The 121,896-nt window shown below is 40.9% G+C and overlaps 2 protein-coding genes across 2 annotated transcripts; both read left to right on the top strand.

Annotated features, from left to right (window-relative positions):
- Positions 1-803: 803 nt before the first annotated feature.
- Positions 804-63,699, top strand: MUC2 (mucin 2, oligomeric mucus/gel-forming). The gene is made up of 64 exons (XM_030949090.1): positions 804-873; positions 2,461-2,725; positions 5,142-5,256; positions 5,410-5,500; positions 5,897-6,006; positions 6,234-6,450; positions 6,888-7,013; positions 7,687-7,804; positions 8,138-8,276; positions 8,802-8,912; positions 9,920-9,989; positions 10,352-10,489; positions 11,019-11,183; positions 11,792-11,886; positions 12,778-12,908; positions 13,559-13,810; positions 14,702-14,754; positions 15,021-15,130; positions 15,541-15,692; positions 16,132-16,270; positions 16,823-16,933; positions 17,229-17,408; positions 18,417-18,656; positions 19,865-20,021; positions 21,210-21,338; positions 23,211-23,361; positions 24,080-24,123; positions 24,692-24,895; positions 25,241-25,270; positions 25,641-26,091; positions 26,676-26,911; positions 27,930-28,085; positions 29,283-29,888; positions 30,544-30,714; positions 33,149-33,319; positions 34,450-34,620; positions 35,375-35,405; positions 35,751-35,921; positions 37,053-37,222; positions 38,352-38,582; positions 39,553-39,690; positions 40,822-41,151; positions 42,349-42,887; positions 43,676-43,811; positions 47,290-47,446; positions 48,622-48,726; positions 51,283-51,769; positions 52,927-53,101; positions 53,656-53,903; positions 54,993-55,176; positions 55,299-55,503; positions 56,139-56,323; positions 56,964-57,030; positions 57,344-57,444; positions 57,604-57,635; positions 57,810-57,984; positions 58,606-58,710; positions 59,309-59,349; positions 59,815-59,937; positions 60,385-60,483; positions 61,140-61,268; positions 61,954-61,993; positions 62,273-62,402; positions 63,507-63,699. Exons 1-64 carry the CDS (start codon positions 804-806, stop codon positions 63,697-63,699), a joined length of 10,602 nt encoding a protein of 3,533 aa, XP_030804950.1.
- A 9,020-nt stretch (positions 63,700-72,719) lies between these two features.
- Positions 72,720-113,730, top strand: LOC115904126 (mucin-5B). The gene is made up of 47 exons (XM_030949283.1): positions 72,720-72,812; positions 74,472-74,727; positions 76,060-76,174; positions 77,500-77,587; positions 78,455-78,588; positions 78,993-79,218; positions 80,022-80,147; positions 80,862-80,979; positions 82,193-82,331; positions 82,916-83,017; positions 83,234-83,303; positions 83,540-83,677; positions 84,234-84,398; positions 85,254-85,348; positions 86,878-87,004; positions 90,010-90,262; positions 91,266-91,318; positions 91,702-91,802; positions 92,103-92,254; positions 93,981-94,119; positions 94,833-94,943; positions 95,375-95,554; positions 95,948-96,184; positions 97,052-97,208; positions 97,422-97,550; positions 97,982-98,066; positions 98,269-98,306; positions 99,353-99,508; positions 100,743-100,835; positions 101,468-101,709; positions 102,218-102,395; positions 102,687-102,937; positions 103,359-103,542; positions 103,991-104,183; positions 104,839-105,017; positions 105,508-105,577; positions 105,730-105,851; positions 106,228-106,259; positions 106,704-106,881; positions 107,458-107,562; positions 107,924-107,964; positions 108,525-108,647; positions 109,575-109,670; positions 110,984-111,112; positions 111,995-112,034; positions 112,707-112,830; positions 113,367-113,730. The coding sequence occupies exons 1-47, from the start codon at positions 72,731-72,733 to the stop codon at positions 113,539-113,541; spliced, it is 6,327 nt and encodes a 2,108-aa protein (XP_030805143.1). The 5' UTR covers positions 72,720-72,730; the 3' UTR covers positions 113,542-113,730.
- The last annotated feature ends 8,166 nt before the right edge of the window (positions 113,731-121,896 follow it).

The raw sequence follows: 121,896 nt of genomic DNA, 5'->3' as shown, positions 1-121,896 counted from the left end.
ACAGTAATGTTTTTCCATTTACCCTTCTTCTTTTTTCTTTTCCTCTAAAGCTTAATGTTATGTGAGAATCTCTACAACTTTGATGGACATTCTCTTACACCATGAGAAGGTTTGAAAGAGCACTTCTTTTACTGTAAAATCCTTGAACCTACTGTGTCACCCAGTCTCAATTATGTTTTGGGCAAAATATGCAGTATGGGCAGTATTTTGGTTTAGATATTCCCAAGAGCTGTAAAAATCAAAGAAATCCAATAATTGCCTGCAAAATAATTTTACGACACATGATGTGCCATTTTATTTGTAAGGGTTACTGTTAATGACAACATTCTTCACAAGCATCACTTAATTTTTACAGAAATGATTCTATATGATGATGAAAAATGAAGAATTCTTTGGTTTTGAGGCCTTTATTTTAGGGTCTCACCTTAAAATTTATTCAGGGGATTTCTTTGTTCAGCCACCCCAAAATTCATTATTTGTTATGGAGTTTACTGAAGGTTAAACTTAGTGTGAGCATTTGAAGGATTTAAAAGCACAGCATCCTGTAGATGAAATAGAGCAATAAAAAATTACATGATTACTGAATCAATATTATAGTTTCCTGTATGCCGAATTCTTCATTTATGGTGAAAAACGATTGTCTGTTTACTTCTTATCTTCTGCAAATATCACACCTGTTTTTTCACCCCTCCTCTTGCCCCCTCCCTTTGAATCTCCTCCCCTCTGACAGAATCAATTGCCTCAGTGGGTATTATAAAAAGCTGAGTTTCCAGTGGAGTTCCCATTCCCCCACCTTAGCCACCATGGGTCTAAGAGCGGCCAGCCTCTTCCTCCTCTGGCTGGCTCTTTCCTCTGCTAGTGAAATAAAAAAAGGTAAGCTCTAGAGATGAAATGGTAGCAGATTGCCTCCTGGCAAAGAGAAAGAGTTAAAATATTGCTGCGGAGCTAGAAGGAGGCTGTGCATTTAAATAATGCTCTGGAGTTTTAGGATGCCTTAAATTGCTTAAGCTTTCAAGTACTGAGGCTGCATTGCTTGGACAAAATTGGTAGATGCTACTTTCTTTGGAGAGATTAGTGCCTATCTCTAGTGCATTGATTTCTGGTTTGATGTGCTTGGAAAATATTTTCAGTCTTGCTTTTCTCTCCATGCATTGAGTCTTTACTAGGTATGGCAAGAAAAGAACTATAAGGCAAGAAAGGAACTGTGGGACTTTGAGAGGTTCATTATTGAAGTAATGAAGGAAGTGGATGACTGTGTCTTCTGTTGCTTTGAAACAACATAAATTTTTCCTTAAAAATGAATGTCATAACATTGAAAAAAAGCTTATTTTGTCATTTAGGACATTTTTAACCCTTTTGCAAAAGCTCTAACTTACTTTATTTGCTATCAAATTTGAAGTGATGGAATGGAGCACTTGTACTGAAAACTGCTTTTTAGAGGAATAGGTGATTAATTATACCCAGTGATCAGGTTTGGGCTATTGGTCTGCTGTGTCTTGAATTCAGAAATGGGAGGAAAGCTTACCTTGCATTTGGTCTTCCACCTGTGAGCTCTGAGAGGGTCTCTGTGCAGCCTTCCTTCTGAGGAGGGAAGTGTTCCAGCTTGGCTGGATGTATCTGGTATGATTGATACCATCAAAATACAGTAACCTAGGGGTTCTCTTAGCAGTTTTGCTTTCTTATGTTAAATGCTGCAAGAAAATCTTGTGAAATGTTAAGATTCCCAAGAATGCTCAGCTTTTATGATTCACCCCGATCTACAGTATCTGGAGATGGATCAGATATTGTTGTTAATTTGTATTTTTTGTTGGTATAGATGGCAGGGAAAGGAACAAATAATCTTCATATTTTGCTATTGCAAAAACTTTTTTCTCCCCTCCTACCATGGCTATTTTCTGACCTATCTTCTGAAAAATTTCTGTCTTGCAGTAATAGAAATCACTACTGATTTTAGGAAAATAAGTATTTCACTGAAATCTCCTGTTGTGCATAAGCCCTTTCATAACTTTTAAACTATTAGCCTTCCAGAGTAGGTAGTACTTTCTTTCCTACCTGTTTTGTTTCTAGTACATGTTGCACCAGGAAAGAAGATAGTTCTTGGAAAAATTTAATATTGATAAAAATAATACTGTGATTCAGAATAAAATCATATGCTTGGCACAGATGCCAAGTTAGAGGTCAGTATTGTTTCCCCACTTCATGCAGATAAGTTCCTTCACCTCAGTGAAAATTATAGGATATACCCTGGTCTCAGAGTTATTTATTACTATCTTATTCTGCTTTTGAGATTTCCATATTTTCTGCTGAGCTGGCAGATCTTGATCCCGCTTGAAATCCATGGAATCACTGTGAACATAATTGCAGGTGGTTCTTACTGTAAAACGGAACACTTACCATTTTTCATACTAGATCATTTCTTGCAGTTCTTTTCATCTCTATTCCTTTTTAATCACTTTACAGGAAGGACAAGAAGCCATGGCCACTATGTCTGCAGCACTTGGGGAAACAACCATTTCAAGACTTTTGATGGAGACATCTACCAATTCCCTGGCCTTTGCGAGTACAATTTTGTTTCCGACTGCCGAGAGGCTTACAAGGAATTCTCTGTCCACATCCAGCGTGCTCTCAACAGCAATAGCCATCCTGAGATCCAGTATATTCTGGTGAAAATCAAGGATATAACAGTCTACCTCAAACCCAACCTGGTTGTGGTGGATGGGCGAATGTAAGTTCCTTTGCTATAATGGTATTCAGAGAAATGTGCTGGGAAGATAAAAGCAGGATTGATTCTTTACACAACTGTCTGTGTGCCATTACAGAAACTGCTGCAAAGCATTTTCACAAACAAACAAATAAACAAACAAAAAAGCCTTTTGAAATTCAGCATTAAAATTGCTTTGGGGAGGGGCTTTAATACTAATTGTCATTTCTACACTGGCATAAGAGATTATTTAAATAGAAGACCAAATTGTTCTTACAGTTGTGCAGAAAACAGTGCAACTCGTGAGCCAGATTTTTCACTGGCTTAAAATGACATAGCTTCATTTGTTTAATGGCATCATCTTGTGTTTGCCTTAGCAGATGGTCTAGCAAATCCTTGAAAAGAAAATGCATTTCTCTGGGGTCTTTTCCTCTTATTTTCTGACAGAAGAGAGGTAGTTTTTTCTGATTTTCATACATAATTCTTAAAGATCTGATGGCCATTCCTCGAGGGAGTTCAACAAATATAACACCGGTCAAAATTCACACCAATTTATCTGTGGCACTATGTACTTTTTCAGACTAAGCAGTGTTATTTTTCTCCTCTTATAATATGATTACACAAGAAACTCGTTTGACACCATTACTGATGCTAAGTAGTGTCTTAACCTAGTCTTTCCTATCGTTAGCTTATCCTTCTAGTGTGTGCCTTTATACTCTGTATCAAGTGAAGCAACTCATGAGTTAATTAGTATGTTTCAGCATAATTGAAAAAAAGTGAACTTTTTAATTGTCATTGGAGAACTCGGTTTTGCTCAGAATTCAGCTTTTGCTCTAAAGTTTGGAGGACACTGCAATGAAAATATGTTCAAGGATTGAAAGTAACATTCAGTTTTCCAAAGATCATATTAGAATGCATAATAAAATGACAGAAAATTACAAAAATGCATTATTGCCTCAAATTGATAAAGCTCTTTATTGTGCACTAAAGTCTTAAAATAAAACTCCATGAAAAACAAGTTAGAAGTCATTTTAAAACTGTTTCTCTTAAACTAAGCCATTTTTGTCTTAGATAGATTTTTTTGTCATAAAATAGCAGATCCCTGCCAAACTGGTTTTTGCTGCTTTGAGAATTTTTTTTGGTAGAACTCAATTTTCCATATTGCTTCTGAAATGATAAATTATCAATTGTCATGCAAAATAGCATTTCACTGTGCAGAAGTGAAAACGGTAAAGTAGAAAAGTGTATGGATTAGCCTTCAAGTATCTGATCCACTGATTGATTGAATGTCCTACTATTAGAAAAAAAAGATAAATATTCCATGTTGTGATAGCTAAAAGCTGAAAAGATGTCCAACATTTTATGTTTCCCCTCAAGAAACATAATCCCTCAAGACTTCATTGTTCATTGATGAACAATGCAGTCAAAAGCAGAAATAATGATCTCTGAGTTTGCACCTAGATGTATAAGTCATTTGGGCATGTTAAAAAATGCCTGGGCTAAATAGCTGTAAAAACCCCAGAGACAGAAAATCAGGAGATAAAGTTCTCCCAGTCAAGAGGCTAGTTAAGAGATGTGCATACGCATGCATGAATCTTAATGGATAACAATTACATTGATCATCTGTAGAAAAAATAACCAGTTATTTTGACTTGAGTCCAGTTTATATTACTTCTGTTTGAGCAGACTCTAGTTTTTTGGATTTTATAGGATAAGACTGCCTGCCACAATTCTTTTATTGCTGAATGAAATTCAGCAGTTCAGTTTATTTGTAAGACAGACACAAATTGTTATCACACAAAAATATCTATGCTTAGCCCTCTGCAAAGTGTCTTTTGTCACCATTAACAAACTCAGTCCTGTCCACTTAAAACTAACTAACTAGAGAAGAGCTGCTGAATTCCTCTTAACATGCTCCTTCCTTTTGAAAATTTAGTTGGCAGTCCCTGTAACTGCCTGTGCATTCTGAACTCTCTCTTAAAGAGGCAGTTCCTTGCAATGGAACATTAATTCTCTCTGAAATGATTATGAGATATTTTGGTAAAGAAACACTGTAAATTATGTTGTAGCTCCTTTTATTGATGTAAATTATTAGTGAATGTTTGAATATCGTCTCTTAATAACACAATGATGATGGTTTTTCTTTGATTAATTTGAAGACATCTGACATTTTGGTATTTTTTAAGTTGAAGAGCCCAAAGTGTTGGTTAGGCTTTTCCTCTGGAATTGCTTTGGCTTTTAAATGAGTTTTTGCAATGAGTTATTGTCCTGAGTGTCAGAAAGAGAAGACTTTATGCCTCATTAAAACAAGGCACCCTGTGCAGTTAGAATGAGGTAGTCAGACTAGTTTCTCTATTCCTTGGGATATTTGGCTTATTACAGACATTCATGTCAGCCCTTATGTTCCCTAACTAATGCAAAGTCGTGATTTTCTTCCTAGTGTGAAGACACCTTACTACGCCTCTGGTGTCCTCATTGAGAGCAATGAAATTTACACCAAGATTTATGCCAAATTAGGCATGGTTCTGATGTGGAACCAGCAGGATGCCCTGATGGTATGTATGATCAAAGTAGTTTTAATTGGTATTTCCTGGGTTTCCTGGGATATTTCTCTATCTCAGTAGAAAAAAAAAAAAGAAGGAGAGGAAAAAAAGGAAGAAGAAAAAGATAATTCTTTTGTGTTTTTCCTTTTTCTTTTTGTTATTTAGGTGGAGCTGGACAGCAAATTTAATAACCATACCTGTGGTCTCTGTGGGGATTACAATGGCATTCAAATCTACAATGAGTTCATCAAGGGAGGTGCGTCATCCCACCATGCTGACAGATGTCCCCAGAGATAGGCTGACAAGCCCTGTGCATAGAAACATCACAGGAGAGCAAATTTCACTTGAGAGGTTTCTGTGATTGCCCCAGACTAAACATTAAGTTCCAGTGCTGCATTCCTGCAATTCCTGCATTCTCAGTTTATTCTGTTCCAGATTAATCTTTTTGTTCTTTACTAGCCTCCTTTTCCTGTTTCCTCTTTACATTTTTAAGCACAGTTAGACATCATTCAGAGCAGGTACCTATGTCTAACTGGCATATTGGATACCATAGTAACTGTTTCCCTTTATCAGTACAGTTCCAGGAATCAGGTGCTCCTTGTTGTCAATTTTTGGGGCTCTGCAAGTTCTCTTTCTATTTTTTTTCTCATAGATACAAGCTACAACTCAATTACATATGGGAATATGCAGAAGATCAGCAAACCAAATTCCAAATGTGAAGATCCAGATGAAACTCAGGCTCTTCCAAGCTGTAATGAGCATGTAAGTATTTCTCATGGTGATATTCCTTGACATGGATACATGGAGACATCCTTGAGCAACAGGGATTTAATTGCAAGGAGCTGGGAGGACTGTCCCTTCCAGGATATATGGTTATTTTTTCTTAACTGTTCAAAAGACAACAGGGTTTTTTTTTTTTGTAAGATAGGAAATGTCCAGAAGCTCAGATACCTGTAAATCTCTTCAACATTATTCCTCTTCCTCCTCAGCGTGACGAGTGTCAGAGGTTGCTGACTTCCCCTGCATTTGCTGATTGTCGGCTGCGTCTTAATTTGGAAATGTACATCCAAGCCTGCATGCAGGACAAGTGTGCCTGCAATGGGAAGGACGACTCCTTCTGCCTCTGCAGCACCATCTCTGAGTATTCCCGCCAGTGCTCGCACGCAGGCGGCCGCCCGGGAGAATGGAGGACACAGAGCTTCTGCCGTAAGCAGCTACACAAATTTTACAAAGATCCAAAGGTTTCATGCATGTAGCACCATGAAATTTAAATTCATTACTTCTTTACAAAGCTGTTGGGATGTATTATAAATTTCGTATCAGTAGTGCTAAAAATATTATGGTGTCCCTGTTTTCTTCTTCTGTTACTCTTACTATTTAGTAAGAAATATTTTTCAGCAAATTCTGTTCCCATTAAAAAACCTGAGATTTGATGTTGCAGGAGATGGGAATAATTTGATCTATTTGAAACCAAAAGAAGTAAATATCAAAATAAGGGAAAGCAATTCAGATTTAGATAAACATGCTTTGCCATGTAGAGTGTGGCTTGAGATGCCACTGGCTTGAAGGGAGTAGGGTGTGGTTTCTCAGGAATGATGGACTTAACACTCAAATAACTCCTGGGGTCTTTCTTATTCTTTCAGCCAAGACCTGTCCTGCTACCATGGTCTATAGCGAAAGCAGCTCACCCTGCATGGATACTTGCTCACACTTGCAGATCAGCAGCCTTTGTGAGGAGCACTACATGGATGGCTGTTTCTGCCCTGAAGGCAAGTGTTACTCTAGCTGTTGCACCTTGGACAAAAGCAGGAGCCCTGGCTAAGGAAGTCATAAGAAAATACTACATGTAGTCAAATTATATCTTAGAAAAAAGTTGTGCTACTCATTATTTTCCCCCCTTGAGGAAAATAAAATTTTCTAAGGAGGTAATAATTGATTGATTAATTAATTAATTTATAGGTCAAACATATTAACACAGTGACAGGTAATAGACCTGCTTGTTAATTCTCAACAAGTGGGTTTTGGATACTATATAGTAAATCCTGCTTTTTAGGTTGAATAGTTCTGAGACAATGGACACCATTTGCACAGAGAGTAGCAGCAATGGACAGTGAGTGAAATTCTCAGGCTTGCTGTCAACCTTAGGAAAGATTACAGTGATAGTCTTCACAGCCAAAAAGACTAAGAATCTAAATGTGTCATTCTCAGGTTTTTCTTATTTGCTTGCAATAACCTTTTTATCTGTGTATAGCTATATAAATGAACAGACTTGAATTTTCAAAGCTGAAGCAAAGTGTTTTCCATCTGTCTTATATTACAAAAAATAGAGCCAGTATTCTTCAGAGTTTAGATAATCTTGCCTGTGTGGCAAATTAGAGTTTTTCCTCTGAGGAAATTGCTTATTTGAAAAAGAGCTGGAATAGTTAATGTTGTATTTTATAGGAACTGTGTATGATGATATCAGTGAAAAAGGCTGCATCCCTGTTAGCCAATGCTACTGCAAACTTCGTGGAAAGACTTATGCGCCTGGAGAAAGCATTTCCAAAGAATGTGAAGAATGGTAAGGATCCTGGTTGTTGTACACCTTTCTTTGAATGATTGTAAATGGGCCTGTATTTTTCAAATTTTCACATGGTCATAGGAGATGTTCTGAAAACTCTCTGAATTTAATGTTTATGTTGCGTGTTTATAGGACAAAATTTCTGGTAAGTTTCTATGGCATATGTCAGATTCTATGGCATATGTCAGAGGGAAAATCTCAAGGGAACGATCAAGGACACAGTTTTAAAACACCTGGAGATAGCTTGCTGGTTACCAAATATATGGATACTTTCAGTGCTCTCAGATCCTGTAGTAACTACAAGCATTTTTTGTATTATTTGTCTGTTTATAGCACCTGTAATTCAGGCAGATGGACCTGCAAAGATCTACCCTGCCCAGGCACATGCTCAGTGGAAGGAGGTTCCCATTTTACCACCTTTGATGGGAAGAAATACACCTTCCATGGAGACTGCTACTATGTGTTGGCCAAGGTACTGTGTACAGTGGGGCTATTCTCTTGTAGAGTAAAACAGTGTCTGTAGGCTGATGTGTATCAGCTGGGAGTTATTGTTCTAGTCCACTTCCATGGGCTGAGGGAAGTCGAAATGCTGGAAGTTGTACTAGAAAATTCAGGATTTAGCTGTAATTGCCATACGAGGTAGCTGAGGACTTATTGCAATGGGTGATTAACTCAGTGAGATAGAAGACTGCCTATGCTGTCATTATCCAGTGAAGTCCTTTGTATGTAAGAAATAGAAAGGTCTCAGGATAAGAAGTTCTTGGCCACTTCTGTAATAGCTTTTTCTAAGTCTGAGTGTCAAAGTCAGGTAGGGAAAAGAGGTAGGCAGCTGTTTCATTTATCCCTAAAATATCTGGTGTCCTTTTTTCTAGAGGATGAGGAAAATCTTATTGATTTAGGAAAGTTATTGTAACTGATGAATTTAGTCTTTGTTGTGGAAATCATCTCATGAGAGTTTTAATATGACTAATGGACATTTCTTTCCCTGTGATTGTAGGGTACTGCAAATGAGAGTTATGCTCTCCTGGCAGAACTGGCTCCCTGTGGCTCCACAGACAAACAGACCTGCTTGAAGACTGTTGTGCTGTTAGTGGATAACAAAAAGAATGTAAGTGCTGTTCTGTAGATTCTGCTAGATATGTTGAAAATTAATATATTTCCCTTAATGTGGGTGAATACTTTTTTCTTCTGGAGTCATTATTGTGGATAGATAAGGAACCTCAGACAGGCTGACAAACAGCTCAGGTTTCTGCCTCAAGAATTCAAAATAAACCTAAACTTAAGAAAATACGAGATTCAAAACAACTGACATTTCTCCGTCTTCTTTCCTCTGCTCTGTGTGATATGATTTTTCTCACAGAATTCCAGGCATCTGGGAGGAAGGGTACCTATTCTTCTCCACGTCATATTTTTTTTCTTCATTCAGATATAATTTTATAGTTCTAATTGAGTCTTTTTCAGAAGAAATCCTGTCTTTAAATGGTGATACAATCCAACCTTCTCAAATATTCACTTTAGTATTCTCTTTGTTTATGAGAATATATAGACTATCTGTATACATAATTTACTTACATATACACATTATTTTCCTCACATATTTATGGACTTCCATGTCCTTGACAGCATTACTAGAACATAAGAGAACCAAATCAAAATCCAATATTTTTATGTTTCTGTATGTAGAATAGCATTTTTTGAGGAAATTTAATAAACTGCTTTCTTACCATGTCAGAATCATATTAACCATCACACAGAAGCTGTAGCACATGCTTTAACAAGGAATAAGAACTTCCTATAGATCCTGAAGACCTAATATTTTCTTCTACTTGCTGAAACCAAAGGGCCCAATATAAATGAGTTTTGCATTTCATTATTGCCATGAATTCTTGTAGGCAGATGTAAGAGAAACACTGAATAGCAAGACAAAACCTTAGGCATAATCTCTAGGGCTGCTGCCATGTTAAATTTTCACATAGATTTTTCCTTTCAAAAATTTGGAGTTCCAGACAGAGCCTAAATGTGTAAATGTCCTTGCTGTTAATCTTCTTTGTATTTGTAAAATCTTAATTTTCCTCGGTCCCTTTAACCTCATTGATTCCATTTGCTGTTACACAGGTGGTAGTTTTCAGATCAGATGGCAGCGTGCTCCTGAATGAGATGACAGTGAATGTGCCTCATGTGTCAAGTAAGGGACACAGCCTTGTATGTCAAGTATCACACACCTGGCTTCTCATGGAGGGGTGTATTTTTATAGAGGCAAAAGTGGAAGAGGGGTATTTAGCACTTTCCAAACCTGGTTAGATGGTGTGAGCATGCCCATTTGGTTCTGATCCCAGAGACCAGCCCTTTAAGTAATCAATTTGTTAAGTGTGTAAGCACCAGCATCATATCTAGTTGGCCAGTGATTTTTAAAGGAAAAAAAATATTAATTTGATCCTGGTCTCAGAGATTTCATGCTGGGTGATACATGAGAATCTAATAAGAAGTGTTTCTTTTGGCAGCCTGTGTGTATTGGTTCATTACAACAGTTCATGTTTTGTTTTTCAGCCAGCTTCTCAGTATTCAAGCCATCTTCCAACTACTTTGTTGTACAAACTCCTTTTGGGCTTCAGATGCAGATCCAGCTGTTTCGAGTCATGCAGCTGTTTGTGACTGTGGATCAATCAGTTAAAGGAAAACTTCAAGGCAAGTGTCTATGCAAATGGGAAGCAAAGTCATGCTGTTTCACAGCTGAATAATCATGTATTCTTTATATGAGTGATAACTCATGCTACTTGTTAATTTGAGGGGAGAAAACAGAAAGAAAATTGGCACTAGAAGTGTGGTTTTATTTTTTGATATTGAAATGACCTATCATTGCCAGTACATAGGTGTTTCTTAGAATATTCCCTTCTTTTGTATCTGGTCTAATTTTCAACTATCCACAAAACCAGGTTTTTGGTGTACTTTGTGGTTTCAATATAATCAGAAAGCATAAAAAATTTAGGCTAGAGTAGTAATCTCTTGAAGCACAGATATCTTCATGGTTACTATTCTTGAAGATGTGGAAGATTTAAACCAGGGCATCTAAAACCACAGTATTTATACTATGCATTAAATTGATGTGGAATAATCAGCTGTTTATAGTGTTTGTGATCAGTTGTCCCTTTCCTTTGACCTTTCAGTATGAGACTAAGTAATGCTTATGTGAAATTTTTACCTTGTTCTCAAATAGGTCTTTGTGGAAACTTCAATGGAATGGAAGGTGATGACTTTAGAACAACCAGTGGGCTGATTGAGGCTACAGGATCTGCCTTTGCTAACACATGGAAAGCTCAGTCCACCTGCACAGACCAGGTAGAAAAGCTGGAAGACCCCTGCAGTCTCAGCATTGAAAGTGGTAAGCACATTAATAAGTCAGAGGCTTGGCTTCTGCCAGGATGAGCAGTGTCTGCTGTGCATTACTGCAACAGGCCTGTAAGAGTTGTAGTGGGGCATTGAAGATTTTTTACAGGGCTGTAACATTAATAATTAATATCTGCAAGTATGTATACATACAAGCACTTCATCAAACTGAAGTGAAAATTTAAAGGGTGATTGTAAAAGAATCCTGAGGTGGTAGAATGGGACAAACAGTCATTAATTTGTACTATCTGCAAAGACAGCTTGTATCTCGTAGCATTATGTATCCTTGTGTTTAACTTAAATTTATGGTCCCCAAATGGAAAGATCTGTCACAATTCCATGTGTACAAATTGCAAAACTACGGTGCAGTTTCTGATTTTATGATTGCATGTCTCTGAAGGATTAGAAGTACATGTGTGGTGATTATATGTAGTTTCTCCACTCCCCAAAATGCACACAGTTCTCTCATTCATATTTCTGCACTGCATTTATGTATCAGCATAACTAGGCATGACACAAGGAAGATAAGGAAATGTGATTAATTTCTCTTTTTTTTTGAAGATAAGGAAATGTGATTAATTTCTCCTTTTTTTTTTTTTGCAGCAAATTATGCTGAGCATTGGTGCTCTTTGCTGAGAAACACAAAGGGTCCTTTTGCAAGATGTCACATAGCTATTGATCCTTCAGAATACTATAAGGTATTGTAATTTTGCACTCTTTTAGTACTGCATTATTTCGGATGGTTAACTGTAGACATTTATCATTGTTTCAACATTTGAGACGTCAGTGAGTAACTTGTCCATAAGAGATGCCAAAGTTTTTACATTGGCTGATTCAAGCAACATAGCATCCAAAGTATCTTATGTGATGAGATCCTTATGGACTGCTGCTGAATAAAAATGTACATTTTTTATTTTGCTTTTTTACTTTTTGTGACATGTTTATTGGCTTGGATATTTGGACTGAAAAGAAGACTCAAGAGTTGCAGATGTGCACAGTTTAAGTTTAGAAGCATTAGTTTCTCTAAAGTGGGGGGAAGATTGCAACCATATATTGGTTGGAATGTAACACCAAATAATTTTCATGCCAGAGTCTCCATGAATTCTTTTCCCTCGTGCTCGTCTCTGTTGAGCAGTAAGGGAGGCTCACCTGAGGAAAAGGAATTGTAAAATCATTGCTTATACTTGGAAGTCAGTGTGAGCTCAAATGTTGTGAAGGTCTTCGTAGACCTGGTTAATATTTTGCCTGTATTATTCTAGTTTTTGTGGTTCTCTGCATTTCTAATTAGTAACTGAGAAGGAATGGCATCAATATCCTTTGAAAAATGTGTTCTTAGGAGGCTGACTACTTTTTAAAGGTTCAAGGGACTTGGCTTATGTTAGAATAAGCATCCAAGTATTTTCATTGTGTATTAAATGAAGCAGCACTTTAACTCTCTGGTCTTTGTCCATTCCTTTCACTGTTCTCTGGTCATGGGAATTAATACAAAAAACATCAGGAAAAGCTGACAGGACGTTTTGTAGCAATCAAGTTGCAATTGCCCATTGATTTCTTGTAGACTTATTGACCCTTTGGTTCTTTCTTTTCAGAAATGTAAATATGACACCTGCCTCTGTGAAGACAATGAAGAATGTTTGTGTGCTGCCCTGTCCTCTTACTCAAGAGCCTGTGCTTTCAAAGGGATCATACTGGGAGACTGGAGAAAGAGTGTTTGCAGTAAGTAATGGAACAGTAATCCCTGTTGAAATAATTAACCATGAGAAATAAGCAGGCTCTCTCTTAATTTGATTGTTAGTGATCCATCTCACTGTTAAGGGATTTGGAGTATCTAATGGACCAAAAAGAGACAATGCTGATCATGTTTACTAATTTGTATTATATTCTTCAGATGTAATTTGAAATTTTTATACTTAAAAGTAGAAAACAATATTTTTAACTTTCATCTTCTTTTCCCAGTCTAGCTAATAGGATTCCATTTACTAATGGAATCCCAGCCATCAGGGCTTTTACTGTGCATTTGTTTATCAATGTCTTTGTTTCTGATCATGCTTGCTCTACATCAACAGCTCAGTCAGTTAGAGACTAGCAGTTTATTATATTGTGCTCACTATCTGATTATCAGTATGTGAAACAGATAGGGTTATGAAAGTAGAAACTATTAGTAGCAGTTAAAAATAAATCTTCAACTGGAAAAGTTAGGTTAGTATTACTTGTGACTTCTGATATTTTTCTGATACTTTAATAAGATCTAAGGGAATGTTTTTATCACTACATTCGGCACAGCCAAAGAAACCAAAATGGAAATGTCAAGGCCAAATTGTCCATCCTGCATCCCTTACTTATCAGTTTGGTTTTTTTCCCTCCAGGCAGTGAAGCATCTTCTTGTCCAGGAAATCAAGTCTTCCTTTACAACCTTACAATGTGCCAGCAAACCTGTCGCTCCCTTGCTGATGGTGAAAAGTATTGCTTGCAAGACTTTGCTCCTGTGGATGGCTGTGGCTGCCCAACCAATACATACTTGGATAACCAGGATAACTGTGTGCCCATCTCCCAGTGCCCATGTTATTACAAGGGATCATACCTGGAACCTGGGGAGTATTTCACAAAAGATGGAGAACGCTGGTATGTTTTATTTTGGCTTCTGTTTGTGGGGAAAAAGCCCTTTAAAAATTACTTGTTAGGTGTAAGGTGCATAGGATTTTTGGTACTTTAATGAGTATTTATAATGCATTTCACATCGTCTTCATGCTGAGCAAAGCATTGTTCTGTTGCAATGCAATTTATCAATAGTTGAGAAGTGCGGCTTGCTTTGGAGGTGTGAGTATTGGCCTTCACAGATAAATGTTATTCTGAAGCTACAGTGTTAATAAGGCTTTGTTAGGCAGAATGGTGAAAGGAAGCTAAAGGGCCAACTATGTGTTGTGTTTGCTTTTCTAGCAGACACAGATTGCTAGTTTTCCACTGGAGGAAGGTCCCCTTGATATGTATTCACTGTAACATAGGCTTTTGAAAACAACATTTATGATTCTTTTGTATTTTCCCATGGTCTCTGACAACAGTTTGCTGCCTGAGTCATCAGTGCAAACTGTGAAATGCCTTCTTTCATCCAGCAGAAGAAGCATATAGGTCAACAAATTTGCAGCATATAAATTCAATAGTCATGAAAATACACTGTGTATCCAAATGGAGGCTTTCATTTAAATTATAATTATTATGTGTCATTACTATCTAATTCCTGAGTCATCATAGAACATAGTATTAAAGATTAATAGAATAGCTGTCATTTCTTAAAACATAACCTTTCTGTGCATTATGCCTAAAATCTTGCTACATATTTTCTCCAACAAAAAAATTAATGAGTGTAATTCAATAGAATTGGCCTTGAAATTCCAGTAGAAATTATGCAGGATATCTTTAATAAATACTCTCAAATTTATATAAACAAGTCCTTAGTCTTAAATTGAAGACATTGAGCTTGCTTTTTTTTAATTTCTACTTACTTCACTTTTCTAGTGTTTGCCGAAATGCAAAGATCCAGTGCACTTCAGTGAAATTAAGAATGAGAAGTAAGTGACATTCTATAAACTAAACTAGAATAAAATCCATAGCCAACCTCCCAATCCAAACCTACTTCCCTTTTTGAATTTTCCATTTACTTGTTTTGCATATTTTTTCTCTTTATGTAAAATAGTAACATATTTTCGCTTTGTTCTCTCTTCAGTAAGTCTATTTTTTTCATAAGGATAGACTGAGATTTCTGTCTGAGAAACTACCACCTTTCACTAACATTTCTTTTGCCTTGATCGATCTAAACCAACAATGTACCTTTCAGGTGAAGAAGAATGTTCTTCTAGCAAGACATACTTTGACTGTAATGCATTCTCGAAGTGGACTTCCCAAACACCTCTACAACTTAGCTGTCATACTCCTCAAAGCGATCATGTATGTATTCAACTTTTCTGTGTGTCTTGCTTTCTTTATTCTGTATTCTTTACATGACATGGTGCTACACAGCAAATACAGTTGTAACTAGCAGTTTATTTCTCTTTGGTTTAATCTACACTTTCCTCCCCCCACCCATGATAATAATCTGTTGCCATTTTCACAATGGTTTCCCTCTTCTCTTTACTGTATCTTCACTAGAGTCATAATTTCCAAGCAAAAAAGAATTTGAGTTCTTAGACAATCCAAAAAGAAAAGAAAAACATTAGAAACCTAGAAAAAAAAAGAATCTTATAAAACTAATCAATATTAGACTGTGTGGTTTTAAATGCAGATTTTAAAGTGTGAAGAAGTGGAATTAAGATGCAGCGCTTTGTCATAAGGTAACCATTTCTCCTTATATTCCTTAGTTCCAGACTGAGTGTGTTTCAGGCTGTGTGTGCCCTGAAGGTCTATTTGATGATGGGAGAGGGGGCTGTGTTGAGCAAAAAGATTGCCCATGCATTCACAACAATCAGTGGTATTCTTCTGGAGACAAGATAAAAGTGGACTGCAACACCTGGTGAGTTATAAGTGAATACTCTCTTCTAGAATATATTCTATGCACTATATTCATAGTCATATCTAGGCTTATGTGCTACAGCAGCTGTAAAAGCTGCAAGTATCATCCTTAATTTTCAGGAATACTTATTGCTATCTCAGAAAATACAGATTCTGCTGGAAGTATGGGGGTGGTAGTTACCTCTATTTTCAGTAGGCATCTTTTGTTGCGCAAACTCACTAATTTTTTTAAAATAAATGCTATCAAATCTAAAGATTGTAGCTCACCAGAGTGAAAATCATGTTATAGGCTTAAAAACAGGCTTATCAGTTGAAGTTGAGGCTTGGATATTTTGCACATTATCACATTATATCAGGCAGTTGCTTGGTTTGTTCTGCAGCTTTTCAAACAGCACACTCTTGGTGAGATCTGAAAATTCAACTTCTCTGCTCTCTTCTAGCACCTGCCAGAAAGGGGTTTGGAAATGCACGGAGGATGTGTGCTATGGGACTTGTATGATATATGGAAGTGGCCATTATAACACTTTTGATGGGAAATTCTATGACTTTGATGGGAGCTGTGAATATGTGGCTACTCAGGTAATGCTCATCAGGAGGGCTGAAAAGGAATTTGATTGCCTTGAAAATCTACTTTCCTCTTTGGTTTTGTCATTCCTTATTGTCTGTCATCGTTGTTCCCAAGGGGTTCACACATTCTGCCAAGATAAATTGTGTCTTTTCAGTGCAGGCAAGCTGTGTGAATGAGGCTTTCTTTTTTTCAAATACAGATATCATAAATTACATGCAACATAACTATGTTACAGTGAGAGCTAATTATCATTTGTGAAATAAATCCAAATTCTAAGCTTAGAAACTTGAAACTTTTATTTAAAGATATATTCCTCACTTTGTTTTATTATCCCACTCTTTTTCCCAGGCTGAGACTGTGTTAACTGTTTATATGTATGCATGGAAGTATATATGTATGGCTATGCATCTGTAAAAATATGTGTGTGTAGGATCTCACATTTGAAGAAGCAGTAACTATTTATACACAGTGAAGATTTAAATGATTGCAATTCTTATGAAATTGGACTACAATGGAATATTCTACCTACTTTTCTCATGTTCTTTTTTTTTCTTTTTCAATAGGACTTCTGTGGTGACAAAAATTCCAGCGGCTCATTCAGTATCATCACAGAGAATGTCCCTTGTGGAACTACAGGAGTCACCTGCTCAAAGGCTATCAAAATGTTCCTAGGGGTGAGTGATGTCAGTCAGTACATATCAGTAATCAAGTATTACTAAAAATGTAATGCTCTAAATTCACGCCCCTAAAAGCAGCTGTAACAAGCTTTAGAGGCCCTATCAAATTATTCTGTAAAGGTGTAGGTTCTCAGGTGATAAAAACTCTCTCAAACAGAAGTGCTACACCACTCTGTTTGGAAGTCATCCCAGAGTTGTAGCTACTGGTTTCAGAATGAGTTGCATTGTTACAGGTGTCTAATATTTTGTCTCATCATAGAAATTAGTGTTACAATACTTCTCTATCTTTCAGAAAACTGAACTGAAATTGGAGAACAAAGAGTACAAAGAAATTCAGCGAGATGTTGGTGATGATGTGCAGTATTGGAACAGGACAGTTGGCCTGTACCTGGTTATTGAGGCTAGCAATGGTGTGATGCTGATCTGGGACAAGAAGACTACTGTTTTCATCAAGCTGAGCCCTGATTACAAGGTTAGTGCCTGTCTGTCTTCTTCTGAAGTAGTATTCTGAATAGACAAGGAAACATAAAAGAACATAAATGTTCTTTTATTCTGACTCTATGTCTAATTCCTATATCCTCTGTGCATTAATGGTCAGCTTGTATTGTTAAAGTCACAGCTTGCAGAAGTGCTTCTGGGGTTTCTTACAATATATCACAATGCAGTATATCACAATGCACTGCACAGAGTGCATAGAATGTTATTCCAATAGAGATAAACGTCTCAGGCAATACTCTTGGGTTTCTGAGTATTGATAGCCAATCATCCAGAATAATTAAGGGGATGTGGACTGACTGCACATGTGCTTGGAAAACTACATGCAATCTCAGCCCTGTGTTTAAACCAAACTCCCTATGCAATGTATGGCCATGCTTCTGGTTCCTGAAATTCATTGTGCTGAATTGAAGAATATTGAGGCATTGTACAAACAGTGACATACTGTTACTTGAGGGGATTGGTGGACCTTAAATAACACTACCAAAAATTCACCACTTAGGGCAGATTGATACATTTCTTTTCAAGAAAAATAGGTCCCTGTCATTTCTTTTCTCTGAATGAAGAAATGGTGATCATTATGTTAGAAACTTTTAATAAAAACAGCTTTGAGCAGAAATTAATTATCTCAGGCTTATATTAATAGGTGAGTTATGATAAATTGAGAATGGGGAATAAAAAATTCTTCTCAGCTGTAAGAGGCTTGGGCACCCTTTAATGTTTTAAATTGGATATGGAGACAGAGATATGGAAATACACTAGATATAAATGATTTCAAGGAAGGAAGACATGGCAGCTGAATAATTTGCTGAGGACAGACAAATAGAAATTCATTTTCTGCACAAATGATTTGACAGTAAAGAAGAAAGTCATTATTTACACAGACAGTTATTTGTTGTTTTTCATGTCAATGTTTTGCTCTTACTTTGCCGGAGTCTGTTTCTAATTTCCATGGTATATTTAAAAACTGAATTTTCTTTTCCAGGGCAAAGTGTGTGGTCTGTGTGGCAACTTTGATGACAAGGCAAACAATGATTTTACAACAAGGAGTGGACTGCAGGACAATAATCCTCTGAATTTTGGAAATTCATGGAAACAATCTCCCATGTGCCCAGATGTCACACAAGAGATTAAGCCCTGTGATCTGAAACCACACCGGAAGTCCTGGGCAGAGAAAGAATGCAGCATCATCCAGAGTGAAGTCTTCAAAATTTGTCACTCCAAGGTTTGTAGAAGACAGTAGGTGATGGGACAGCACAGTGCATTTCTGATAATGCAAAACCAAAAAGACCATCAGAAATGAATGAAGAGATGGTTAAATAGATTGATCTTCAATTAAGTCTTGAGTACAGCTACAGGTGTCAGAATTTGCATGTGGCCTTAATCAAAGTAGTCCAAGTCTCTGTCGCAATGGGACTGTGTCAGTGGTGGTGGCAGCCCCAGCTGTACAAACCCATATTCATCACCACAGTTTCACTGCTACTACTCTGCAAGTTAGCTTCAAAAATGTATCCTGAACAGGCCTGTGTTCGGTGCAGTTGCACCATGTCTTGTTGAGAGACAGTCAGAATTACAAGTACTGAAGGACCTTACAATCATCAGATCCATCTCCTGATGGAAATTCATACTAAACATGAAAGGTGGCTGTTGAAGAGGCTACTACTTCTTGTAGTATTCAATCCACAAAAGGATCTTATTAGACATCACTGGCATCACATAGTTTAGACAGACAGCTGCTGGTACTGTGCCTCCAAACAAGCACTGTGACAGCCCACAGCTTTCAGAGTACAGTGCATAGAGAGCACTCCTCTTTATTTCTCACCTCTTTCCCAATGCATGGTAATATTAAGAACAATTTGTTCTTAAATCGCAGTGGAAAGGTCACAAACAATTATTAATTTAATTAATTTGTTATATATTTCCATGTGGTTTACTTCAGCAACAAAAATCCAGTCTATGTTTTTCCTCTTGCAGTCTCAAATGAAAAAAAAAAGCTTTTTTTAATGTGCATTGGATAAACTCCAAAAACTGATAGGCACAAAATTGCATACTTCACATTTGCTGTGAATGCAGCCTTTCTGATGTTGTTCACCATTTGGTTGACAAAGCTTGCTGGAAGACTTCACTGGCATCAATTCAGCTTGGTTTTGGGAGCACTAAAATGGAAATCTATTAGAAAATGTGAGCACTGCCAAGGACTCTTACTTTGTTTTTTCAGTCATAGCAACTTACAAAGGAGCTATATTATTTTGAGTCTATTTTTCCCCAAAACATATTGAGCACCTTCAAGCCTGTAAGTGTTTGTGATTTGGTAACTCTTAGACACAGTCTCATTCCTTCCTAGCTCAATTCCCATATATCAAGAGCTCTCAAACATACTAGTTTGAAAACTAATTTGGAGATGAACTGGAGCATCATTTCTTCCCCTGACAGGTGGACCCACTTCCTTACTATGAGGCTTGTGTTCATGATGCCTGCTCCTGTGACAGCGGTGGGGACTGCGAGTGCTTCTGCTCTGCAGTTGCAGCGTATGCCCAAGAGTGCATCAAGGCTGAGGCTTGTGTTTTCTGGAGAACTCCTGATATCTGCCGTGAGTAACAGATAAACACAACTGTATCTTTCTAGCTGCTGTCAGAAAGCCAGTCAAATAAATCATTAGTACTGTCACTGCAAGGTCATGCTTGCTACTTGGTGAAACCTTTTCTCAGCATATCAGGGAACAAACAGGCTAATAAATTTGTATATTTCAACTGTCTTCTGTACAGCATCTTCTCTTCTCTTCTCTTCTCTTCTCTTCTCTTCTCTTCTCTTCTCTTCTCTTCTCTTCTCTTCTCTTCTCTTCTCTTCTCTTCTCTTCTCTTCTCCTTTCTCCTTTCTCCTTTCTCCTTTCTCCTTTCTCCTTTCTCCTTTCTCCTTTCTCCTTTCTCCTTTCTCCTTTCTCCTTTCTCCTTTCTCCTTTCTCCTTTCTCCTTTCTCCTTTCCTCTTTCAGTTGTTCAAATTACTCAGAGTTTGATTTTAGAAAAAAGTATATAGCTCTCCCATGCTGTAGCCCTGAACCTAATCAGTGTTACGTATATTAAGCGGTGTCCATTAGTGGTGCTAGTACTCATACCAGTACATCATAATTTAATGTAGAATAGTATTTAAATTAATATTACCAAAAAAGCACTCAAATCAAAATTTTGAGATTCTAAGTAGTGGAATTTTTAAAAAATCATTCAGATTAAGAATTTGGACTAATTGGAGCTTTTAAGTGTAAGAAGCCAGTGAAACAAAAATTGCAAGCTTAATTCAGCTCTGAGATATAAGTTGATAAAAACTCCTTCCTCTGTCTCTAGTCATCTAAGCTGCATTTAAGTTGTATTCATAGTGGTTCATATGCTTCCTTTTGGACTTTCAGCCTGTGTGATACAGCAAGATGGAACTATTTTCTATGAAATTGAAAAATATTTAGGAGTTTGCTAGTAGCTACACAAGAAAAATACTGTCAGAAATATACCTTTAATTTTAAACGAAACTAATTTTTAAAAATAGTTTTTCTTTATGATTTGAAACATTTTTACCCAATGGCCTGAATATTTAAAATTTCAGTCTTGGGCACCAGTGTTTTGATGTATCCTAAATTTAAGCAGAGTAGCAGAAAGTCCAGGTCTTTTACCTCAAGAGAAATTTGGCCAGCTTAATTTGTAGATTGATATAGCTTGTACCTTTAAAGGCCTGCTCAGAAGTGCATTCTGGCAACCTTGTTTTTAATCAGCTTCTCTCTTTTCTCATCAGCGATATTCTGTGACTACTACAACCCTCGCAATGAGTGTGACTGGCACTATGAGCCTTGTGGCAGTAATATCACAACCTGCAGGATGATCAATAATGTCAGCACCAACTTTACAGTACCATTACTGGAAGGTAATAAGTTCCTTGCCACTTAATATTGTGTTTCGTATAACTTTGTTCAGATATCTTTTAATGATTATGCACTAGTAAGTCGACTTGATGAGATGTTCCTAAATCTGCTATGCTGAGTTTGCCTCCAGTCTTACATAACTGTTTCCTATAATGTAATGTATTATTTATTAACATCAATGGGTGATAGACATTACATTGCTATCAGCCACAAAACTAGTTCTCTGCTTGGATAATATCCTGAACATGCATTATTATTACATCATGGTTATTTTGAATCCCTTGCAAAAGTATTTTACAAGCAGGAAAATCTTCAATATGACAAAGAAGCAAGTCACTGATAGTTGGGTATTTTTAACCTTATCATTTTTTATGTGTCAGATCATCTTGCCTTTACTAGATTAGTCTGCAACGTTTACCTACCTTTACACTGGAAAATATTTTTTATAGCAGACACACTGATGCTGCTTTATATTGGATTCGTATTGGAGATTCTGTTTCCTTTGCAGATGAGATATTAGTAGGTGACAGTCCTTGTGGTTGGTAATGGAACAGGAATTTCATATTAAAAGGACTGAAATGATCCAAGAATGTGAAAGACTTTACAAGTATCTCCTGGTTTACTACATGGTGAAGCTGGAGAAAGGAGCTGTATTTTTAGCCATAAAGTCTTTTTGGTCTGTTCTGGAAGCAGTTATCTTCAGTTTAGGGATTGGCAAGAAATGCCTTGAATTTGACTTTGCTTTGAACTGCTAGTAAAAAAATTGATAGAAAAAAATCAAACAAATGAAAACTCAAGAGAAACAGAACAAACCAAACCGAACAAAACCAAACAAAGCAAAACAGAAAAAAAAAAAAAAAAACCAAACCAAAAAACACACCAAAAAACCCTACTAAAAATCAACTGAAATCCCCAACCAAAATGTTTTTTAAAAACCCAACAAGCCTCTGTATTTTAAAATAAATTATCTTATAGTCTTAGATAGATAAGATTTGGGAAGTGTCAGAAGGCAGATTATTATATATCCAATTATATTTCTGAATTACTTTTGTTTTTTTAATTTCAATAGAAATTTTGAGCACACCTATTTTTGTTAGGACATCTTAAGTACAGTCTTGCAGTGTAAAGTGACTTTTAAGTACCAGCTAATTACATGGTGCTTCTGTTTAAAGGCTATTTAGAACTTCAGTACAGTAAAAAGAGAACTTCATGTCATTAATAATTGGACTTAATAAGAGGTTATTTGGAGGAAGGAAATATAATAATAATAGTAATAACAACAGAATAATATTTTAAACTGTATTTACATGAAAAATTGAATGACAATTGACAGTCAATTAATTCCTTGCAGTAAAGTTTGGATCACTGCCTGTGGGTAAAGAAAAACACAGATAAATTATCTGTTTGAGGTAGAGATACCTGGTGTATTCTAGGCATATAAACAAGGCCTAATGTTCCAAGAAATGTAGTGGAAAACCTGTTTGTAAGTGAATCTGCTTCCATATTCCGCACAAAAGTATTATTGATACAGTGATCTATACAAAAATTGGGGTGTTTCTTTGTCTTAAAACTACTAGTTGCCCATAGAAATTAGTACGTATTAGGGGTTTCTCCAAGATATTGAACTAAGAAAAAGAAACTTCACTAGTTTTCATAAAAAAACTTCTTACTTAATCCTCCTCACACCAATATTATCAATGAGAACTGTTGAAGTCTTTTGGAAAGACTAATTGTCCACAGCTTGATTTGAACGGGAAGTTTTAGATTTCCTTCACTATGCTTGATTCAGCGAGAATAGTTTACCTTCAGAAGGTACAAAAGTAACTTTTTGTACTTTTTCTTCATCCTTATTCTGTTCTACCTGTCATCAATAGGTTGCTACCCCAGATGCCCTAAGGACAAGCCTATTTATAATGAAGAGACAAAGCAATGTGTGACTGGAGATCAATGTGGATGTTACCTCGAGGATGGAACCTACATACCCCCATGGCAACAAGTACCCACAGACAAAAACTGTACAACATGGTATATAAAAATTACTTGCAGTAATTCAGGAAATAATTAGTGTATGCAGAGTCCTTAATTTACTTTACTGAGCCTCAAACAAATAAACAAATAGAGATGCAACTTCAGCTGAAGGGCTGGTATATTCTTGGATTTCATAATTTTCCAAACCCGTAATAATCCAGATTTTAGGTTGGTAGTGTTATTATAATAAGTGTATTAGCAAATTCAGTAATTATACCTGTCAACTGTCATAAATTTTGTAATGAAACCTCAATGAACTTCTAAAACAACCTTTCAATTCTCAGTACTCTTTGGGAAGAGGGGCTACTCTGCCTTGCATTCTTACTTAAAACTGGGACTTCAAAATCACTGTAGTCTGAAATACTCTTGCCCTGAAAGAGATAGTTGAGTCCTAACTCTTCATGCTTAGAGTGTTAGCAATGACAGCACTTACACCTCTGGCTTCACATGGTGACCAGAGAATAATCTGATCTAGCTGAAAGTTCACTCTGCAAAACAGTTGTTATTGCAGTATTGCAACTCGCAATTGAACTGAAAGTGGTGATTTAGTTTGAAAGAAAAATGGTAGGCAATACTAGAAAATATACCCAGAAAAATATGCAGTAGTGTGAATGAAGATCAAGTGACAAATATCTATGTTTCTGTGCTCTTGATTCTGCTAACAAGTGCAATAAAATATCAGCAACATTTTAATTTTTGAAATTTTTTCTTTTAGTGTCTGTGTCCCGTCAGGATCCATAGAGTGTAATCCAGTCCCAGGTAAATAACGTTTGGTTTTTTCTGGAAACAAAAAGAAAAGCAAATGCACAGAACTGCTCTGTCTGACTTTACAAAGGCTTAGTATTGATTTAGAATAATTCTTTCCAGTGCTAGTGAAAGTTGTGACTAAAGAAAATTTGGCAGCACTTTTTTTGAACTTTGCTGTTAATACTTCTGGTTAAACCTTTTTCTCATGCCCTTTCGGTGTTTCTCCCCATGTCCCATATCCAAACTAATGGATTTCACTACAAGTTAGCACTTCCTGAACATGTAGTTATTAATATAAAACTGTCAGATAGTAAATTTCAATTATTATTTCTCTTAGAACATTTTAAAACCTACTTTCTAAGTCTGTACCACCAGGCATTTTATTCAGGATTTGATTAAATATGTTCTAACATTGCTTTAAATGTAAAGATAAATTAGCACAATATAGTAGATCTAAGATCCAGGAACAGGAGCTGAAAAACATGCGTGACTCATGTAAATGCTCTCTTGTCCATAAGTATTTTGCCTCTGCCTCTCACATGGTAGTAGAAAAATTGCACAGTAAAGCTCTTTCTTGCAGGATGTCCTTGTGTCATCAATGGAACGAGTTATGAAGAGGGTGCTACTGTGGGAGTTGTACAGGACGGCGACATATGTATAGGATACGTTTGTGCAGAAAATGGCTCTGTAGTCCCTGGTGAAGTCTATCCCTGTCCAACATCTTTGCCTACAACCATTTCAACCTCCTCCCCTCACAGTACTCTTACCACCACCACCACCACAGGTAAATCATCAATATAGATGTGATCTAAAAATTGTTTTCTTTAAGGAAAATATTTTAAATATAGAATGTACCATTGTATGGGATTATAGTTGACACAGATAGAGCAATATTTATGGATTGTTTTATCACACCACACTAAGAAAGACTTTTAGCATTTTGAGTTGATTTATTTCTCATGAAAGAAATTTTAAGTATAAATGTATAGGGTGCCTTCCTATTTTTGAAAAAAAATGTTAGCTTTTCAATATCCTAATGGGATAGTAGAAATAATGTTAGGAGTGTCAGCAAAAAAAAAATACTATTATATTTCTTTTGAAATGATAATCTCTTTTTGTTCTATTTCAGTTTCCACTACAAGCCGTCCAGTCACTACAAGTAAGTTATAAATACAAAACCATGTTGTTAAAAATGTCAAAGGAATATTTAAAGGAAGAGTAAATTAAAGGCAATCAATACAGAGGAAAATATATTTTAAACAAAAAATGAATAATTTTTTTTTGTAATTTCAAAAGTGCTGTTAGTATATAGAGAAGAAGGACCTTTAAAGGCTTCAACTTGGTGATTTTATCTTGATGCAAAACTTCCAGTTTAAAGACCTTGTAATACAGAACCAATTTTAAAACTCTTTTCTTTGGAAAGATTACAAATTGCAATGCAGTCCTCTAGTCCTTAATGGAAGAAAATAAAAAATGGATCTTCTCAGGATGCTCTCTGTAAAGTCTGAAACTTCTGTCTTTTCTTGCAGCTCCATGCATTGTCACAGAACTAATCTGTGATTGGACGGAGTGGTTTGATGTTAGTAAACCTGAAGAAAGTGGTGGTGACTACGAAACATATGATGAAATAAGAAAACATGGGAACAAGATATGTACAGCTCCTGAAAAAATTGAATGCAGGGCTAAGGATAAACCTGATGTGAGCTTAGAAGAACTTGGTCAGAAAGTAGAGTGCAATGTTACATATGGGCTAATCTGTAAAAATGATGAGCAAGATGTAACTATGTGGCCACTTTGCTATAATTATGAAATCAGAGTAAACTGTTGTGAGTGGCAAGAAATTCCTTGTGAGCATACAACTACACCTACTATACCTTCAACTTCAACCACCACCCAGACAACAATAGCCAGCACCACTACAATCAGAGCTTCAACAGAAATTACCACCACGCCCATAGACATCCATTCCACAACATGTGAGTATACACCATCAGTCCTCACTCCATTAACTTCAACAGCTCCAGGTATTTAACCGAAAAATACTCTATGATCTTTGCCTTTAGAGAAATATAGGGCTGTTGGCTACTAAATGCAGGTCACAATCCTAGAAAATGTTGATCTGCAAAGAAGTCTTGGGAGAGTTTGGACTTTTAAGTTTCTGCTGGAGACAATATTCCAAGAAGGACTTGCTGTGTGAGAAAAGAGTAGGCCATGCTTCTAACTCCTGTTGCTAGAGGCATTATCTGGGTGGGGTTGCACAGGCTTCCTTCTTCAGGCTGACATGGTCTTGCTGATTTTGTGAGAAACACTTTCCAGCACTATGCCTAATCTCTTCACTAGGAAAAGAGGGCCATGACCCTCTCTGTGCATGGATGTCAAGGATTCTGCTTTCTGGGGCCAGAAAGCGAGGGCTGGTGCTAGGGACCTTTGCAGTGCTAAGGGTGAGCTGACCTCTCTAGCTCTGTGGCAACTGCCTCATGCACAGCTTCTGTTCAGTTCCTATTGAGTCCCACTCATGCCTCTGTACCTTTGTCTGTTTTCTCTGTCCCTGTTCTTTCTAACAGCCCCATCTCCACCCACACCGAGCACACCAAAATCGACAACCACTCCCTCACCGGAGACTCTCACCACCACCACCAGCACCCTGACAACAACAACCACTACTACTGGATCAACAACACCCACCTCGACTACTTCAAGCACATCCTCACCAACACCAACATACACCACCACCACACCAACTCCAGGTACTTCTCTGGACTGTTCTCTGATGTGTTCCTTTGCTATGGGAGAATTGAAGGTGCCTTGGCCCCTCCTTTAGTGTGTGTCCATGGGATTGCAGATTGGAGGAATTACTGTTCATCCCCTCAAGTGCCCTGTGCCCTGTGCTCAAAGCTGGCCTTTCGGCCAGCTGGTTAAGAAAAACAAGGATTTAGGGATTCTGGGGTGAAGGTCGTGGCTTCTCTGACTCAAAATGCTCCCAGGTAAAATTTCATGCTGGTGCCCAGCTTAGACTGATGGAAATTCTTGATTTTCCTGCTGTTGGACCTTGTCCTTCAACTGGCCAGAATGTAGACACTAGACCCACACATGGAGGGCTATTGGAGTGGTACTTTAGTCTGTGACACTGTCATTCTAGGAACAGCTGGGCAGACTTTCTTCCCTTTCTCCTCTTCCTTTGGCATGTCAGTAAAAGTGGATGACAATGGTTCTAGATCTTAGAAGCAAGGATTACACTGAGACACTTTTGGAAACAGTTTTACGCACAAAAATGCCACTTCCTGTGAACTGTAGCCTTTTGCTGATGACATCTGCTAGAACTCTGGAAAGCCTTTCATCAGGCTGACATTCCACCACAGGGAAATTTCATGACAGTCAGGCAGGAATTTATTCCTCTTCACTCTACCATCTCTGACGATGAATTCACTACACAGCTCTTACTGCAAGGATTTGCAAGGTGCTCAGGAAGTGAGGCAGAGATAGAAAGTCCCAGCAACATAAAAAGGCATTACTCCTCCTCATCGCTTACCTGTTGGTAGGTCTCTGTGATTTGGTGAGAGGCGACTTCCAGCAGCATCCCGAGTCTCCTAGCTAGGAAAGGAGGGACGTCACGCTTTCTGTGCATGGATGTAAAGAATTCTTCTCTTTGAGGCCAGAAAGGAAGGGTTGGTGCTAGGGATCTTTTTGTTCTAAGCATAGCCTGACCTGTCTAGGTCTGTGGCAACTGCCTGATGTGCAGCTTCTGTTCAGTTCACACTGAGTCCCACTGATGCCTTTGTGCCTTCGTCTCTTTTCTCTGTCCCTGCTGTTTCCAACAGGCACACCAAGCACAGCATCCCCTACATCGGAATGGACAACCACTTCCACATCACCAGAGACTCTCAGCAGCACCACGACCAGCACCAGCACCAGCACCACCACCAGCAGAGCACCGACAACAACAACTGGTTCAACAACCCTCCACATTCCTCCACGTATGTTCCAAAACCAAATAATTCCCGCCTAAAGCCCCGTGCCTCCAACTACAGTACCAACAAATAATTCTCTGGCTCTCTTGTTGTTCCTGGCCTTGCTATGGGAGTAGGGAAGATCCAGGAGCACCTCCATATGTGGCTCTGGAAGGGATCAGGGATGGGTGTAATTTCTGGGCAACCTGTGGCTAAACCTGGCCCTTGGTCTGGCTGTTTGAAAGGAACAAGTAGTTAGGGGACCTTGAGAGAAGGTCTTGTCTTCCCTACCTGAACAGTGCTCCAAGGAGGTATTTTATACTTGTGCCCAGATTAGACAGATACTGAAGTGATGGGCATGTTGCTTTTGCTGCTATTGGACCTTGTCCTTCAGCTGTCCAGAATGTAGTCACTGGACCCAAGGTGTGCAGTTGGAGCGGGGCTAAAGTTTGTGGCAGTGGCATTTCAGGCTCTGTTTGGGCACAGCTGTGCAGACCTACTTCCCTTTCTCTCCTGTTTTGTTTCTGTGGCCATTGCTGCTACTTTCCAGCTGTTTGGGCTGCAGGATGCTTCCACGGCTTTAGCTGGCAGAGTCTGGGGATTGGTTTCAGAGCTCAGATTGCCACTTTTGACAGACACAGGCTCTGGGCAGCTGGATTCTACCAGCGTTCCTGTTGGTGCTTGTCTCCAGCAATCTGTGTGCTGCTGGGAGGCGCTGGGAAGCACTGGGAAGCAGCTGAGGCTTTGTCAGCAGCGTGTGTCCTGTGCCTGCTTTCCCTCTTTCCCTGTCGTCAGATGCTTTCCCAGTGGTTGGTTTCTCCATGAGATATTGAGGTGATGTGCATGGCCCAAGCAGCTAAGAGAGTGGCAGGAGTCTCTGCTTAGTCCCACCCTCTGCCTCCTGTATGGGCCTTAGGTGTGTGGTTTTTTGCAGATGAAGAGTCCATACAAAGGCGTGTGCCCCAGCTGTGGGGCACACACACATAACTCATGAGTGCCTGTGTCCTGATTTGGGCCAGGAGCATTTTTTAGGGCCAAGAAGGAGAGGCCTGGCCACACCACTGAGCTTTCTTATGGCCAGTGTTGGCTGAGTGCAGTAGCAGCCTGAGGGGCACTGCTGAGTGCAGGGGATGCTCAGAGCACCACCTGTGTGTGAGCTGGTGCCCTGCATTGCTGTGTCTCTCCTGTCTGTTTCTGACTGTCTGTCTTGTTGTCTCCTCTCAGCGTGTGAGTGCATCTGGACAGACTGGATCGATATGACTTACCCAGATGCTTCTGACAGGAATGGTGGTGACTACGAAACCTTTGAGAACATTTACAAGAATTACCCCTCCTGGGATTGTGCGAAAGTTGAGAATATTTCATGCCGAGCAGAGAAATTCCCTAGCTATTCCATTGCAGATTTAGGGCAGAAAGTGGAATGTAATGTCAACGTAGGGCTCATCTGTAACAATAAAGATCAGCAGATAGGAGGTATAATACCGATGCCAGTCTGCCTCAACTACGAGATCAGTGTCTGCTGCACCCCCAACAAACCAGAGTGTCTTCCAATTCCAAGCACCACAAGCACCACAACTTCCACAGCTTCCCCCACAACGAACAGTGTGTCTCCTCCAATATCAACCACCGCTCCAACGTCAACATCAGTGGAGACTCCCAGCCCTACCACCACCACCACCACGAGCACGATGTCCCCCAGCAGCACCACCATTAGTGGCAGCACTTCACAGACAACACCAACTGCTCCTGTCTCAACAACACCCGTTTCAACTACTTCAAGCGCGTCCACGCCCACACCAACATACACCACCACCACCACACCAACTCCAGGTACTTCTCTGATCTGTGCTCTCATGTGTTTCCTTGCTGTGGGGAACTGAAGGTCTGTGAGCACCTCCATTTGTGCCTCTCTCTGGGATCTGAGATTGAACTAATTGTTGTGTATCCCCTGAAATGGCCTTTGCCCGAAGGTGGTCCTTGGGCTGGTTGTTTCAGAAGGAGCAAGAATACAGGGCTGTATGTCCTCCTTTCGTGTGGAGAACTTGATCCTCTTGTTACTGTGCATACATCCTTCCCTGACCACAGATTCCCATCTCAGCTCTTACTCCATGAGTTAGTGAGGTGTTCAGGTAATGAGGTAGAGATAGAAAGTCCCCAGTAGATGAAAAGCATTACTCTTCTTCCTCTCTTCCCTATAGGTAGATCCCTCTGATTTTGTGAGACATGCCTTCCAGCACTATCCCCAGTATCTTCACTAGGCAGAGAGGGCTGTAACCCATTCTGTGTGTGCATGGATGTCAAGGATTCTGCTTTTTATGGCCAGAAAGGGAGGGCTGGTTTTGGGGTTCTCTGTTGTTCTAAGGGTGGGCTGACCTGTCTATGTCTGTGGCTGCTGCCTAATGTGCAGCTTCTGTTGAGATCACATGGAGTCCCACTGATGCCTTGTGCCTTTGTCTGTTTTCTCTGTCCCTGCTGTTTCTAACAGGCACAACTCCATCCACACCAAGCACACCACAATCGACAGCCCCTCCCTTGCCGCCGGAGACTCTCACCACCACCACCAGCCCTCCAAGCACAACCACAACAACAACAACAACAACACCAACAACAGCAACCACGGTTACTGGATCTTCAACGAGTGTCTCAACTCCTGGAAGTATGTTCCCAGCAGTAGTAATTCCCACCAAATTCCTCTGCATCTAACTGCACAACCAGCAAATAATTATCTGGTTCTCCTGTCATTTCTGACCTTGTACCGGGAGTACTGAAGGTCTGAGAGTAGCTCCATTTGTGGCACTGGATGAGATCAGGGATGGCTGTAGCTTCTGGACATCCTAGGAAATGTCATGTGCCCAAAGCCGGCCTTTTGTTCTGGCTGTTTCAGAAGGAACAATTTTTTAGGGGTCCTGGGGAGACAGTTTTGACTTCCCTGACTCAGCAGTGCTCCCAGGAGGTATTTCATTGTGGTGCCTCATCTTGCACAGCTTCTGAAGTAATGGAAAGCTTGTTTTTTCCCCTGTTGGTCCTAATCCTTCAGCTGGCCAGAATGTAGTCACTTGGACCCATGGAGTGCAATTGGAGTGAGACTTGGTCTTGTGACACTTGCATTTCAGGCTCTATTTGGGCACAGCTGTGTATGGTTTCCCAGCTTTCTACTCCTCCTTTACCCTTTTACTGTTAATGGTGTTCAGCTACTCTAGGTGTAAGAAGGAAGGATTCTTCTGCCAGGCTTTTGGGAACAGTTTCAGTCTGCATACTACCCTTTGCTGTGAGCTGCGGTCTTTGGCTGATCAGATCCACTAGTACACTGGGGAGTCCTTTATCAGGTTGACACTGGAAAATCACATGAGAAACGGGCAGCAAGATATTCCTGTGCATGCTTCCTTCCCTTACCACACATTCCCATCTCAGGTCTTGCTCCAGTGTTTAGTGAGCTGTTCAGGTAATGAGGCAGAGCTAGAAAGCTCCAGCAAGTTTGAAAGCATTACGGTTCCTCATTTCTTACCTATTGGTGGATCATTCTGACTTTGTAAGAAGCACCTTCCAGCACCATTCCCAGTCGCCTAGCTAGAAGAGGAGGGCTTGGATGGATGTCAAGGATTCAGCGTTCTGGGGCCAAAACGGAGGGCTGGTTTTGGGGTTCTCTGTTGTTCTAAGGGTGGCCTGACCTGTCTATGTCTGTGGCTCCTGTCTCTGGTTGATGTGCAACTTCTGTGGAATTCACATTGACTCCCACTGATGCCTTTGTGCCTTTGTCTGTTTTCTCTGTCCCTGCTGTTTCTAACAGGCACAACTCCATCCACACCAAGCACACCACAATCGACAGCCCCTCCCTTGCCGCGGAGACTCTCACCACCACCACCAGCCCTCCAAGCACAACCACAACAACAACAACAACAACACACCAACAACAGCAACCACGGTTACTGGATCTTCAACGAGTGTCTCAACTCCTGGAAGTATGTTCCCAGCAGTAGTAATTCCCACCAAATTCCTCTGCATCTAACTGCACAACCAGCAAATAATTATCTGGTTCTCCTGTCATTTCTGACCTTGTACCGGGAGTACTGAAGGTCTGAGAGTAGCTCCATTTGTGGCACTGGATGAGATCGGGGATGGCTGTAGCTTCTGGACATCCTAGGAAATGTCATGTGCCCAAAGCCGGCCTTTTGTTCTGGCTGTTTCAGAAGGAACAATTTTTTAGGGGTCCTGGGGAGACAGTTTTGACTTCCCTGACTCAGCAGTGCTCCCAGGAGGTATTTCATTGTGGTGCCTCATCTTGCACAGCTTCTGAAGTAATGGAAAGCTTGTTTTTTCCCCTGTTGGTCCTAATCCTTCAGCTGGCCAGAATGTAGTCACTTGGACCCATGGAGTGCAATTGGAGTGAGACTTGGTCTTGTGACACTTGCATTTCAGGCTCTATTTGGGCACAGCTGTGTATGGTTTCCCAGCTTTCTACTCCTCCTTTACCCTTTTACTGTTAATGGTGTTCAGCTACTCTAGGTGTAAGAAGGAAGGATTCTTCTGCCAGGCTTTTGAGAACAGTTTCAGTCTGCATACTACCCTTTGCTGTGAGCTGTGGTCTTTGGCTGATCAGATCCACTAGTACACTGGGGAGTCCTTTATCAGGTTGACACTGGAAAATCACATGAGAAACGGGCAGCAAGATATTCCTGTGCATGCTTCCTTCCCTTACCACACATTCCCATCTCAGGTCTTGCTCCAGTGTTTAGTGAGCTGTTCAGGTAATGAGGCAGAGCTAGAAAGCTCCAGCAAGTTTGAAAGCATTACGGCTCCTCATTTCTTACCTATTGGTGGATCATTCTGACTTTGTAAGAAGCACCTTCCAGCACCATTCCCAGTCGCCTAGCTAGAAGAGGAGGGCTTGGATGGATGTCAAGGATTCAGCGTTCTGGGGCCAAAACGGAGGGCTGGTTTTGGGGTTCTCTGTTGTTCTAAGGGTGGCCTGACCTGTCTATGTCTGTGGCTCCTGTCTCTGGTTGATGTGCAACTTCTGTGGAATTCACATTGACTCCCACTGATGCCTTTGTGCCTTTGTCTGTTTTCTCTGTCCCTGCTGTTTCTAACAGGCACAACTCCATCCACACCAAGCACACCACAATCGACAGCCCCTCCCTTGCCGCCGGAGACTCTCACCACCACCACCAGCCCTCCAAGCACAACCACAACAACAACAACAACAACACCAACAACAGCAACCACGGTTACTGGATCTTCAACGAGTGTCTCAACTCCTGGAAGTATGTTCCCAGCAGTAGTAATTCCCACCAAATTCCTCTGCATCTAACTGCACAACCAGCAAATAATTATCTGGTTCTCCTGTCATTTCTGACCTTGTACCGGGAGTACTGAAGATCTGAGAGTAGCTCCATTTGTGGCACTGGATGAGATCGGGGATGGCTGTAGCTTCTGGACATCCTAGGAAATGTCATGTGCCCAAAGCCGGCCTTTTTGTTCTGGCTGTTTCAGAAGGAACAATTTTTAGGGGTCCTGGGGAGACAGTTTTGACTTCCCTGACTCAGCAGTGCTCCCAGGAGGTATTTCATTGTGGTGCCTCATCTTGCACAGCTTCTGAAGTAATGGAAAGCTTGTTTTTTCCCTGTTGGTCCTAATCCTTCAGCTGGCCAGAATGTAGTCACTTGGACCCATGGAGTGCAATTGGGTGAGACTTGGTCTTGTGACACTTGCATTTCAGGCTCTATTTGGGCACAGCTGTGTATGGTTTCCCAGCTTTCTACTCCTCCTTTACCCTTTTTACTGTTAATGGTGTTCAGCTACTCTAGGTGTAAGAAGGAAGGATTCTTCTGCCAGGCTTTTGGGAACAGTTTCAGTCTGCATACTACCCTTTGCTGTGAGCTGTGGTCTTTGGCTGATCAGATCCACTAGTACGCTGGGGAGTCCTTTATCAGGTTGACACTGGAAAATCACATGAGAAACGGGCAGCAAGATATTCCTGTGCATGCTTCCTTCCCTTACCACACATTCCCATCTCAGGTCTTGCTCCAGTGTTTAGTGAGCTGTTCAGGTAATGAGGCAGAGCTAGAAAGCTCCAGCAAGTTTGAAAGCATTACGGCTCCTCATTTCTTACCTATTGGTGGATCATTCTGACTTTGTAAGAAGCACCTTCCAGCACCATTCCCAGTCGCCTAGCTAGAAGAGGAGGGCTTGGATGGATGTCAAGGATTCAGCGTTCTGGGGCCAAAACGGAGGGCTGGTTTTGGGGTTCTCTGTTGTTCTAAGGGTGGCCTGACCTGTCTATGTCTGTGGCTCCTTTCTCTGGTTGATGTGCAACTTCTGTGGAATTCACATTGACTCCCACTGATGCCTTTGTGCCTTTGTCTGTTTTCTCTGTCCCTGCTGTTTCTAACAGGCACAACTCCATCCACACCAAGCACACCACAATCGACAGCCCCTCCCTTGCCGCCGGAGACTCTCACCACCACCACCAGCCCTCCAAGCACAACCACAACAACAACAACAACAACACCAACAACAGCAACCACGGTTACTGGATCTTCAACGAGTGTCTCAACTCCTGGAAGTATGTTCCCAGCAGTAGTAATTCCCACCAAATTCCTCTGCATCTAACTGCACAACCAGCAAATAATTATCTGGTTCTCCTGTCATTTCTGACCTTGTACCGGGAGTACTGAAGGTCTGAGAGTAGCTCCATTTGTGGCACTGGATGAGATCGGGGATGGCTGTAGCTTCTGGACATCCTAGGAAATGTCATGTGCCCAAAGCCGGCCTTTTGTTCTGGCTGTTTCAGAAGGAACAATTTTTAGGGGTCCTGGGGAGACAGTTTTGACTTCCCTGACTCAGCAGTGCTCCCAGGAGGTATTTCATTGTGGTGCCTCATCTTGCACAGCTTCTGAAGTAATGGAAAGCTTGTTTTTTCCCCTGTTGGTCCTAATCCTTCAGCTGGCCAGAATGTAGTCACTTGGACCCATGGAGTGCAATTGGAGTGAGACTTGGTCTTGTGACACTTGCATTTCAGGCTCTATTTGGGCACAGCTGTGTATGGTTTCCCAGCTTTCTACTCCTCCTTTACCCTTTTACTGTTAATGGTGTTCAGCTACTCTAGGTGTAAGAAGGAAGGATTCTTCTGCCAGGCTTTTGGGAACAGTTTCAGTCTGCATACTACCCTTTGCTGTGAGCTGTGGTCTTTGGCTGATCAGATCCACTAGTACGCTGGGGAGTCCTTTATCAGGTTGACACTGGAAAATCACATGAGAAACGGGCAGCAAGATATTCCTGTGCATGCTTCCTTCCCTTACCACACATTCCCATCTCAGGTCTTGCTCCAGTGTTTAGTGAGCTGTTCAGGTAATGAGGCAGAGCTAGAAAGCTCCAGCAAGTTTGAAAGCATTACGGCTCCTCATTTCTTACCTATTGGTGGATCATTCTGACTTTGTAAGAAGCACCTTCCAGCACCATTCCCAGTCGCCTAGCTAGAAGAGGAGGGCTTGGATGGATGTCAAGGATTCAGCGTTCTGGGGCCAAAACGGAGGGCTGGTTTTGGGGTTCTCTGTTGTTCTAAGGGTGGCCTGACCTGTCTATGTCTGTGGCTCCTTTCTCTGGTTGATGTGCAACTTCTGTGGAATTCACATTGACTCCCACTGATGCCTTTGTGCCTTTGTCTGTTTTCTCTGTCCCTGCTGTTTCTAACAGGCACAACTCCATCCACACCAAGCACACCACAATCGACAGCCCCTCCCTTGCCGCCGGAGACTCTCACCACCACCACCAGCCCTCCAAGCACAACCACAACAACAACAACAACAACACCAACAACAGCAACCACGGTTACTGGATCTTCAACGAGTGTCTCAACTCCTGGAAGTATGTTCCCAGCAGTAGTAATTCCCACCAAATTCCTCTGCATCTAACTGCACAACCAGCAAATAATTATCTGGTTCTCCTGTCATTTCTGACCTTGTACTGGGAGTACTGAAGGTCTGAGAGTAGCTCCATTTGTGGCACTGGATGAGATCGGGGATGGCTGTAGCTTCTGGACATCCTAGGAAATGTCATGTGCCCAAAGCCGGCCTTTTGTTCTGGCTGTTTCAGAAGGAACAATTTTTTAGGGGTCCTGGGGAGACAGTTTTGACTTCCCTGACTCAGCAGTGCTCCCAGGAGGTATTTCATTGTGGTGCCTCATCTTGCACAGCTTCTGAAGTAATGGAAAGCTTGTTTTTTCCCCTGTTGGTCCTAATCCTTCAGCTGGCCAGAATGTAGTCACTTGGACCCATGGAGTGCAATTGGAGTGAGACTTGGTCTTGTGACACTTGCATTTCAGGCTCTATTTGGGCACAGCTGTGTATGGTTTCCCAGCTTTCTACTCCTCCTTTACCCTTTTACTGTTAATGGTGTTCAGCTACTCTAGGTGTAAGAAGGAAGGATTCTTCTGCCAGGCTTTTGGGAACAGTTTCAGTCTGCATACTACCCTTTGCTGTGAGCTGTGGTCTTTGGCTGATCAGATCCACTAGTACGCTGGGGAGTCCTTTATCAGGTTGACACTGGAAAATCACATGAGAAACGGGCAGCAAGATATTCCTGTGCATGCTTCCTTCCCTTACCACACATTCCCATCTCAGGTCTTGCTCCAGTGTTTAGTGAGCTGTTCAGGTAATGAGGCAGAGCTAGAAAGCTCCAGCAAGTTTGAAAGCATTACGGCTCCTCATTTCTTACCTATTGGTGGATCATTCTGACTTTGTAAGAAGCACCTTCCAGCACCATTCCCAGTCGCCTAGCTAGAAGAGGAGGGCTTGGATGGATGTCAAGGATTCAGCGTTCTGGGGCCAAAACGGAGGGCTGGTTTTGGGGTTCTCTGTTGTTCTAAGGGTGGCCTGACCTGTCTATGTCTGTGGCTCCTGTCTCTGGTTGATGTGCAACTTCTGTGGAATTCACATTGACTCCCACTGATGCCTTTGTGCCTTTGTCTGTTTTCTCTGTCCCTGCTGTTTCTAACAGGCACAACTCCATCCACACCAAGCACACCACAATCGACAGCCCCTCCCTTGCCGCGGAGACTCTCACCACCACCACCAGCCCTCCAAGCACAACCACAACAACAACAACAACAACACCAACAACAGCAACCACGGTTACTGGATCTTCAACGAGTGTCTCAACTCCTGGAAGTATGTTCCCAGCAGTAGTAATTCCCACCAAATTCCTCTGCATCTAACTGCACAACCAGCAAATAATTATCTGGTTCTCCTGTCATTTCTGACCTTGTACCGGGAGTACTGAAGGTCTGAGAGTAGCTCCATTTGTGGCACTGGATGAGATCGGGGATGGCTGTAGCTTCTGGACATCCTAGGAAATGTCATGTGCCCAAAGCCGGCCTTTTGTTCTGGCTGTTTCAGAAGGAACAATTTTTTAGGGGTCCTGGGGAGACAGTTTTGACTTCCCTGACTCAGCAGTGCTCCCAGGAGGTATTTCATTGTGGTGCCTCATCTTGCACAGCTTCTGAAGTAATGGAAAGCTTGTTTTTCCCCTGTTGGTCCTAATCCTTCAGCTGGCCAGAATGTAGTCACTTGGACCCATGGAGTGCAATTGGGTGAGACTTGGTCTTGTGACACTTGCATTTCAGGCTCTATTTGGGCACAGCTGTGTATGGTTTCCCAGCTTTCTACTCCTCCTTTACCCTTTTACTGTTAATGGTGTTCAGCTACTCTAGGTGTAAGAAGGAAGGATTCTTCTGCCAGGCTTTTGGGAACAGTTTCAGTCTGCATACTACCCTTTGCTGTGAGCTGTGGTCTTTGGCTGATCAGATCCACTAGTACGCTGGGGAGTCCTTTATCAGGTTGACACTGGAAAATCACATGAGAAACGGGCAGCAAGATATTCCTGTGCATGCTTCCTTCCCTTACCACACATTCCCATCTCAGGTCTTGCTCCAGTGTTTAGTGAGCTGTTCAGGTAATGAGGCAGAGCTAGAAAGCTCCAGCAAGTTTGAAAGCATTACGGCTCCTCATTTCTTACCTATTGGTGGATCATTCTGACTTTGTAAGAAGCACCTTCCAGCACCATTCCCAGTCGCCTAGCTAGAAGAGGAGGGCTTGGATGAATGTCAAGGATTCAGCGTTCTGGGGCCAAAACGGAGGGCTGGTTTTGGGGTTCTCTGTTGTTCTAAGGGTGGCCTGACCTGTCTATGTCTGTGGCTCCTGTCTCTGGTTGATGTGCAACTTCTGTGGAATTCACATTGACTCCCACTGATGCCTTTGTGCCTTTGTCTCTCTTCTCTGTCCCTGTTGTTTCTAACAGGCACACCTCCATCCACACCAAGCACAGTGTCCACTACAGCACAATCAACAGCCCCTCCCTTGCCGTCAGAGACTCTCACCACCACTGCCAGTACCACGATGCCCCTCAGCAGCACCACCAGCGTCAGCACCCCGAGCACGACACCTGTTACTGAGTCACCAACACCCACCTCAACTACTCCAAGCACATCCACACCCACACCAACATACACCACCACCACACCAACTCCAGGTACTTTTACATTTTTTGCTCTCACATGTTCCCCTGCTGTTGGAGTAATGAAGTTTCGTAAGCACCTCTTTCTGTCCCTGTATGGTATCAGGGATGGGTATAATTCCCAGGTATTCCAGGAAATCGGCTGTTCCAAACCTGGTGTTTTGGGCTCACTGTTTCATATGGAACAAGAATTCAGGGGTCATTGGAAGATTGTTTTGGCTTCCCTCACTCAACAGGGCTCTAAGTTGTTGTTTCACACTGGTGAAACAGCTTAGCGAGATGTTAAACTGATGAGAAATGTTGCTTGTGCTGGTTTTGGGCCACCCTTCTGCTGGCCAGAATGGAATCACTGGATCCATGGAGTTCAGTTGGAGTAGGGCTTCATCTAGTGGCAGTGGCATATCAGGCTCTGTTTGGGCACAGCTGTGCCAAGTTTTTTCCCTTTTGCTTTCTCCTTTGTTCTGTCAGTGCTAACAGTTGTCAGTTGTAATAGATGTTGGAAGGAAAGATTCCCCTGCCAGCGTTTTGGGAACAATTTCTCTCTGCAGACTGCCCCTTGCTGTGAACTGTGGCCTTTGATGAGATTCACTAGTGCCCAGGGAAGTAATTTATCAGGCCTTCATAGTACCACAGGGATATCACATGATGATCAGGCAGGAATATATTCACAGAATCAGGTTGGAAAAGATCTCTGAGGTCATCATGTCCAACGTTTGCCTGAACACCACAGTGTCACCTAGACGATGGCACTAAGTGCCAAATCCACATTTGTCTTAAAAGCCAACAGACACTGTGGCTCTGCCTCCTCCTTGGGCAGTCCATTGCAGTGTCTAATCATTTGTTCTGTGGAGAAATTCGTCCCGACATCCAACTTAAACTCCCCCAGCACAACTGCCTCAGGCACAGCTTCTGTTGAGCTCATATTAAGTCCTACTGATGCCTTTGTGCCTTTGTCTGTTTTCTCTGTCCCTGCTGTTCCTAACAGGCACACCTCCATCCACACTGAGCACACCAAAATCGACAACCACTCCCTCACCACCGAAGACTCCCACCACCACCACCAGCCCTCCGAGCACCACAACCACTGGTCCTGGATCAACACCAACCATCTCAACTCCTCAAAGTATGTTCCCAAAAGCAATAATTCTCACCAAAACCCCTCTGCCCCCAGGAACAGAATCAACAAAAAATTCTCTGGTTCTGTTGCCATGTCTGGCCTTGCTGTGGGAGTAGTGAAAGTCCATGAAACACCTCCATATGTGGCTCTAGATGGGATCAGGGATGGATGTAACTCCTGGGAGTCCCTGGAAAAGTCCTGTGGCCAGATCTGGCCCTTGGGCTGGCTATTTCATAAAGAATAAGGATTTAGGGGTTCTTGGGGGAAAGTCTTGTCTTTCCTGACTCAACAGTGCTTCAAGATGGTGTTTCATGTTGGTGCCCATCTTAGACAGATGCTGAACCAATGGGTAACATTGCTTTTGCAGCTGTTGGACCGTGTCTTTCAGCTGGCCAGAATGTAGTCACTGGACCTGTGGAGTGCAATTGGAGTGGGACTTGGTCTTGTGGAAGAGCATTTCAGGCTGTGTTTGGGCTCAGCCATTTCTCCTCCCCCTATGCCCACTGTGTGTTAGTTGTTGTCAGCTGTTAAATATGTAAGAAGGAATGGTTCTCCTGCCAGCCTTTGAGGGAACAGTTTCACTCTGCAGATTGCCTCTTGCCGTGAACTTTTGGTCTTTGGCTGACACCTCACCTGGTGAGATCCACTAGTGCCCAGGGAAGCCCTGCATCAGGCTGACATTGAAATACAGGGGGAATCACATGCCAGTCGGGCACAAATATACTCCTGGGCATGCTTTCCTTCCCAGCTTGCTCTCTTATCTCCTAGTCCGTGAATTAGTGAGGTGTTCCAGTAATGAGGCAGAGATAGAAAGCTCCAGACAGATCCAAAGCATTGCTCCCCCTCACCTATTGGTTGGTCTTTCTGACTTTGTGAGAAGCACCGTCCAGCACCATCTTAATCTCTTCACTAGGAGAGGAGGGCCATGATGCTCTCTATGCATGGATGCCAAGGATTCTGCTTTCTATGGCCTGAAAGGAAGGGCTGGTTCTGGGGACCTTTGTTGCGCTAAAGGTGGGCTGACCTCTCTAGCTCTGTGCCAGCTGACTCATGTGCAGCTTCTGTTGAGTTTCTGTTGAGTTCCACTGATGCCTTTGTGCCTTTGTCTCTTTTCTCTGTCTCTGCTGTTTCTAACAGCCCCACCTACAAAGACACCAGGCCCACCAGAACCGCCAAGTACTCCCACTCCAACAGCATCTGAAACTCCCATCATCACTTCCAGCACCACGATGCCCCCCAGCAGCACCACCAGCATCAGCACCCCCAAGACAACAACAACAACTGTTACTGGCTCATCAACAACCTTCTCAACTACTTCAAGCACATCTACACCCATATCAGAATGGACAACCACTTCCACATCACCAGAGACTCTCAGCAGCACCACGACCAGCACTAGCACCAGCACCACCACCAGCAGAGCACCGACAACAACAACTGGTTCAACAACCCTCCACATTCCTCCACGTATGTTCCAAAACCAAATAATTCCCGCCTAAAGCCCCGTGCCTCCAACTACAGTACCAACAAATAATTCTCTGGCTCTCTTGTTGTTCCTGGCCTTGCTATGGGAGTAGGGAAGACCCAGGAGCACCTCCATATGTGGCTCTGGAAGGGATCAGGGATGGGTGTAATTTCTGGGCAACCTGTGGCTAAACCTGGCCCTTGGTCTGGCTGTTTGAAAGGAACAAGTAGTTAGGGGACCTTGAGAGAAGGTCTTGTCTTCCCTACCTGAACAGTGCTCCAAGGAGGTATTTTATACTTGTGCCCAGATTAGACAGATACTGAAGTGATGGGCATGTTGCTTTTGCTGCTATTGGACCTTGTCCTTCAGCTGTCCAGAATGTAGTCACTGGACCCAAGGTGTGCAGTTGGAGCGGGGCTAAAGTTTGTGGCAGTGGCATTTCAGGCTCTGTTTGGGCACAGCTGTGCAGACCTACTTCCCTTTCTCTCCTGTTTTGTTTCTGTGGCCATTGCTGCTACTTTCCAGCTGTTTGGGCTGCAGGATGCTTCCACGGCTTTAGCTGGCAGAGTCTGGGGATTGGTTTCAGAGCTCAGATTGCCACTTTTGACAGACACAGGCTCTGGGCAGCTGGATTCTACCAGCGTTCCTGTTGGTGCTTGTCTCCAGCAATCTGTGTGCTGCTGGGAGGCGCTGGGAAGCACTGGGAAGCAGCTGAGGCTTTGTCAGCAGCGTGTGTCCTGTGCCTGCTTTCCCTCTTTCCCTGTCGTCAGATGCTTTCCCAGTGGTTGGTTTCTCCATGAGATATTGAGGTGATGTGCATGGCCCAAGCAGCTAAGAGAGTGGCAGGAGTCTCTGCTTAGTCCCACCCTCTGCCTCCTGTATGGGCCTTAGGTGTGTGGTTTTTTGCAGATGAAGAGTCCATACAAAGGCGTGTGCCCCAGCTGTGGGGCACACACACATAACTCATGAGTGCCTGTGTCCTGATTTGGGCCAGGAGCATTTTTTAGGGCCAAGAAGGAGAGGCCTGGCCACACCACTGAGCTTTCTTATGGCCAGTGTTGGCTGAGTGCAGTAGCAGCCTGAGGGGCACTGCTGAGTGCAGGGGATGCTCAGAGCACCACCTGTGTGTGAGCTGGTGCCCTGCATTGCTGTGTCTCTCCTGTCTGTTTCTGACTGTCTGTCTTGTTGTCTCCTCTCAGCGTGTGAGTGCATCTGGACAGACTGGATCGATATGACTTACCCAGATGCTTCTGACAGGAATGGTGGTGACTACGAAACCTTTGAGAACATTTACAAGAATTACCCCTCCTGGGATTGTGCGAAAGTTGAGAATATTTCATGCCGAGCAGAGAAATTCCCTAGCTATTCCATTGCAGATTTAGGGCAGAAAGTGGAATGTAATGTCAACGTAGGGCTCATCTGTAACAATAAAGATCAGCAGATAGGAGGTATAATACCGATGCCAGTCTGCCTCAACTACGAGATCAGTGTCTGCTGCACCCCCAACAAACCAGAGTGTCTTCCAATTCCAAGCACCACAAGCACCACAACTTCCACAGCTTCCCCCACAACGAACAGTGTGTCTCCTCCAATATCAACCACCGCTCCAACGTCAACATCAGTGGAGACTCCCAGCCCTACCACCACCACCACCACGAGCACGATGTCCCCCAGCAGCACCACCATTAGTGGCAGCACTTCACAGACAACACCAACTGCTCCTGTCTCAACAACACCCGTTTCAACTACTTCAGCGCGTGTCCACGCCCACACCAACATACACCACCACCACCACACCAACTCCAGGTACTTCTCTGATCTGTGCTCTCATGTGTTTCCTTGCTGTGGGGAACTGAAGGTCTGTGAGCACCTCCATTTGTGCCTCTCTCTGGGATCTGAGATTGAACTAATTGTTGTGTATCCCCTGAAATGGCCTTTGCCCGAAGGTGGTCCTTGGGCTGGTTGTTTCAGAAGGAGCAAGAATACAGGGCTGTATGTCCTCCTTTCGTGTGGAGAACTTGATCCTCTTGTTACTGTGCATACATCCTTCCCTGACCACAGATTCCCATCTCAGCTCTTACTCCATGAGTTAGTGAGGTGTTCAGGTAATGAGGTAGAGATAGAAAGTCCCCAGTAGATGAAAAGCATTACTCTTCTTCCTCTCTTCCCTATAGGTAGATCCCTCTGATTTTGTGAGACATGCCTTCCAGCACTATCCCCAGTATCTTCACTAGGCAGAGAGGGCTGTAACCCATTCTGTGTGTGCATGGATGTCAAGGATTCTGCTTTTTATGGCCAGAAAGGGAGGGCTGGTTTTGGGGTTCTCTGTTGTTCTAAGGGTGGGCTGACCTGTCTATGTCTGTGGCTGCTGCCTAATGTGCAGCTTCTGTTGAGATCACATGGAGTCCCACTGATGCCTTGTGCCTTTGTCTGTTTTCTCTGTCCCTGCTGTTTCTAACAGGCACAACTCCATCCACACCAAGCACAGCATCCCCTACAGCAGAATTGCCCACCACGTCCCTGGAGACTCCCAGCACCACCAGCACCAGCACCAGCACCCCGACAACAACAACCACTGTTACTGGATCACCAACGCCCACCTCAAGTACTTCAAGCACATCTTCACCAACACCGACATACACCACCACCTTATCAACTCCAGGTGCTTTTAAGTTTTGTAGTCTCATATGTTCTTTGCCTTTGGGACTACTGAGGGTCTTTGAACACCTACTTTTTTGCCTCTGTATGGTATTACGAATGAATTAAATTCTGGGCAGCCCCTGAAACAGTTATTGCCCATAGCTGGCCCTTCTGTCTGTTTCAGATGGAGCAAGAACTTATTAGCTTTTGCTGCTGTTGGACTTTGTCTTTCAGCCGGCCAGAGTGGCGTCCCTGGACACATGGCGTCCCTGGACACATGGAGTGTGATGGGGCTTGATTTTGTAACACTTGCATTTCAAGCTCTCTTTAGGCACCGATGTGTTGTCTTTATTCCTTCCCTCCTGCTCCTTTCCCATGTCAATACTAATGCTTCTCAGCTATTATAGATGGAGGAAAGAAGCATTCCTCTGCTATGCTTTTGGAAACATTTTCACTCTGCAGACTGTGACTTTCTGTGAACTGTAGTCTTTGCCTGACAAAATTCACTAGTACTCTGGGAACTCCTGTCATCAGAAAACCACATGCCAATCAGCCAGGAACATATTCCTGTGCATGGTTCCTTCCCTGACCACAGCTTCCCATTTCAGCTCTTTCCTGAGGATTTAGTGTGGTGTTCTAGATAATGAGGCAGAGATAGAAAGCCCGAGCACAATCAAAAGCTTGCTCCTTCTTATCTCTTACCTGTTGGTAGGTCTTTCTGATTTTGTGCAAAGCACATTCCAGCACCATCCCCGGTCTCATTACTAGGAGAGGAGGGGTATGACCCTGTGTGTGCACAAATTTCAAGACAGGGGGACAGAAAGGAAGGGCTCGTGCTAGGCACCTTTGCTGTACTAAGGGTGGGCTGACCTCTCTAGCTCTGTGGCAACAGCCTCATGTGCAACTTCTGTTCAGCTCCTATTGAGTCCCACTCATGCCTTTGTGCCTTTGTGTCTTTGTTTTCTCTGCCCCTGCTGTTTCTAACAGGCACACCTCCATCCACGCTGAGCACACCAAAATCGACAACCACTACCTTGCCGCCAGAGACTCTCACCACCACCACCAGCCCTCTGAGCACCACAACCACTGTTCCTGGATCAACAACAACCATCTCAACTCCTCAAAGTATGTTCCTAATGCTAGTAATTCCCATAAAAACCCCTCTGTGTCTAACCACAGAACCAACAAATAATTCTCTGGCTCTGTTGTCATTTCTGGCCTCACTGTGGCAGTAATGAGGGTCTGTGAGTACATCCATTTGTGGCTCTGTGTGGGATCAAGGATGTCGGTAATTTTTGGGCATTCCAGGTAATGAGATGTGCCCAAAGTTAATTTGGGCTTTTTCAAAAGTGATGAGGATGCAGGCACCTTGTTCTTGTTCTTGTCTTTCTTGATGCAACAGTGCCCTGAGAAGGTATTTCATTTTCCTGCCCAGCTAAGACACATGCTGAGCTGATGGAAAGTGTTGCTTTTGCAGCTGCTGGACCATGTCCTTCAGCTGGGCAGCATATAGTCATGGAACCCATGATGTGCAGTTGGACAGTAATTTTTGTTCTTGGCACTGGCATTTAGGCACTGTTTTAGGCTCAGCTGTATAAACTTTTTTCCCTCACTTTTCCTTCTTGGCCATGTCTGTGCTAATCTTTGGTTATAGATGCAGGAAGGAAGGATTCCTCTCCCATGCTTTTGGCTACGTGCTACCTCTTGTGGTGAACTGTGGTCTTTGGCAGATCAGATCCACTAGTACTCTGTGATGTCCTTTATCAGGATGACGTTGGGAAAATCACATGACTAAAATGTGTTCTGCTGCATGATCCATTTCTGTAGCACAGATTCCCTGAGTTCTTACTCTATGAGTTAGTGAGGTATTTAGGTAATGAGGCAGAGATAAAAAGCCCCAGCCAGATCCAAAGCATTACCCCTCCTCATCTCTTAACTACTGGTAGGTCTCTCTAATTTTGTGAGAAGCACCTTCCAGCACCATCCCCAATCTCTTCACTAGGAAAGGAGGGCCATGACTATCTGTTTACATGGATGTCAACGAGTTTTCTTTCTGGGCTGAGAAAGGAAGGACTGGTGCTAGGCACCTTTGCTGTACTAAGGGTGGGCTGACCTCTCTAGATCTCTGCCAGCTGCCTCATGTGCAGCTTCTGTTCAGCTCCTGTTGAGTCCCACTGATGCCTTTGTGCCTTTGTCTGTTTTCTCTGTCCCTGCTGTTCCTAACAGGCACACCTCCATCCACACTGAGCACACCAAAATCGACAACCACTCCCTCACCACCGAAGACTCCCACCACCACCACCAGCCCTCCGAGCACCACAACCACTGGTCCTGGATCAACACCAACCATCTCAACTCCTCAAAGTATGTTCCCAAAAGCAATAATTCTCACCAAAACCCCTCTGCCCCCAGGAACAGAATCAACAAAAAATTCTCTGGTTCTGTTGCCATGTCTGGCCTTGCTGTGGGAGTAGTGAAAGTCCATGAAACACCTCCATATGTGGCTCTAGATGGGATCAGGGATGGATGTAACTCCTGGGAGTCCCTGGAAAAGTCCTGTGGCCAGATCTGGCCCTTGGGCTGGCTATTTCATAAAGAATAAGGATTTAGGGGTTCTTGGGGGAAAGTCTTGTCTTTCCTGACTCAACAGTGCTTCAAGATGGTGTTTCATGTTGGTGCCCATCTTAGACAGATGCTGAACCAATGGGTAACATTGCTTTTGCAGCTGTTGGACCGTGTCTTTCAGCTGGCCAGAATGTAGTCACTGGACCTGTGGAGTGCAATTGGAGTGGGACTTGGTCTTGTGGAAGAGCATTTCAGGCTGTGTTTGGGTTCAGTTGTGTAGACTTTCCTCCTTTTCTCTTCCCCCTATGCCCACTGTGTGTTAGTTGTTGTCAGCTGTTAAACATGTAAGAAGGAATGGTTCTCCTGCCAGTCTTTTTGGGAACTTTGCAGACTGCCTCTTGTTGTGAACTGTAATTTTTGGGTGATCATATCTCTGATGAGATCCACTAGTGCCCAGGGAAACTCTGCATCAGACTGACATTGGAACACAGAAGAAATCACATGCCAATCATGTACATGCTTCCATCCCTGATTACAGCTTCCCCTTTCAGCTCTTACACTAGGATTTAGCAAGGTGTTCGATAATAAGGCAGGAACAGAAAGCCCCAGCTGGATACAAAGCATTACTTCTCCTCATCTCTTACCTATGGATTGGTTTGTCTGATTTTGTGAGAAGCACCTTCCAGCACCATCTCTAATCTCTTCACTAGGGAAAAAGGGCTATGACCCTCTCTGTGCATGGATGTCAAGGATTCCTCCTTTCTATGGCCAGAAAGGAAGGGCTGGTTCTGGGGACCATTGCTGTGCTAAGGGTGGGCTGACCTCTCTAGCTCTGTGGCTGCTGCCTCATGCACAGCTTCTGTTCAGTTCACATTGAGTCCCACTGATGCCTTTGTGCCTTTGTCTGTTTTCTCCGTCCCTGCTTTTTCTAACAGCCTCATCTCCACCCACACCGAGCACACCAAAATCGACAACCACTCCCTCACCGGAGACTCTCACCACCACCACCAGCACCTCGACAACAACAACCACTACTACTGGATCAACAACACCCACCTCAACTACTTCAAGCACATCCTCACCAACACCAACATACACCACCACCACCACACCAACTCCAGGTACTTCTCTGATCTGTGCTGTTGCTTGCTCCTTTCCTGTTGCTCTGAAGGTACATGAGCACCTCAAATTGTACATCTCAGATGGATCCAGGATGGGTGTAACTTCAGGACAACACTGGAACAGCCTTTGCTTAAAACTTGCCTTTCATCTGACTATTTAAGAAGGAAAAAGGTTTTGTTGTTCTGGGGAAAATGTCTTGGCTTCCCTGACAGAGAGCCTGGTATTGAAAATTTCATGTTGCTGCCTAGCTTACATGGATCCTGAACTGATGGGAAATCTTGCCTTTTTTGCTTCTGGACCTTGTCCTTCAGCTGGCCAGAATTTAGTCACTGCATGGCTTTGGTTTTTTGGCACTGGCATTTTAGGCACTATTTGTACATAATTGTGTAGACATTCTTCCCTCTATCCTATTCCTTTACCCTGTTAGTGCAAAAACGTTTCAGTGGTTATAGATGTAGGAAAAAGGATTCCTCTGCCATCCTTTCAGAACAGTTTCATTCTGCAGACTGTGACTTTCTTTGAACTGCATCTTTGGTTGATCAGATCTACAAGTACTCTGAGAAGCCACTTATCAGGGTGACATTGAGAAAACCACATGCCAACCAGGCAGGAATATACTGCTGTATAGACTTCCTTCCCTGATCACAGATTCCCATCTCAGCTCTTACTCCATGAGTTAGTGAGGTGTTCAGGTAATGAGGCAGAGATAGAAAGCCCTAGCCAGACCCACAGCATTACTTCTCCTCATCTCTTACCTATTGGTAGGTCTCTCTGATTTTGTGAGAATCACCTTCCAGCACTATGCCCAGTCTCTGCTAGGAGAGGAGAGTCCTGATACTTTCTGTGCATTGATTTCAAATATTCTGCTTTCTACAGCCAGAAAGCCAGGGCTGGTGCGAGGAACCATTGCTGTGCTAAGCTGAGCTCTCTAGCTCTCTGCCAGCTGTCTCATGTGCAGCTACTCTTGAGTTCACATTGAGTCCCACTAATGCCTTTGTGCCTTTGTTTTCTCTGTCCCTGCTTTTTCTAACAGTCCCACCTTCATCCACACTGAGCACACCAAAATCAACGACTCTGCCACTGGAGACTCCCACCTCCACCACCAGCACCCTGACAACAACAACCACTACTACTGGATCAACAACACCCACCTCAACTACTTCAAGCACATCCTCACCAACACCAACATACACCACCACTACATCAACTCCAGGTACTTCTCTGGCCTGTCTGTTTCTTGCTCCCTTCCTGTGGTCGCCCTGAAGGTACATAAGCACCTCAAATTGTGCATCTCATATGGATCTGGGATGGGTGTAACTGCAGAGCATCCCCGGAAGAGCTGTTGCTTAAAACTTGCCTTTCATCTGACTATTGAAGAAGGAACAAGGTTTTGTGGTTCTGGGCAAAAGACCTGGTCTTCCCTCACTCAAAAAGGCTCAGAGGAGGTGTTTCATACTGATGCTCAGTTTACACAGGTCTTGAACTGATGGGAAATCTTGCATTTTTTTGCTGCTGGACCTCATCCCTCAGCTGGCCAGAACATATTCACTGGACATATGTGCAATTGTGGCATGGCTTTGGTTTTTCAGTACTGGCATTTTAGGCACTGATTGGACATAACTGTGTAGGACTTCTTCCCACTTTCCCGTTCCTTTGCCCTGTCAGTGCTAATGCTTCACAGCTGTTATAGATGTAGGAAGGATGGATATGCTTTTGGAAAGAGTTTCATTCTGCAGATTGTGACTTTCTGAGAACTGTGGTCTTTGGCTGATCAGATCCACTAGTATTCTGGGAAGCCACTTATCAGGGTGACATTGAGAAAACCACATGCCAATCAGGCAGGAAGATACTGGTGGGCATGCTTCCTTCCCTGATCACAGTTTCCCATCTCAGCTCTTACCTGAGGATTTAGTGTGGTGTTCTAGATAATGACATGGAGATAGAAAGCCCCAGCAAGATCAAAAGCATTGCTCCTCCTCATCTCTTACCTATTGGTAGGTCTCTCTGATTTGGTAAGAAGCACCTTCCAGCACCATGTCTTTGCGAAGAGGGAAGGGACCTTACCCTGTGTGTGCACAGATTTCAAATATTGTGGTTTTTGGGGCCAGAAAGGAAGGGCTGGTGCTAGGGTAGTCTGACCTTTCTAGCACTGTGGCTGCTGCCTCATGTGCAGCTTCTGTTGAGTTGACATTGAGTCCCACTGATGCCTTTGTGCCTTTGTCTGTTTTCTCTGTCCCTGCTGTTCCTAACAGGCACACCTCCATCCACACTGAGCACGCCAAAATCAACAACCACTCCCTTGCCGCTGGAGACTCCCACCATGACCACCAGGCCTCCAAGCACCACAACCACTGTTCAAACTATCACCACAACTCTTGAAAATATTATCACCAAAAACCCATCGGTTCCACCCACTGAGGCACAAAGTAATTCCCAGGGTTTCATGTTCATTGCTGATTTTAGAAAACAGGGCTTATTGGCAGCTTAACATGTGTTTTAGTTTCTAAACTCTGCACTAATGTAGTTGATTATATTTCAAAAACATCCCAGCTAACCTTTCAGCAGCAATGTTATATCCCCTGCTGTCCCAGTTCATCTGCCTCTGTTAAAGGGCATGAAGTACATGAGGGAGTTTGCCTGTTCTCACCCAAATGTAAATTAGTTGTCATTGAAGGACCGTCCTTGTGGGCTGCCTGGGCAGAACCAGTGTATCTTAATTCCTCTAGCATTATTACTGCACTCTTATTGTGTACACAGTGCTTCTCTCTCTACTATGTGTTACTTATGTTATAAAAGCACAAATAGATGTCTCTAACGCTGGTCTGTGAGGGTCATGAACACTTTTTAACATCCTAATCAAAAACTATTTTAAAGGAGTTTCCATTAACAACCATAATGAAAACTGGCCATGTGAAAAAGCAGAAAAGTGTATTTTGGGTTTGTAGCATCCCAAAATAGCTTATGTGTGAGTAGTCTTAAAGGCCTTGGCATTAGAAATGGAACATAGACTACTCCACCAACGGCTCCGTTTCTGTAGAATCAAATTACTCTGACCATAATCAATAGTGATATGAACGTGCCTCATGAAGCAACATAGGGAATAATGGTCTTTCCATAGAATATAGTATGACAGCAATACAGTATTAATCAGAGTTCATTGATCAGTGGAGTCCCCTGGGATCTTGGACTGCTGGACTCTTCCATGCAATATAAACTTTTAACACTGCGGAAGATGTTCCCTCTGACACTGATTGTTGATAAAGTGTTTATATGAATGTCTCCTACGCAAGAGGCAGGATATTTTGTTAATAATCCCTCAGTGATGCAAAACTGTTAATAAAACAATTTCTGCTTTATTTCTATCTAAAGACCCTGTGCTTAGGCTTGTTGAATTACATATACTTAGTGGAAAATGAGATGACATTAGGAAGAAAATGCAATTTCACTACTTAAAATACTCTGTTTTCTTCCTGTCTTAAAGAGACACCTGAACCAGAGACGCTGACAACAACAAGCACTCCAGTTACTCCTTCAGTTACCCCACTGCCAACTACAAGAACAACAGAAATAAGTACTGTGTCTACTGCAAGCACCACTAGTCAACAGTCAACATCACCAGTGTCAACAAGCCCAGTGACAGCTACCACATCTGAAGTCACTGAAACAGAATCAACCACCAAGACCACCACTTCAGGCCCCACACCCTCAAGATCCACCAGCACCACACCAGTAACAGAAACATCTGTCCATGAGACCACTACCACCAGTTCCACCCCTGGCACCACCACAACCTCGGGACCAAGCAGCCCTACAGGAACACAGCCACCCATATCGACAACCCCATTCACTGGAACAGGATCAACCACCAAGACCACCACTTCAGGCCCCACACCCTCAGTGTCCACTCCCCCCACCACCACAGTAGGAACAGAAATGAGTACCCCAACCACAACCTCTGCAACTGTTACTACTCCAACAACATCACCTACATCAACCAGCCCTGTGCCAACCACCACCTCTGGTACTACTCCAACAGAAAGCTTTACCACCACTTCAGGAACCACCTCTAGTAGTTCTATCACAATCAATGCAACAACCAGCATCTCCACAACCTTCAAAACCCTGCCCCCTGTCTCAACTACTACATCTGGGCCTACTGCAACATCAACTGCAGTCACCACTACAGGAAGTTCTACACACAGTGCAACTCCTCCAGTTAATGGCTCAACTACAGGTTTAACACCAACCACTCCCAAAAAAACTTGTACTATTTTCCCTAATGAAACTTATGAGGTGAGTAAATTTCATACTTTCATTGTGCTTTAGATGGAGACTAGACACATAACTTCAATATTAGTAATGTGAAGAGTGAGCATTAATCTGGATAGGAAAGTGTCAGTCTGTTCTATTTCTTTTGTTTTCTTGGGCATCAGCAGGACTTCCAATGATATTTGGATTAATAGCTTACATATTGCAATTAGCTCTTCAAGGATAATTTTTAAAAAGCTTTCTGCAAGGAACTAGATCGCAGTTCAGCATTTGTCCTTGTTGTAGGATGGCTCTGATGAAGAGGAAACCAAGAGCTAAGTTGTCCTAAGCTATCTTCTCTATTTCTGCCTTTGAATAAGTCCAGAGTGGGTATAAGTTGTTTGTGTGTTTACATTGCAGCCCAACAAAAATCCATAGGGCTGGATTTGGAATGAGTCATACTTGTTCACAGACTGGCTTCAGGGGAGGACTGTGAAACAGATAAACAGATCACTGCATTCACTGCTTGTGAAATTTGACTCAGAGTTTTTTGTTTTGTTTTTTTTTTTTTTGACACAGACAAGTTTGTGTCTTGTACATATCTAAAGCCTCATCATAGTTTAGATGCCTACCAAATTGCTCACTAGATCTGCAGGAAATTATACATGTCTGCAAAACTGGTAGAAGATAGAAGAAAACTCAATCACAATGCATGGACACAATCACCTTGGACATTTTTCCCTGAACAGCTGGTATTCACTGTAGCTTTAGCTGTTAATCTATTCTAGGCATTCATGGAAGGCAATTGATCATATATTGGCCATTCATATTGATCAGTGTCTTTCACTGTTCTTTAGAGAGGGTGTTAGAGTGATGACACCTTAGGAGATTAGGTGAGACATCTCACTTTTAGATAGCTGGAACTAGAAAAGATGATTCTCATTTTGGTTTACTGGCTTGATTTTTGTGCGTAATGCTTTCCATTTAGCAACTCTCAGTTGTTCTAGCTCATATTGCAGACCTAGATAGTGCTGACTGATGCACTTCCATCCTATTTTCAGATTTCTGATGGGAGAAAACTTGTTAATAAACATATGTTTTTTTAGAAACCTGCGGAAGATATTCAGGTGTAACTATTGTCAGTCTCACTGCTTCCTAAAGGTTTGTCTCTGTCTCCCGTTCCCCTCTCTCTTCAAACACAGCAAGGTGACTCGTGGATGCTCTGTAACTGCACGAAGGTTATATGTATAGAAGACAACATTGTCCAGGTGATTCCAATAATCTGCAATCCACCCCCGAAACCCACATGTGCCAATGGACTGTCTCCTGTGCCAGTCATGGATGAGGATGGATGCTGTTGGCATTGGGAGTGTGATTGTAAGTATATATTTTGTTGAATATTTAATCTCCTGGGGAAACAATACTGTTGTCAAAACCAACAATATTTATCAGGGAATGAGTATCGTGCAAAGCTGTGACTCACTCTTCTAGTGTTGGTTAGAATGCTCTGTTGATTCTTTTTAGCTAATTGAGTGATTGGCTTAAATTGCCATTATCTCTACATAACTGTTGTGTTAGTAGAGTAAATTGGTCTCCCAAAGAAGGATTTAAATGTCCAGATGCTGATATTTATAGGTTAGAAGTACACAAATATTTGTTACTTGTCCAGACTATTGGTAAGATATATCTATGGTACAGTTAATCCTATTCTCAGTTGTCTGTCATTAATATCAGATGAACTGTGCGCTGAAAGTGCCTGATTTTTATTGATGACTTCTAGCTAATGAGCTCATGCATTGACATATACACTTCATTAAAATTAAAATGCCCAAAGTTCACTGAGATGTTTCCCACATCTACAGATTTTGCTTGTAGTCTGATATGATTTTGTACGTTGCCATGAGAGCCTAACTTAACTATGTTTTTTTTAGGCTACTGCACTGGCTGGGGAGATCCACATTACATGACTTTTGATGGACTGTACTACAGCTATCAAGGGAATTGTACATATGTCCTTGTGGAAGAGATCAATAAGAAAGTTGACAACTTTGGTGTCTACATTGATAACTACCATTGTGATGCACGGGATGTAGTGTCCTGTCCTCGAACACTCATTGTGAGACATGAGACTCAGGAAGTGAGGCTAACAACAGCACAACCAAATACTCTACAAGTAGAGGTACTATTGATTTCTTGATTCAGATACTAATACTGCATCAACAGGATCATTATATTCATAAGGTTTGGGAAAAAAATAATGTGTGTTTTAGATTCAGTAACAGTTTAGATTATAAAATTAGACTGCTTCAGAGCATTTCAAAGCATTTTTTTACTCTGAATCTGGGCAGAAAAAAAATCTACAACTTCCTGTCTTTTTAATTTCAAATCTTTGCAGATCTCTCCTAAATACACAAGTGTGGACAAATTGCTAAGAGTTAAGGATATAAAATAAGTTAATTTATAATTAGCAATAATGTAACAAAGGAAAACAACGTGGAATGGGAGGAAATAATATAAGGTAGACATAGCAATAAAGTGCTGGCCTGAAGCATTTTTTAAAAGTACAATTAGTAGCTTTGACTTGTGTCACCTTTTTAGTTTTTCAGAGTAGGACACATATTTTTATTCCACTGATAAATGTGATGCCAAGGTTTTTGGGCTTCAAAATTAGTGAGAAGTGTTTGGGACTCTTAGCTTTTTAATGTTTGTTTGGTTTATTTTTGTACATTACTGTGTAAGAATATTACAAGTTAGGTTGCAACATATTGTTGAAAATTTACAATATTTAGACCTCTTTTTTCTCTAAAGCAAAGAAATCTCTGCTGAGTGAAAGTAGTAGTATTAGTTTCACAGGTATATCATGGCTACTGTATTAAAATAAATAATACAGTTTAGTCTTATTTCTGTTATTTAATTTTCCTATAAGCACATTCCCTTTATGCCCAGAAACCTAAAACTTTAAACCATATGAATTTAGGTGAATTTTATATTCCTCTTTCATGAGGAGTTGTTGATGCCATAGTCACTCTAACAAGTGTGTTGAGTGTTAGGATTTATCTGGTTTAAACATTAAATAACCTCATTTGTCAGAGGTTAATGGACTTTTTGTGGCTCAGAGAAGAAAAGTTTCACTTTCCAGTAACAAAGGAAACACAGGAACATTTGTTACAAATTAAAAGGATATTATTTACAAAACAAAGGAACAGTCAATTGTTTTGAAAAGTCAAACCAAATTTATGCCTCTTTTCTGTTTTCCTTTATTTATTAGGTGACAGTAAACAACCAGCTCGTGGCTTTGCCTTACAAGAAGTTTGGTGTGAGCATCTACGAGTCAGGCATAAATCGTGTTGTGGAAATTCCTGAGCTGAAAATGAATGTGACATACAATGGCTTGTCCTTTTCTATCAGAATGCCCTACAGCCTGTTTGGCAACAATACCCAGGGACAGTGTGGTAAGGCTCACTCTTCCAATTTTTGCACTCGCAGAAAACCACAGTGACAGCCCTGATGCAAAGATGAATGGTATTTCCTAGCAAATCTGTGAGTGAATTCTTTCTCCCCGTACCACCCTTAGGTACTTGCAATAACAACACGGCAGATGACTGCATGCTGCCAAATGGAAACATTGCAGAAAACTGTGAAACCATGGCAGATCATTGGCAAGTCGTTGATCCTTCCAAACCACAGTGCTCTCCAGGCCTAGTTCCCACAGGTTCACCCAGCACAGCACCAATACAGCCTTGCAAAGAATCATCCATCTGCGAGCTTCTTTTGGGAAGGTAACAATCCTCTCGGTTTTACAAGCCTTTGGTCTTTGATTTAAATGGAAATTTTAGGATTAGTTTAGCAGTGGAAAGTGTCTCTAGCTGTTTCTCCATTTCTTGTATCTTTATGATTTGCTTCTACTCCTTTTACTTTTTCTGGTTATTATTTTTTGCTGACAGTTTCTTTCAACCCTCTGGCTGCCGTATTAACCTTTGTTGATGTTCCCATATTCTTCTACATTCTCTGCCCTACCCTGTCCCATGTTCTTGCCTCCCACTTTACTTAGCAGAAAACAGAGTCCAACTGAAAACAGAAATCTTAATTTTTAGAACATCATGTCAGAACTGAAAAGGAAAAAAAATCAAAATTGCTTTAAGAGATAGCACATGGTTGCACCCAATAATATACCACTCCTGGACTCAAAATGTTGCTGTCAAAGTGTTTTATAGGTGAGGGAAGAATATTTTAAGGTATGTTGGAAGGTTACTATCTGGATAAGTGCTCTTAGCGCAAATCTCTCATCAATAGTCCACATCCACATCTCCTTAATCTCCCGTGTCCACTGTTGCCACATCATAATATGTTAAGCACATTGAAAAAAGATATGAATCATTCAGTAACGAATAACAATAACTATTTCTGTTTCTAGTGTGTTCAAGCCATGCCATGCATTTGTCCAGCCTGAGAAGTACTACGCAGCCTGTGTTTTTGATAGCTGTGTGCTTCCCAACCTAGACCTGGAATGCTCTAGTCTGCAGATCTATGCTGCCATCTGTGCTGATCAAGGCGCGTGCATTGACTGGAGAAAACACACCAATGGTGTATGCTGTAAGTATCTGGACATAAAAATTCATCTTGAATTATTAAGGAAGATTATGTAGAACTGTTTCAGCAGTAATGTCATACTGCTTTCAGAGTAATGAAGACACCAATAAATCACAGACCTGCTCTCCTTAAGTAATTTTGCAGTAATATTTTTAACAAAGGAAATGATATATTGGCCTGCAAAAATATACATGTATTGACTGTGCCAGAAACATCTGTATCAGTACATACTTTTTTTGTATGCAGGAAGCTCTGTGCTTTGCAGGCATCAGCAGATCACTCTCTATTTGGTGACATGTACATTAGTTTTCATCTGTAGTAAGAGCACAAAGGGAAGGATGACACTCCCTTTTGAGAAGTTGTGCAAAAGAGACTAAAACTATGCAAAAAATTCTAGTCAAGATGTAGACTCCTGGCTTTATCACCTTAGTGTAGAGTACAGTATTATATCTTTATGGCTAAATTGCATGAAATTATTCCATTTAGAGACATAAGTCTATCTGGGATAATTCCTCTTTACTTCTCAAGATTGTCATAGATAAATAGGAAAATGAGTAAACAGTGTTTAAGTTCTTGGCATAAGGTCATGGGGCTTTTATACAATATTGTTACTGAGCTGTTCCTCCTTTTTGTTCTTCCATTCCAGCTCATGAATGTCCTTCAGGTAAAGAATACAGAGCATGTGGTCCTATTAAAGAGATGACCTGCAAATCAAGGTAAAAAATTCCTTCACAGTTAGTTATAGCTTGTACAACTATTCAGTCGTATCTAATGCGCAGGTGAATGAGCAAAATCAACCTCCTCTCATGTCTTAAACTGACAGTCAAATTTAGCACTATTCTGTTGACCCTAAATCTGGGTGCCTGAACTGTTTCTGTTTCTGTTGTTTGGCTGTATCAGACACTGCAACCTCAATCACAAATGTGCAGATCATTTGCCACTGTATTTTCAGTGAAAGGTTATTTGACATAATCCTCCTGTATGTGCCAATGACATTAATGGTCTTTCTCTGAACATTTTGTCTTACAGAGGACAGAATGAGACTTCAACTAAACAAGTGGAAGGCTGTTTCTGTCCTAATGGAACCATGCTGTATGACTCTGGTGTGGATGTCTGCGTGAAAACCTGTGGTGAGTGTTACTGCTTCACTTGGATGCATGATTGTTTCCTCTTTGTTTCCTTCCATGTATACAACAAAGATTTGACTGTATGCAGTGCTCATACAATTTTTAGTAGAGATGCCTCCTGTTATATGACTGGTAATGGAAATTTATTCTGGTATTTTCCAGGCTGTGTTGGAGTGGATATGATACCAAGAGAGGTATGATGCTATATGCTTTTGGATTTCAAGTAGAAGTTTGGGTGGGGAGACGAGAGTGGTTTCCACTGGTACAATCTTGTTTTGTCATTTCTTTACTTTGTATTCCTGGTTTTACTTTTGTTCCTTTTAATTGGTTACTATGCAATCACTCATTTTATTGTTTTTCAATGGCAGTTTGGAGAAAAGTTTACAGTGGACTGTCAGGACTGTATTTGCCTGGAAGGTGAACATGGCATTGTATGTGAGCCTCATGTATGTGATCAAAAGAAGGTCACTTGTGATGGAGAAGGCTTCTATGAGGTCACTGAAGTCAATCCTGAAGACTCCTGCTGCCCTCTTTTCACTTGCAGTGAGTTTATACTCTTGTTTTTAGTCTTTCTATACCTCTTGGAAATAGAAAGGAAAAGAGACTGAACTACCTTAGTACCAGAGATCTACAGCAGGGAGTCACAAAATAGTATCTTTTCTCATGCTTTTAAAAATCAACTTGCCTGGTGCTAGGGAAAATACATTTTAATATTGCAATGATTCAGTATAACTGAATTTACAGTTATGGGACTCAGCATAACTAAAGCTATAGATATTGTGTTTAGGGCCACATTTTATTTAAGCAAAATGCAGAGAGATTATGGAATTCTCTGTGGATTTTCATTTTCCAGCAGTTGCCTAAAATCATGGAGAGAGTAGGAGTTGTTCCCTACTTCTTTGTGTAGAATGGTGATACTTTATTAACACAACATAATTGCACAGTAGAAAAAAATTCATAAACTAATACAGTACCCCATATCCAGTGCCTGGATTTATGTGGTAAAACGTGTTCCCTATCTGCAATTTGTTTTTTTTTCAAGACGATCTGGATTGTTTCCTAGCAATAAAAAGTTCATCCTAAGTGCTTTGATAGGTGCTTATTTCTGGTATCTGGGAATTAATGTATTCTCTAGCTTATTATTTTTATTTTTCTTTTCCTCAGAATGCAATACAAGCTTGTGCACAGCTAAAGCCCCCAAGTGCTCACTGGGATTTGAAGTTCATTCTTATATTCCCACGGGTCAGTGCTGTCCTGTATACCAATGTGGTAAGTCCCTTGGAAATACATTACAAAGATTAGCCTTATAGTTTTATTTATTACATAATTTAGCATTACGCTTAATAAGACTGTGCAATAGCCTTTTGAAAGAGATGTTAAACACAGTCAGATTCTACAAATTCACTACTATTAAAATTGGTTATTAGTGCTATAGTTATGAAACTAGGAAATCAGATACAGCTCAGGTGACTCAAGTTCAATTTCCTGCTTATAAGTACATGTTAGAACAGCTACAGAATTAACTGGGATGATGATCTCAGCTTAATCTAGCAAAGTCCCTAGAAGCATCCCCAGTAGAAGACACATTTGCAGTTCTTGCTAACTGGAACAAGGAAGTACTTATATCAGTTAAGTGGACATTCTTGGCTACGAACTGTACTGCATATTTTGGGACAAATCTTTTTCCCTTCTTGCACATGCGGTATTAGTTTTTATACTTTATACATGTCCTATCTGCTACCAGAACTGGGGAATAACCATATGAATTGTGATTCATTGTGGAAGAAATGAGTTGGATTAAAGTGGGTTGAAGACATTTTTAATTCATTTTTCCTATCTAAACTTCTAACTCCTTGCTTATTAACAGTTCCCAAGGGGGTTTGTGTACACGAGAATGCTGAGTTCTTGGTAAGTTCTGTTTCAACAGTCTTCAAAAATGCTTAAAAGACCGTTAGTATACTTGATCAGAAGTGCTATGAAAAGGTTTATCCAGTACAATAAATATTTTATAAATTTTTGCCAGGAGTTTATCAATTTCACAAAGCCTAAATCTTTTTTGGAAAGTTTCCTGGAAACTTTTCAAAAGGAAAGAAATTGAAGAGCTGCATTTATGTCAGTATCATAGATAAATTTGGGTTAAGTGTGCTGGCATTTAAAAAAGTCAGTCCACATTTACTGTCAGCACATTATTGCAGTTTCAAGACTCTGTTTTCAAAAATTAAAAAACATGCAAATAAGTATTATTGTAACCAAATTTAGATTTCTATTTCTCTTGGGTCTAGTAATTGTACCTTTTCTTTTAATATCAGTAAATGTCTGTTTAAACATGTAATAACTCATTAATATGTGGGTTTTTTTCCTTAAAATGTGTAGCCCAACTCCTCAGTCTTTGTTGACAAGTGCCAGAATTGTGTCTGCACAAATGATGTTAACGTCAGCACTCAACTGAATATCATCTCCTGTGAGCGTGTCCCCTGCAACACATACTGTCAACCAGTAAGTGGCAAACTTAAAGAAAAAAAAGACCCCAAAATATCCATATATGTGAACTCCAGTTTGATCAATGAGTGGTATTAAGCAAAGGACAGGGAGTTGAAACCCAGAGACCAACTCCAGCATGGATATCAACTGTTCTTTGAGCAATCTTCTCCCTGAGATTAACTGTGTAACTGTCAGCATTCAGTTCACACTGGCAGAATTAGCTGGGAAATTTCTGTAGACCACCTTGTGGGGTAATATTTAATTATTATGCATATTTTTTCTAGTGCTTTAATTTATTCCATTTATAACCTGCTTGTATCACTTGTCTCCTGTTGGTTTGGAACACAAAAAGGCACGTATCTTGAGTGCACTTCAAAGCATAATCAATTAATGGATTCATATGTTTTCACTTATTTCTCAAAAATTGTAGTGCTATTGTTTTTAATTACTTTTAATTTCTAGGGATATGAAATTAAACCAGTGAAAGGTGAATGCTGTGGAAAATGTGTGCAGACCAAGTGTATTATACAGACAGCAGACAATTCTGAACTCATCTTGAGTGTAAGTGTGCTCTATGTCTTAGTTCTCTACCAAATCTGTAAAGTTTCCAGTTCCAAAAAGGGAACATCTCTTTGCCAGAGACAAGGCTTTAGTATAAATTTGCACCTGAAAGATCAAAATCTCAAAACCTAGCTACAATTTTTTCACCTGAAAGTAGGTCTCATGAAATAAAATTATCTATAAGGCCCTTCCTGGAATGAGAAATCCAATACCATTAGAAGGGATTTTCTTCCAGTGTCTGGAAGCTTCAGCTTTTCTATGTTATTTGATTTCTTGTATGCTGAAAAACGCTATTAAAGCCTGCATATGAAACAATTCTATTGCCCTAGCAGGATAAAGGTTTAGAGTCTTTCTTAATTAATATAAAACAGTCTAGCTTTTTGAAGGCAAAATCCATTGGCATGGATGATTTTGTTAAAGTACTCCGTGTACTTTAGAGACATTTTTCTCTCTTTCTCAAGGAAAATACCATATAAAACTGAAATTCTCTCAATGTAGGGCATATTGCAATACATGTCATGATCTGTATCCCAAATGGCTGTTAACCTAAAAATAATTGACTGGGAAACAAGATGAAGATTATTATCAGAGGGCAATAAAATTTCTGTCTGAGATCCCTTCAGCTTTCCATATTACATTTTGAATTTTACTTGCAGCCTGGAGACTTTAAAAATGATCCTCACAACAACTGCACCATTTATAGCTGTGTAAATGTCCATGACCAGCTTATTGCTTCCACATCTGAGATTACCTGTCCAGCATTCAATGAGGACAGCTGCAAACCTGTAAGTAAAAATGGAAAATTTACCCTCTACTCCATACATAGATTACTTAATTTTATTTCAGCCATCTAACTAACAACAATAGTAAAATTTAGCTCTGATGGCCTTTCATCATAATTTCTCAGTCTTTAGGGCAAAAGTTCTAGATGCATCCATGCACAGCCCTATAGAGTATATAAAATAAGATACCCGGGTGAGGATTCAAGGTTTATGATTGGTAGCTGTCTCTCAGTAGCCAAAATACTGGTCAGCACCAAGATACTAAATCTTAGCTGACTGCTTTGTTTGGGGTTCTGTCTCAACAAGAACCAGGTTTCCTTGAATGTTAAAACACAAGCTGTTCAGTCAGTAAGTAGATTGCCAGTAACACTGTGCATAGTCCCCATTCAAATACAGAGGACTCTGAGAAACCATTTGTTGGAATTGCTTCTGAGCAAAAATTTCATGATGTTAACTGTAGACTTCCTTCAAAGAATTGTTTGTATTTTCACAGTCCTTTGTAAGTTGATAAATTTCAAGTCGGGAAGAGGCTGTTATCTTTGGTTATTTAGATCAATGTTACAGTACAATAACCAGTTTTCACAGGTTATTTACAGCCCCTGAAGAATTGCTCTCCTCAGTTTTTGGCCTTAATGCCTTTTTAATATAGAAAAATAATATAATTTTTTTTGTTTCTTTTTTATTTTAGGGAACTATTTCATTCTTACCTAATGGCTGTTGCAGAACATGTAAGTATGCCAGTGTATCTGAATCAACAATACAGAGAATGAACTGTCTTCTTATATCAGCCCATTTTCCAGATAAATTTGTATTTAAATAGATACTTCTACGTTTATATTTGTCATTCCAAGACTTCGCTGTCTGATCTCCCTGGAGAAGTTTAAACTGAAGCAGAAAGAGCACTTAAGGCAATTCTTTGAGTGCACTAGTGAAGCCCGGGGAATGCTGAGGTGAGAGGGACTTCTGGAGCTATTTCACCGAAAGGATTTTCTGCTCTTTCCCTGTAGGTGCCCCTCTGGACAGCAGCACACCATGCTCTGTGCGCCACAGAAAAGACTTTATCGTCTACAATGGCTGCCGCTCCGTGGACAGAGTTGACTTGACTGAATGTGAAGGAACATGTGGAACCTTCTCGCTGTAAGTAAACTTACCAGACAATGAGATTTAAGTCCTGGTGGCACTGAGCTTGTTTGTATAAAAGGAACAATAAATAGTAGACTACACAATGGTAGAAGACCTGGAACTATCTGCTTCATGAATCATGGACATAAAATCATGGAATCTGTGACCGACGAGTTGATTTGTCGTAATACAAAGCAGAAAAGTGTATTAAATTGTCTTGGGATTCAGACAGCTCTGATAAGGCCTATTCATCCATTAAGAGCTGGCTTTGTGTCAGACCGCCTAGGCTAGAAATCGTCACAAAAGAACATGGATTATTTCCTGTAATGAGAATGAGCCCAGAGAGCAGCCAGACTTGGCAACTGGAAGTGGAAAAGCTGCTTCTCAACAGTTAACAGCTAAAATGAAATACACATACATCTTTCAAAGGGAGATTCAAATATGCACAATTTTTATGCAGTGAAGAAATGAGAGGTTGCTTGAGGTGTGGTATTAGTAGAGTAACTTGAGTATACATTTTTCTCTGAAATGAGAGAATATATTAAAAATTGGCTATAAGGAAGTGGTTAGTAGGACATCTGGCAGTGAGCTACTAAAACACTAGAAAAACAGTTCTAGCTCTCCAAAGAAACTGTCACTTACTGCCTATCACTGAGCTTGCCACAGTGCACCTTACATGGATGAAAATGAAATCTTTAGTATCACATGGAACTCTGAGAAGCCAGGGAGTTTATTAGTATTTTGAAATTCCTGATCATCTTAGGGTCTTGTTGTGGTTTCTTCTACCAAATACAAGAAAAAGATGGATCTTGTCACAGTTTATAGCCTGATATTGACAGATTCTTCAGGTTAGGAATGGTGCTTAGGAAGCTGATGAACACAAGATTGCAAAAAATACTTTGCAGTGAGATGGGAACAGAAAGAGCTGCTGCTTCCTCTTCGTGTTAACACTGCCCTGATTGGGTTAGGCATTTTATAATCACTGCTCTGTCAAATGAGCTTAGCATTTCCATTAGCCACAACTGTGGCTCTTCTCACAGGAGTTCTGTACCTGATTCCACCCTCTCCTATACATTGGCTTCTGGCACCGAGTAACATTGCCATTTCGCATGTTGACAGATACTCTGCTGAGGCCAATTCTATGGACCACAGCTGCTCCTGCTGCAGAGAAACAAGCACCACTGAGAAGCACGTGGTTCTGAAATGCCCTGGTGGGCATGCAGTGTCACACAAGTACATCTATGTGGAGAGCTGCAGCTGTCAAGACACCGAATGCAAGAGGCCGGTGTCCGAGGAGCTGCAGAGCAATTAAGTAAATGACGAGGCGACCACTCTGAACAGGATCAAGAGATCCATCAGCTTAACATCAAAATGAAGGCAAAAAGTCCCTCTGGCATTATTAACTAAAAGGACTGTGAACCATTCTGAGCTTCCTTGACTACTTTTCAACTTTACTTTTCCCAGTAACTGCATCCTGTTTGTTCTCTAATTAACTAACTGTGCCCTATTTATTTGTGCACAAAATAAGAACACAAATTTGTATTCTTACAAGTGCACAACCTCTTGAGTCCTTTTCAAATCCTCTGAATGATTAAAAGCACATCTCAAAAAGCATGGCTTTTGTACTCATTTTTATACAGTCTTGATGAGTTTTAGTTTGAAGAGAGAAGAAAAGTTGTTTTTCAAGTTATAGGAAGTCAAGTGGTTTCCTAAATTTTTGGGGTATCTACTCATGTCTCCTTAAAAGCTGATCAGATTGTGCTGTTCAGAAGATCCAGTCTATAAGGTGGTATAGAAGATTATGCTGTCTACCAAAACAAAGGCAAAGATGAATAATGATCATGAAATTATTCAGATGACTTGGAGAAACTTTAGTTCATAACCAGAACTTACTTTAGCAGGACTCTGTATGTTAGAACTGTCTCAGTTCATTGCAATTATGTATTTTCACTAAAAAAGTAGTCCCTCAGCTATATGAAGATCACTCACAGTGCTTTCAGGATGTACAGTTACTACCATAGTAAGAGCTCGCCAAATTCCAACATTTGCAAAACAGATGCCCATCACCAAGCTAAGTAATCCTAGGCTTCCTCTGCAGAAAATGGAAAGCAGTAGCCATTTTTGACATTTATTTGTCTCTCAACAAAGGACAAATCTAAAGGTGTGCCTGTTTATCTTACTGTAAGGGGAGCTGAAACAGGTAACTGGAAGATGTTCATTTCTCTTGAATCATCTTAGAGTACAATGAGGGTAAACCACACCTGTTGTAGTGGGAAAAAAAAAGTTTTTGGTTTATTTTATCTCCATTAATGAAATCTTTATTGCCAATAGCCAACGTCAATACTGGCATCTTTGCTACCTAAAGGATTGGTGGCACCATTTTTTGCTACTATCAAATGTACTCCAGCTTAAAAGGCAGATAAGATTTCTGCCTTTTTCTAAGACTGATAAGGATGTGCAGAAAATGAAACCCCATATTTTTTTTCAGCATTACAAAACTCTGATTGGAAAGCAGCTTTCTCTGGAGTTGGAGAGGTAGCTGATCTAACAAGAAGGAAGTTTTGTCAGTTTACAGAGCAAGCTGCAGATTAAATGAAGCCCAGTTTCTGCTTTAGTACAGGTTTCTAAGGATTTCTATCTCTACATTCGTTGTAAGATGAGACTGAGAGTTTTCTCCCAGGGCACATAAAAAGTCACTCTCCTCTGTGAACTCTTTGTTATCCAAAAATTTCTATGCTGACACTAGAACCATATATTTCCTTGAGCTTTTTGCAGAAACTGCTTTTCTCAAAATCTGTTGACATTTAGCTGTCTTTGAGATTTTTATTTTTGCAGTTAAATTTGACTGAAGTCAGCAAATAACTTCTGGACACAGATAAAAGGTGTGATCAAATCTGCCTTGTTTCCTATGAAAAAGAGATAAAATATTACTAGTCAGTAGTGAATTTTGCTTCACACTGTACTTACATTGAAATATAAAATCTTCCTTGTTTCATTTAGTTTTCATTTGGTCTGTAGTTTGCACAGGCTCTTTCTGTCCCTTCTAGTGATGGGCAAACTGCTTCTTAATGAGGAATTCTAAAGATCCTGAATAAAAGTCAGTAAGGCTGCAGATTTTGGCTTCACCACTGCAGGGCAGTCTATGGCTGAGAATGTAAAGTCACTTCATACCAAAAAAGCAACTGCCTTGAAAGGGAGTTTTTATTTCATCATGTAGAAGGTTTTATTTCTGAGAATAATGAAATTTCTCTGTCCCCACAGACATTTATATGCTCTTAGTAAGCACTGGAAAGACAATTATTCTGACAGGAATTTACATGCAAGGTGTTATTTGTCACAGTGCTCTGGGTTATGGCAGCCCTCTCAGTTTTGGTGCTGGGTCAGTGCTGCCCATAAGCAGGTTCACAAGCACACACTGTCAGAGAATTCTTACTTAAAAGTTCTTGGCAGTTCCAGGTCACACTGCACATGCCAAACCTCAACTCCATTCTGCACTCTTAGTCACCTTAGAACTTAGTGGTTCAGTTTGCACCTGCATTTCCGGTAGAACTGGATGACAGAGTTGAACAGATTAAACTTTCTCCAGTGGGGAAATCCACTGATAGTACTTGGGAGAGAAAGGAAGAAAAGAAACTTTTAACTGTGTATCCCTACAAAAAGTAGTAGTGGCAGTGAGCAGCACTTTTGCTTCCTTCCACACTGCTCTTGGAAGTAAATTGAGATCTGTATTATCTGATCCCAGGAAGCATTTTGTTTCTTAAGCAAGAGCTGTTTGGTCTGCAGGCCACAAGAAGAGATTCTTCTGAAAAATCCTGAGGAAAATGAGGAAAAAACCCTGAGGGAAAAAACCAAAAACCTGAGGAAATGTTTCTCATCACCCTCTCTGAAAGGGTGATAGCAGCACGTTAGGGATTCAGGAGATTGTGGAACATTCTGATCCCATTGTCGTCTAGGCAGGACCTACCACAAAGGACCCTGGCAGCTCCATAGAAAGCATTAGTGCTGGAAAGGAGTGGGCTTGACTCTCTCTGTCCTCAAAGAATGACTCCATTCTCCAGGAACTGCCTTGTCTTTTGGAGTCTAGCAAAAAGAAAGCAGTAGCAAGAGCCCATGTCTTGTCTGCTTGCCTGAGTCCTGTGTTCATCTCCTCAAGGAGAGTCCAAAGACTGGAGTCCAAGTAGGACTTCCAGTCACACAGCCTTTGAAGGCACCAAAACCCAAGGTCTGAGCTCCTGCTCTCTAAGATCACATGGGTTTCATTCCCACTTGTAGTCTTCTCATCCAAGATAGTTGGAATCTCAAACAATTTCCTTGTAGCTACCTAGAGATGCACTGGAACTCAATGTTGTTCATAGGATTCTTCAGCAACACAGTGAGAACTTCCATCTGCAGTTAAAAAGGAGTTCACAGAAGATTTGCTCATGAAGAGAGCACAGTTTTTTATGAAGCATTACTGGGTATGTGTTTTGAGAGCACCAGAGACAGAAAGGAAAATACTTGTTAGCAATATGGAAAAATCACTGCTGCTAGCTGAGGTGAGGCAGATGGGATTCAGAAAGAGGGGTGAAAATGCATGTAAACCAAGAAGAATTCTTCCCAAAATAATACAAGGTAGGGGTTTCTGATCTAATAACTACCTTGTCTTCTGATCGAACTATGTTCTTTAATAGAATTATTTTGTTCTGTGGGAAGGGTAAGATAAAATTTTCAGTGTGCTTACCATTTAAGTGTACTTTGCTAAACCGCACTTCACTGAACTAAGCACATGCAACTCTGCACCTAAGCCCCAGTGAAAGGACTTTAGCAAAGGCAAAGCCCTAAGTAAATAATCCTGCAGTTACTGTGCTTGTTATATACTGTTGCACTTGTCTGGAAAAGCAAACTCAGATACCTGGAAAAGACAAAATAGACTCACAAACTCTGAGATCACAGAAAAGAACACACTTGTAGTTTTAGGTCTGACAAAAATGAAATCCATTTAAATAACTGCAACATTGATATACAATTTCTGAAATTTCACCTCCCAGTCGAAGCTTTGAGGGGTAGGGCAGTATTTTAAGGCAGAACAAGTTCTTAATTTGGGCCAAATTTCCAAAATTAACTCACTCTTTTCAGGCTGCCACAAACACGCGTGTTCTTAACTGGCAACCTCACAGACTAAGGTCCAAATATGTCCAAGCAGGTTACCCATTTCCATCACTAATATGGAAAAACCCATAAGTTAATTTTCAGCATCATGCTTCTAAAATCTGTTCTGTACAAACTGTATTCCCCTTAATGTTCCAGTTTGTCAGCACTCTTACATGAAATGCTTGAATTCTTTTCACAAACTAGTCTCTAGAACAGTAAAAATCACCACTGTGATGTTTTCATTACTTCAATACTTTGAAAAAACTCAAGCAGAGAGAAAGTATGGCAGAGCTGGCACTGAGAAGGAGCACCTGTGCTCCATGCAGCTTTCCTTTAAGCAGTAACAAAAGGCAACAGTGATCAAGGAATGTGGCTTTACACTGTGCCTGTCTAGCACAGCACTGACACAGCAGTTAAATTTCAATAGGCTTTGAACTAGTGTAGCTGAGCATTTCTTGCCCTTTTTTTTTTTTTTTTTTTTTTTTTGCAGAATCTATGGGATCTGTATGATCATTCTTCTCCTTGAAAGTACAGGCAGTCTGAGCGAAATGTAAGGGCAGGTAAGTTCTTGGGTGGCTAATTCTATTCTCCACACAAAAAACCCTAGGCCAAGGTTGCCTAGATTCCCACCTTAACTTGTTTTCTGCCCTATCTCTTAGCCTTTCTTTTGGTATGCAATAACTTTCAGTCATGGTGGACATGATTACTGGGTATGTATTTAATGTACTTTCAAGGTTATAGAGGCTTCAGTATTAAGCATGCAGTGGCATCTTCTGAATTATCTTGGCACCCAGGAAATTAGAAATTGCTTTTTAAAAAGAGGTAGAATCTGCTCTAGTCTAAACCCCATAAAAGTTTTAAATATTAAAGCAGAAAGATCATATGCTTCCCTTTGTTCTGCTACCCAATATTTTTCCACCAGCAAGGTTGCTTAAAGTAAAACCTTTCAAGTAGAAAATCTCTGGGGCCCAACCTCCTGATGAGATGACTTTCTATGCAGGGAGTCTCTCTTACATGGGGAAGTGCCAATAGGTCAAAGAGACCTGTGTGCACGAACACCAATCAACCATGTCATTACTCCTTGTACGTGGATTTTGAAAGATCTACATCTTAAAGAAAAACAGAAAAGAGCAGCTGGACTCATTCCTTGCAAACAGGAATAACTAATGTCCTTGATTTGTTCACAAAAAGTCAAGGAGCCCTATGGCAAGATGAGAGGTTAAGAAGCTTTGTGTCCACTCTAAGGCAAAATGTAAGAAAACATTCAATCACCTCCTACCAAAACTGAAATACTGGAGGCATTTGTCATGTATTTTAATGGACAATTAATGGCAGATATCCATTCCCTCCTTTCCCACTGCCTGCAACAGATCACCTTATGCTTAATGACATCTGTTTCAAATTGTGTGGTAGACAGAAATCTGATAGATCAAATAAATCTTTAATGTAACTTTCCTAAATTCTGTGATATCATGCAAAGGATTAAAAAGGATAATTCATATTGTTCTTGAATTCTACTGGCAATTACTGATTGTTATAACTACCAGTTATGTAAAATATTTTGCCAAAATCACTTTGAATGTTTTTTTATCATGTGGATTATTGGCACAAACTGCCTGACAAATGAAATTTTTTTCCTAGCTAATATTACTTTGTTAACGGAGCACACATAATTTCTCTAGGCTTATTTTCTAGGCAGTGCTTGTAAAACACCGTCTTATAGTGGATGCTCATTTCATGAAGCAGTACCAGTTTTGCCTGAAATGAATTGGGTTGTTAGAAGATTTCCAAGCTCAACATCCCAGTGTTGAACTGACTCAAGATGGCCATAACTCTCTACAGCACATATGGAATCATCATACCCTTTCGACAGAAGGATATGATGCAAACACAACTGCCAGACTTTAGTACAGTAGCTGGCTATGAAGGCACTGATCCACCAGATACCTCCTGCTTGAGTGTGTCTTTTACCAAGTTCGTAGCAAAAATACATTTTTGTGAGTCACCAGTGTATTACATTAGCTTCATGATGGCTTATCTTCAGTGAGTCAGTGGTGATAAAGAAACTGAGTTAATATTTACCAATTGTATTTACTAAAATCACATACCCTTTAATGGCAAATGATCCATGAAATGGGCTGTAAAGGGGCCAAGAGGAATTGTTCTTTTTGCTAATACAGCTGCAGAAGAGGGAAGGCCTCTTATCCTGCAGGGTCCAATAAAGGGAAGAGTTATTAATCCCAGTTTGTCACTGCGGGGGGAATAGTTATAACTTGCGTGCCAATAGCAATGATTCTGTGGTAGGTGATCAACACAGCCTGTAAGCTCCCTGTCAGTCTGCATTTCCTTCTGAAAAGCTTCCATGTATTTCTCCTGAAAACCTCAGTGTTTCCACGCTTGAATATAAAAACTTAATTTGAATGCGAATATCCTTCCCCTGTCAGTAGCCCTGAAATCACTGCAGAAGATTGAAGCAACCAGTGATTTCTAAGGAGTGTAGCCCGCAGTATCTGTGGAGAAGCCAGAAGCAGCAGCTCTGGTTAGTCATTGACAGAAACTCTGCTCCCCAAGAAATGGCAAAGGAATGGCACAAATGACAGAGCAGACAAGCAGAGGTAAGAAAATGGCTAGGTACAGAGCAACAGGACTGGGTTTCCCATTTCTCTGAGTAGAGTTTTGCTCTTGCTTTTCGCAGGGGAGGATCCCAGACTACTACAATCTCTGCTGACTAGAGCATAAGTGAATGTTGGTTCAATGAATCATTTGTTTTATTCTGTATTTTCATTGAAAAGTTTTAACATGTGCTGTTCATGTTCTTCCCAGGCCCCTAAGTGCTAAGTGGGGCTTACAGGGGGAAATCATGCCTAACTCATTCCTCCTGCCCATCCTCCCATTACCTTGAATCACCACACACAATGTAGAACACAAAGGGCTGGAAGTTGCAGAGGTCAACGTCACTATGTCTTTGTCATCAAAGAACTACTCCAACCTGAAGGGTATCTCTGGCAAGCAGTTATTACATGGTTCCAGCTGCTTTTGTGCAGCTCAGTGGGAATAAAGGGGGCTTTTTCCAGAGTCAGGAATCATACTTCTAGAGTCTGATTCTTCCTTCTACTCTCATACTAAAATGAATTAAATAGGTACTTAGATTTCTTGGGTGGGAATGGGAAAGGAAGAGGACAGTGACTGAAGAAATATGGTCTTTATCTCAGCAGAGTTCTGCATTTGGATTTTGACACTAGCATTGATTTTGGAAAATTAATGTGTTTCAGCTATCCACCTTTACCTCAACTAAGCTCTCTTAGTCTGTATCTGTGGTCTACTGACCAATATGCTTTTCCTTCTGGGCTTCACAGCCCTTCCCCACACTTGCCATTAGCCTTGTTCTGTGTCCTGAACAGGAACTCAGTATAAACATTACCAGGAGAATCTGTTGTATTTGAGTGTTGATATTTCACTGTATTCAATTTCAGATCATTCAATAGATATTTCACTGTATTAAATTTCAGATCATGTATTCAATTTCAGATCATTCTCAATGTCATATTCTCATGGTTAAGTTTATCTACTAGATATTCTCCTAACTTTGTACCTATTTGGACAGAGATTAGGAGGGAAGATGTGCTGTGATTAAAAGGAAAAGCAGCAGCAGTCCATGACTTCCATCACCAGTGCCATAAAGTCTGTTGGTTCTGTATTCCAGCCAAAATGGCAGGGCTTCAAGAGCTGCCTTCCAGTAGTGCCCTGCCTCCAGTGCGACTGACAATGGAATTAATGGGACACGGACAGTGGCAAAGGGGTAACACGAACTCATGTTTCATGCCCTGCACAATGCTCACGCACGCTGGTGCAGGCTTTTCTTTAGAGCAAGGGCAGCAGCAAATCTTCATCTGGCAGACGCTGTCACCTGTGGTTCTGCAAAGCACCTTGTGCCTGTGTAGGGCAGCAGCAGTGGGCCAGCTTTGGGACACTCCACTTTGGCAATAGCACAAAGTCTGGCAAAGCTGTGAGCAAGACCCTGTTCCCAAGGCCCAGCTTGGTGTCTGCCAACCAGATAAAAGGCATTCATATTCATATTCCCCAATGGGGGCATGGGCAGGCTTGACCTGAGGCCTTGCAAGAAGGGGCAAAACTATGTCCACCTTAAACTGTATCTGTGCCCACTTAACTACTTGCAATCACTCTGCTGTTTTCCTAAAGGGAATGGAGCAGCTGGAAGCATGGGAATGTCTGTTATCCATGTTTGATTTTCTGGGAGTAGGTGAGAGGCTTCCTCTCTTGTCAGGAGCAGTTCCCCCATGGCACAGATGAGGAAAAGAAATGCAAGGTCAGTTTGTGTCAACAAAGCAAGTAAATCTCCAGAAGGGACTCTAAAATTACTGATATCAGAATATCCTTGTAGGGTGTCCTACAAGGGGCTGCAGAGCTCATGACTGAGCTCACTGGACTTTTTATGGGTATGTGGTAGGGTATTAAAGTACTTTGACAGCACCAGGGGACTCTTTTGCAGCAGCATAATTTAGGTGGTGAAGGAATGAACTGTGGTCTACAATATGAATAAACGAAATCCTATTGGTGCAGTTGAGGTAAGAATTTTTATACGTTTGGTTTTTTTTCTGGTCTACTGAAGCAGTAAATCCGGCCTTTTTTTGTAAAATATTTTGAGTATACTTCTTAAGGGACAATGCCCTCCTGCCAAACGATTTTGCTCTAAATAAACCATACATTATGCTTGACCTGATAATACTTTTTGCTCTGTTTAGGAGTCGCCATTAAAGCTGCTAGAGGCAACAAACACATTGCTTGTGCTGGGGGATTCTGCTGATGTGCAAGACAGAGAAAAACTCTGAAAGAGGTCAGTGATTGCTTGCAACTAATCAGATGTTATAAAAAAATAAAAACTATTGCTGCCATAGAAATAACTGTAGGAGGAGAGTGAGGGGACCTATTTTCAAAGGAGGAAATTTGAAACAGACAGCTCTCTGTCCCCATAAAGCAATAAAGAACTGAATACCTGTCCTGTCTGAGAGAGAGGAGGTTTCTGGGTGCTAATAATGAATGACTGAAAGAAAATTTAATGAAGCTCCACCTTTCAGGGACCCTGCCATCAGTGTTTTGTTCTCATGCCAAACTCCTGGACTATAAAAATCTGCCTATAAGCCAAGAAAAAACACTTCCCTGAAAGGATTTTCAAGTTACAACTTCATGGCAAGATGGAAATAAAAAACGGGAGATCATTTTGGATCTTCTGCCTAATCTGGAGTTTTTGCAAGGCCAAAGAACCAGTTCAGATAGGTAAGAAAATATTCTAATTCTTGCATTACTTGCTCTCATATAGCTCTCCATAGGTGAGAAATAGAGTTGACAAATGAGAATTTGTCACATATTCATATGAGATGCAGACATGCCAGATACTGTTAAACATGGTACCTTTTTATCCTGATTACCAACCATTTAAGTATGTCTTTTTTTCTTTCATTACTAGGTAGTGTTTTATGTTTTATGCTCTAAGTGACTATTCTTAAAGAGGAGACCCTCGAATGCAGTTTGTACCAAAAAACAAACCAAACCAAACTAAAAACAATGGTGACACCCTTTTCAACACATTTCACACATATTCTTCCTAAAAGAAGTACTTACCATATCACCAGCTAGGCTTGATTGACCAGTATGAAATGCTGCATTAGCAGGAATCACATTTTTTGTGCTCTGGTGCACTGCTACCTCCTGGTTTGATTTTTAATCTCTTACACTTTTCCCAACTGCTTAATACACAGTTGATGTACCAGTTATTGCTGCCTTAGTAATTCCAGCAATTTCATTTCCAGGATACCCAAACTTTCTCACTTGCCCTCACGACTGTGTAGAAAAGTGCTGAATTGCCCTACTCCAGTGCTGCAACCACCTATGACAGTAGCAGTCCCTTTAAAAAGCTGTTTCTGCAAGGACTTACGGGGCACTTGAGTTTGGGCTGCACATTTATAACATAATGATCTTAATTTCTCAGTTCTTCCCTGCTGATTCTTAGGCAGGAATATTTAATAAAATTTTAGAGTTCACTGAGTAAATGAGTAACTTTTAGATTTGATCTGTGGTGGATATCTGTGTTGATAGTCCTAAATATGCTACCTGAACAACACAAAGAAATTTGCCTGTTTCATTTGTCATTCTTTCAGAAGAAATCCTGAAAGTATTTTCTAGTGGGTATGTATAATTTAATTCAAGGCGATTCATGTTTTCTTTGTGAAAACTGCTCAGTGATGTGAAAACTGCTTTCTGAAGTAATGTCTTATCTGCACTTAGACTATGTATCTATACCTTTGACAGAGGTAAAGCTTAGAGGTCCAAAACATGAGTTTTGGTTGAGAAGGAAAACCAAGTACCTCTTAGCCAAAACCTGAGGCTGGTAGCAGCCTCAACCACTGAGATCAGCAGCTGCCACTTTGCTGTAAATTCATGACACCTGTGATATCTCCTGGAAAGCACTCAACACAAAGTCTTGCCTGAGTTAAATGAGATTTAGACATCCAGAATGGGATTCTCATCACTTCACTTCAGATATCTACAGTGCAAATATGTCTACAGCATGAATATAGACACAGCCTTTTTAGACAATGGAGAGATGCATGTGGTTTACAGCATCTTCTTGCTAGGCACATAGGTGAGATGAGAAAGCTGAACCTCTTCTGCTTTTCACTGTTAACTTCTGCTTTTCACTGTTAACTTCAAAGGAGACTAGGCTAATCTGCTCGCATTGCAGGTGTCTCTGTACTTCAAAAGTAATGGACTTCAAAAGTTCAGTGAGATGAAACTGCTTCCCAAAGGCTAGTATCTTCCAGGAGTTATCATTTTTGCCTTTGAAAATCTGCCCCTTTAATGTTTTTCAGCAAAAAAAGGGACAGGCACCTAATATGGGGTGAATTTCTAAGCTCCCCTGCTATGATTTTTCTTTAGTCCAGGTCTCTACTGTCAGTAGGAGTGAATGTGTCACCTGGGGCAACTTCCACTTCCATACATTTGACCACGTAAAGTTTACTTTTCCTGGAACCTGCACCTATGTCTTCGCTTCGCACTGCAATGACAGCTATCAGGACTTTAACATTCAGATCAGGCGCAGTGCCAAGAACAGCTTCCTGATCTACTTCACTGTCACCATTGATGGAGTGGTCCTGGAGGTGAAGGAGACGGGAATCACGGTGAATGGGAAGAAGTGAGTAAAGGCTGAAATGTTGTTTTGAGCTGCATTTTTCCTGCTACATGTTAGGTGGTCTGACTGGAAAGCAGTGGCGGTGTAGGAGATGTATAGCTTTTTGAGCAGGGTATTGTGAAGAGTCCCCCCCCATAGTGTTTGAGAAGGCAAGAGGCATTTAAACTAAACTACATGTCCCAGAGACCAACACCAATAAGTTAAGTAGAGAGCAATGTGTATATTACAAAAACAGAAGGTGTTTTAAGGTTTCCTTAATGTTGCTTTGATTTGAGAGGGAGGGATGAAGGAAAGTACATAAACCCCAACACTTTATTTATGTAAGTTTAGATCTGTAGAAGCTTGGTGGTTTTTCTTTTTTTCTCAAAACATTATTTCTGTGGTACTAACCCTACTGTTTTATGTTGTTGTTCAGGAACAAATGGCTCTTTTAGGGATAGTTTTCCATTTCCAGGTAGATTAGTCTAGAAAATTGCTCTGCTTTGCAGATCACAACATGGTCAGGGATCTTCTTATAAGAAAAGGCAGAATTTTTAGAAGTCAAAATCCACACCTTTAATTCCAATTCAAAGTAAACCACAAAGGAAACTGCAAAGAGAAGGGTAAAAAATATTCCCTAAGTAAAAATCATATGCAACAATAGCTGAAAGTTTGGCACAATATCAAGGACAGTCCCCATGAGAAGTGCAGAGTCCTGCTCCTAGCAAAGAATTATGAAGGGCCTAGGCAACCTTTGACTCTGGGAAAACCCCTCACAATTTTGTTGAAGAGAAAATTGCAAGCATATGGGCTGTCTTGACAGCCTTCTCGAAACAACCAAATATAGAATAGCACCACTCTGTTGTAATTATAGCACTGAAACCCATATGTGTCTCCTAAATCAAAGGGGCAAGAAATCTCCTATCTTCTAGCCATTTTCTGAATTTCTAAGTTTTTACACTGTTGCAAAGTGAACTGTAATTGTCTTGGTAAGATGGAAAAGTAGTGCAGGTCTGAGTTGCATGAGTACATGAGTAACAGAACAGAGTTCTTTGTGAATCCCAGATATCAAGGAGGTCCTGGAAGGATGATGATAACCTGCAGTGTCCTCATGTGGAGGGTCATTTTCCCAATATTGTCATCTTGCTCTTTATAAACTTTATAATGCATTGTGTTATGGATTAAAAGGACACAGTGGACAATGTAATGCATTGTGTGGACGAAGTCTGACCTTGCAAAGAGTGTTCCCATGTCTTATTTAGTTCCTTTTAACTCTAGTTTTCCTTCCTATGTATCTGTAAGGATTTCATCAGTCTTTTTTTCACTGCAATCTGTTTTTTCCCCTCAAATTTCCAGGATTGCCATGCCTTTCAGCTTGAAGAGCATTCTGATTGAGGACACCTGTACTTACTTCCAAGTCACTTCCAAGCTGGGCCTGACACTCAAGTGGAACTGGGCTGACACTCTCCTAGTATGAACAGTCAGTTAGTTGTTTTCCTCCTGGTGAACCTCATCAGTAATAAAAAGCAGGGCTGGATGCAGGCACTCTGTTGATATATGAAATTATGGGTGGGAGGTATCACTCTGTCCATAAACTCAGAAAAATACCAAACTGGGCAATAGTTTCACAGGGCAGGAGCATGGGGGCACAACCCCATGGTATTCCCGCTAATTTTTGTGACAGAAGGGTTAATCCTGGATATAGCACATCTGCAGTTAGCTCCTTGCTTCATGAGGCACTGGCAGCAGCAGCCCTCCAGCTCTGCCTTGCTACTCTGTCTCATGCCCATATTGTGTGGGAAACTGATATGTGTGACCAGTTCAGACCTTGGCCTCTTTCATTCCAAAGCAATGCTATGTGGGAATTCTCCCCTAAACATCTACCCTGGAATATCCTCTTCTGTACCAGTGCATTTACACTTTTGTGTGTGAATCCTTATCCTTCACAATCAGGACTGAGATTAATGAAATGGAAGTTGTGTGTCAAGTCATGCCATTCAGAGAGATAGAGATAGGGTAAAAGGGGAATAGAGAGAAAAGATATCAGGAAGTAATCAAGTGATATTGAAATTATTGAAGTATTTGCTTTCCCCTTTCCCATGTACTAATTAACACCTAAAGTGTTAAAGGCAGTATTTGTACATTACTGTAGAGTGGACACAACAGTAGGAAAAGCACTGCCTTTTTTGGGTGGACCTGAGTGGCACCAGTACTGTTCCCCAAGCATGTAGGAATGATAAGGTGCAATAGTTTTATCCAGAAAGGCAATAGTGTGCTAACCTGGCTGTTTATTTCCACTAAGTATGGGGAAAATAAGTAATGCTTGGCAGACCCACGCCTAGAAGTACTATAAAATTTTCTATCACCCTATGGACTAGAAAATACATTATCTATGGCTAAAAGTTAACCAGAAGCTGCTTCTTTACAGCATCCAGCATTAGAGCACAGTTATCTGACCTGCCCAGAGAGGAGCTGTGGTATCCTGCAAGAGGTACCAAATGTCTCTATACACAGTGTCTATACTGGGAGACACTGGTCCAGGGATTCATCCAGTATTCAACATGCTTCAGTTACATCTTTAGTGGGTAGGAATGACAATTGCTGGAGGATTCTCTTCCCATTTGAATTCAGTCTGTCTGCAGATAAGTTTTATGAGAGATTTGTGCCAGAAAAGGAGATTGCTACAAACTAGGAATGAGCATTTCTGCCGCTTCACTTTTCAGCTGTGTATCACTTTGCAACAAGTCCTGCTGATATGGGGAAAAGCCTTTCAACTCTGTGTTTCCTCTTTTTCAGCTGGACCTGGAAGAAACATATAAAGAGAAAATATGTGGTCTGTGTGGGAACTATGATGGCAATGAGAAGAATGATTTGATTTTGGAAGGTAGGTCATAAATACAGCATATTTCATCCAGAACAGACCTCCTTATACATGACATGAAACTCGATATCTGTTTCCTTTGAGCAGGCTTTAAGATTTCCTGACAGGCACATGAATATTTGCATATGCAGGAGATGTATTTTAAGAGGTTCTGAGATATTTGGGATTTTCTGCTTTTTTTGTATTTGTAAGAGTCTCCAACCTCTTTGACCAAAGTTAATTACTTGGCTATCATGCAGCATCATTGCCAGGTTCCCCACTGACAATAACATACTTTCAGGAAATGCAGGAGTGCATTTTCTGTTCTTCTATTTTAATCATTCTATTTGTGATTGTTTTTTACTCTATAATGAAATGAAAGCATCAGGGAAAACACAAAGTATCTTTGGAGAAATTGTGGTGCCATCCACTGACACCTTTAGATATTGCAAATAGCTGAGCCTCTAATCCTGCACCAGGTTGTGTGGATGGAAAGAAACCTTCATCCTGGGATATTAGCTGCAGGACTGAATCCAAAGTTATAACAACATCCCTTTATGTGATACCTGTATGACTGTTACACATGTGAACAGAAAACTCTGTAAGATCAAACACACCCAAAACAAAGAGAAATCTGGAAATTATCAGAAGTAACAGAAAGTTCAGGCTGACAGCAGGCCTTGATACAAGCGTGCCAGATTCCTGACTCTAGCCCAACAGAAGGTTATATCAGGCTGTCATCCTCCATAAGATATGGATGCTGGTTAAATTTGGGCATCTCATGAAGTGCATACTGCCTTTGAGCCCAAAGAGTAAGTGCATTTTTGTAGCCCATTAATTGACCTAGGGAATTGTGGGAAGTTACTGAAATGCATCTGGGTGTTTTTGCAGGGTATAAAATGCATCCAAGACAGTTTGGGAACTTCCACAAAGTAGAGGATCCATCACAAAAGTGTGCTGATGTGAGCCCAGATGACCACACTGGAAGACATCCCAGGAGGAAAGACAATAGATGCAGTACATATGTAAGTGTGTGGGACCAAGAAGTACAAATCCTCGCAACCTACAGTGTTGAAGAGAATGTTGAAACAAATCTTAATTACAGAGCATGCACTAAACTGAATTTTTCAGAATTCTACACATGATTTTGAACAAAATTATGATCTTATAGCTGAAAGAATATCCTATTATGGTATTAAAGAAATAGCTATTGGGAAAATGCCCACTTGAATGACAGCTTCCAGTACAAGGCAAAGGACATTGTGGCAGAAAGTTAGACTGGATAATCTCCTGAGATCACTTCCAACTTGAATTATTCTGTGACCCTGGAATTGTGTCATCAAAACTTGGGGTGTATATTCAAAAACCTAAAAGGTGGTAAAATATCAAGTATTGCTTTTCTTTCCCCCTGCTTTTTTTTTTTTAATAGAAAAAAGGATGCAAGAAACTTATGTCCCGTTTTGGAAACTGCCCCAGAGTGGTTGCCTTTGATGACTACATAGAGACCTGTGCTGAGGATATGTGCCACTGTGCAGTTAATTCTTCTCATTCTGACTTGGTTCCCAGCTGCATATGCAGCACTTTAAACCAGTACTCTCGAGATTGTGTCCTGAGGAAGGGAGACCCTGGGGAATGGAGAACCAGAGAACTCTGCTGTAAGTAGCGACTGCTCTGGAGATTTATTTCAGGTTAGACATTTACACAAGTATTCTGATCCCAGCAGAGCAAAGCTAGGAGCTCTGGTAACTGCCTTGAATCAATCTGTGAAAATACTTTGACACAAACATTGTTAATGGAAATATTTCTGCAAATTTAACTTAATTTTGCTCCTTAAATTAGAACCATACCTTGATGTTGCCCACCTCCTTCTTACAACTAAGTTTTCTCGAGTTCTTTTTTTTTTTTAATTTTACTCTGCACAGTTAACTCATAAAGAGCCTTATTTCAACATGGTGACAACTAGACAGAAGTAGTTACTGAGAAGAGCAACATGTTCATACTTATCTTACCTTGTGTTTTCATACTCAGTAGTCCAGTTACTGAGAAGGAAATCTCTTTAAATCCAGGGGGAAGGCTACAGGTAGTTCACCCAAACTGCTGGTGTGGATTGGGATAGCAAATTAATGCCAGAAGTACTGATGCTTCAGGCAAAAAAAAACTGTTATCACTGCCTAAACGATTCTGATGTTCTTTGCTTGTATTGTGACTTCAGGCAACCTTGAGCTAGTAAAGTAATGTGAAATAGCTCACATTTCCCAGCAGCACAGTTTTGTCCAAAAGATAAAGTGGCCATAAAACATTCCTTTAAAACGTTGAACAAACACAACATATCTGCATAGAAGGTCTTGCAAACAAGATATGGAGGAAAGGAGGAAGAAGGGGTTGGGTAGTGACACAACAATTTGAGAGGTATTATAAATACATCATTAACGTACTCCATTTTGGTTTGGTCTTGCAGATCAGGAATGCCCAAACAACATGGAGTACATGGAATGTGGAAATTCCTGTGCTGACACATGTGCAGATCCAGAAAGGAGCAAGATTTGTAAAGCCCCATGTACAGATGGCTGTTTCTGTCCTCCTGGTAAGGCAGGTCGCTTCTGCCAATGATCACACACATCAAGGGACAAAAAGGGAGATTATTCCCTTTCTTTACCATTTCACACAACAAATAAACTGCTTCTTCTAGCATAATTTACCAACTTTCTTCTTGGAAGAGCCAGATTTCTAAAGATCCTGACACTGGAGAAGGGAGGCAAAAACTTCTAAGGACTAGACAGGGAAAAAATGGTGCAGATATGGAAAGAGAAGAGGCGCTCTCTAGACAGTAAGAAAGCAGGTGAAGATGTCTCATGAGATGTCTCCCTGCTATGACACTAAATCTAGCCATAACTTCAGTGACACAAAACATACATGCTTTTCCAGGTATGTGCATGTGTAAATTTGCACATGAAATAGTCTAAGATGAGGCTCTGATTCCTGTTATATTCACTGTTAAAAGGGATGGAAACTGGCTCACACCCTTGCAATCTGGCACTTGATAATTCTGCTCACAGTGAAAGATTTTGTAACAGGAAATGTTCTTTGAGTTTTGCATTGCTTTCATTTGAGTTCTAGTTAGAAATATTACCCATTCATTAACATCTGAAAGGGCCTGGTGTGGTGTTTTTCTTTAAAAGTGTCCCATTCATTTAAAGAAATGCTGAATACTCCAGAGTTTTTTCCATATTCTAATCTTCCTTGATGGCATTTCCCAGACTCACCTAAGGAATATTAACTAGTCATTTTGTCTGAACAGGAACTATCCTTGATGACCTCAGCAGCAAGAAGTGCATCCCCAGAGACAGCTGCCCCTGTACATTTCAAGGCAAAGTCTACTCATCTGGAGGAACTTACTCCACTCCCTGCCAGAACTGGTACTGTTGTGGTCTTGATTGCACTAACAAGGCAGAAGTATTTATTTCAAAACATTGATGAGTGGCATTCTGTACTTTCCTTTTTTTTTTTTAATATTTTCCTGTCATTTGTCTTAAACAACAATTCAAAACCTTGCTCTGAATTTCAACAGTGTAGGAAAACTTAGAGGTATTCCTCAACCACATGTAGTTATTACCCACCTTCAATTGAAACTGCTTGTGAAAACTGAGCTCAAGATTTCAGAATGTAGAAAAATGAGACTCTTTACTGATTAATTCAGACACTTTGGCCACTATAGTGAGGTGTGAAGTCACACCATGTTAAAAAGTGGCACTTCCAACAACATCCAGATCTCCACAAGACTGTTTAAAGGTCAGATCTCAGAAGTCCTGATCCTTGAGAATTATTTGATTTAGAAAAAACCTGTCAGCTTGAACCCATCTCCATTCTCTACTTGTGAAAGGTGATAACATCTTAGGTATATTACTCTCAGAACAATTTCATTTCTTACTCTGTATGTGTTATCTGGGCTCCTGTGACACAACATCATTTTCTAACCATCAGTTATAGTTTTGCTATAGGGAGGAATGAAATGTGGTATGGTGGATGGCCAAACATTCTGCAAGCCCCTTTGGATTATCCTGCATTTTGAGAAAATGCTCCTCAAATCCAGAAATTTTGAGTAATTGAACTTAGTGGGCTTTGTGTGGCTTCCATCTTGCCACATCCTCATTTAGTCCCCTATATGGCTGGACTGTTTTCTTCTTGTGTGCACAGGTGTGAGAATTGCTCATTATCTGAGGCCCTCCACAATTGCTGAAACAATGCTGAAACATCCCATCAGTGAATTGCTGAACAGTTGCATCAGCAGCTCAAGATGTTGCAAGATCCTGCTTGAAGGAGTTCTTTCTTTCTTTAAAAAGTCAAGTAAACAATTTAGGCCCAGAAAACCATGTCTTGCTTTCCCATCTCAGTGTGTCTCTGAGGGAGCCAGCCCAAAGCCCAGTGCAGTTAACTCTCTCACTGATAGGAATTCAACCCTCACACTTTAGGGCCTAATAAAAGGCTTCCACCCACAGGGTTTGAATAAGAAGCCAAGATAATGACCTTAAAACACAAAGAGGCCACATCTGTGCAGATTAAAATGGTGTGTCACTTTTGCTCCCTTGAAACTGTGTTTATTCTAATGGCTGCTTTTTGGATTTTGCACAGTACTTGCAAAGGAGGCCACTGGAGCTGTATCTCTCTGCCCTGCTCTGGAAGTTGCCACATAGATGGAGGATTCCATATAACAACATTCGATAATAAGAGGTTCAATTTTCATGGCAACTGTCATTATGTCTTAGCTAAGGTACAAGCAATTTCTCTTTTCATTCCTAAATCTCCTGAGTAGCACAAGGCTTTAAACTGCTGAAGCTTTATATTACTTAATTTAATTAAATGGAACCAATCCAGCAAAGCACTTCAACACATGCTCAGTCTTAAACCCCATAAATTTTTGAATTTGCAATGGATTGCAAGTCAGTTGCTGATGCTTAGCTTCAAAGCTTTGCAGCTTCAACATACTTGTACTTTTTTTTAATTAAATAATTTTCTTAATGGATTTATTAGTGTTGATTCAAGCATTTCTTTTGAAGCTTTCTTCATGTGTGACTGTCAGAAGGAAGTGGATGGACCAAAATTTCTTCAAAAAGATTGAATTATCTGTGAATGCCTGCAAATGAGATCCCCACAAGCTGATAGCAAGGAAAAGGAGTGCAAAGGAAAGTTAGTGAAATTATTGATTTTGGCAATAAATAGTTTGCAGTTAGATATCAAATACCCCAGTTCTTTCATTACTCCTTCTTAGCCTTTCAGTTACACGTTCTTCTCTTCAAGCTCCCAGCCTGTAACATGCTAACAATGTCTGCACATACCTTTCTCATGTCTTCTCAGAACGCTGATGACACAGTTGTGGTGATTGGGGAGATCATTCAGTGTGGGACTTCAAGGACAATGACTTGTCTAAAGAATGTATTGGTCACACTAGGAAGAACTGTGAGTAACTGTCTTTAATTAGCAATACATAGGAGGTCACTTCTATTTTCCTTACATTGTTTGTATGGTGTCTGGACACTGAGTTACACTGACCCCAGAGGTGATGAGGTTTTGAAGACACTACTTCTCAATGCTTACTGAGGCTTGTCAGGTTGCTCTTGTCTGTCTCACATCATATGCATTCACTACTGTAGCCTTTTTTCCTTTTCCCTGCAGACTATAAAAATATGTTCCTGTGGAAATATCTACATGAACAATTTCATTGTGAAGCTGCCTGTAAGAAAAGGTAAATCCCCTTCCTCGTATCTTCCACAGAACAGCCTACATCTTTTGCAAAAGGATTCCTGCTCCTTTCTCTGGAAAGAACACGATCCTACTCACTGTTAGGTGGATACTAGATCTGGGATTCCCTGGGAATCTGTGTTACTGCATGCACTGGCAAATGGAAGTTCCTGTTTGCTCAGCTTTGTAAAGATTTGCAAGTGCATACAACATGTTTTTCTTTTTCTCTTTCTTCTTTAGATGGCATCACCATCTTCAGACAATCTACGTTTTTCATCAAAATCTTGAGCTCAGCTGGAGTGCAGATCAGAGTGCAAATGAAACCTGTAATGCAGCTCTCCGTAACAGTGGATCATTCCTTTCAGAATCGCACATCTGGTAGGACACATAAGGCTAAACCCTTCCAATGTGCTGGAGAAAATCTCTGTGATGTTTAGTGTGTGCAATCTTTTAGACTCCATCTGTTTCAACAGGCCTTCATCAGAGACTTGTGAAGTGCAGACTATGTTCTTGGTTTTGCCACTAATCTCCTGTTTACACCATTTAAGATTTTTGTGCTTCTGTTTCCAGTCTGTGTAATGGGATTACACCCTGTCTCTCTGACCCATTTTGTTTTTCTTTTGCCATTTCCTTTATTTATAAGCCTTTGGGGAAAATACTCTTTGTCTGCCAGTGTTTACTGAAGCACATTTAAGCAGTTCCATTCCTTGTGCTATCACTAAGTGCTACTGTAATGCAGAAAAATAATAAATACACTCTAAACACAGGGTCCTATCAGATTTGTGGGAACATCAGGAAGTCTCTGAGGGAAAATGGATTTGTCTCAGGCGAGGTCCATTACAGAGCTAAGAGTGTTCATCTAGAAGCCATTCCTTTTTCATCCATCTAGTGATTTCTTCTTTTCTTTTGCCTTTTTTTTTGCCTCCCATGCAAGGTCTTTGTGGCAATTTCAATAACATCCAGACTGATGACTTCAGAACAGTCACTGGAGCTGTGGAAGATTCAGCTTCTGCTTTTGGTAACTCATGGAAGACTAGAGCCAGCTGTTTTGATGTTGAGGACAGCTTTGAAGATCCTTGTTCAAACAGCGTGGATAAAGGTACTAGGCTTTTCATCCCTGGCTTATCAGTGTGAAATAATTTTCACATGATGGATAATCAAAAAAGCTTTAGAAATCTCATAAACATCAAAACCCTCTACCTTTGAGGCTATAACTAGAGAAAAAAATATTGTGTTTTGAAGGTCTTTAAGAGGATAGCTTTGCTTTCAAAACAAAAAGACAGCACTACTGGTGAAAGAGCCAACACATTCGCTGATGACTTGAAAAGCACATGCAGCATAAATGACAGCAATTTAGGCTTAAGGCAGAGCACCCCTGGCTGCCAATATTTAGGCAAGTTCTTCATCCAGTCTAGGTTGTTACAGCTGTGCTGAAGTCCAGAGAAGGAGCTTATCAACAGCGCTGAGTTAAGCAAGCTTTGCACTGTACTAGGCGTCCTGTCTGATTTTTCACTCTGACTGGATTTAGATATATGTATTATTTGGACTGACCTCTCCTAAGTACTGCCACATATAATTAAAGCTGCAGCTCACAGCCACACAACTCACTGATTATTACATGCTTGATATTATTGCTTGACTATAAGGAATTATCTGGCTGTAAAGAATTAAGAAAGTTTGATGAAAAACAGTGAAAATGGGGAGGTTCTGTATATGTTCTGCAAATCCAGCTGCAGTAATATACTTAGAAGGTGAAACCTCTCTTTTAGGAAAATGGCTGGTCATCCATCCAACTATGCTTATCCCTTTGATAAGTTAATGACCTGTATTTCCATCCAGCATTATCTAAACACTTCAGGACATTTTAGTTCAATGTGATACCTGATAAGAATATTGAGTCAGATAGTAATGTGGTTTAAGTGACTATGGACAATGATATTTTTTCCCACTTCAGAAAAATTTGCCCAGCACTGGTGTGCTCTTCTGTCCAATACAAGCAGTGTGTTTGCCACCTGCCATTCTGTTGTAGACCCTTCTGTGTACATCAAGGTAAGGTACTGCTCCAAATGGGTGGTGTAATCTAGTCCAGAGACTGATCCCACATGAAGGTTGTCTGGCCTAGAGGAGTGAAATAGGTTACAGTAGTGACTGGTCACACAGAAGTCCACTGATGCTAATTGGAAAAATTATAAAATAAGAGTTTGTGCAGGATGGGCCTTTTTGGCTACAGTCCCATAAATACTTGACTGGCTTCTGTTGTGTGATCCAGAAACAAAATGAAAAAAATCAGTTCAAGATTTCAAAGGTCAAAGAGTTCACTCTTTGACTAGCAGAATCAGTGTTTCTGAGTGGAATTGAATTGAGAGTTTTACCAGCTCCATGGATTTCGTCTGAATTGGTTCAAAATTCACATAAAGGGAGAGAATACTAATTTACATTGTTTATATCTCTTTTATTACCTCTGAATCTTATTAGTCTCCTTGTGTTTTAAATGCATGAAGCTGCCCATATGTTCTCTTGGTGTAAAGCTCTATAATGCTGCTGAGAAAGCTGTTTGAGCTACAGAGTTGCCACATTTATGTGCATGGTAAAGAAGTTCCTGCAAAACCACAGAAAGTTCATGCCAGTTGTGTGTGTGTGTGTGTGTGTGTGTGTATGTGTGTATGTGTGTGTGTTTGTGTGTGTGTGTGTAAAACAACTTACTGAGAAAATACCTGAGCCTGAACTTTTGCCTAGAACGTAATACGTCTTCAAGTACCTTTACAAATATGGCTTATGTTTTACCTATCCAAGAAGAAAATATATATACTTTAGAATTAATGTAAACTATAAATAAAATAGGATATTCCAATTTCAGTTAAGAAGAAGTAATAACCAGTTTCTTACAGATATGTCTGTTACTCCTACCGATATCATCAGATTTTAAACCAGGATTCGTGAAAGGCTTTCCACAACATCAGTAATGGCAGGATAAGTCACTGTCTAGCCAGTATGATCCTACTGCTCTAGAGTGACTAGCTGTATTTGTGTTCTTTTGTACAGCACACACTATTAAACAAACTCAAGCTTTAAATTCCAGCTATACTTACATAACTATTTCTTAAAATGTCATTACATATGACTGACTCTCTATAAGCCATCTTCTGCCATGCACCTGTCATGTCATTGGGTGCATCTCAGCTGCTTACCAGATAGGTACACAAAGTGCCAGTCATCACTGTGCAATATTTTCAGATTATATATTTTGACAGGTCCTAGGTTGTACATCCTCATAGGAGGCTGATAAAGACATTTCTTTGTGTTTTAATGAACTCTAGGTGCCTCTATCTTTTTTAATATTCATCTGTTAATGAGACTTAGACATAATGTCATTGCAGTTTTTGTAACTGATTTGCTATTTCTCAGGTTTGCATAGTATTTCATTAGCATACATTTTCTCTTAGAGATATTAAGTTTCATTAGTAATAATACTTTTTAAAATATATTGGTTGACTGCTTTTTTAATTGCTACATGTTTTTCTGTTTCTTCTATGAGCTAGACAGATTAATACCCATTATTGTCCTTTTCTGTCCTTTAGAAATGCATGTATGACACCTGTAATGCTGAGAAGAGTGAAGTTGCACTGTGCAGTGTGCTCTCTACTTACTCCAGAGACTGTGCTTCAGCAGGCGTGTCCCTGCAGGGCTGGAGGCAGGGTGTCTGTGGTATGTGAACATAAATTCCTTGGGCAGGGATATGGGGGAACAGCCCCATTTGTGGCAATCAGTGTCTTTTGTCTTTAGTCATCAAATTAGAGAGCCTTTGAAAAACAGAATAAGCATTTATGCTATGAAATTCAGTTTGTGACTGCTTCATGCTCTTACAATGTATGTTCCTTGTGTAAAATCTTAAGTGAATTCAGTACTCAGATAAGCAAAATAGTATAAGGCATATTGCTCAAATCAAAACAGAAACAGGGTTAATTTAATTTAGGTTTAGTTAGCAATTAAGTTACTTTTGAAGACGTGGGCTTCCCTATGTATTTTAATTCAAATAACTTTTTTGCTTTACATTCAGTTCTCTTGTCCCAGACAATACAAATGACATCACTCATTAACCACATTTTTCCATGTTACAGTAAAATAGTAATGTTTTTTTTAATAAATATATATTGGTGATATTTGAGAATGTGAAAATCTTAAAAGGCATTTTCAGCTTAGAATTACCTAAAAAATTAACAAAATCTTCTTGGACATACACATGGTCGCCAAATCCTGAGTTCAGAGTCCATGTATGTATGTATCTTCCTTTGGCACTTCCAGAAATTATTACAAGATAGCATCAAATCTGAAAATAAAACTCACTACCTTGGATTCTGAATTTTGCTTCAACATTCCCAGGTTGTCATTGATGGTCAGACAGTTCAAGTGAGATTTGCCTCTGTTGACATGAAAATAGATGTATGGGTTTCTTGACTAATTGCACATCTGAATAGACAACATAACAATGATTATGTTTGTGGAGCTTGATGCAGCTATGATCTATTTAATTGCCTGACTTAGGAGCCAGCTGGGATACTTAATAGAGGCAAACAATGTAACTGGAGTGACGCATTGCCAGAGGCATTTAAGACTGTGATAAGAACAATTTCACAAACCTGTGCTGAAATAATTCAAACACAGTGTAGTCCACAGTAAATTGTCCTAGAATCCTGCAGAGTTATGCACTAGACAGAGACACTGTTTATTGAAAGCTTTGTTCCCAACATAGAATTACTGGCATTTTTAATGGCAAATCAAGACTGGTTTGCAGCATTGGTTTGGCTGAAATCTGTGTTCTTAAGGCACAGTAGGTAATGTTACCTCAAACAGAGCACTAACCTTGAGAAAAAATGCTCATGTTTTAGTCAGAACAATAATTTTTAGGCCTTATTTAAGAAGAAATAATCTTTTGGGAACATGGCTGTGATAAGAGTAGGGTTGTTTATGACTCACTGTTCATGAGTGAAAGACTAAATGAGCCACCCCCTTCACTCTGTGTTCTGTCCCATTGTGGGGGTTGGAAAAACTGTTCCAGCTCCTGAAGCTGCATCCACTCTGCCAAGCTGCAGGCAGCATCCAAGGCAGGTTGTATCCCAAGCAAATGTCTACACTGCAGTCAGCAGAGTGTGTGAAACAAGCAAATCCTGCTAGTTAAACCCTGTGCATGCCTCTTACACTCTCTTTAGCAGAAGCATGAGCCATTACTGGAGTTGCTGGTTGCCCAGCAGATCACTGGTGTGAGCAGTCTTGGCACTGCTTTTCTAGTGCTCCCTGTGCAAGCTAGCTTGAAGTTATCTTTGGTATGCTCATGTTCTCTGCACTCATGCCTCCAGTTGTGATTTGTCATCTTAGATGCGTGTCACTCCTGTGACCATGAGCACTACAATCAAATAACCTTTCTCTTACCAGTCGCACGCTATCAAAAGTGATTTTATTCCTCTATGAAAATTTTAAGGGAGAAAGTAAGCATGCTATTCTATTGTATTAATAGCTAACAATTGAGACAGAGATAAATTCATATTCAACATCTTTATAATTATCTTTTTTATTTGACGTATTTTGACTTAAAAATACCACTTGCTGTATCTTCAAAGAATAAAAAGTAGGAGAATATGCCTTGCCTGACTTACACAGGGGATATTGTGTTTGCTTCAGCTAGGACCAGAAAACCAAATAGTTTATGGTGGTAGGGTGCTGGTTTTGAATGTGTACACAAGCCTAGCACACTAACTAATCTAAAAAAGTGTGCCATGGTCATGGACTGAAAAAACATACAGATCTTTATTTAAACATGGACCCTATTGCTGATAAGTTCTTAGCATTGCTGCAAAGCTGATTAGCACAGGTGCCCATGATCAACACCCCTGTACCTTCTAGTGCATCTGTGTGTATCTGAAAAACAGCTGCAGGGTTAAATCTGCAGAATTAGAAAGAGGCCCAAGATGACTAGATCTCCAGTTCTCTCCAAATTTCAAAGATATCTGGCTGCCAGACTTTCTTGCAGCCTTAATGTGGGTGATGTTTCCTGACAAAATTTAATGTCATCCCTATGGGTCAGTACTGCAGATTCTATGGCGGACCTTTGATGGTGGTGTATACTGTCAGCCCATGAAAATTAACCAGCTTTTTACTGTCTTACAGGGTTAGTTGAACTCTTTAGATTTTGGCCTTTACATGTTGGGTTAACCCAGAAATTTTAGAAACTTTTGTTTCTCATTTCCCCAGAGGATGACAACAAGAGTTTTCCTCAAGACATCTGTGAGAACTGAAACACCCTTTTCTTGCTAGCATCAATGGATTGGCAGAGTTCCTTGTCACTGCCATTTAATGTCAAATTTCTCTCTTAGAAAATAGGGTCATTTCTTAAGTTATCTCCAGCCAAAGAAATCATTAGTAAAAGTCAGAAAATAAAATTTTAACAAGTCAGAAGTTACTGGCTTCAGTTCTTGGCATAAGATAGAAATGTAAACTGTGGAAACTACAAAAATATACACCCTGCTGAATATTTCAGTGTTCAGTGTCATAAAGTTTAGGCTATGCACGTAGATCCTCCCAGAATCCCAGGAGACAAGGTCTGGTAGTTTGATAAAAGCGTGTTTATGGCTACCAGTGTGCAGAAAGACATGCTAAAGTCATGAGAGATGATTGCACAAAGAAGGCCATACATCCCTTTTATTTCTCTTGCAAAGATCCCTCTGAGGAGTGTCCTGAGACTATGGTTTATAACTATAGTGTGAAGTACTGTAACCAGTCTTGCCGCTCGCTGGATGAGCCTGACCCGCTGTGCAAGGTCCAGATCGCACCCATGGAGGGCTGTGCTTGCCCTGAAGGCACCTACCTTAACGATGAGGAGGAATGTGTGGCTCCAGATGACTGCCCCTGCTACTATAAAGGCAAGATTGTTCAGCCTGGCAACTCCTTCCAAGAGGATAAACTCATGTGGTGAGTTGCTCTGATGATGCAAAGGTTGCTCTGTGCCTGAGGACATCGGGGCTCATGGGGGAAGTCTCTGCTCCAATCCATGAATGGCACCATTTTACAGTTAGGAATAATGGCAAATTTTTCCTAGATTGCATCTTCCCCTGGCAGGAAGTGCAGCCACAGCAAATGTTAAAATCCCATATTCATGCTAGCAAACAAGAACCTGAAAATATGTTTAGTAGAACAATATTTGTAATCTATCTCTTGCAGAGTTCATTGTTGTGTAAAAAATATCCACAAACAGTGGGAGCAAGTTTTCTAGAAGACAGAAGGCTTGGAGGAGTTTCAGGCTTTGAAATGAAAAAGCAAAGTGAAAACCACCACACCATCCTGCAGACTATTTAAAAATCAAAAATGGTCCATGAAAAACAAGACCAAATTATCAGTTTTTAAACTTTTTTTTTATAGAAAAAAAAGAGAGAGAAACTGGGGGGGTGGGGGGAAATAATAAAAATAGTGTATTTAATTTGTATCTGCATTGAAAAACAATTGTCATTATTCTCATTTTCAACTACCTTAGGGCATCAATGGAAACAACCACCAGGGGAAGGCTTCTTTATTATCTTTAGATGTTTACATGTTCTCTCTCTAGCTGTCTTCCAGCTGAGGATTCTAGACTATTTTGTAATCACATATTCATTTAGTAATTTAAGAGATCTCTTATTTTAGAAAGTATTAGTCTTATCTCATGGAGTGGAAAATGAATGCTTAGGAAAAACTTGATTCAGGGAAAACACACAATAAACCAGTGCCAGATGAAGGAAGAGTATTTTAAGAGCTGGGTCTTTTAATCTTCCTTCTGGGGATGGTAATGCATGTCTGTGAAACTGATAGCTGTAACAAATATTCATTTTGATAGGAATTTGTTATTCATGTGACAAGTGAAGCTTTGCAGTGCCTTTCTCCCTGGTGAGAGAGAAAAGTGCAAAGAGCTGATGTGTTTTGTTTTATGGAATCTCTTTAGCAAATGCATTCAAGGAAGATTAGACTGCATTGGAGAAACTGTCTTGGTGAAAGGTGAGATTTTGTTAAATAATGTCAGTATGGTGTCAGCCAGTATTTATAATGTTTTTCTGTGTTATCTCTCACTTTCTGTAACATTTTAGTATTCTGCACATTTTTCCATTCTCCCTGAAATGTGTTAGTTATTGATAACATTTGTCTTTGTAAAATGTCACCAGACTTACTAGACTCTTTAGACGATGAGGATATTTCCCAAAGCTTAGAAGTTATCTGCCTTCTTCTCCCTTCACTGTTATTGGACAGAAGCAAAACTATTAGAAACTTTAAATGATAGACACCTGCTGCCCTCTGAAATCCTCTGGCTGGTTTTGCAATTGCTGATGGCATCCTTATTGCTCTCTCTAAATTACTTCCTGAAATGTTTTTTCCTACTGCAGATTGCCCAGCTCCTATGTATTACTTCAACTGCAGCTCTGCAGGTCCTGGAGCAACTGGATCAGAGTGTCAGAAAAGCTGCAAGACGCAGGACATGCACTGTGTAAGGAGCTCACCTCCCAGCAGGGGCACAGCACAGCAGGGCTGTGCATGTAGGACTGTCCTTATCAGGCACTGATGGGAACATGCCATGCTGGGCACACGCCAACTGCTTCACTGATAACACAGCAGCTGTAGCTAACAATCTACCTGTGATGTTTGTAGCATGATTTCCACTAGCTTGCAATTAAGGAGTTTTTTAAAAAGCCAAAACTTCGGCATCCAGAGCTAGCACATCTCTGCTGGTTCCCTGTTCTTTCTGTGCACTAACAAGTTGTCTTCTCCCATATCTTCTAATGTGCAGTATGTCACAGAATGTGTTTCTGGCTGCATGTGTCCTGATGGACTGGTATTGGATGGCAGTGGAGGATGTATTCCCAAAGATCAGTGCCCATGTGTTCATGGAGGACACTTCTATAAACCCGGGGAAACCATCAAAGTGGACTGCAACACATGGTACGTTATCCCAGGGAGCCTTGTTTTATAGCAAAGTTTGTCAGAACTGCCAGACTGTAGTGCACCCATGGGACAGGGTGTGCTTTGAAGCCTTCCTCTTCATCATGAGAACCATTAGGCTGCTAGTAAAAATAAAAGGGGAAGTATTTCTCTGCATCATGCTGCATGAGCCTGCACTTGGGGAGAACAAGCACCAATATCTTCTGTTAAATGATTTCCATCCTTTTCTGTTTCCCCACCAGCTTCAGAAACATCAACCTTACTCTGGCTGGTGTGTGGTTGCTCATTCAATAAGGGGGAATTGAGTTTGTGTGTGTTGGGCACAGCTGAACCCTGGAAAATGATTGAATTTAGTCAAAGAAGAATTGCAATGATCTTCCCTTGAGACTTGCAGTGCTTCCGGATCCATAGTTCTCAAAATAACTAATACTCTAGTTTCTCAAATTTCTGGTGCCATAGATTTCACTGTTATTACTGATCATGGTGGGTAAAATGCTTTCAGTCCTTATCCATTATTTAACAAGGATGAGACTGTATAGTTCTGCCAAATGGATGCACAGAAAATGAGAGCTAGAAACACTTTGGTTTGATCACCATTGGTACAGGCAGTCAAGTTTAACCTGTGAAGTCAAAACCTGATAAACTGTTGTTGCTATCACAGAGTCATTAAGAAGTTTTATTGCAGTGAGGGCTTAGTTTTCTCATGAGAAGAGGACATACATGGGAAAGAAAATGCAGTCTCTGTATCACGGCCATAACAACTAAATTTTCTGTCTACAGTCCTCCTGAACTAGAAGTGAGGTTTGTCAAGGTGTGGTGGGTTGACTTTGGCTGGACATTAGGTGGCCACCTAGCTGCTCTATCACTACCCTCCTCACAGGACAGGGTTGGGGAGAAAAGAGGATGGTCATGGGTCAAAATAAAGCAAAAGCAAAGGCTGTGTGCAAAAGAAAAGGCAAACAAAATATTTATCCCCTAGTTCCCACCAGCAGGTGATGTCCAGCCCACTTACAAAGGTGTAGGGCTTCAGAAAACAAACATCATAACATACACCACTCTGTTCCCACCCCACCTCCCATTCTCTTAGCTTTTATTGCTGAGCAGACATCACATGATTTGGAATATCCATTTGGCCAGCTTGGGACAGCTGTCCTGTCTCTGTCCCCTCCCAAAACCTTATCCATGCCCCAGCCTACTGCTGAGGGGGAGAATGCTGAGGAGACAGCCCTGATGCTGTGGGAATGCTGCTCAGCAGTAGCCAATACACTGAGGTGTTACTAGCACCTTTGTAGATGACAATGCAAAGCACAGCTCTGTAAGGGCTGCTGAGGGAAAAAAAAATCTCTCCATCTCAGCCAGACCCAAGGAAACACAGAGATAATATTTGTTCACACCATTGTAACAGAACTGCAACATGATCCTTCACAGATTAAAATTCAGAAATGGTTGAAATATTTAGTTCTTCACCTTGAATTTTTCTTCTAAACCCCCACCATCTGCTGCCAGGACTTATTATTTAAATATATATTTGAAGGAAATAATAGAATAAATGTTTATGGGTAGCAAACATGAACTTCCTGATTGATATGGCATCTCATAGCGTGATCTTAGAACAGTTGAGAGGGCACTATAAACAACAAACTTTTTAATTTTCTGCCCCTGTTTGGGGTTAAGGGAAGCCCATGTTTCATGCAAACATTGTTATTCTTTGCATTTTGCCTCCCAGCATCTGCAACAAAAGGCAGTGGAACTGCACGGACAATCCCTGCAAGGGAACCTGCACTGTGTATGGAAATGGGCATTACATGAGCTTTGATGGGGAGAAGTTTGATTTCCTGGGAGACTGTGACTATATCCTAGCTCAGGTATCAATTTATTTTCAATTTCCCATCCATATGCTTTTCACAGCTCACAATGTAGGCTTCAGTCTGGGTAATTAAAAGGCATTCCCATGCAAAATAGCCAAATTGATGAGCAGAGCCTACTCCCCTCCTCTTGCACCTGGAGCTGATAGTGAGATTTTCCAAATTAAACAAAGCAAATTGACTCTCAGAAGTGACACAAGAGGGCACTGTGTGATCCCAAATGATTAACTCCTTGGTTGGACTGCCCTTTCCTGAAGGCATTCCAGCATTTTCAAGGGAAAGGAAAATGTGGTGTTGAAAAGTGTTTCCATCAGCCATCCAAGTCTGACATTATTTTTGTTGTGATGGAAGCACGCAGAGGGTAACGTGTGAGCCTCATATATAATAATTGAATGTAATGAGACAGCACTCAGTGAGACATTTTGTCATCCCTAAGTTACAGTTGGTTTTACTAATTTTAAGAAAATATATTTTTACCTTTTTGGATTGTTGCTATGACAAGTTCATTTCCCCCCTTAGTTTTTCTTTTTGAAAATCCTGGTCAAATATGCATCTGCCATCAGGTCATTTTCCACTAGATACTTCCAAAATTCTATAGTTTTAGTGAATAAACAAGTCAGATCACAGTGTCATTCATTTAGAGCTCCTAAAAATGCTTATGACTGGTATAGTTACCTGACAAGATCTAATAGAATGTTATCTGTTTTTCTAAGGATTTTTGCCCTAATAACATGGATGCTGGCACCTTCCGGATTGTGATTCAGAACAACGCCTGTGGGAAGTCACGCTCCATCTGCTCCCTAAAAATCACGCTGATTTTTGAGGTTTGTCTAGAACTAGTTATAACTAAGGAGCTGTAGTCTTGATTTTGTAGTAATTACTGTATCATTCTCTTGTATTCCATCTCAGTTGCTGCTAAAAGTACCTATGGATGTCAAACAGCCAGCAAGCTAAGGCAGAGAAGTTGGGAAAGGCTTAGGTATTTGATGTTAGCAGGGATTGAACACTTCTGGGCATGAGGGGAAAGATGCAAGGAGTCAACAACACTCTATGAATGTGCATCTGTGTGTGTGTGTGTGCTTGCATTTGTGACAGTAGGCTCTGTGCGTCTGTGGCTGTGGCTCACCTATCTACCAAGATAGAGTGTGAAGATGACAGAAAAATAAGACAAAGAAGGAGAGGCAGAGTGCCAGTGCTGTTGCACTAAGTTTTCTATTTTGTTTTCCTTCCATGCAATGTATCTGTTCCTTTGTAGAACAGTGAAATAAGGCTTTTGGAAGGAAGAATTCAGGAGATAGCCACCGATCCAGGAGCTGAGAAAAATTACAAAGTGGATCTCAGAGGAGGTTATATTGTAATTGAAACAAATCAAGGGATGAACTTCATGTGGGACCAAAAGACTACTGTTGTTGTTCACGTGGCACCATCTTTCCAGGCAAGTAGGGGGTGGACTGGGAGTTATGATTTCAAAGTCAGAGTTATGCATCCAGAACTGGAGCCACAGTTTTTCCAGAGCCTGGAAAAAAAAGGCTTGGAAAAAGTTTGGTTTAGTGGACAAGAAGAAACAGCAAGCAGGCCACATCTTGTGTTTTATTGCACTGTTCAGTCAGAAAAAAACCACTCCGGAATACTTGGGGCTAGAAGTATTGCTAACACACTGGGAGTGTTTAGGTCACTTGAAGTCCAACTTTTTCCAAGCCATTTTTTGCTTTCTGTTTAGAAACTTGCACCTATTTTGCCTTTACAGGTTCTATAGTTTATTTCTGTCAAAGAGCAGGCTGCACTCAAAATAACCAAAGCATTAACTGTGCCTACACACATTACACAGGGAAAAGTCTGTGGTCTTTGTGGGGACTTTGATGGCCGCTCAAGGAATGACTTCACAACCAGAGGGCAGTCCATGGAGATGAGCATCCAGGAGTTTGGCAACAGCTGGAAAATAACAAGCACCTGCTCAAATATAAACATGACAGACCTGTGTGCAGATCAGCCTTTCAAGTCTGCCCTGGGGCAGAAGCACTGCAGCATCATTAAGAGTAACATCTTTGAAGCCTGTCACAGCAAGGTAATCCTGTTCTCTCATCCTCAATAGTTTCACACTAGATATTTGTTGCTGTTTTGCAGCACATTTGCAGCATATTTTTAGTAGTGAAGCTACTACACAGTAGTACTTGGCTACCTCTCTCAAAACCTCACTTCACAGCTGCGCCAAATAAAACCTGTTGCACAGTATTGAGGAAGCAGCAGTGCCTGTTTTGAACAACTGAAGATAAAGAGGATAATAGTTGGCCACCATACAGAAGCAGAAAGTTAGGTATCTGTAAAATGTACAGATAAGTTAGTCTAGGACTGTTTGTGTGGTGATCCTTGGGAAGTTCATTCAAGTTATCTAAAGAGACTAATTATTTGGTTTATTTGAGTCACAAATGGAATTAAACAGAAACAAGGCTACCCTTCTTAATTAGAATGTCTATACAAAGCTTCAGTGCACTTTAATAAAAATTTTTAAAAACAAACTTGGCTTAATTTCCTTTGTTAGTTTATGTTGGCAATGGTTAAAATACAAGAGACATGAAGTTTAGCGGAAATAGGATTTTCTTTCGTACTCAATCACTGTCTCTCAGTTGAAGAGTGCACACACTGTGTAGTTGTGCTAAGCCAAAACAAGGTACTTCAGTCCTGCAGAAATCATACTGGGAAGGCATTTTAAGTGTAAGTGGCAGCATTACACATATAAGAATAGGAAGATTTAGAGTGCAATTCTACCAGGCAGGTGAAAATAGAAAACTACCTATTGTGAAATATCATGGCACCTTCATGACAACCCCAGTCTGTCAACCATGTACATGACAGAAATTTAGAACCCTTTCCCTCATTAAAACACAGTGCAACAGGCACAGCTGTGGTGACAGCTCTATTGGTGTTTTGACAGGTGAACCCAATTCCATATTATGAATCTTGTGTGTCTGACTTCTGTGGTTGTGACAGTGTGGGAGACTGTGAGTGCTTTTGTACCTCAGTTGCTGCTTACTCAAGGAGCTGCAGCAGAGCTGGTGTCTGCATCAACTGGAGAACCCCTGCCATTTGCCGTAAGTACGGCAGGGAAATGCACACAGAAAGCAGTGCCCCTGGTGCTCAGGCACACGGGATACAGAAGAGCAGAACACCTACATTGCTATGCATGTGTGACTGAACAAGCTCTTTTTATCATATTCATCTTATTAAAATCTTTTAAACAAGATTTAAAAAATAGTCCCTGCCCAGCATCTGAGACCTAAATGTTTTTTATTCTTCTATTCCAGCTGTGTTCTGTGATTATTACAATCCACCTGACAAACATGAGTGGTTCTATAAACCCTGTGGAGCCCCTTGTCTAAGGACCTGCAGAAACCCACAAGGGAAATGTGGGAACTTGCTGTACAGTTTAGAAGGTAATTCTTCCTTGACTTTAATGCAGTTTATGGGATTTGCAGCTACTAGTCTGGTTTTAAATGTCTGAAGCATCAAGGTGACTGAAAAGTTATCCCATCTGTCCCAGAAGTTCATTGACCATGCCTTGCTAATTCCCTGTGTGATGGTGCCATTCATAGCATCATTTGCCTGCTGCCTTTAAATATATGAAGAGATAAAATACCATTCAATATAAATTTGTATAGAATAATTATCTGTTGACAAATGTAGTAAATTAAAACTTTGGGTTAGGGAGGTAAAAAGAGGACTTGGAAAAATAATTGGTGGTAAAAAAACCATTAATACTGGAATCACATTCATTTGGGGATCAAATCTATATTTGGTAGAGGTATTTATGTGCCTTCCTGTGCCTATGTAACTCAGACTAAGAATACTTTGTTTAATTTTCCAGGCTGTTACCCAGAGTGCAGCCCTGACAAGCCGTATTTTGATGAGGAGAGCAGAGAGTGTGTCTCCCTCCTCAACTGCACTTCATGGTAGGTCAGTTGATGGTGAGAAAGGTAGAATAGGACTGAAAAGGACAAACTAGGAGATGTTTTGTTAATGTTTATAGGCAGTGGTGATTACCATTAAATCCAGGAGTAGGTTTTTTGTAAAAGTAGGTACAGTTACAGGCACTGTTATTCCATATTCAAATTAATTTCAATAAAACAATTCTTTTTTACTCTTTCTCTTCAGCGATCCTGAAGAGAAACTGTGTGCTGAAGACTCCAAAGGTAACTTTTCACCTTCACTATGCATTCAGTGATGGCAGGAATGCAACAACCCAACATCACATATTACATGTTACCAAACATATTGGTAATAGGAGGCCAGACAGGTAGTTTAGTATGTGAGTGCTAAGCTGCACAGATATACTTCGATAGGCAAAATGCAGCCTTTGACCTCAAGAACTGTGTAAAGGATAATCATGAGGAGGAAGGAGACAGGTGTGATATGCAGGATTCATCTTACACAGGTTAATACCGCTTTTCCACTTTTCCACTTCCTTGGTAGTCAGTGAAGACAGATAAATAGTAGTCTGTAGCAGGCCATTCATGGTACCTCTTTTAATAAGTACTTTTAGAACAGGGCAAATCTTGTAGAAGTGCTGACCATTCATTTAATAAAATAAACTAAGACAGATAGCTTATTAGATACGTGTTTGTGTGCCCAAAGGACACATTTGGTTAAGGTACAGTATCAGTTCATTCCCATATCTGGGAGAAAGCACATCCAGGGTGACCCAGTAGATAACACATTTGCAGTTTAGCTGATTTTGTTACAGTAATATATACACTTCCTTTGGTTCTTACAGTACAGTCCCCAAAATCTGGAGAACTTCTCATATATTTAAATGAAATTGTGTACTACTGCATGCTCCTCATTTGTGGATGGAAATGGCTGTGCAACACCTCCTGAGCCAGTGTTTTGCCACTCAGAAAGGCAATAATCCTAGTCCCTCCCCAGAGAGAGCTCTCCTGTGCTCCATGCTGAGTTAGGCTAGTATCAGTTCTCATGCTTTTACCAACCAGTAATTCCTCCACACAAGCTGACTCCAAGAAACACCAGCAACCAGAAAAATCCAACACACTTTAAATAACTGAGATAGACTCACAGGGCAACTTCTCAAATAGCAACTAAGAAAGTTTCTTAGCCAGGTAATTTATGTTTGATGTTGTGACATTCAGAAGGGTAAATTCAGAGTTTGGTTTGCTTTTCACTTGTATTTAAATTGCAAGTGTCCTCTATTGCCATGACATTTTCTCTTTTGGCACCTCAGTTTGCCTGTGCTGCTACAATGGGAAAACCTACACCTTAAATGAAACTGTGTACAGCCACGTGTCTGGGACCAAGTGTGGTGAAGCTGTCTGTGGCCCTAATGGACAGATCATGAAAACCCTTACTCACTGCAGAACTCCACCTACACCAGCACAAGGTATTAGATTGATAAGGGACTTGGTGGTGATTCTGTGGAAGTCCACAATGGTAATAAGATTTATCCATCCTGGAAAAAGATTCCTACAGCATGTCTAGGATAACAATAGAATTTAAGACTTTTGAAGTTTCAAAACTGAGGGATCAGAGCTTGTGGGTCTTGTGGTGAGGACCAAAACTGCAATGTTATAGATTCTTGCTGACCTTACTATCAGTGAGGTTAAGAGAGAATAGAAAGATTCAGCAATTTTTCATACAATCTTTACAATAAGCTTGAGCATATCACAGTTGATACTCTGGTGTCATTAGTCTCAATATTTCATACTTCTAAATCTTTTTTTTCTCCTTCTTATCACCCATAACACATTCTGGTTTTTATTGTACTGTTTTCTGCATTGGAATAAGTGAGTCTTATACAGGTCACTTTTCTTATGAAAATAAAGCTTCCTGGCAGTTAACTCCTGCTCAAAAGACATTTTCCAGCATGAATGGAATGTGAAAAATCAGAAAATTTCTTTACTCTTTTTCCTAAAAGATATAAAGAAAAGTGGGGAATTTGCCACATGATTTTTACAAATAAAAATAAGTGGCTAAATATATATATATATATTATCCTGGAAGGAAATTATACAAGGGTAACAAAGAAAATTAAATGTTAGCTTCTCTTCTCATGTGAGTGGAAGAGCTAAATACTTGATAGTCAACCTATGTGTTTGATATTTACTGAAAATGTTAAAAAATTGAATAAGTACAGTGAATTAGTACCTAGTAAAGGCAGGATTATTGAAAGCAGAATGTAGGTGGCATAGTAAAATGTCTACATGATCTGTTTCTATTTAAACCAACAGTTTCTTTCAAAGAAAGCACTAAAAATCCAAATGGAGTGCCACTGGAAATCACCTCTCCAAAGTCAGGTGAAGTACTGCAGGGCTAGAAACATTAAATTGAAATGAATAAATGACACAAGAAGGGGTGTTTATTGTATTCTGTATAGGAAAAAAAAAAACCCTCGATATGGGAGGGTATGTGTAGTATTACAGCACCCTACTGTGTAATAGAGGGAGTGTTTATAAATACAGAAGATGGGGTCTGTGCAGATGTGTACAGAATATAGTGGGGATAAAAAAAAAAGATTTTTTAAAATTTTTTTTGTAGTTGTAGAGAATGTAAGAGATGTAGGGCTTGAAAGTAGAGTAGTAGAGGATTTAAACACTAATTCATTTGATTTCCTGCAGAACCACAAAAGCAATATGTAACATCTGCACCTCTCTCATCAGAGGTAGCCACTCCCTGCTTCTGCAATGACAATGGACAATTGATACAGATGGGTGAGAAACCATGCAATTTATTTTCTGCACCATTGACATGGAAAGATGTATTGATAGATAAAAGTGCTTCAGCAAGTGCTCATTCTGCCTGTCACAGTTAGATATTACCAGAAGTTGTTACATCTTTGAACTGCAGCTAACACCTTCAGAACTACAACTCTCCCATATCCAATAACTCTGTTCTGGTTTGAATACCCCTGGTGTAAAGAAACTTCTAGCAGTTGCTGATGTCAGCAGAGCCCTGAATCCCAAACTGCTGAACATGAGCTTGTAACTGACAATAATATTCCAAAAGCAGAGGAGGAAAGACACTTCTTCATCTGTTAGTAGCTCCTGCTTCACTTAGCTCCTGGTGTTTGTGAAGAGCGGATGCACTTGGTGATGTACTCAGTATTTATTGGCTCTTCTTGTACTCCTTTTCAATTCCTTCCAATGTACCTAAGAGCAGGATTTCAGAATAGGCCTTGTGGCCCTCTCTCAGACTTTGCCATTTGGATGAGTTGCTGTCCGGGTTCAGCCACTGAATCCCTGGAGCTGCAGACAGACAGTCCCTTGAGCATGGCTATTGGCTACAGATAAATGCAGGGCTGAGAATGCAGCCTCAGGCTAACACTTGGGTTTTGCCCTTGCAGGAGGAAATGTTTCTCTGCCAGTGAATGTATCAGGTCGTTGTGCTTACTCCGTCTGCAATAAATCATGTCAGATTGAATTCATTTGGGCAGAGTGTAAAACTGGTCATACTGCGACTCTCAAGGTCTGTGATCCACGTTCTGAAACCTGTCCACCAACACCTGCTCCTGGTGTAACAAACCAAGTTCCTGCTCCCATAAGGACTCCTGTGAGTGATTGTCTTGCACTCAATCCTCCCAGAAAGGTGAGAGACTCTGAAGAAGATATGTTTCATCATTCATCAATCCACCATGCATTGCCTGCAGCCAAGGTTTGGTGTTCTCCTCTGATGCTGGTATCCAGCACTACAGCTGGACTGTAGGTGTGGCTGAATGAGATGATTTAGAAGTATGCCAGAAACCCCTCACTGAAAGAATAAGTTGAAGATTCTTCTGTTCACCTGAAACACCTAAATGATTGTATGTGAGCAGAGCTACCTAAGCTGAACAAAGACTAGGAAGCCACATCTGGCAGTGTCCTACCACCAGAAGTTATCAGGACCCTAACATATATACCAAAACCAGTAGATATCGAGGCTCTCTTTATTCCTATATGGTTCATATTGCCTGGTTTCCAGAGCCAGAGTAAACACCAAATTTTGCCATGCTAGACAATTAAATGAATGGAATGTAGTTGCTGTGTGTGATTTTAAAGATTTTGTGAAATTACTTTGTTATTTGCCTCTCCTCTTTTTTTTTTCAATTAATCAATAGTTTAATGAAACATGGAATTTTGGAAACTGCCATACTGCCACTTGCCTGGGAGAAGGAAACAATATCAAATTGTCTGTCATGACTTGCCCACCTCAGCAGCTGAAACTCTGTGTCAATGGTTTCCCGATCACAAAACATTCCGATGAAACCGGTTGCTGTGAAGTCTCTGAGTGTCAGTGTAAGTGGCAGGAGAATTCCTGAAATTTATGTTAGTTCAGCTGGGCCTCAAAAAAAGCAAAGTCTATCAGGTCAACATGTATATTATGTTCATATCAATTCAGTAGGATACAATGGAACAGAAATCCCACCTGAAATCTTGGCTATTGAAAGCAGATGTCCTTGCTAGAGTAATTTTCTTTATCAAACCAGATTTTTGTGTCTGACTGGAAGCGAGTAAAAAGGTTAAAGCCAGCTTGTACTTACAGGTAGCTCCGAAGTCAAACTTGAAGCCTGTCATTCTGTCTTCTAGGTATTTGCAGTGGATGGGGAAATGAGCATTATGTGACTTTTGATGGAGCATATTACCATTTTAAAGAAAACTGTACCTATGTCCTTGTGAAGTCAATTCACCCTGACTCTCACAACTTCAGGATTCACATAGACAACTACTACTGTGCTGCCACTGGTGGAGCAATTTGCTCAATGTCCCTCATCATTTTTTACTCCAACTCTGTTGTTATTCTGACACAAGCAAAGGAACGTGGAAAAGAAACAAACTTGGTACAGTATTGTGTTTAAATGAATTCTCAAAATTATTTTGCTGTAGTTATGTTACTGTACTGCCAAACGTCCTGTGATGACAAAGGATTAAGCTTGTAAAACATCGAATGGGTAAGAAATGCAATTGCTTTGCTTCTTCTCTCTCTTTTTTGCTTTGTATCAATAGAATCTATATATTCTAAAAATCTGAGAAATTATCACATAGCTGAAAATTGTGGTTTTCATCCTGATAGGAGTATTCAAATATAAATTGCAACATATTAAAAAGGAGTATTAGACAACTGCTTAAATGACTGACTTTGACAGACATCATTTGGTGCAAGGTCTGAATTTGTGCTGCTCTGCTTTCCAGTTGCACTTATCATGTTCCTTACTCAGTGAAGGAGCATCCATAAAAACCTTTTGTTTCTTTTCTTTTTAGATCTTGTTTGATGACAAGAAAGTTGTTCCAGACATTTTTAAGAATGGTATCAGGATAACCAGTTCTGGCCTTTATGCCATAATTGAAATACCTGAATTAGAGGTTTACATCTCCTATAGTCGACTTGCATTTTACATAAAACTCCCTTTCAGCAAGTTTTATAACAATACCATGGGACTCTGTGGTGAGTGTCCTCATCAGCTGACAAAAATTATTGCTCTGAATTTTCCTCCTTCTATCTCTCATTCTCTTGTAAAATCTCTAAATGCTTGCAACTTCACTATTTCTCACAAATGTTAATAAATTTATTTAATGGAAAGACACTGTCAGGAAATGTAGTTTTAAGTCATATCTTTAATTCTGTTCACAGTCTGTTGGGGGATGGAGATAGAATTTTTCTAGGCCCTTCCTTTTCATCGTATCTACTTCATATAGGAATGTAGGAAATGTGGAGAGTCCTGTGCCATGTTTCTTCGAGCCTTCACTTCCTAGAAACAGTTTGTGTGAATTTATCCAGGACCCCACATGTTGCTCCCTTCACACAAGGAGGAGAACTTCCCCCCAGATTTTCTCTAAAAGCAGCTTCATCAGCATCAACTGTCCTTGAACTGTCATTTTTATATTGCTACCAGGTACCTGCACCAACCAGAAGTCTGATGATGCTATGAAGAGGAATGGTGAGGTCGTCAAGTCCTTCAAAAAGATGGCACTAGATTGGAAAGTCCTGCATCCTACCAACAGATACTGTAACCCTGGTGTCTCACAGCCGTCGAAGATTGAGTATCATCAGCATTGTGTGCCTTCTAATCTGTGTAAAATCATCTGGTAAGACAACTCCCAAAAGTATCAGAAAAAAAAGTCCACAGGGTAATTTTATTCTTCACTAAATGGCTTGGGTGAACTGATTCTGGGATATGAAGAAAACACAAAGTCTTGCATACCTTGTGAAACTGAGCAGTGAACTGACGTGTGTGTTCTTGAGCTTGGCAGATATTTTTAAGCTGCATCAGCAAAATCGGTCATCTCTAAATTGTGTCTGCTGCTTGGCACTCCCTCTGCCTGTCAGTTCTGGAGAGGGCAAGTGGGAACTAGCTATAATTCAGTATCTGAAAGCTCTGAATGATATTAAACACAGTCAGAATATAGTAAGCAAATATATGTGCCTGTTTTTAAAATAATTTTGTGGTTTAAAGCAGGATTTTCAAACATGCTGGCATAAAAACGTCAGATATAGACTTACAGCTATGAGCTGTGCAGGAGCCTTTGCAGGTAGCAGTCCAACATAATATTGTTTCCTTTCAAAGCATTGTAAAGAATGGCAGGTAAAGCTCATTCTTTATTAACCTGTGGGGGTGTGTTGCCTATGAGAACAATTTGTAGTTGTACCTTGAGGTTTTGCCTGGAGCAGGGGGGATGGTTTGGCTCTGAGTTGAATTCTTCTTTGGAAGTAGCCCAAGGTTTTTCTCTTGGCTTTGTGAAGGACCCTGACGGAGTGCCACGGCGTGGTGCCCCCCCAGCCGTACTACGAGGCGTGTGTGGCCAGCGGGTGCTCGGAGGAGCACCCCAGCACGGAGTGCCAGAGCATGCAGACCTACGCGGCGCTGTGCGGGCTCCACGGGGTCTGCGTGGACTGGAGGAGGCTGGCGAGCGGGCAGTGCGGTGAGCCTGGGAACGGGCAGCGAGTTAACGTGGAAAACACCCCCTGGGGTGAAGCAAGCCTGGCCTGCTCTGCCCTCCCCTGCTGCTCTGGACCTGAGAAAAAGCAGGAACAAACCAAAGAGGTTGTTCCAGCCCAGACCTGGTACAAAAACAAGGGGGAGCCAGCCCCACGGTGTGTCCTGCGTAGCTCAGCCGAGGAGTTGTGTGTGTTCCCCGCAGCTTGGGCACTAGATGGCGACGCACCGCTTCTCTCTGCGTGCTTCGCCCTGCTCGGGCCACCCCGTGAATCAGGGCGAGCGCTGCTGGTGCTGGCGCTTGCACCTTGCTGGCCCCATCGGCCCCTCTGGCTGGAGCTGCAGGGCCCCCTTGCCGCGCCGTGCGGACCCGGGCGGTGGCTGCGGTAGCTGGGTGCTTTGTCCCTTCGTGTCCCTGCATCGGAGGGTACACCTGGGTCTGGGCTTTTTAACTTGTCTGTTGCAATGTCCCACAGAGGCCAGCTGTCCTCGAGATCAGGTGTACAAGCCATGCGGGGAAGCAAAAAGAAACACTTGCTTCAGCAGGTGGGTCATTTCCTGTAAGGCGTTTTTCAAGTCCATAATGTGAAGATTGCCAGGGAAATTTGAAGTTCACATTCCCTTGGGATGTAGGTGTCTTGACTGCCCTGGGCAATTTTTGCCTCTCGTTCATTCTCATTTATATTCTGTTTGTGCAGAGGAGTCATTATGAACACCCCTCCTTCCCAAAATAGCACACCAGTGTTTGTTGAAGGATGCTACTGTCCTGATGGAAAAATTCTGCTGAATGATCATGATGGCATTTGTGTGTCCGTTTGTGGTAAGAAATGGTATAAATGGTGCTATGGGAAGTGGGCGTCAGAGCCAGACTAGAAGTGCATATTAAGGGGGTTGTTTTAGGTACAGAGGAAATAGGGGAGATCTTGTTACTGACCCTTTCTGGTGAAGTTGGAAACATTCCAGATTGAGAGCTTCTGCCTGCTCTCATATGCAAAAGATGCAACTTTCAAAAGAACAAAGAATAGCATATTTAAGATGTTTTTGTGTTTACAGCCTGTGACTTTGCACTCTGAATTTCTCTTTCTCTTGGTGGCTGTTTCTCAGATTTCAATACCTTCCTTCTGTTCCTGTTTTTCTGCTTCTGTTGTTTTCCCTGATGGAGTTACCTTTAAAGTAACATCTAATTCATTTTATAGGTTGCACTGCACAAGATGGGTCAGTGAAACAGGTAAGAGGAAGGAAAATACTGTCTTTATAGTTTATCTGTGTTCTGTGACCTTCTGCAAAAATGACTGCGTAAGTTGTTTCTTTTAATTCTAAGCTTAAAAACCAGTGAACTGCAATGCCATTGGGGAGAAAATCCGATTTTATTAACTCCAGAACTTGTTTAATCACTTGAGGTACAGAAACAGAAAGAGCAGTTTGTGGGAATCCATTTCCTGGTAGAACTATCAGGCTTTCCTCCTGGAAACACATAAACCTGAAAAGGAAGGTAGCAAATAATGGCATTTTTTTCTTACTCTTCCCTTTTTCTCCCTCTGGGATTTGAATTGCAATTTTCCTCCACAATAAATTCGGTCAACTCAGTCCTATGCTGGCTTGCAGCAGGCATTCATTGATATAATGCTTCCAGGTTTTTCCCTCTGAACTGCTATCCCTCTTGTTTTTATAGCCTAGAGAGGCTTGGGAACATGACTGCCAATACTGTACTTGTGATGAAGCGACCTTGAACATCTCTTGCTTCCCCCGCCCTTGTGCTAAATCTCCACCTATCAACTGCACAAAAGAAGGCTTTGTACGCAAAATAAAACCACGTCTGGAAGACCCCTGCTGCACAGAGACAGTCTGTGGTGAGTAGATCTTTCACTTGCCATAATATGACAACATTTGCCTTCATCAGTAATCCTAAAGTGGGATGTGGTGCCCCACAGCACACTGGAGTGGTCATTTTTTTCCATCTACATGCCAGGAGCTCTTGCTAGCAGAAAAAAAAACTCCTCTGGTCCACCTTGTTCTCTGAATTAGAGCCATGACCTGACAGATATTTACACTGGAAAATCTCCTGTGGATCATTGGGACCAGCAGGTGCTCCACAGGATCCTTTGGCTCTTGTCCTTCTGAGATAAGAGGGTGACCCTTCCACAGAGATTCGCCCAGTAAGAGAGGATGTGTTCGTATTCCAGGCTTCCCTAAAGCTTCCTGACATATGTTTGCTCTCAGCTTTGCATTTGCACCCTCCCAGTCCCAAAGGCCCACCACAGCATAGGAGTAACCTGCTCCTAAACCTGGCCATTCCCAGTATCTATATCAAGATGCAGGACAGAGAATCCTGGCAATGGTAATAGGATGGTTTTTTCCAAGCTCTGTCCCCTAGTAACACTGGGATGGGAGGTTTTGGCTTACTTTGTCTCTGCTGTCTATTGCAGAATGTGATATAAAAACCTGCATTATCAACAAAACAGGATGTGACTTAGGTTTCCAGCCAGTGGTTGCTATATCTGAGGATGGTTGTTGCCCTATCTTCTCTTGTAGTAAGTAACTTGTTTCCTTAAGATGTTGTATTTATTCTTTGAAGTATTTGATTTTTCTGAATGAGGTAACATCGTGGCAGAAGCCTCTTCCCTTCCTTCTCAGCCTTTACAATTGGGCATTTTACCTTATGGAAAATACCAGCATATAGAATTATCCCCACTTGATGCATAACATCTAAGCAGATGCTACATGTGGGCTTCTGAATACCAAATATCACCATGTACTAGTTGTTTTTTTCCCCCCTCTTGTGTGGGCTATTAAGTTTAGCTCTACTCTTTGACTTCTCTAAATCACAATTCAGAGATGAGTACAGAAACTGCATCATTCCTAGCACAACCTCTTCATTTTTTTTCCTTACAGTACCAAAAGGTGTATGTGTTTCTGAAGGAGTTGAATTTAAGGTAGGCCTTCTTCTAGACACTTCTTCCTAGGAGTTAATGCTGCTGGAGTCAGAATTATCTGAAGTTCTTGTTTTCAACACTCATACAAAAAGCAGGATTAGAATGGCTTGTAATTCTTCCCTGCCAGTAGTCTCCCTCCCAACACCAAGCAATCTGTGATTCTTGGATAGATTATTCAATAGATAATGCTAGAAACCAGTAACTTGCATACTAAAAGAGATCTTGCCTATGCTTTAGAGTCAGTGGGTCAGAATTGTAATTGAGCACATATTTTAAAGCTCATTGAATGTTGTAAGATTACTACTTGGTCAAACTGACCAAAAATGCTTGGAATTTATGAGAACTCATTTAACATCACTGATACACTTGGGAATGTCAGCCTTGTGTTCATTTTGTGATACCAATGGTGAAGTTTTAGAGATCTGGATGTGTATTCATTTCAGGAAGTTCTTCCAAAAGTAAACCTCATAAGCATTAGTTTTTTCAATAGGCCAGGGAAATGTTTATTCCAGAACCCTCTGAATTCTTGTCATGGTTTTCTCTCTCCCCTATATTTCCAGCCAGGGGCAATGGTGCCTAAAAGCTCTTGTGAGAACTGTGTGTGCACGGATGAGCAGGATCCCGTGACACAGACCAACCGCATCCAGTGCCTTCCAGTGCAATGCCAAACCACCTGTCAGCAGGTCAGCACCTCCTTGACCACAATGCCTGATGGGTTGAAACAGGGACAGTGTAACTGCTTTATCTGTGCAACACAGCAGGATAGACTCTTCTGTTAATTGCTTTGTAAAGTCCTTTTTAGGCTGCTGTTATTTTTGCTCCAGCAAATTTAAGAGGTCACCCTTGGAAAAGTGCTCTGAGGGGAGATGATTGCAAACCTGTTAAAGTCTGACTGCTGAAAGATGTTTGTGTCATTCTGTTAATGTTGTCCATTGTCAGCTCATACATGAAGATTGTGAGGAAACTGCACAGTGGTTTATATGTTTCCAGACACTTTTACTTGTGGATAGGGAATACTCAATTACTCCTCATTACTTGTGAGAATTAGCACTCAAGTTGTTCAGTCTGTTCCTGAATATAAGTAGGGTGGTTGCTTTTCCATTCATGCCCAGATAAGGACAGATGCACCACCAATGTTAAAAATGGACAAAACCTTTCATTACACTTTTTCCTGAAGCCAGCCACACCCACAGCCACCAGAAAACCAATGCATACCTAAAACACAGGGGAGAAAATCTTCACATGTCTGACATCAGTAGTTCTTGTAGATAATGATACCAGACCAAGCAGTGGTGGCAGATTGTGTGAGTAATAACGTGCTAAATTAATTTATTTCACCTCTTTTGTGTGTTAGTCTGAAGAGAAGAATAGTCAATGACAGGGTCTTCACAGCAACTGAAGTACCCAGAAGTCATTTTTCAGTCAGGCAGAAAAATTACCCGCTTTGATTGTCAGGCTTAATGTCGTTCCAACAGATTTCAAAAGACAACAAAATTGAAACCAGAAGGCTGGCTCATTTCCTCTGCCATCTTCAGTGTAGCTTTGATCCAAAGATGCTTCAGCAACAAGACACAGATTAACATGGATAAATGGAAACTTTATTCCCACAGGGTTTTCTTTATGTGGAAGAGAAGGGTCAGTGCTGCAGCCAGTGCCAGCAAGTGGCATGTGTGGCAAATTTTCCTTTTGGCAATGTGACCATTGAGGTAAGCACTCCCTTGCCCTGCACACAAGGCTGAACTATCAAAACGACCTCAGCATTTTTTCAGTCAGTGCCATGCATTTCAAGGGTAGGAGAACCTCAAGGAGACGTAAAAATGTCTGTGTTTCCAGAGTGAATGTAGATGTTTATACAGCTGTTCGCTGCTGTGTGTATCTCATAGGCACTACCATGTAGACAATTATATTCTCTGGCAGGAATGGAAATCATGTTACCTCCACTTCTCTTGACATGAAATAGCAAGAAAGAATTTAGAAGGGATGGTGACATGGTGTGATACTGCTCTTGCAGAGATGCGTTGTGCTGGCTTCACATCACACTGCTCCCATCTGAAGTAGTTTCATTATCTTGCCCTGAAGATACAGGGATACAGTGTGAGCAAGCTGATATAGCTGTACTGCCACTGGTTCTGAATTTGCTGAGGCAGAAGTCAAGTGACACAGCTGCTGTAGTGTTGTGTGACTTGGTAACACACACAGCTAATACGTCATGGCTTGTGAATGTAGCGTTGTGTAGGCAGAAGCTGAGCCTTTTAAGGATGGGCTTGATGATCCCACCCTCAGTGATATGGCTTGGTCTTTTCTACCCTTAATAATACTATGATTTCATGATTCTAGCTTTTTTTTTGTTTTATTACAGCCTGCTACTCCTGTGATTGGTTAATGATGCTGTTTCAACCAGTGGCTTGTCTTACATGCAATTGCTTCTCTGACAGCTCTTGTGTTCTACATATTTTCTATTTCATCCTTTTATTCCTTGATAATTTATCTTACAAGCTAGAGTTTTCTGTTCCAATATATAGTTTTTATCTCTGCATGAGGAGGCTTTGCAGTTATGCATTAGTCTCTATTGCAAAGACATTTTTTTCTCTTTCATTCCTTTTCATTTTCTTCCATATATTAAAAAAGAAAATTGTTGAAATCTTTTGAAAGAGTTATTTTTCTTTTGTGTATATTTCAGCCCACAAACATTAGCACACCTACCTTCTGGCATTTCTGTTAATACGTTTAGGCTCATTATGCCATTCTTTCATTCTTTCCCCCTGGGAGGCCACAGAAGTGATTTTGCATAGACTGGTAGTGGGCGAGCTTGGTACATAATTTGTAGATGTGAGTTGCAGACATCTCAGTCCTTTCAGAGTGATACGAGCAACCCAGTCTCTGCCAGTTCATTGACTTTATTACTGTTTCAGTTTTCTAATTTTATTGCTATACTCCATTGGCTTGGGGTTTTTGTTTGTTTGTATTTGTTTGTTTGGTTTTGGTTTTGTTTTTTATTTATTTTTTATGTTTTTATCAGGTTGGAAAGAGTTATAAAGATCCATATGACAACTGTACTCAGTACACGTGCACTGAATCAGCCGGCCAGTTTTCCTTGACTAGTACAATAAAGGTCTGCCTACCATTTGAAGAAGCAAACTGTGTGCCAGTAAGTATTTTACAGCCAGAGAAAGACTTCTGTAATGAGCCTTGATCCTGGCCTGGGAGTTATATTTGCTGAGTATTTCTTGATCTTTCCTTGTTTGAAGGAAATGTGCTTTTCCAGCCCTGTATCCCATGGAAATAAGCCAAAAACATTTGCAAACAAGCCCATACCATTTACATTGTTGTGGGATAAGCATTAGAACTTGAAAAATAAGGATATTGGGGCAATAGCAAGGAAGGATTTTTCATCACTTGAGAAGCATCAGTGTTCTAAAATGCAATTGAACAAATGGCAACTCACCATGGATCCTTGTGGGACTGATGAACAAAGTGTCTTCTGATATGTGGAAGACACATAAGTGTCTTCCATTAAGTGAGGAAATTGAACATGAATGAGCAAGGGGTAATATTCATCCCCAGGCTTTCAGCTATTGGTGGTTTCCAGTAACTTTCAGTAGCATTTTGGGACTTCACAGCAGATCAAAGCAGGGACTAGGACAGCCACGTACTTGAATTAGCTCTGGGGTAGGCTCTGCCCAGGCCAGGCTGTTCAATTCCAGGGACAGCTGTCAATTGCTGTCTCTGGCTGGGGTTTTTATGCTGGCTTCAATAGGACCTAAATAAGATCAGGCATGTATTGCAGGGCATCTTACCTGGCTTGTGAGAGGATATATAGTTCTAAGAAAATTCTCTCCCTTCCTTGCTGGATGATTTGTTCTGGTTTGTTTTTTTTAAGCAGTTTTATATATAATTGGTACACAAGTAGGTCTGGTGAGGAATTTGTATGGATTAGAGATGAGCGACTGTTACCGAACTCTCATCATTGCTACTGTCTGCTTAGGACTACATGCATCTGAACTGACTGTTCTGGTTACTTTCAATACAGGGGACAGTTGAGGTGTCTTCAGATGGCTGTTGTAAGACATGTGAGTGCATTAAGTCACTGCTTCTCTGTTCCAATACTGCTTGGTCCTTCCCTGCTTGTCGCCCTGTGTCTGCGTGGATTGAGAGCCTGCACATTCCACAGACTGAAAGACAGGTTTACAGCAGCAGAACAATTCTGTACCTCACAGCCAAGACTAAAAATCTGCCTTATTCTTCCAAAGGGAACACTAAAATTTTTTATCTCATTTTCTATGCTTTTAAATAACTGAAATATTGTTAGCTTGAACTATACCCCTGATAAGAAAACTTTAGAAGATATTCTCTGTGTTCTTGCATCTGCAAATTGCATAGAAACAAAGTTTTGGGGTTTTTTTTCTGTAGCATCCACTCAGAAATCCCAGGTTGTTATAGAGCCACATATGTAACTTATAGCCATGTTAGAAAAACTTAAACCCTTCATGTCACCTTTAGGTCTTGATTCAACAGTGTCTTTACATGCTAAAGCTAGTCCACAAATGGAAAAGTACATTGACTGGTGGGGAATAATTTTGCTGAATTAATGCCTCTTTGCACTCTCATTTGTGGCTTTGGTCGTGCATTTGAACTGTGAGAAATTTTACTAGGATGAATTGTCCTTGGTTTACTAGCAGATACCTTTCAAAACATTTGTTCCCCAGTCTGAAGAAGCTTAACAGAAGTATTCTTCTGCCCAGGTATTGACCTACCACACAAATGCAAACGCAATGTGAAGGAGCAGTACATCGTCCATGGCAACTGCAAGTCAGCTGCTCCTGTCCCAGTGCCCTTTTGTGAAGGGATGTGCAGTACCTATTCCGTGTAAGTAGGAAGCCTTTCTCTGTCCTCATCTGCGACTTGTCTTCCTGGATTCTTGTCACCAGTGGGCTGCTGCTGTTTGTCCCCTTCCTGCTGTTTGTTGGCAAACTGGGTGTGCAGAAGAGCAGTCATTAACAATGGCTTCAGTGTGATAGAGTGTCTTATCTTAGTCAGGAAAATAGATCCCCTAGGAAAGACGTCAGCTACATTTATTAAACCTGCCCTTAAGCATGTCCTTGTATTGTTTTTGAACATCTCTAGGAGGCTTCCCTGCCTTTTGTTCTCTGCATGAACTGCTCCTTTCTGTCTTGCTAGAATGGGCCTAATCCAAAATCCACTGAAGTTACTGGGATTTTCTCCACTGGTGTCAAAGGATCTGGCCCTGCATGGCCAATAGCATCCTGAGGAAAGGCTGTTATGAATAAGCAGAATAGACAGGAAATTTTGCTCCTTAGTAATATGTGCATTTGGAGCAACAAATATGGATGAGTTTGGGAAGACCACAGGCAGCAGACTGATGAAAAATCTCATTTCTATAGGTATTCTTTGGAGGCCAGTGAAATGGAACACAAATGTACTTGCTGCCATGAAAAAAGAAGTCACAAAGTGAAGGTGGAACTGGTTTGCTCGAACCATAAAACAATCCAGTTCACATATGTGTACATAGATGAATGTGGATGTGTGGAAACAAAATGCCCAAAGAGGATAACATGAGTATAAACTAAAGGAAACATTTCATCCCCCATTTAATCCTTCCCTAGCAAGTGAGTAGTTTAGAAAACAGCTGTGAGTAACCTTCAAATGACCATAGTAGCGCTTTTTCTTTCTGATATTATATGCAGTTATGGAAATTAGCTAAGATTTCACTCTAAATGTTTGTAGAATAAACTGCATTTCAAAGAGGATTTGTTCTCCTGTTTCAGTGATGCTGCTAATGGGGCAAAGTGGCTGATGTCTTTAATCTTACACTGATATATAAACCAAGGTTATTACAAGACACTCTAGAGACAACTGATGCCTTTCAAAAGTCCTGCCTGAAGAAAGTGCACATTTTTAAACCATAACCACATGTATTTAATTTCCCGTAGAAGTGAAACAACAATCACTTCCACAGCTGCAGTTCACCCCAAGGCAGGATTTGGCTCAGGGCCACATTTCTGTTCTTCTCCCCAGTGGTCCCAAATCTACTTTGGCTGTGACTCTGGGTCACTGGAGGAAGTCAAGGTGGTTTTTTTCCTTCCTCACAGTGAGCGCTATATCAGGAGTGCAAAAACATGGATCTTACATATACACTACAAAATGAATATATTTGCACCCTTATTGGGAGTCCTTATCTCACTGGGGTTGCCAACATCAAGCCCTGATCTGTGTGTTACTTCAGTCTCACTACTGGTTGCATGACCATGATTTGTGTTACAAATAATTGGTTCCCAGCTAGCATGCCCAGTGGTACTGGTGACAGTATTTCATGTGGACAGGGATCAAGACGATCCAACAATACCTTGAGAGTGCACAAAGAAGGCAGATGGTTCTGTTATTTGAGCAATTTGTCTTTTGTGACCTGAAGGAGAAAACACTGTGACTTTCTTAGTGTCCTGCAGCCTGCTGAGGAGGTTTTTTTGAGGTTTTGCAGGGAATGCTTTTGAATTGACCAAGTAGATATGATATTCATTATACTTTATCTTTCCATTTTTAAAGTGTTGCAGCTCTTGAGCCCCAAGGAATCGTTAATTTGCTTATTTTTCATAATAAATCCTTCCAGCAGATATCACGGTTCTTTGATGTGTGCTGTTTCATCATGATGTTACTGATCTTAAAATTGTGGGAATCCTTGATGTTGCTTGATTATAAGTTATAGGAACCTCCAAATAATTCAGCTAACTCTCTGTGCAATGCAGCTCCCTTGGAAGGCACAATTGCTTGACTGAGGCTTATGTACAAATTTCACATTAGTCCAGAAAACTGTTTTTATTGATACAAACCAAGTGCACAAATGCTTTTGCAATGCAAAGAACAGCACCAAAAAAAAAAAAAGAAGACATCCCTTTCTTTCCTCCTTGCCTTTCCCTGAGGGGAAGAGGTCATTCTTGAGTGCTTTTGTCATCAGATAGTAAGTAGACTCTGTAAGTAGTCATATACACACTCATGCAAATCAGCCAGCCAGCCACCCCGGCAAATCAATAATTGTCAGCCAGATGACTTGGCAGGAACAAGATCAGAAACCTTTCACATCTCTGCATTATCTTCAGGTGGGAGAAGGGAATAAACAACAATCTAATCATACCAGCTGTCTTTCGATTTCTGTTCACTGTTTCAGTGATGATGAGATTTTACACAGAAGCTGAGGATGGCATTGATTTAAAGGCATGCTTTCTTGCTTATTTTTGGCATGCGTTTTGCTTTTCAGGCAGGTGAAATGCTCGAACCAAAGGCATATTTCCATCTCCAGGATGTTTTTGATCATGTGAAATCTCACATGCACCTTCCTTATTCCCAGATACACCTGGCACTCCATTTACTCACTCAATCCAGCATCTACTGGCCTATGTGATACTACTTAGAGGCCGGTTGGCCAGGTTTCAAAGAGAACTTTCTGATTCTCTGTTTGGAGGTGCAGAGTTTTACTTAGCTGGCAGCAAGGTAAAGCCTTTTTAATGAGAATTTCAGCTTCTTCAGCTAAAAGACAGTCAGTAAATAAAGACAGTCAGTAAATATTACAGAATCACAGAATATGCTGAGTTGGATGGGATCCACAAGGATCATTGAATCCAACTCCTGGCCCTGCACAGGACATCCTCCAGAGTCACACCATGGGCCTGAGAGCATTGTCCAAGTGCTTCTTGAACTCTGTCAGGCTTGTGCTGTGACCACTTCCCTGGGCATCCTGTTCCAGTGCCCAGCCACCCTCTGGATGAAGAACCTTTTGCTAATATCCAACCTAAACCTGCCCTGACACAACTTCAGGCTGTTCCCTTGGGTTCTGTCACTGGTCAGAGAAGGATTCAGTGCCTACTCTTCCTCTTCCCCTCATGAAGAGGTTGTAACTGCAATGAGGTCTCCACTCAGTTTTCTCTTCTCCATGCTGAACAGACCAAATGACCTCAGCCCCTCCTCAAAGAGCTTCCCCTCAAGGCCCTTCACCATCTTTGTTGCCCTTCTTTGGACCCTCTCTAATAGTTTAATATCTTACATTGTGGTGACTGTAACTACACACAATGCTTAAGTCAATGGGTCAAACATCTCCCTCTGCACAAAACCAAAAATCAGTCTGGAGGCTGTTTGATCAAGATGCTGACAGGCTGGCCCTTCTTGGTTAGAGCCTGTGCCTCTGCATGCAGCAGCAGCACTGCTGTTTATACAGAGCAAGCTGGACTGCAGCAGAAGTCTGTGTGTCCTTCTTCACGCTGTTGCCACTAGCTCCTCACCAAAACAGGCAAAGTTGAACACAGGTGACTTTGTCTGAAAGAGCTTGATTTGACCATGATCCTGCTGCTGTTGCTGTGTGGCTGCTTCTCATGTGTACCAGGGTCAAGCCTTCATCTGTAGCCCAAGGCCATCTCTTCCAGTTGCTGACTGGTCTCTGCAAGTCAAACATTTCCCTGGTGCAACTCAAGAAAAATCAATGGCATGACTCCAAGTACTGTTTCTTCCTTTTGCATGAATTCTTTACACCAGCACAAACTTCAATAGGGTAACCCCAGGAGAACCAGAGCTCAGCTGAGCCAGCTGGGCCAGGGCTCAGCTGGTTTCAGCCTGTAGCCATTCTTTCCTTATCATGCGAGGATGGTACTCCCAACTCACTGAACAGTTCTGAGCCAGCACACCAGGAAGTACTGTCACATATTGCTAAAATAAATATTTGTCAGAGATACTGCCTCATGTCAGGTGAACAATTCCTAAGATACTTTATCACTTTACTGGTGTGCTCTGAATCTGGATTGCTGTTATAAGATGAACTCTGACTTGCCTATTGGTTTGAGGCTTCGAAAGGTCAGTTCACAACGCTACTCTCATGTAGTTTAGCTAATTTTTTTTTTTTGCTTTTGTTACTAGTTATTGGCATTTGCAAGGAGGAGTAGAAAATTCAGGTTGTACTCTGAATTTTTATTTGGGGAGAGGCACTATTCTTTGACCTAGTTGTCTACTGAGTGATCCCCTGGCTGTGGAATCCGACCTGTAGTGTTATCTATGATATGCTTTATCGAGATCAATCTATTCTGATATCTAGAATCTCAAGCTGAGCACAAAGACTCTGAACTGTAAATGCCCTCTGATACAGAAGGGATTGTTTAAAAGAATGCTGCACGTACTTTGTTTTAGTGTACCAGCTCAACAATTGGAAAGTTGCAAGGTAAACATGAAAAAATTTGTCTAAATATCACTCAGGAAAGTTATCTGATTAGTAATGAACCAGAAAAAAAAAAGAATCTGGCAAATTCGATGGATCATCGTTTAGGTAAGGGGGAGAATAAAGATTGAGTGGTCTGAGAGCTGTGCCTGATGCTTCTACAGATTCGTGTGTCCAAAGACATGTTCTTGGCCTTGTTTATATTTCCCTCCTGATCTAAGATAAGGACAAAGGTAGGCTTTTGTTTCTTTTATATGATTGTAACATTTAAGTTCATAAAGCCTTCATGCAGTGATATACAACATGGTATTTGCTACTTACCTGGCATCCAAAACACCCTTTAGAGAAAAACTGTGACGATTTTCCAGAGACACAAAGACAAAAGTATCAGTTGTGAAAATCTTTCTTGTTTTTACACTTCAAAGGATCTGATTATTCAGTATCTTTAGGGCAACAATAGAGTCTCAGTTTACCTTGTACAGGGCCATTCTCACAGCCATTTAAACTTCTGACAATCGAAATGCCTCTCTCAGGAAAGCAGCCCCCTTGGAGGCCTGCCTGGGTGACTGGCCTTCTGTCAGGAGTAGGCCACAGTTTGATCATGAAGCCATAGACACGTCGTCATTTCTTAAAACACTTTACTTTTCTCTGAAACACGTGAAGCCTCAATTTCCATCAGTAGTCTGTAAAGCAATTTAATTGGTACTACCTGGCTTTATTTTTTTTTTTTTAATTCAAATGCAATCTGTCCAGTGGCTTCCTGAAACTGTGGATTGACACTTTGGGTCACAGATATCCCTGTTTCACTCGAGCTTGATTTCTCCAAAGGCCTGGTTTTAAACTATCTTGTTGGAAATAAAATTATTTAACTACAGATTCTCCAGAGCATCCAGTCCAGAAACCAAGAAAGACTGAATAGGTAGGCAATGGTTTATCCCATTTAGCTAAAAAAAGTCTGTATAAATCAGGACTTGAAGCACTGTACTCTTTCTGTTTAGTTACTGAAAATTGCTATGCATCTTACCTCATCCCAGCCCTCCTCTGGGAATGTTCCTAACTCTCCTTCTTTTGACTTCCTAGTATGAGGTAAATACAGCCCTACCTCATCTAAATCCTTTAAGCAATGTAAGGATTTGATCCCAAATGCCAATATTATATATTTGTGACAGGAAGCACCAGATATTCGCCACAAATTCTGCCAACCCTATATCCTAATTCAAACATCTCCACCAGCAGCACTTTCAGTAAAAAACACTTTCACCCTGATTTTTACTAAGACTAATGCTGAAAACAGCTTCATAGCTTGTAATAGCTTCTTTGTAAAGGGCTTAATCCGACTTCCTTTTAATATTTATAGTAATCTTCTGAATTTTCCCTTCACTGTTTTTTGGTGTTTTAAATGTAGTCCTTAGAAACTGATCTCATTCTCAACACTGAGAATAAGTTATATTAATAAGACACTGAATAAATAATATTTTGACCTACATTAATGTCCCTTAGCATGACTCCAGCAAATCAAAGGGAACTTAAAATTGGGCTAAATTAGCAGTGAAGTAAGTTAGTGCCATCCCTATGTGTTTTATTTATAAGTTATATTCAGCTTCAATGTATGAAGGTCTCTGAAGAAGTGCATAAACTCTTTTGTGTTCCAGCTCTGAAATGGTTGGTTTCATGTCACCATCTCTCCCTAAACTGCTGCTCAAAGAGAATCTTGAGGCAAGTCCATTGCCACTCCTTTACAGCATCTTGACTTCAGTTCTTTACATATCTCACATTATTCCATATTGACTGATGTATTTCCTGTAATGCCATAAAAACCTGGCTTAAAACCAGAGTTTAATCTGACCTGCAATGCACATTGTTCTATAAACAAAAGGCTACTAAAGTGCACTGTAGCCATACCAGCTGCTGCTTTATGGCCTGAAATTAGCCTTTCCCCAAGGGCTATTTCTCTCAAGGACCAGGGCGCAAAATTTAACATCCCCAAGTACCCCAGTTTAGTTCTAGCATGCCTACTTGAACTTTCTGTTTGCTCTTAATGATGTTTTCTGTTTTTCCAGACTTCATGTTAGGCATGGAATAGATTTCCTGGGTATGAGATATCTGCTATAAATCCATCTTTCTTCATTGTTGCTCCAGGAAAATTTTTAGGAGCAAAAATTCATCACACTGTTCCTAAATAAGTAGTTTGGAAAATCCTTGAATTTTTATAGCCTGCAATGCTGGTCTGTGTGGGGAAGTTCTTGTTTGGTGTCTGTTTACTGAGGACCAGAATAGCCCCCGTAGCTCCTGTGGATGTTTGTTCTTCTCCATCACCAAATAAATTGGACTGGACATCCTCCAAGAGATGCCTGTGCCTTTCCAGGAGCAAGTAGTTGATTGGGTTACATTTTTGTGTCCAGTGTTGTGCTGTTCACAGTAAATCATAATAATGACCCTTATAGCCATTATAGAAGGAAAATCAGTTTCAAAGGCATTGTCATCCTACATCTACACTTTCTTAATGGAATAATTATTCAATACAAAGGTTCCTGCCAGATGGAGAAGCTATGCCTATTAATTCACCTTTCCCTCATGCTCAATGACTTGAAAAACATCTGAAAAATAAACCCCAATCAAGTTGAAAAAGCAAGCAAATGTTTCCCAGCAGTCTCATATTTTGCTTTCAGTGCAATGCTCTCCTGTGTTCTCGACTTTCCTGACATGTTTTTATTAATAGCTAATTAATTAAGCTGCTTGCTTTTGATGTTGATTTTTCACTGCAGAATATGTCTCAGTGAAAGGAGCTTCTTTGCACCCTGGGCATATTGTGGGATGACTTAGCTCTTTTGATTGTCTGTTCTATAAAAATGAATTGTTATTTTATCTGATGAACAGTTCTACAGCATTGTGTAATATCATCCTTGCTTGTAGATACTGTGGGATTCCATAATATAGTTCCATTTCAATGCTTCTTTATCACTTTGAATTCCCTAGTTTATAATAGCTTTGGGCCTGATTGTCTTCTACTTTCTTTTTATAAATATATGATTCAGGAATTTTTTTTTCTAAGCACAGCTTTTTATGGCAGCTTTAAAACTAAACTACATTTTTTCTTTTTATTTTCCTTGTAAGGTGGGCTGCCTTGCCCAAGAAAGTCTTCTAACAAAAGAATAACAAAGTTTTTCATTATCATCAGCAAAGATGAATTACTCTGTACATGGAGCTTGGAAAACACTGCAGGCTCGGATATTTGAACAAAATAGTCTGTTAATAATGCATGCAAGGGATTATTACTAATTAAGAACTGTTTCTTCTTGTTCCTGCAGTCAAAACAAGGGAGCAAACATTGAAACATGTTATCTTTGTTGCTAATGAATTCCGTCTGGACTAGCAGGTCCTGCTTCATCTGCACAGCTTTCTTTCAAAGAAAACTAAATTAATTGTGTATCCAGTCTGCAGTACAGCTCAAGCCCTGAGATGGGTCAGCACTGTCCTTTAGAGTGGAATATATGCTTACACCAGCTGAATCTAAAAGTGAGAAAAGCATTTACTTTCTCTGAAAATACCAACCTGTCATTTGATACAAGAAGACATTGAAAGTGGTGTTATGATGTGACAGAAACGTGGTGTGACAGGATCCCTAGGCATCCAGTTCACTGAAGTGGAAAGCTTTTAAAGTAAAAAGGGCTCTCCCTTACCAAAAAAAAAAAAAAAAAAAAAAAAGGCAAAAAACCCCCCCCAGAAATCTTGCAACTGGATTTACTAGAGTACAGAATAATAATCTGCAGCAGGATGACCCTGAGAGGGAGTGTAGAGGTCTGAGGTGAATCTGTTTTAAAAGGTTCGATTAAATAGGTCTCCTGTGAGCTCTGTTCATGAAGAGTAGGAGCTTTTCCCCAGTCCAGCCCCTGCCAGCACCTCTGATTTGCCAGCTGTCTTCAGCGTCCCTGGGAAACCCTCTTCTGTCTTTCACCTCTCAAATCTGGCTTTGGGTCTGCCCTCAGCTGCAGGGAGCCCCTGCTCCTTCTCTCCAGTCTACACTCCTGCTGCAGGCTCAGCTCCTGTATTTTATACCCTATCTGTATGCATTTGCCCTCCCAAACCTTCCCCCCGATAAATCTGTGCAATTACTCTCAGGAAAGGAGACATCTCCCTGAAGAGGAATTACTTCGGGCTGCAATTAGTACTGGGCAATTCCTGGTATCTGTGCAATCTGTGTGGTTAATTAATGGTGAGTTACCCCTGTAGAGAAGGACTGAAGGATACTGGGGGATGTAAACTTGGAAATGAGCTGGCAATGTGCCCTTGCAGCCCAGACAGCCAACTGCATCCTGGGCTGCATCAAAAGAGGTGTGACCAGCAGGCTGAGGCAGGTGATTCTCCCCACTACTCCATCCCTCTGGTGAGAGCCCACCTGGAGTGCTGCATCCTGCTCTGGAGTCCCCAGCACGAGAAAGTCACAGATGTATTAGTTCCAGAGGGCTGGAGTACCTCTCCTCTGAAGAGAGGCTGAGTTCGTTCAGCCTGGAGAAGAGAAGGCTCCACAGACACCTTACAACCTTTCAATATATAAAGGAGGCTGATGTGGAAGGTATAGAAAGACTTTTTACCAGGGACTATAGTGACGTGACAAGGGACAACAGTTTTAAATTGAAAGAGGTTAGGTTTAAACTGTAGATATTTTCTTTTTTTTTTAATAGCATTGGTGAGACACTGAAATAAGTTACCTGAGGAAGTTG

Source organism: Camarhynchus parvulus, chromosome 5, assembly GCF_901933205.1.
Source record: "Camarhynchus parvulus chromosome 5, STF_HiC, whole genome shotgun sequence".
NCBI lineage: Eukaryota > Metazoa > Chordata > Aves > Passeriformes > Thraupidae > Camarhynchus > Camarhynchus parvulus.
The sequence above is the reverse complement of the archived record's forward strand: the minus strand, read 5'-3'. Positions and strand labels throughout refer to the sequence as shown.

Coding starts and splice junctions, on each gene's coding strand:
- MUC2 (XM_030949090.1), top strand. CDS start 804: ATGGGTCTAAGAGCGGCCAGCCTCTTCCTCCTCTGGCTGGCTCTTTCC. Junction 15,131..15,540: donor ATACTCCTCAAAGCGATCAT/GTATGTATTCAA, acceptor TATATTCCTTAG/TTCCAGACTGAGTGTGTTTC. Junction 62,403..63,506: donor ACATGTGGAACCTTCTCGCT/GTAAGTAAACTT, acceptor GCATGTTGACAG/ATACTCTGCTGAGGCCAATT.
- LOC115904126 (XM_030949283.1), top strand. CDS start 72,731: ATGGAAATAAAAAACGGGAGATCATTTTGGATCTTCTGCCTAATCTGG. Junction 79,219..80,021: donor GAGAACCAGAGAACTCTGCT/GTAAGTAGCGAC, acceptor TTGGTCTTGCAG/ATCAGGAATGCCCAAACAAC. Junction 80,148..80,861: donor TGGCTGTTTCTGTCCTCCTG/GTAAGGCAGGTC, acceptor TTGTCTGAACAG/GAACTATCCTTGATGACCTC.